Source organism: Miniopterus schreibersii (genome assembly GCF_964146895.1).
Source record: "Miniopterus schreibersii genome assembly, chromosome: 19".
Taxonomy (NCBI): domain Eukaryota; kingdom Metazoa; phylum Chordata; class Mammalia; order Chiroptera; family Miniopteridae; genus Miniopterus; species Miniopterus schreibersii.
This window is the reverse complement of record NC_138119.1, coordinates 8,592,659-8,734,438: the sequence shown is the minus strand read 5'-3', so window position 1 is coordinate 8,734,438 and position 141,780 is coordinate 8,592,659. Positions and strand designations below refer to the sequence as shown.

Genomic DNA, 141,780 nt, shown 5'->3' with positions numbered 1-141,780 from the left:
TTCCATGGAATCAGCCTCAGGGGGTGGACACCAAGGGGGCCAACCTGGATTCGGCTTCTTGAAGTTCCCACACTGTCGTCGCTGAGAATTCGTTTTGGAGAAGTCAAGCTAACCACAAAATGGAACAAACGGCGACCTCCAGTCACAACCCCGGCATTCTGAAACCGCCCGACTCCGCTGCTGTCTTGCCAGCCTCGAGGGCCCTCCCTAGGAGTCGTTTCCACGGGGATTTTGCCCAGGCCTGCGGTGGGGGCGTGGGGGGGACAGAAGGGGAGCTTACCATTCTTCCTCCTGTGCTGTTTTTTCCTCTTGCTGATGAAGAGAATGAGCAGTGCCACAAAGAGCAAGAAGAGAACGCCTCCTCCGCAGATGCCAATGATGAGGTAGATGTCCAGTTCTTTCTCTGCAAGAGGGACAGAGGCGGGATGGAGGGACGGTCCTGGCGAGGGCCATCACTGCTCTGGCCACCCTCCTATCCCACTTTTTTTTTCCCTCTCACCCTCTTGACCAGGCAGTGTCCAAAGACGAAGGGTAAATGTGTCCCTTGTCCAGCCCCGCCCTCTGACCGCGGCCAGCCTCCCCTCCCTGACTTCCCCTGGCCTGTGAGAGAAGCTGGCACACAGTGAGTTAGCAGCAGCAGTGGACGCGATCCTCAGCTCCCAGACCTTCTCCAGTTGCTGCGATGCACTGAGGATAACAATGACTCAGTGCTCAGAGAAAAGGGTTTGAGGTCCAGGCTCTTCTAGGCGAGAGCTTTGCGACCTTTGGCAAGTTACTCCACCTCTCTGAGCTGGTTCCTTTCTTTGTAAAATGGAGATGAAGAGACTTACATCACAGGGTGGCTGCTGGAAGTCAATCAGATAATGGATGTGAACGTGCTTTGTAAAGTGTAAAACCACACACAGAGGCGAGGTCCTGGTCTTGTAGAGCTCTGTGCACTGGCGTTTCTGGGAGCCGTTTTCTGGGAGGGCTGCTGGGCCGTCTGCCCTTTGTGGGTCAGCGGCAGCTAGAGAGGCAGTAGCTGGGGCCAGGGGTCAGGGGACTCATACATCTGGAGAACAAACTGGAGCTCAGCCCAAGGTCACAAAGAAACCCTTCTCCAGCCAAACATTCCTAGGAAGATACTCTTACACACGGAGCCCAGGACAGGCCCCAGGAGCAAGCCAGAGGCCCAGAAACCAAACCAACAGACTGCAGTGGTGGGCTAACCTGTGCTTGCTTTCTTCAAGTCTCTCTGACCGGTTCTTTGCCTGCCAGTTGCACAACCCCTCTGGTCTGCAGATGAAGGGGCTTCCTTTAGAAAAGCAGGCGTAATCCTAAACTGCTGTGAAATGGGTACAAGAAGTATCGGGTTCTTTGGGATCTGCTGGCTGGGAGGCAGGGCTGGGGCTGCAGGGGTCTCCCTCAGGCTGGGCAGAGAGCACCCCAGGTTCTGTGCCAGGTGGGCCAGGACTGGTCTGGAAGTAGTTGGGGAGCACAGGGCTCAGCCACCCAGCCACCAGCTGGTCCTCTCTGAGAGTCCTCACATGGCCACACCCTCATCTTGGGCACACTTACAGTCAGTTCTCAGGTTTGTCCAGCACGGCCCTCTGGGGTGCCTGGCAGTGCTCTCCGTGGGAGACATTCCAGCTTGTCTCAGAGGCATTTGAAACTACGTGCTCACAGCATCTAAAGCCAGCCACCCTCCTTCTTGCCCTGCTTTTTGGAGAGAACATGCCCAGAAGTCTATGTGGTGGGTCCTTCCTCCTGTGTTCTGGTTTTAAGTACATAGTCACCTATGCTGAGCCCAGTGGTTAGTCATATCATCACTCCTCTCTGCCTTGGCCTTTCAGGAGGAAACATTCAGATCCTTTTTAGCGTCTTCAAGAGCAGTGCCCTCCTCCCCAGTGCCCCCACCCCTCCTCCGCCCCCAGGTATTCCTCCCATCTCTTCCGTGGCTCTTCCCAGGCCGGGTCCTGCTCTGCACCATAGAGTAAGGGACATAAAGTTTCTAGTCTTTGAACCTCAGCTTTCCCAAGGCCCTCCTTGCCTCCCTAATGCGCACACATTTTTATACTGGTGGGATCTAGTTTTTAAAAACATGGAGTAATGTTGTCAGATAAAATACAGGGTGCCCAGTGAAACTTTAATTAAACAGTGAATAATTTTTAGTTTAAGTATGTCCCATGCAACATTTAGAACATTTATGCTGTCTTCTTTTTTTTTTTTCTGCTAAATCTGACAACTCTAATCAAGGGCCTCCTGAAAGGGGAAAAAGGGTTGTGAAGTCAAGGAGGGGCCACTGGATTCACTGTGCTGTGGTGATGGGCAGACATGTGGGGTGAAGTGATGCTACTCTAAGCGTGTGGTTGGCAGATTCTTAGACGGACCCAAAATCCCCGCCTCCTGGTGTTCCCGCCTTTGTGCTGTCCCCTCCAGTTGAATGTGGGCCGGGCTTATTGGTTGTTTCTAATTGCTAGAATACAGCGAAAGTGCTGGGACACCCATCACTCCTGAGATCGTTATAAAATGTTTATGCTTTTGTCTGGAGCCGTAGTTCTTGCTCTTGCTTAGGTTGCTCAGAGGGAAGCTGGTGGCCATACTGCGAGGCAGCCCAATGGCCCAGGTGAGTGAGCTTGGACGTGGACAGTCCCCCCCCCCCCATAGAGCCTGGGGGTGATTGACATGACATGCTGCCAGTATCCCGACTGTAGCTTCATGAAGGCGCAGAGTTAGGACCACTAAGTCACTCCCGGATTCATGGCTCACAGAATCTGCGAGAGAATCACTGCTTGTTGCTTTAAGTCACAAAATGTGAGATCATTTGTTACGAAGCAACAAATAACTAATTTGAAGAATATATATGAAAAAGCCTTACTTCTGACTTCACACCAGCCCAGGGCTGCTTCCTAGGGTCACCGACCAGCCATTATCACTGCAGAAACTCAGGACTTCTGACCAAATAACTATTTTTTGTGTTCAGTTTCCCTCTTGGAGGTTGACCAGATGGCACTGGGAAGGTAATCGCAGAGTCTCAGATGACTAGACTCTTGGGAATCGGGGGCTCATTTCCTTTGTTGACCAGGAGGCTGAAGCCCAGAAGGACAGGAACTCTGTCAAGGTCATCCCGCTACATTCGGACAGACCTCTGGACCCCAGAGCTGAGTGCTATGGCAGACTGCCCCTCAAAATTTACTTCTGAGGGTGATGTCAGGCTGGGGCACCAGGAAGCAGCTCAGACCCTTCGAGGGTCAGGACTTCCTGGTACTGGTGCCAATGCCAGGCTGTGGGCTCTAAGGCAGGAGGAGCATTTCCTCACTGTGTCCATGGTCCTCCCTGGTCCCAGTGCTCTTCTTCCCCCACCCCCCTATCTCCCTGTTTTCCCTACAGCCTCTGATAGGAGGTGCTGGCCATCTCTCCCCTCCAGAAAGGATTCTTTTTTGCTCTTTTCTCCATCATTACCCTGGGAGTCACCATTGTGGTTACTGACTAGCCGAGGGGCCTTGGGTAAGTAAGTTCATCTCTCTGGAAAGTAAGGGTTTGCGTGAAATAGCCTCTACAGCTCCTTGTACGTCTTCGGTTTGGCAATTCTTTCTCCTAAAAGATCTTTTGAATTGCCTGAGGGTTGATCGTGCTCTGCGGGAGGATTCCCGGATGGATAACCATCGAACACCCCCTCCTCTCTCCTCTAAGTCTTCCCTTGAAGGTTTCTGGGGGGAAGGGGTGTGTTTTCATCCTGAACCAAGGCTGCCTCCCAGCCCAGACACCGGGGCCCCGGAGAGGGCCTCTGCCATGGGCCTGGCAGGCTGTGTTTGTGAAGTGAACTTGGGATGTCTGGCTAGTGCCTGCCACGTACCTGGGCACCTGATGTTCACCTCGTTGCTGTCCTTACTGACTTTGTTAGTTGCTGTGCAGTTGAACAATGCACTTGGTTTGGCGGTCCACTGGTACACGATGACCTTCGGACCTTCTTTGATTTTGTTCCGATTTCGATACAGTGTTAACTGAGGGTCAGTCCCTTCTGTTACCTCACAGGTCACGGTTGTGTTGGTACAACTCCAGTAGATCACAGGTTTTGAGACCCTCTCTGAGAAGAAAATAAAGATCCAGTTCGTATGAGGCAGCTTTCTGGTTATGACCTGATTCATAGACATACCTACTTATAGAGGGGGAAACAGAATCAGTTGAGACCAGGGAGCAATTTCAAAGACCCCCTAGCTATTTTCAAAAGTCATTTTTTAAAAATCGATACCCATTCAGAGCAAATTTATTTATGATAAAGTTCATACGTACATTATACCAGTAAAAAAGTGTATCGTATCAAATGTTTAAGTGCTATTTTATCCCTTAAAACATTTTCACATACATGAAAGGCTGATGTTTTTCTTCCTATTGGCAGATGAAATGCCCAAGGCCCCGAGAGATTAAATGGGGTGGGCTCTTGCCCGGGGCTGCTTGGCCACTCCTTATGCCTCATTGGACCTCATCTCTAAGACAAGGAAGACATGCCCCCCCCCCCCCCCCCCCGTCCATATGGGGACAGCATGTGGCAAGGCCCTGGGCAGTGTTAGGCACTGACCTTACTGGTGGTGGCTGATACTTTTATCATCATGAATCCCTTGCCCCTGCTTTTCTGATGTGCAAACCCCCACTTCCCAGGGCCTGGCCTTGGAGTCCAGTTTCTCTCCATTCATTATGCAGATGGACATCTTATTTTTCCACGATTCTCTCCCTCCCCTACTCCCAGGCAACAACATCTTGTCCATGAACTTTCCCACCAAATTGCTTTTCTATCTCAATACATAGGCACGCAGAAATTAAGCCCCCCCCCCATCCTTGCATTCTGTGCGGCCAGGAAAGAGGAAGGTGGAGAAACCCCATCAGACAACGAAAGACGGGGTCAGTGCACAGTCTGGGGCTGAGTCAAGGCACTCACTTGTCTTTTCAAAATGGAAATATTCTCTGTTCTGTTTATAAGAGTAACATCCGACCGTTGTAAAAATTTATTTTAAAAGTTTCAAGACTAAAAATCACGTGCAATGCCACCACCCAGAGCCAGTAACTATTAATCCTTTGATGGAGATCTTTAACAGATGTTTTCTGTGCATTACATACACCATAAATAATGTTTTAAAAACTGAAACTGCATCGTGTGATTTTTTAGTCTGCCCTTGTTCCTTTACTGGCCTCTCGTAAAATTCTTTCCCTTAAGAATATCGCCTATATCACCACCGTCTTTTTTAAATGATGTATTCTTCATTTAATTAATAACTTTCTAATAGTGGGGGACTTTTCAACCCTTCCCAGTGTTTCACCGATATAAACCACACAGCGGTGAGCACTTTCTCAAAGTCATGCCCTTGGACCTATTCTCTCCGTTGGCAGCCTCCAGATCAACGGGGGCTCATCTCATAGACCGGAGCTCCTTAATTCTAGGCCGCAAAGATTAACTCTTCCATGAACATCTGTTTTTAAAGGGCTGCCTCTTCAGCCAGCGGCAGCGACCTCCTCATGAAGGGGATTTGGGTGCCAAGACTGTAGCCAGGAGAAGCATGAAGAAGCAGTGAGATGGGGGAGGGCATTCAGCAAACAGGCCCAGTGGGACACCTGTGCTGCTTGTCTCATTGAAGCCGTGTCTCCCCGAACACCCCATGCAGCTATTATCATGAAAATCAGACTCAGGGCAGACAGAGAATTAACTCAAGGCCATGTTGCAAGTAACGGTGGCAGATCACAAACTGAGTTAAGATGCCGTGTGCAGCGTGAGCACTCACACACACACACACACACACACACACACACACACACACAGCGCGAGGTAGCTGTTGTGTCATGGAAAGATTTCTGTCCTCGGGCCCAGGAGTGGAGGTCTATTTTGAGGTACTAAAAACGTTCTAAAATTGATTGTGGTGTTGGTTGCATAACTCTGAGTGTACTAAATACCACTGAATTATATACTTTAAATGGGTGAATTTTACGGTTATGTGAATTGTGTCTCGATGAAGATTTTTGAAAAGAAAAAATGTCACCATTCTTGCTCAAAGAAAGCCCTGGGTTTGGATCTTGACTTTGCGGCAGTCAAACTGGGAGACAGTTTGGACAAGTCGCTTCTGTTTCCTTATTGGGAACCTTAAATAAGATCATGGAAGCAAGGCTCCCGACACCCAGCAGGCAGGCACTGTTATCGCTACGATACTAAAAGGCGGGCGCGGGAGGCTCGTGTTCAAAGCAGGACACCTGAGCCATGCTCGCAAGAGTCTCGAGATCTGGGGCTCCCAGAGCCCATAAGCAGGGGCCCCTTCTGGCTCCGTTGTCCATCCCGCCCCGTGTCTGGAATGCACTCGCCGTTCAAGGTTGGGGACTAGGGTGTGGAAAGTTGTCATCCGCAGGGAGCTGACACTGCCTGGGGTTGTCGGAGACGGGTGGCTGCCAGGTCCACGGACTGAGACCAGGGCTGGAGGCTGACCCTAGGTAGAAGGAGGGGGCCCTGCCCCTTGTGACATTTCCTGTGTGAAGCACAGAAATGTTTATCTGCTCACTAAATTGTTGACTTGAGCTCACGCTGGAGTTCCTGTCTTCCTCTCCAGGCCAAGTGCTTCCTCTTCTCGCTTCTTATCCACCCCCATTTCAAGGCGGCTCCTGGGCTTTCAACTGTAATGTCATTTCAATTCCACTTTCTGTTCTCTCTGTGCCACACCTATGCCACCCTGCCCATGCCCTCTCCACATGACTCCCTGTTCTGCATCTTACAGGCACCCTGTAAAATGTTGTTAGTCTAGGCCAGAGGGCATCGGCCTTTCCTGCCGATTGGAATCACCTGGCGACCATTAGACCCTCCTGGTGCCCAGGTCTATCCTGACTTAATTGATCTGGATGAAACCTGGGCACCGGTACCTTTTAATAGCATCTCAGTTGATTCTAACATGTAACCAGGGTTAAGAATCACAAACCAGCCCCTCTCTTCTTCACTTGGGCACAGCAGCAGCTTCCTGGCGAGCCTTCTTGCCACCATTCTCAGTGTGCACTCTGCCCTCCTGGCCCACACGCAGACGTGCAGAGCCAGGCCTGTGTGTTCTCTGCGGAGGTCAGCAAAAACCACTTGGACCACTCGAAGTGGAGTGGATCAGAAACAAGGGCCCTTCTTCCTTAAAGTCATCATTTCCAGCCCTTTCCTGCCAGACAACTACTTCTTCAGGGCATCCTGGCTTGAAATTGTCTCACTAGTTCAGGGGTTGGGAACATCTGGCCCGAGGGCGATACACGGCCCCTGAAATCATTTGGTCTGGCCTTGCCCAGGCAACCGCAGGCGGGACTCTAAATTCAATAAATCTAGGAGCTTTTTGCATAGCTAATTTTTAAGTTGATAATTTTTGTATGGCTCTCGAATGATGTTATAAATATCCAGATGGCCCTTGGCAGAAAAAAAAGGTTCCCTGGCCCTGCATGTAGTTGGAAGACCCACTGCTCTGCACTGAGCCCCAGCTTCCCTGCTCCATACCTCACCAGCCCCTTCGCCTTCCACCCGGAATGGTGACCCTTTTCATCGGCACCACGTGTTCCCTCCTCCTGGTCAGTGCCACCTTAGCCCGGTTCTTCACTCAGCCCCGCATCCCCATAACAAGGGAAGAGACAGACAGCTTCAGGCAGAAGCATTTCCACGGGCGGGCTCACCTCCCCCGGGACCGGAGCCTCCACTGAGGCGGGAGGGCCGCATTAGTTTTCCCTCGGGCTCGCCCAAGGCTGCAGTCAGGGCCGGGGACACTTTATAAATGCCTTTCCCCAACTTGCTAAATAGCACCCGTATTGAGATGGAGGAGTTCAGGAAACAAAAAGACTCACCTAGAACTTTCAAATTAAATGTGTTGCTCAGGATTTGTTTCCCATTCACATCGTATAAGAACACCGTGTAGTATCCACTGTCATTCATCTGCAGACGTTTAATTTTCAGAGTTGCATTTTCAAACACTTGGTACGTTGCCTTTGTCTGGTGAGTTATCTTGCTTTCTGTGAATCGTATAATCCTGTCATCTCCCTTTTTCCATTGTATGTCGTCAATTTTACCCTTCACGGGAAGAGCAGGAACGTCCAGGTTGATATCAAGATGCAGGGTACCGTGGACCTCCTTGGTTGTAGCAGCTGCACCTACAGAAAGCGAGACAGTTACTGAGGGCCTCGAGGCTCCCGCCAGGGAAAGCGGGGCCGCAGGCCCTCCGACTCTGCGCTCGCTCCAGAGTCCCCAAAGCCACTTCGAACCGTGACGGCAGAGACCCACGCACCGGCTTACCTTTGGCAGACAGGGTGAACATCAAAAGGAAACTGGCTACTAAGGTTTTACATGCGATGTTCATCTTCGGGGTTGGTTTCCTTATTGTGATTCTGAGCTTTTGTGAAAAGGAACTAAAGTAGGGCTGGTGGGACCCACCCCCAAGAGCGTAACCACGTGTCTCTCCTTTGTGTTCCTTTTACAGTAGCACCCAGAGCGGTTGGTACACACACACGCGCACACACACACACATGCCAGCCCGGCCGCGGTGCTCCTTCGCCAGCGTGGGCACACTTAGGAGTGTGTGTTTTCTTCTCACATTTTAATCCCCACAACCACCTTGGGTGGGTTTTATTAACCCATCGGAGGGATAGAAACTGAGAGGCTGAGTAAAATCACCCGGGATCACCCCTTAGTTAGCAAGGAGCCAAATCATCTCTATTCTGCTATAATGTCTCCGACCAGACCACATAGAAACGTAGGTATGTAGTCAAAGCTGATAGAATACAGCTCTTTATCCTGTGATTATAAGTATTAGAAAATGAATCCATAGGAAATAACAATAAAAGTGGATTTTTTCCTCTTTCTCAAAAGGCATTTTTTGAGGTTCTAAGATTGTTTTGTGATGATAAAAAAAAGAAACAAATATACATGGAGTCTTAGCTATAAATGCGTGAGATACCTAAATCTTATGTTTTTGTCACTCTATTGAAAATCCTCAGCTGGGTAAATAAAAGTGTGTCCCGAAACAAATAAAAATGCAGAGAGACTATGAAATGCTATTAAACAAACAGGAGAAATCATTAAAAAAAAACACCCCACACACACATTTAAGATGGTTAACACTATTGATGGGTTAAAGAAAGGACCAGAGAAGGAGAGAAAGAGACGGGAGGGAGGAGTTGGAAAGAGAAACAGGGAGGAGGCCGGAGATACAGGGCGAGAGGCGAGGGATGGAAGCGTTCACGGGCGCGCAGAGAGGCCTGAGCCCAGAAAGAAGGGACACCTACCCGAAGACCGGCCCCCAAAGTAAATTTCCAGCTTTATGATTCTTTAGGAGAGCGTGGGGGGAAAAAAAAATCTTAAAAATTGAGCTTGCTTTCTGTTTCCACTTTAGGTACAAATATAGATATTATCTCCAAAAGGTTGCCCAGGAAATGAAATGAAGTTGAGCAATGGATCTCAGCCGGTGGGTCAAAGGAAGGCTGGGTAGAATAGTGGCCTCGTGAGTGTGACAAATCCCCGCCTGACATCACGCACAGAAAACACACTGTGATTGGATTGGATTTTTAGACCTCAAAAAACCTACAATAGTATTAAAATATATATAAAGACAGTTTCCATCTCTTTGAGTATGGAAGGCCTGCCTACGTATTTACATGTACAAGAGGAGGACATTGGTTAAGCAAATCATGATACGACAAACTGAAAACGGGGGAGAAAGATCACAATATAGACCCACTTTTGTTTTTCCAACAAGGGTGTTGGGCGTGTGACTTTTGGAAGGATGTCCCCCAGGGCGTCGGCCCTGTCTGGTGGGATAAAGACTGTCCTTCTGTCCTTGCTGCTGTTCTCGTGTTTCTGACTTGAACGTGTGCTGCTTTTCAGTGGATTTATGTTTCATTCTAAGAGGGCCTCCCACTTAGGCAAACGCTCCTGGGACGGAGGGTGGGTGCGGGCCCCAGCTTTCCTGTGTGAGGCTCCAGGGAAAATCCGGCCGATGACTCACTCCAGTTTCTCCCTCGCCATCCTCATGGCCGGCTGGAGGCTGCCTCTTGCTCTGTTGCCATTGACTCTTTTTCTTACCCAAACTAGCACTCCTGGGAAATAGGCTAAAGGGAAGCCAGTGGGGAGCAGGGGAGGGAGACCCCATCCTCAGGGGTCTGGCTCTGGGGCCGATTCCTAAATTCTGATCCCCGGCTGGTGACATACCCCGGGTGCTGACACCCGCCTCCCTCTGTCTGAGTGGCCAGTATCAGGTCGTGTTAACGTTGTAGCCGTCCACACCCAACAAAGTGTCTTGAATTGCTAGATGTCTTGAATTGCTAGATTTTAAAGCAGAAAGAAAGTCAAGAAGGGATCTGGTCTCCTCTCCACATTTCAGCTGAGGGTCCTGAGCCCAGGGAGGTTCTGGGGTGTGCGTGCCCCCCCCCATCCAAGTCAGCGGCCTAATCCCCAGCCTCTGTGCCCTGTGCTCCCAACTCAGGGGCCCCGCCTGCTTCTTACGGAGATGGACAGTCATTGAGCCTCCCACACTTCCCGCTCCCCCTCAACCGAGTCGCCCAGTCCAGCTGTCCTGCCTACACAACACCCGTCGCCTCTCTTTGGTGCCTCTTCAGACCTCCCCACAAGCTCAGGTGAGAAACATGAAAAGGGAGGAGAGACCGAGCATGCCCGGCCCCAGGGACGGTCGATCGGCGAGGCCGCGCCGCAGCTCTGTCGGCAGCCTGGTCCCGCCGATGTCCCCTGGGCTGCGTCGGGGCGTCACAGCAGCACCCGCTCAGGACCACAGCTGTGTTCATGCCAGGCAGCGGCCTCCTGCGGCCCCCCAGCGCACCCCAGCGCACCCCGCGGTGGAGGGCCAGCCTCTGAGAGCCCCGCCCGCCTGGGCGAGGTGCCGTCTCCCCCGGGCAGAAACTGAGCTTTCCTTTCCTTTTATGTTTCCCACCCACACAGCAGGGAAGACAGAACCGACTGGCGGAAACAGTTCCTGTGTGAGGCCTGGGTTCCCGCCACGAGAGTCACCCAGCCTGGAAGTCCCCTGAGTTCATGTCTCGGAGAGAAGGGAGTATGTGACCGACTGTCACTAACTGTACAATCACGTGATTGTAGAGAAGAGCGCTTTGGACCAAACAGGCCCGGCCTCACCGTGCACTAGACACACGGATAGAGAGAGGTATGCGGTCTTTGAGTCTCCGTTTCCACATTTGCAAGAGGAGAAATACTTCATTTTTTAAGCTTATTGTAGGAGTCCTAGGCGGTGACATGTGTCCGGTGTCTGGGGCGGTGCCTGGCCCCTGGGAGACCCTCGGCAAACATCAGCTTTCTTCCCTGTCACACTGCTGTGTGGCTTAATGGTGGGGATGTGTTCTAAGAAATGCGTCGTTAAGCGACTCGGTCGTTGCGTGGACATCGCAGAGTGCACTGCGCACGCCTGGGGGTACAGCCTCCTACACGCCCAGGCTCTCAGGCCACAAACCCCTGCAGCGGGTTGCTGTACTCGGTACCGTAGGCAGCGGTAACACAGTGTTCAGTGTTTGTGTAGCTAAACATATTGAAACATAGAAAAGGCACAGTAACAATAAAAGATAAACAGGGGTGCACCTGTGTGGGGTGCGTGCCCTGGGTGGAGCCTGCAGGGCTGGAAGCTGCTCTGGGTGAGTCAGGGAGCGAGCGGCGAGCGTGAAGGCCGAGGCCGTTCCTCTGCACTGCTGTGGACTTTACAAACACTCCACACTTAGGCTACACTAGATTTATAAAACAACACGAGATTAAATCAGGCACAAGAGAACATAATGAAATCAAGAGACGTGGTAAACGCCAGATGTGTGAGGCTGCTGCTGGCGAAACACGGCCCACTGTTTCACAGCAAACTTTCTCCTTATGAGTAGAAAGAGCACTTAGAGAACGGGGGGGGGGGGGGGGGGGGACACACACACACAAAATCAAGAGGCCGGTAAAGTCGGAGGCTCTCAGGCCTCTGAACACTGTTCAGCACGACAGTCGGGGACTTTAGACTGATAGGAACTAAGATACTTCATAAGGTTTCTTAGGCACGGATTCCTTTGCTCTGCCTTTTCTTTCTGTGATGAAAGAAAACTCCTCAGGATTGCTTAGCGAGGATGCTGGCAGGACCTGTGAGTTTGTGATCTCAGGTGTAACGCAGGGAACCCAGGGAGACGGAGGGCTTCTCAGCTGCCAGGCTTGGGAATGTGAGCCCCGGACACAAGGAGATGGTGCCAGCTGCCCGGAGTGGAGGGAAATAGGTGAGGCCCATGAGGAGGAGGGCTGGCCTGGCCCGGGGGAGGGGCCCACGTGGCTTGCATGGCTGGAAGTCCACCCAGCTCCCCAGCAAACAGCCAGAGCCTCATAAATGCTGGTTGTGCAAACGACTGAACCGAGAAGGTGAGGGGAGCGGTGGCGTGGTGGGCCTCAAGCTAGAAGATCCAGGGTTAACGTGCGGTTTCTCACTTATCCTGTTGCTAGCTGTGTGATCTTCAGGTCTCTCTCCGAGCCTCTGTTGATGAGGTAGGGGAGGGGCCAATCACTTTTCTTTCTCTATTTAGCTCACAAAGTTGTGGTGAGGGCTAGATAAGGTCACCGACGAAAAACCAACACTGCTCACCAGAAACTCCGGGGCAGTGGGTGGCCCTGAAAAATGTATGGGGAAGTCAAGGGGCGGCTTCTGGGATTTAGTTCAGCCACAGCCAGATCCCACACCAGGAGAGAGCGCAATCGCAACCGATCCAGGGTCCCGTGGTTGGGTGGGAAGAACCATCGCGGGGATCACTGCTATCAGCCTGGTAAATCTACCCCCTTCCCGCAGCTCCCAGGGTCTGCGGGATTTCTAAGGACCTTAGGGCAAAGCCCTTGCCTGCTGCTGCCACCCTCTGGCCACCACCTGAGCTGCACCCTTGCTAATTTCACTGTGGTCAGAAACCCTAACCTTTGTATGCAAACTACCCGTATTTACAGAGTGCTTTCAGTTTACTCTTTCCCCCCTCAAAAATGATATTCTTTCATCCACACAATATCCTTGCAGCATAAGCATTTTCGCAGATGAAGAAATCAAAGCTTGGAGAAGGTCAATGGATTTCTGTGGAGTCTTAGCCAGGAAATGAGCCCGGATTCTGATTCCAACACGTGCGTTTCTTTCTGTGATCACTAGGGGGTGTCAGTTTGTGCTACGGCGACTAGAGTAGTTCCCAGAACCTGAGCATGGCGCCCTCCTGACCTCCTCTCCTACCACAGCCCCCAACTCCCCGTACCCCATCTATATCTGAAACTGCCCAGGGGTAAAGGGTGGGAGTGGGGGGCTTCTAAGATGAGGAAGGCACGCAGGGCCCCTGTTCTCCCAGGGATCTCAGCCTGATGGGGGCGGTGAGCCCTGCACCCGGGGACCACAGTACCCCTGAGAAGCCCGATAGTCGGGTTCAGGTGGAGAGGTCGGTGGTGGCTTAAGAGACCCACAGGATGCAAGTTTATAAAGAGGTTGGTGAAGGACATCCTGGGCAGAAGGCCCCACAGGAGTGAAGCTCAGACTCAGGTAGCTTCCGTGTGGCGATGGTACATAGAGTTCACTTATTTATTCAATAGAGATGCAGATAGTAAGAAATAAATAACATGGAAGTATTCAGATGGTGAAAATTCCCAAGAAGAATGCGGTAGAAACGGGGGAGCACGAGGTGGGTGGGGGATTTGCACTTTTAAAGAGTGTAGGCACCTGGGGCTCACTGAGGATGTGGCTCTGAGCAGAGGCCTACAGGAACCGAGGCGCAGAGTCAGGTATATGTATGGGGGAGGCGCCCTCCAGGCAGGGGAATGGCATGGGCAAAGGCCCTGAGGTGACGACAGAGGTGTGAACAGGGGCGGGGTGGGGGAAGAGGTCAGAGAGGCAGAGCAGCGGCAGGCGGGCCGGCAGGAAGTCATAGGAGGCTCTGTTCAGAGCAAGAGCAGCTTAGTTCTCACTGCTGTGAAGTCTGGTTCTTTCCTGCAGAGTTTAAAGAAATGGTAAAGGAGCCTTTTCTATAGTCTGACTGTAGAGATTTGACTGAGGTGTGAGGAGTGAGGCCAGGGGTCCCCAGGAGGTCCAGCTCTTGGAAAGCACAACAAACCACCGCAGACTTAATGGTAGAAAGTGACCACCATGCTGTTATGCTCACAGACTCTGTGGGCATGGCTCTCACCTGCCCTGCGTGTATGCTAGTCTCCCCCCCCCCCCCCCCCCCCCGCCCAGGGAAGATTCGAGGGGCTGGAGTGATGCTAGGCCTTTTGGGAGAGATTGGGGCTGGGCTCCTTACAATGTAGGGCGTCCTTCTGAGAGGGAGAGTCCAGGGAGGCGGCCACTGTAGATCCTCCAAGGGGAGCGGGCACAGTGCCTGGCCTGTTAGGACCTAACCTCAGAGTCCCACAGCATCATCTCCACTCACTCAACTTGCTGAAGGAGTCACAGGGCCCAGAACCAGGGCAGGGGACTGTACCCCACTTCTTGAAATATGAGAAGTATGTCAAAGAATTAGCAGCCTTTTAAAACACCACCACAATGTGCCTCGCAGTTACTCTAGATGTGGGTTCCAGCTGGAAAGCTCAGGGGCGAGGCAGGTGCCTGTGGGCACGAGTTTCCTCCAACCCTGTGCCCCCTGCAGAGGTCCACTGCCTGTGTGTTTCCGAGCCTCATGGAAGAATGGGACCGGGGGACATGAGGGTGCACTCTTCACAACAGCCCGGTGTCCACTGACAAATGAACGGACGCAGAAAGTGCGCAGGCCCGCGACAGAACAGCACCCCGCCTTTAAAAAGGAGATTCTGCTGTTTGGGCACCGTCGATGAACCCGGCGGACACTGTTAATACCTCCATCATCCCACATGTTCACCCTTTTTTTTTGCACGTGTGTGGTGAGAACACTTAAGATCTACATTTCCTTCAGATATATTCTCAGAAGTGGGATTGCTGGATCAGATGGCAGCTCTATTTTTAATTTTTTGAGGAACCTCCATCCTGTTTCCGTAATGACTGTACCATCAGGTTAAGTGTTCTTATGACAAAAGCAAACAAACAAAGGGACCCAAGGGAACTTTAGAAGGTGCTGGATTTATCTGTTTCCTGGATGTAGCGATGGTGCGACGGGTCTTCGCCTATGTCCAAACTCATCGAATTGTCTACATTAAACATGTGCAGTTCTTGGTCAATCACTTATACATAATAATGCTGATATAAAAACCAAACGAGCTCCTCAGAAGGACCCTGGGAAGGGGCTGCCTCCAGGCTTCCTCCCGCTGCGGGTTTTGTCTGTAAACATGTAACGCATCCCTCCTCCTTCCCCGTGGGGAACAGGGCAGTGTCGGGTGCCAAACTTGTTCCAAGATGTATTAATAAACTTGGGACCATATTGGCAGCTTTGTGGTTGGTTTTCTGCAGCCTTTTGCAGCCTGGAAAACGTTTTCCGATTAGAAGCCCCTGCTGTTTCATCTATTCCATGTGAAACCGAATAAGTCTCCACACGTCCGCTGGGGGTTGGTGAGTAACACCCGCGTGTGCAGCGAGGGGAAGGGAATTAGAAAGGGAGCTAATGTCGTCGGCGGGGCGTCGCTGGGGCAGGAAAGCTGCTCTGGGACGGGAGGGCTGCGGAAGGCCTTCTCGCCACTAAGTGCGGCCGCTCGAGGCGGGAACCCGCGTCTGCTGAGCGCGCCCCCAACATGGAAAAAGCAGCTGAGAAGAATGTTCATTATGCGCGGACTTATGGGGGGGATTTTCTCACCAGGCAGATTTGATTTCCTGAGAGCCATATGCCTGCTTTTCCTTTTCCCAAAGAGCCCACAATCTCATGTGGGAAAAATTCAGGGTTTTATTGGCTTGCAGAGAAGGGGGAATTGGAAACGTTAGACAAATACAGACCACATGGACCAGATTTCATAGCACTCCCCCGGGCTGGGGATGGGCTGCGAAGCGGCGGAGCCTGGACGGAGATGCAGGCCGAGCAGCGGGAGAGCTGGGGGCCGGGACCCGGGAGCTGTGGGCTCTGCGCCCTGCTCTGCGCCCAGCTTCTCCGAACCCCACTTTCCCCGTAAAGCGGGGGCAGGGCACGATTTGCCCACGTATCTGGTGAAACCAGCGTGGGCACCTAAGGAGCACTGTATGTGACATTGCCCTGGGACTCAAGTGGGGGAGTCACAGGTCAGGTATTGTTACTACATGAGGATGGTACTGACCAGAGCTAAGGTGGTCATTTGTCCACTCGTTAGGTACATGTTAATTGAATGCTGTGCTAGAACAGTTTGTCTGAAAGTGGCATAAAGCCAACTGAAAAGACCTTACTGGAAATAGGGAAGCGGTTAGCTCATTCACTCATTCGTTCATTCAATCAGTCAATTGACGACACCTGGTTGAGTCCCTGCTATGTGCCAGTTGCTGGGTCTGTAGCAGCAAACAGCCCAAGCTTTGCATACTCATGGGAGATACAGATAACAATAGCCATGTAAATGCAGAGTGCTATGAAGGGGACACCGAGTGACAAGGCAGTGCCAGTTTAGGGAGGAACGATCCAGGGTAGCCTCACTGAACAGAGCTCCAAAAGAAAGAGGGAGCAAGCCGTGCCCCCTTCAGGAAGCTGTCTCAGAAGAGCACGGGAGCTTCTCTTCCAAAAGTCTTCAATAACTGTCCTCTCTGATCTCATTGGCCTGAGCAGGGCAAGTGCTCAGCCCTGACCCCATGAGAATTGCAGGGGGATGAGTCACATTGACCGGGTTAGGCCTAAGCCACAGGCTCCATTCCTGGGAATGGGTGCGGGGTAGGGGAGAGACTCAGCTTCCCTTTAGCACTGGGAAGATGCAGATAATGGAAGGAAACCCCTGCGTGGTGATTGCGAGAAGGGCGTGGGTGTGGGCTGGCACCACAGGGTGTGCCGCTCTCCCGGAAAGCTTAACACGGGCATCCAGGGCGAATGGAAAGGGGTTTGCGTCAAAGGTGCAAACTGGCAAACTGTTCCGTGTGGGGGCCAAGGGACTAGGAAGCCTGGAGAAATTTCTAGAATAACTTAGGCAATGACGTTAATAGAAATGGGGACCGTGGGATCCAAAGTACGTTTAGGTGGCAGATGGGTGAGAGAGAGGGTGACTTAGGTTTTGGACCCGGGAGAGAGAGAAGCACGTAAATGACTAACCATAAGCCAAGGCAGAAGGAAACATGTTAAATGAGAGGAAATAAGCAAAATACACAGGGGAAGTGGTCACTGGGCTGCCTGCAGGTCAGAAGTGGAGTGACGGATAGCCGTCAGGGAGACGTTCAGGCCTGGCTGTCAGCGGAAGGGGAGCAGGGTTTCTCTCACTGATAACGAGCTCTGAATTAGCCAAGCCGCTGGCCCCGCTGCGTGGGGAGTGTCTTTTTTAGCTGTTAGCTTCACCCCCCCCCCGTGTGTGCACCCGAGCTGCTAATAGGGAGCCCATCTGACTGCACAGTGTCCCCCTTCTTTCTTGCCCCAGGCACAGCCTTCTGTTCCAGCCAGTGACACAGCCAGGGAAGAATCACCTGCAGCTGAGGGGCAAAGAGCACTTTGTCTGGCTGCAGATGGAAGACTGGAGAAACCTTGGTGGCTTTTGAGGGAGAAGCATGTGGAGGGGGGGGGGGGGGTCCACCCATAATTAAAGCCCAGCCCAGCACTTCTTGCAAAGGGGAAGCAAAATGCAATCCGTGCAGCTCCCCCCAAGACCGGCCAGAAAGCTACGGAGAAAGAAATACACGCCCGTCTGCAGAGGAAAAGGGAAAGAATTAAGCAAGACTCTGCTGCATCAGTTAAAGCTTCCTGGGCAGAGATAAAAGCGGCAGAACATCGCAATGAGATCACCCCCGCCGCAGCGATTAAGGGGGGACTAAGTTGTGCTTTTGCAAATATCAGGGGAGAGGAGCTTATGGGGAGGAAATAAGACTTAATGAATGCAGAGGACCATGAAATTAATGATGACCACAAACGGCCCAAACGCCCGACTCGGTCTTTGTTAGCCTTTAACTGGAAAAACAGAGAAAAGAAATCGCGCAATTGAAAGGTAAGGACAAGTTGAGAAAAGCAGATGCTGGCAGGGAGGAGGTGCCTGCCCCCGTGGTCCTCCAACTCTGCAGGCGCTTTCTGGGCCTGACTCGCGGCGGCCCATGTAACAGCTCCGGCCCCTCGCGCCCCCGGGGCTGGTGAGCCTGGCCCTCTGGTTCCCGAGTTGAATGAACTGGCGGAGCTGAGGAAAGAAGAGGCGAGTGAGGAGGGGAGGCTGGAAGGAGAGGCCCAGACCAGGCTCTCCTAGCCAGGGCTGAGCTGGGGACCATCGGGGTGGCCCCCGAACAAATGGAGGGAGGCCGGCTGGCCTTCAGCATCACCCCGCCCCTGCCATTTCCTGCCCTCTGCCCTTTCGTCTCCAGTGTTTACCGTCCCGTGTTTAAGGCACATCTATTAGTTTATTCCCTGCAAAGAGCCCGCTCACAAGACCGGTCCGTTTTTGAGAAATGGAAGGAGGTTCAGTGAGCCTGGGGGTGGGGTGCCAAGTGGACAAGAGTGGCACCCCCTTATCTGTTTTGCTTAAGTGAGGAGATCCAGTTGATTTCTATAACGCGCAGCCAGAAGTCCTGACGGATACAGCCAGCCCTGCGCCAGGAGCCGGGAGAACAAAGGTGTGACAAGGGTGCTGCTCCCGGAGAGCTCACCGCCCGGCTGGGGAGGCGGTGTGCACGCAGACCTTGGCAGTGCGGCCTGACGAGTGCAGTGCTGGTGGGCCTACGGGCACGGCGCCTGGCGGTCGGAGCGGCGAAGCCACCCTGCTCAGGAAGACCAGTGGAGGCTGCGGCAGGTCTCTGGTCCTCGCTCCTGACTGGGATCCTGACAAGGGGCGAAGGAGCACTTTGCAGACAGCAGGAGCCCCATATGCGAAGGCCAGGAGGCCCCCACAGTGGATGGCATCCGCTGCGTCAGTCATCCCCTTTCCTTCCTAAGTCTTTCCCTGACCTCCACCCCCTGGCTGCCCAGTATTCTCTTGAAACTCAAATATTTCTTGCTAGAAAAATTCTACGAATAGATTAAACTGCTGGCTGAACTCAAGTGTTAGGGACACCCTCACCTCCCTTAATTGTATTACAAAGAAGACGAAATCATGAGGACAGTGCTCACCTGGGCAATGGGCTTTCTGAGTTGGGGGTTATAGAGATTCGGGGTGAGTGGGGGAGGGGACTCGAGGGCTGGATAGTGACATGCCAATGGCCTCCTCCTGTGTCTACACGGCTCTCAGGCCTTTGGAAGCCACTGGAAGCTCAGGGCGTCTCAAACAGCTTCTTCTCATTCATTTGTTCAGGGGGCACACCTGGCATGGTTCCCATCCTCCGGAGACTAACTCGTCACAGAAATGAAGCTACAACTGCAAACGGGGGAAGTGCTGGGAGGGAGAGCGTGGGCACTGTGATTGGGGACCCCAGGGGGACGTGGTCTGGCAGGAAGGTCAGGGGAGGCGGCCCCGAGGAAGCACGGCTCCCCGGGTGGGAAGGACGGGTAAGCCTTTACCAGGCCGGGAGGGGTGGGAAGAGCCTTCCTCCGCGGCACCCGGCATCCGGCAGATCAGGGGCAAAGGCTCCCCGACCCCCCGTGGGAGAAGATGTGGGTGGAAAGAAGGTCATGTGACTGGGGTGGGGCACGAGGTCAGACAGAACTGGAGACGCGCAGGGGCCAGAGCAGGCAGGGCGAGGCCCAGGTCCCTCATGCCAACACACTGGGCGGCCGCTGAGAGGCGGAAGGAGCCGCGGGACGGGATGGGTTTGGGCCTGGGAACAGTAACTGGAGCGAGCCCGCCTGAGGCGGGTGCAGGTTCAGAGGACGGCTGAGGGCGGGCGTGGGCTGGTGCGGAGGCCGTGGAGACGCTCGGAAAGTGGGCAGGATGCGGCGATGGGCCGAAGCGCGGTGCGGGTGGGGTACGGAGGGGAAGGCATCGCTTATCTGGATGGAGGTCGGCGCCACTAACCAAGAGGCGGACTCTGGGAGAGGACGTGTGGTCCCCTCAGCCTCGGCACCCGCCCGAGGATCCCTCGAAGGCCCCAGCGCCGTCGCCATCGCCCTGATTGTCCTCTCGACCGACAGTTTGATAACCGACAGCTAACCCCACGGAGGGAACGTGACACAGTTGGACAACAAGACCTTGATGACGGAGGAACTAAGAAGGAGCCGTGGAGAACATGCTGAAGAGTGAGATGATGAATCAGTCACCCGGTGTTGGAATTGAAGGGAAACTTATAAAAGAAAAAAAAAAATCACTCCCAGAGCGATTTTGACAGCTGTTGCTACACCCCCTGCCTCAGCGTCTCCAGTCCCTGGGAGCAAAGCCCCTCAAAAAGCAGCCGGGCCCGCGGTGGGGGCTCTGACAGCAGGAGACGGCTCCCTCGCACTGAGCCCGGATTTCTCTCTGAGCCACTTCCACCCATTTGTCTCCGTTCTGTTCTCTGGAGGCAGAGCGGGTCGATGTCCCTTTCAAATGTGGTGCCCAGAAGGGACACAGACTCCCACTGATTTAGTTTAAGCCCTGTGGGGAATTTAGAAGGGGGGGAAAAAATAAAACCACGGAGTTAACCAGCTTTAAAAAAATGACAGTCATAGAAAGTGCCCATAAGCGGAACCTTAGAATCATAAACTAAATGGGACTTTTGAAAATACCCAGCTGGTCCCTTTCCCTGCTGAAGAGGAAAATCACACCTAAATATGTGCAACCCAGAGACGCTGACCTATTTTTTTAAGATCTCTGAAAGCGAGGGTTTCCATGGATGTTTATTGCAGAGAGGTTTCTTACAAATCAATCATTATAAAATATTTCCAAGCCAGTGTTTTCTAGTAGGCTAATTTGTTTTTGCATTTTCCTCTCTCTTGCTATTATCTCTCTTACCACATGCATTGTCTCCCTAATGAAGCTGCTTATTGTGTGTTATTCCGGGAGTGCTGTTCTCCTGCTCCTGGAGTGCTTTGGTTCCTACTGCATTAATTAACCACACTTCCTCTATTATTTCTCTCTTTTGTATGGGATCCATATTTATCCTTATATTGTTACATAACGCTTTGTGTGATGGATGCGTTCGCAAAATTGCGGGCAAACCCAATCTTGGTGAATTGAGTCTCTTCAATGAGAAGTGCTTTCTGAATGCATTTCGAGTGTCATTATTTAAAGGTGCTCTGGGGGAGGCGGCCGGGGAGAGTGGGAAACACGGGGCCTTTGGAGTCAGACAACGACACCACCCAGATCCGGGTCTGCCTCTTACAAGCTGTGTAACTTTTGTTACTTGATCTACCAGCCCTGTTTGTTTGTTTTTTTAATCTGTGAAATGGGGATAATACCACCGCCTCAAGATGTTGTAGAAAATAAATAAGCAAAACAAAATTTCTGCAACCTAGGAAATAGATGTACCTTCCTCTCTTTAAAGTGAAGAATCACCTACCCTGGCTGGTGTGGCTCAGTTGGTTGACCGAGAGGTCACTGGTTCGATTCCCGGCCAGGGCACATGCCCAGGTTTCAAGCTTGATCCTCAGTAGGGGGCGTGCAGGAGGCAGCCAATTGATGTTTCTCTCTCTCTCAAATCAATAAAAACATATTTAAAAAAAAAAAAATCAATAAAGAATCCGTTTTTAAAGTGAGCAATCTCAAAAATCTATTTTGCAGGTTCGGACATTTCTAATCACACATTCTTACAGCAGGACACAGCGTCTATTGATTTCACTCTCTGACTCTGGAAGCTTTCTACCAAACCTCTTCTCCGGTGCTGCCCTCTGGAATCCCACCTGCTCTGGGCCGACCTCATCTGGTCCATAACAGAGGTCAACGTCTGCCGCTTTGCCAGGCCTGTGCTTGAAGGCGCATTTGTCTGCTCTCATCACTGACATATCTCCTTCTGAATATCTTTACTGGCCCTTCTTCATGTTACTCTGGTCTTTTTGTTTCCCCAAAGCTCTTCTCCAGAAGGGGAGGATTTTACATCCACTCGAATCACCCATCTCTCCTACCTGACCCTGAGTTCCTCGAGAGGCTGTGTCCGGGAGAACCAGGCTCTGGAAACCGGCAATAAACAGGGAAAACTGAGCAATGAGGCGCTCGGCCCCGGTCACTCGAGAGGAGCAGCCTGGTTGGGGTGCTGCTGGACAGCAGACACTGACCCACTGGGACCATCACTCCAGGACATAGGATGCTGCTGCCTGGTGGAGTGGATTCCAAACCGTGGCTGCTGCTTTGTGTCACTCCCTCCAGACGCAGCATCCAGGCGAGATCATCCAGTTGGCTAATCTTCAGCTTTCTGTGCTTGTGTCCAGCTGCCGGAGAAGAGAGGTCCTCGCTGGATACGGGCTAGTGTCAGGTCTTCAGAGACTCCTCCTCTCGGGGGAATTTCCCAAATATAGGAAGAGGGTCAGATGCTGGACTGCCCCCGAATGACAGATGGTTGTTAAATGTTTGCATGCTGAGTAAACCCATTAGAACTTAATCAGTGAGGGGTTCGATTCCCAGTCAGGGTACCCACCTGGGTTGTGGGTGACATTTCTGCTGCTGCACTGCTTAGTTTCGGGAGGGAGCATTGCGGGGGCAGAGCTGCTGTCGATGTCGGTGCCCAGGGTGCCCCTGGCGTGAGCAGTCACCTCGGCGCACAGGGTGACCACTAAGAAAACTAAGCAGCAGCCTCTTATCTTTTCATTTCTTTCTTTAGCTTTGATTCTCTCCTTTCTCCATCTCGGCACCTGCGAACGTGAGTCAGTTTAAACCTGCTCTTTTAAAAGGTTGCGAAGCTCCCAGCTGCTGCGAAGTCAGGTTTTAAGAACACATTTGCATCTCTTCTCGGCTGCTGCCTTAATTACACATAATAAAGGTATCTAGTTATAGAAGAATAGCTGATGAGCCTGAACTGTAATGAAAAGGTCTTGCCGAGAGCCATTTCCTTTGTCAAGAGGGAACTTGCTTGAAGACAGCGGGAAGCCGTGGTTCATTCTTAGGCCACAAGTGTTACTACAAGAAACTCAGTTCCTTGGGAGTGGCTGTTACATGAACTTGAAGCCTTGACAGTTTCTCAGCCAAGTTCTGCACCGGCCACCGCTGTCCCAGCTACAAATGTGTGACGAGAGACGGCTAGCCCGATAGTGACTCATTCATCAGGGTGAGCGGACTTTGCAGCCTGACCACCGGTTTTTGTAAATAAAACTTTATTGGCGCATAGTCATGCTCGTTCATTTACACGTCGCTGTGGCTGCTTCCATGCCCCAACAGCAGGGCTGAGCAGTTGCGGCAGACACAGTGAGGCCTGTGAAGCGGGCAATGCTGCCCGACCCTTTCCCAGCCCCAGGCTTAGAGGCCAGGCGCTGGAGTAGCCGGGTCTCGGTCCTGTCCCTGCCCTCCCGCCTGGTCCAGGACACCGTCATCTCCCCCGTGGGACTGCTCTGGCCCACTTCCTGCCTACCTGTGTCCCCCAGGTCTGCCTGCAGTCTGTTCTCCACGAGGAATGCCCCTGGAAACTAAAGCCATTTCACATCACTGCCTGTGCAGGACCTTCCAAGGGCTTCCATTGCATAGAGAATAAAATCCAAGGTCCTTAAAGTGACCTGCGGGGCCCAATCTCCTCTGCTCACCACCCACTGTGTTGCCTCCCTGAGCTGTGTGCTCCACCTGGCTCCCTCTGCCCCGGCCACACCAGCCTCCTTCCTTAACCTTGAACTGCCAGGCTGTCTCCTCTCACGGGCAGAGGTGACCAGCTGGCCCCCAAAACGCCTCTCCATGGTGTGGCTGGCGCTGATTCTCACCAATGGGACAGGATGTGGTCCCCGTCACTTCCAGCTGGGGGCAGGGGGCAGGTCTGTGCCTTCTCCACTCCCACCCGCCCACCGAATGGGGACGTCTTTGAAACGGCCAGGCCGAGAAGGCATAAGCGTTTCCAGACCCAAGTGAAGAATGCTGCCCATCGACCAGCAACATGACTTTGGACTGGAACGTGCGCAAGAAGTAAACAGTTACTGCGCCGTATTTTTACTGAGAAGTTTGGGGATTTGTTTGCCCTGACTAACTCTGGGCCTTTGCTCCTGCCGTTCACGCTGCCTGGAATGCTCTTCCCCAAGTATTGACATGACTTTTCACGTCCTTCAGGTCTCTGTTCAGATGCTGTCTTATCCAAGAGGCCTTCCCAGGTGACCTTAAATAAAAGAGCCAGTCACCACTTGCTACCCCAGCACCCTGCGCCCTGGACTGTCTTCCTTTCCTTCGTCACCTGGGAGTCTTCATTCCCTCGCTGCTGCCCAGGCTCTGAGCTGTGTGCCGTCTTTCTCACTCCACTAGAAATAAGGTCCCACGTGTCCCCATCGCTTGGCACAGCGCCCGCCATAGTGTAGTGGCTCAGTAAGGGATCGACGAAGGAAGGAAGGAACAGACCAGCAATCCCAAGGACTGTCTTCCTGATTCAGTGTACAAGGATTAACGGGGAAAATAGTAAGGTTTGGAGCAGGTCGTGGCCTGGAGGGAAGAAAGGGCGATACAAGTGGAAGGCTTCTTGTTTTGCCATTTTTAATGTTAATTAAAGTATTATTTGATGCCAGAGACAATACATTCACCAGGCATGTGGGGTCCTGCTCGGGGGGGTGGGGCGTAGGAGGCAGCTCTGTCCCAGGGAGCGCAGGGTGCTCAGAAGCTTAGGGGATGGGCATTAAAACTGGCCTGAGGGGTCGGGGGAAGCTTGCCAAAGGAGACAACTCCTAGGAGGAATTGGCCGGGAGAAGAAGCCAGAAGCCGTGTTCCTGGCATAAGGGGGACCAGGGGACGAGCCACAGCCTGATGGGTTTTCAGAGCCCTGCGCAGCTTGCTGCAGCGTGAGCTTGGGGCAGGTGGGGAGTGGGGTAGGGAGGGCAGGAAGGCCTGTGGGGCCAGATCATGAACAGACTTGCTAGTTATGTAAGGAGCTTGAACTGTGCCCTGCAAGCGATGGGAACCAGGCGAGAGGGGGCTAAGCTGAGAATGACGTAACCAGAGGTGCATTTACGAGGCTCTTCCTGGCAGCAGCCCGCCCATGGGATTGGCACAGGCATGAGGTTGGAGGCCAGGAGAGGCCAACGTATGGAGATGACCTGGGGCCGGTCCAGGATCCCAGGCCTAACTGCTGAAAACATGAACCCCATGGCCTGGCTCGAGCCAATGGGAGCCTGGGAAACTGCTTCTACTTCCTCCCTGTGCCAGGCGAGGGGGCAGGTGCTATCTGGGTCCAGTTTCATAAAACTGTGGGTTCCAGGAGAAGGCAGGGTCTTAGGCAGCGGCACCTCTGAGCTCTGACTGAGCTCTGCCTCCTGCCTCCCCTCGCTACCCAGCAGCGACCCTCAGGGATGGTGGACCCTGGTGGTGGGCCCACACACACCAGTGCCTGTGACTATGCCAGGGACCTGGAGTCCAGCTAAAGGGAGGGCGTTTGAGAGGCCCAGGCGTTCAGGTCTTCGGCACCTGAAAGGTGCCCAGTGAGGGGACACTTAGGGTGTGTAGACTCTGCAGCTGCATTTCAGATGAGCGGGGTTGGCACTTTCCACTTGGGAGAGGCCAAGGGAGATGTGGAGAGGTCATCAAGCTGTGGCCACCAAAATGTCAGCAATAGATCTCCTGAGATTCCTGGTTTGCACCCAGATGCGGTGGCTTCCAGGGACGGCATCCACACAGCAGAACTCTTCGCTTCCACTGTCTCCCAGGCTCACCCACCCGTGGAGCAGGTGCTGAGGATCCCGGGATGGGCGGAGGGGGCAGTGGAGTCCCTCAGGGTGTGAGAGTCGCTGAGCAGTGGGCGACCTCTAGGGCTCTGGCTTCCAGGGATGCGTCATGAAAGCTGGGAGAGGGTCGAGACAGCCCTTGTTTCTCATGGGGTTTGTGCTGTGGGAGAGCCCCCTGCATTCGAGGGGCTGAGGGAAGTTCGGAGGCTGGAGTGGAGGGGGACGGGGGTGGGTGTGTGAGAGAAGCTGGAAGCCGACTAAGCTACGTGGGGGATTCGACAAATGTCTGAAACCAAGGGCATTACTGCCCATGACTGGCTTTCACAGGCTCTCTGTGGCTCCGGTTACACATGGGAGGCATGGGGATCTCAGCTGGGAGCTTAGGACGATGAAGGGGGTGCCACCCTTCATCTCCAGTCATTTGTTGGGGACCTGGGGGACAGGGCCATCGGATCTTCTGGCTCTTGAAGACCCAGATTCTCATGGGATCTCTCCTCCATCAGTCAGTTTTTCTAGGTTAGGCTGTAATAAGAAACAGCCCCCAAATATCAGTGACCTATAGCAATAAAGGTTCATTTCTGTTCCTGTTACACATCCGTGGCCATGGCTGTGCTCCGTGTGTCTTCTCATTCCTGATCCAGGCTGAGAGCAGACGCCATGCCAGGGGTCACTTCTGCTCACACCCCATCAGCCAAAGCGTGTGCCCTGGCCAAGCCCGAGTGAGCAGAGGATGGACCCCCCCTTCCCCACCTCCTGGGGACACACTGCTGCTCACATGGCCGCCGGCGGGAGGGCAGAGCATCATTAGGGCAAGACTACGCCCTGCCACACTCCCTCTTTTTAAATGTTGGCAACAGAATCAAAAACGTCATAAATGCTGGGCAGAGCCAAACAAAACACAAGGAACCAGTGGGACTCCAATTTGCAGCCTCTAATTTCCAGGGTCACAGATGGAGCGAACGGTCTCGCTCTCTTCCTGCAACACAGACCGGGCTCAGTCCCCTGAGCTCGATGCTCTCAAAAAGGGAAAAACGTTCCTGTGCCTTGGCTTTAGGGGCGAGTCTGTACTGGCTCTGAGTAAGTCTACTTCCCTTTTGTAGGTGCTCAGAAGTTCCCTTTAAACAATTTGTTCATAAATATTCCCCAGGATCTAGGTCGCTTGCCATTCTGTGATTTTCAGAATTTACCTTCTCCCAGTCCTTGCATTCAGGACACTCGCCTGGATAGTCTCGTGGCAGCCTCGTCCTACACAATCTCTAGAAGATTACTGACAGAAGTCAGCCAGGACACTTGGGAGATCTTGTCACATGCAAGAGTTCAATAGTTTCAGGCCAGGAAACTTAACAGCATGTCCGATAGTAAGAAGCTCTTTCACGTTCCCTTGGTTATGTCCCTGTAATGAGTGTGTCCTGGATTGCATGGGGGGAGGGGAAGGACAGACAAGTCTCCCTGCCCTTGTGCTCCAGACAGAGGGTTGACTGGTCTCGGGTGTGCTCTGGGGGATTTAGGGAATGCTGTGTCCTGTGCTTAGGGTGGACAGGCAGAGGGGAGCTGGCATTGCTCACCCCGAGGCCTGCCTGGTGGTGGCGGCAATGGAACCTGCTGGCCTAGGCCTGCAGAGGGCTGGTCTGTTGAGTATCGTCAGCAGCAGGGGCCGATTCGGGGTGGGGGACAAGCATGCAGAGCCTGGTGCCCTGGGCATCTCAGACTGATCTGAGGAATACTCCGAGGGGGTGAAATCCTGCTGGGGCCGTTAGATATTTAATGGGTACGTGACATCTGCTGATGGTAATTAGATGTGGCTTCATTCCCTCTAACCAGCGTTAATTCTGCCTTTTCCATTCTGAACATCAGTCTTCTTGATGGAGAGTGTGGAAGTAAAGTACAGTTCGGAGAGTTCTGCTTTCTTGCCATCATCTGGCCACTAAGTACAATTAGCCCCAATTAGCCTGTGTGTCCTCTTGAGCTGTCTGCTCACTGAGAGCCTTGCCGAGCCCCACCCAACCCTTCTCTGGCTATTTCCAAACCCCGATTTCCCAATGGGTTCAGGGCCCTCATCTGGCCGGGCCCCGGATGTCACCAGCTTTGGGAGGGCCCCTTTTGGGGTCCCTGTGACTTCCACCCTGCTGAGCAGGATGCCCAGAGTGAGGTCCGATGGAGCAGTTCTCATTTCTTCCTTTAAATTATAAAAGATGAAACTGTCAGAGGCACTAGGAGGATCTATCAGATGCCCCGTGTCTAGTGAAATGAGACTCCTAGCTGTCCCCGCTCTATGTGGCTGCCGTTCCAGCACTGTCCTGTGAGCCACCCCAAGGTCTGCTGGTGCCTCTGCGCCCTGAGGGCAGAGCCGCCCGTGTGCATGAGGACAAGCTTAAAAGGGACAGCACACCGCAGATAAGGGACAGCACACCGCAGATGCCATCGGGGGGAATTCTGTGTGAGCCGGTGTCTGCAGATCCCCACTGCTCGCCGTGTCCACACCTCCCGGCTGAGCCGCTTCTGGCTTCTAGCCTCTGCTGGGTTCCTCCCTCTACCCGCGTCAGCCTCTCTTCATAGATCTGACTCACTCGTGTCACCTGGCTTCTGTCCTTGACCTTGAACCTGTACTTGTCTGCCCTTGAATGGATCCATTTTGCATCGAGCGTAGTTCCTGCTCCCAGCGTGCCTGTGCCAGGTGCCGGCTGCCGGCTGCCAGCTGCCTGCTGCCCAGCCAGTTGCTGCTGCTTCCTGGCCTGGCTTCCATGCTGTGAAGTCCTCGATCTTTGCTCCCAGTTGCTGGTGGGAGTGGGCTTCTTGTGATATCCCAAGAAAAGGAATATTCTGAGGCTCACCCAGGAGGATAAGATATTATAGAAAGCTTTATTTTTGTGGACTCAAACCCCTGAGTTTCCAAGATCCCATTTCCCAAGGGAGACGTGCAGCTGTGGCCTCAGTAGGGCTAGAACCAAAGCCAGAGTCCAGAATTTTCATCCTAATATTGGAGCAGCGTCCAGTCCAGCATCAGGCTGTTCCCTGTTGCCGTCCGTCAGTCCATTACGACATGTGGGATCTGCATGGCTGTGAGCCACACAGGCACATGCAAGAGAGCCAAGAGAGAGAATTCCTTTGTTTAGGGGATCGTGTATTCCCAAATTTTCATGGGCCTGCAATGTCCCTGCCTACTCCAGCCAATCCATGGTTCCCCAGGCTTGACTGACAGGCACTTTCCCTGTGTCACCCCGACTCACTGAGCACGGGACCATCTTCCCCTTTGTCCAGTCCCTTCCCCCAGTGATCTGCAGGGAATGGGCTGGTGGTTCCTTGGGGTGTGTGAAGTTGCAGCTTCTTGGTGAAGCTGCCCAAATGACATGCCTATAATGTCTGACCTCCCTTTTACTCCTTTCCTATTATTAATAACTAGCTAGTGACAATGGTATCAAGTGGATTGAATGATGCCCACACACATTTGGGAGAGCAATCTGCTTTACTGAGTCCACTGATGCAAATGCTAATCTCTTTCAGAAACACCCTCACAGGCACACCCAGAAATAACATTTAGCTAAATATCTGGGCACCCTGTGTCCCAGTCAAGTTGACACATAAAATTACACTTGGCAACTTGATATGGAGATTTGGACCTCAGTAAAAATGCTTTTTGTAGGTAAAACATAGTGTGGACTATGAAAAAGGGGTCACATACTAAACCTGACAAGCTCAGCAGAGGCCTGCATGGTAGCTTTACAAATTCAGAGACCAAACGTAGCCACATAGGATGGTCTAAAACGAAAACTTCTCCCTTTTTTCTTTTGTTAATCCCCACCCAGGAATATTTTTTCCCCATTGATTTTTAGAGAGAGTGGAAGGGAGGGAGGGAGGGGGGACAGAGAGAGAGGGAAACATAGATGTGAAAGCGACATCGATTGGTTGCCTCCCGCACACGCCCTGACTAAAGATCGAACCTGCAACCCAGGTGCACACCCTTGACCAGGAATTGAACCCTTGACCCTTCAGTCTGTGGGCCGAAGCTCTAACCACAGGAGCCACACCAGCCAGGGCGAGTCCTGGTGTGTAGTCACATCCTAGGCCAGTATCTTCCTTTACAAAGGTCAATCTTTGCCTTGAGTGAGCCTGTCTACTGTCTGTTTGCATCTAAGATAACCTACCGTGGGAATTGTCAGAGTAATCACCTTTTTCCAGACCCCTCAGGGCACAATCTCCCACCAGAGGGAGGGACCACAGAGCCTCTCATTGTTGCCCAAATACCATCTCCACGTGCTGGGAATGTTCACTGTTAACTGTCCTGCACCCACCGATGGGAAAGAAGTGTGTGTCTAGTTTTACTCTTCACCCAGCCTCAGAGGGCCTTCTTTGAGAAAAAGCATTACAAATTACAAATACAAAATTAGGTACAAAAGTAAATATTTATACAGAATGAGAAAAGGAATTGTAGCACATTTGGAATTTTATAAAGTTATGAAATGCCATAAGGATCTATAGAACAACACGATATTTTAATTAATGGCTGGTATAGCTCTATAATGTACATCCCTACACTTTGGGCTGCATGTTCTTGGATGACCTCTTTATGGGATAACTATTCTGTAATATTTTCTATGAAGAAAATGAAATAATTCAGTCCTTGTTCTAACTTGGTGGTTCAAAATTTTGTGTGTTATTAAATTTTTAAATTCATAAAATACACAACTTCAGTGGACATGTTCACTGTAGGTATTCTGCAGGACTTGTGCCCTATAAATAGAGAAATTCTGATCGGTTTGATTTCGCAGTTCCTTCAAAAGAGAAAAACCCACGGACTGTTTATAATCACATACACCGTGGATAGAGTGTATTTCTGACAGTTTCCTTGGCTAGGAATTGATGAGCACTGAATGCTCCAGTTATAACCTTATGTACCTTGATCAGAAGAATTTTCCACACAGGGTAGAGAGCTAACGGAAAGAAAGGGGCTGGAGGTAAATGAAGTAACAGATTTTTATTATCCGCTTCTGTGTTGTGGTTGGGAAGCTCGTTATTTTAAACCGTTACCTTATTGAAAACAATCAACACTAAAAATAATTCTACAGATTAGCTTCTGGTTTTGCACAATTAAAACTCCGTTTCTTTTCCTCTCCTTATAGACAGCTGGTGGGGGACGCTGTAGAACATGCTCACCTCGAGCAGGCTCTTCGATCCTGAATCTTCCCATGACGTTGATGGGTAAGTTTGCCCAGTGGGTGCTAAGAATAGTCCGGCAAAGGGCAGATGGGAATAAGTTAACTATCTATACATGGCATGTCTGCAAACCACACAGATACATCCCACAGGAACCCCAAGTAAATGTATTGCCACTTCAACTTTCCTTAGCTAGGTCCCCCACAAGCCTATGGCCACTCAAGGCCCCCTGACAAGAGGGGAGATTGGCTGAAAGGAATTCTTTAAAAAAAGGGAGAGTGCCTTAATTGACTGTGGTTCAAATATCTGTCCTTTGCAAAATTTATAAAAACATCTACCATGTAAACAGATTGCTAGGGACCCAGGGCCTTGGAGGAGACCCGTCAAATGAGAGCTCTCATGTTTAGATTCATCCATTTCGTGGTCCGTGGCCTCTGCACCAGGCTGTTGAGGGCCACCGACGTTTACCTAATTGGGAACAGCCCAATTGGCTTCGGGGGGTTTGCAGCAGAGGGAGTAAGTAGAAGATGGGCTTTCCCCATTTATAAGCCACTCCTGTTTATAATAATCAGAAAAAGTCTCATAGAACTGCCAACATTTTTCTTTTACAAAACTCCATAAGTGCAACTTAATGCAGTAGAAACTACTTATGGATCGCAACAAAACACTGATGAACAAGGAGGGGTGGGGGGGTTCGTCGCAGGAGGCTTTCTGGAAAGGGCGTTTGGGAGAGAGCTTTTGTAAGAGGTGGGACACAAAAAGAGAAAGAAATGGAAGGTCTTAACACACTGACAGACAAATTGTGTGTAGGAAGCAAACTGGCTTCAGTTTGGCTGGGGCAGAGTGTTCATGAAAGGACAAAATTAAACTTTAATAAGACACTTTCTGGACATAATGGAGTAGCTGGTACCCAACTAGTCCACCAAGTATACACAACTAGAAAACCACACAAAATATATGCCATAGTTATTTTTCAGATATTGAACATCAGGCATTTCAGGACTTGTGATTCCTGAGCGAAAAGAGCCAAACCAGGCGAGCCCTACCATCACCCTGGCGTTTCACTTTAGCACATTTTCTGGACTGGGTGCAGGGAGGAGGAATCCAGCCCTCTCTTGGCTGTCCTAGATGATTTTTGGATCCTTTGTCCAAAACGCCCCCACTCCTTTTTCTAGAAAGACCTCTCCTATCCACATAACTGCAAGAGCTGCCTTGTTCTCCTGCGACCCTGGTGCCCACTCCCTGCAGCCGGCTGCTCTAGGCATGGACACCTGGTCCCCGCTGGACCAATTACTCAAAAGAGGACCTGACGGTGCAAACGTCCTTAGGTACAAAAGGGTCTCTACAGTGGCGGACGGTGTTGGGTACACAATCTGTTAGCTGTTGCCAGCCATGTTAGAAACCAGAACAGAGAAAAACTGAAGACAGGTGATGGAAGAGAGTCCGGGCAGTGCTCCAGCGCATCCCAGCTGCTCCCAAGCCCAACTGCACCCCTTCCTTTCCCATGATTCGCTTATTTAATGCTCTGTTCCGTGACCCAGAAAATCCCCATGTTGCCTAAGCGAGCTTGAGTCACCTGCAACAGAATCCTGACTAATCCCCAGGAAACCTTGCCCCCACGTGTTTCCTCTGATGCACCCCGGGGTCTCCGCACCCTCCCAGGTACTTCCACGGGATGACACCAGCCAGAACCAGCTGTCAGCCAAGGACCATAAACCCCAGCGTTGGTCCTGGTGGATGTTCCCGCGTCACCAAACACCAGGGTACCAAACCCATGTGCTCATGGCAACAGCTGAAAAGAGCCCGTGGAAGTCTAATCTTCAGAGCACGGGGCCTCTGCTGCCAGATTGTTAAGACCCTGGGGGCAGAGCTTAATGTGCATAACTATTTGCAATGCACAATTTCCTTTTCACTCATTTAGACTAAATTAAATTCATTTCGGAATTCTCAAAGTTATCGCTTTTTCACTTCTTCCCATTTTACTTCGTGTTCTAGGTGCATTCTCCCCCGAGCTGAAAGCCACTCTCTGTCTCTACTCCCTGGAGGCCTCCGAGGCCTAGAGAGGTTCTATCCCTTCACAGTTCGTTAGGATTAGCAGACTACGGTAACTCCTTAACTGCCGGGAAACTACAAAAACAAAAAGTAAAATCCACTGTTCTGCAAAAAGGCAAACAGTGTTAGAACTTCCCACCCTCTCTCCCACCTCACACACTCACACACACACACAGGCGTGCGCCAGGCCTGGCTGAGAGCAAGAAGCCCACCTCCCACCACCCCCTCTGCAGACAGAAACGCTGGCATTCGTAAACTGTCACTCTGAGGACAGCAGCTGTGTTATTCTATGATTTATAGAGCAGATTTGCATTTCCTCGCCTTTGAAGCTCGCCTATAATCTGCCACATAAATATTTGAAAGACAGGATGGTGGAAACAGACCTAAGCGGCTTAATCGAACACTTGGCAGGTAGAAGACTGGGTCTGGTGTTCATTTCAAATGGCCCCATTGCCCCGGGGCCTCTTGGTGTGTGTGTGTATGTGTGTGTGTGTGTGTATAAAATTGAAATTCAATGTTTAAACCCAATTCTGCACATAAAATCCCACTTGAAGGAAAAGCCAGAAGAATGCCCATCAGAAGACAGGTTTCGTTTCATGTCTGGCCTCCTGGGCCCAAAGCCGACTAGCTTCCTAAACTCTGCTCCAGGAAGCGGGGAGTGGGGTGTAGAAGTGTTTCAGTCGTTTCAGAAGCCCCACCCGTGCTAATGGGGTGACCTGAGCCCCGCCCGGCCCCCTGGCAACCCTGAGGACATGGAGAGGCAGCTTCAGCAGGGAATGGGAACCCTCACCTCCCTGAGACAATCAAAGGGTTAGCTATCCCAGGGAACCCGAACCTGAAGGCCCTGGGAGGGGAAAATCCAGGGGAACCCCAGATTTTCCATGTGGTACAGAGAGTACTGTCTGGAGGTGCTATTGGTTCATGTTAGGTGGCCATAGCCACAGTGCCTTTTAGCTCATTATAAAGCTCTTAGTCCTGCAGTAAAAACAACCACCTAAGTTTGTTTACCTTAATTGTTTGAGCAGGAAATATGCACTTTTATTTTCACAGTACTATTATTATATACTACACAGTAAGCGGAAAGTGGGAAATTGTGTCCTACTCGCATTCAATAAGTATGTGCCGATTTCCCTGTGTGTGTTAGAGGAGGGAGAGCCAAAGGTGGTCTCTATCGTTAAGTCCAACCAGGAATTCCACTCATTGCCTTGGCCCCTTACCAGGTGCTGGACAAGGTTGGTGGGGGCGGGGGCACTGAAGGACAGAGTGCTCCAATCTAAAAGGACCTCATAAAAGTCTGAAGGGGAGAGGGCAGGAGATGCAGTGGACTTCCAGAGACCCGGACTGAGAGTCAGGAGACGTGGTTGGGCCCACCCTGCCGTGACTCCCGCGGTCCGTGGCCTGAGCCTAGGCACTTCACCTCTCCAAAGTCTGCTGCTCATCTGCAAAGAGAGCCAGTCGTCTCAATGACCTGCAAACTCCCCTTCACACCAATACTCTGGAGCAGGCTAAACTAGAGCCACAATTCAGTTCGATCTAGGTGGTGGAGTGACCTCTCCCCCCATATCCACCTGGATGTCCAGAGCTCCAGAGAAAGAGCCCCACCATGTCAGTAACAGGGTTACCTGCAGAACTTGGGACAGGGAGGGGAGGAGGGAGGGTGGTGGCAGGAGTCAGACGTGGAGCCCCTAGGAGACGGTTCAGCCTCGAGGAAGGAGCCGGGCAGACTTGGCAGCAGTTTCAGGTCAGGAGGGAGCAGTGTTCCCGTCTAGTGTGGTCATGTCTACTGGCACTTGGGGGCCAGCGGACAGCTGGGGCAGCTCACCAGTGTCCCAGCCCCCAGAGGCCAGGTGGCCCTGCTCTAGGGCCCTGTGACATAGTTACCCTGGGGGCAGGGATCCGCTCTCCTAATCCCAAGCAGACTGCCCAGAGCCAAAGGCCCAGGAAGGCCAAGCAACTTGCCGACATGGGTAAGTCAGATCGACCGAGGGTATGAAAAACACTGGGCAGGTTGGTGTCCTGGGGCGGAGGGCCAGGGCCAGGGCCAGGGCACTGATGTCAATGTGGCTTCATTGGGATAGCCCGTAAGCCTCCACTAGTCTCCCAAAATCTTGAAAGGAAACCAAGACTTTGCATGGGTCTGGTGACTGCATTCTGGGGAAGTGGCTGCCTGCAAGAGGGATGAAAAGAGACCCTTTCCCAGAGGGAGCCAGTGAGCCTGCTGATGTCCCATCTGACAGAGGAGGGAAGGAGGAGGGCTCAGTGCTCTCTGGCCGGCCAGGCTGTGGTGGGCATCTGGGAGAGGCTCTCACTGTAGGCAAGGGGAATGCCCAGTCCCTGAAAAGGAATGAGATTTGGGGACCCAGTATGTCAGTCAATCCTTATGCCTGCCCAGAAGTGGGCTATAGAAAAGCTAACGTGAAGCAGGAGCAGCTGGGCCCCCTGCACAATGGGGTAGCTGTGAGCCATGCAAGACCCTGGGGACACAGAAAGACATACACACAAGAAGTAGTTCCGATTTGTGCGCCCGTCTTTTTATACCCCCAGTAGATGTGACCGAGGACCTCTGGGCTACACGAGGTAGGCGGTGCCCAAAGAGGCCTGCGACCCCCAGGAGCTCTTGGTCAAGCCATGTTGGCTGTTCCTCTGTTCGCTGGGCTGAGCCCACGGCCACGCCCGTTGTCCTGGGCCCTGCAGCTGTGCCTCTGACCTAGGCGGGGCTGCAAGTCTGAGCAGGAGAGGCTCGGGAAGCTGGAGTTGTTGCGGGTGATCTGTTCCCAGCCTGAGGCAGGAGCCGGGCTGGGTGCCAGGAGCAACTTTGGATCAGTCATTAAGTGCAGACTTTGCCCCAGCCTGGCAGTCGCCTCATTCCTGCCTCAGGGCCTTTGCGCTTGCTGGTCGCTCTATCTGGAATGCCCTTCCTCCTGATCTTTGCCTGACTGGTGCTCCCTCCTCCATCAAGTGCACCTTCTTAGAGAGGCTGTCCCTGCCACCCAGGGTAGAGCAGCCCCGGCTCATGCTCTGCTCTACTGGCCAGTTTGTTCCTTTAGACGCGACGATCTATAAAGACCTTGCTTATCTGTTTCCATGCTCACTCTCTCCCCTCTGAAAGTCTGTCAGGCAGAGAGAACAACAATGTCCCATGCTCCCGAGAACTGAAACAGTAAGCTGGGCCACGGTTCAAGCACCTACGGTGAGCCAGGCACCGTGATAGAACGAACACTCGGCCTCTCTCATCTTTAGGGTGTGTGTGCATGGGAAATACTCTTATCCCGTTTTACAATATGGAAACCGAGACTCCTAACAGTTGTGACAAACCATTGGGCTCCAGACCCCGTAGTCTTTCTACCAGCCAGCCCTGCTCCTACAGGAGTCCCTGCTTGGGCCGCACACACGGACCCAGTGCCCGCAGCGAAAGAGGGCACAGCTCTGCGAGCAGAAGGGCAACGTGGGTGAGCAGACCTTCTCTCCTGGGCGGGTTCCTTTCTTCCCCAGGGGTGAGGTGTGTGGTTGATGGAGACCGTGGGCAGAAAAAAAAAATGTAGGTGACCTAAAAATACCAATCTCTCTCATACTGGGTTTATTTTTTACGTTGAATGGCTGTACTCAGGGTTGCCATCTCACCATTTCCTTTTAAATCACCCTTCCAGCTAAATATTCTCCTAAAAATTTACCAAGCCCACACATTTCTGTTAATCAGCCTGCTACTAATATTATACAGACAGCAAAATCAATAAAACCTGTCGGTAGTCACGGCGAACCTCCCTGACATGGAAACTGGCCTCGGGCTCACAGGGACACGGCTTCGGGAAGGTCGCCTTAAACAGTGACCAGGAAGATGGAATAAACATTCTGTCCCCAGGCGCTGCGGGGCGCTGCGAGTTGGCACCCCAGGTCCTGCCGGCGCCCTTGGTTAGCAAGCTCTCTGTTTCATGAAACAAGGGGCATGGCAGCCACCCATCATCGTAATAAAATAAGGGCACCAGCTAATTTCCCGAGGCTTGAGGCTCAGCAGGGAAGGCTAGAATATTGTAAGCCAGCAGAAGCCAGCCAAGTGGTGATACAGTAGTTCTGCTTTACATTACATTAAATGTTACTATTTCTGAAGGGAATATCCGTGGAGCGCTGGTGTAACCCATAGCAACCGGCTAATAAATTGTAAGTTACACTGCCTCAGCTTATTGGAAGGGTGGAGGCAAGCAGGGGGGAAAAGACCAAAAATAAAAATAAGGCAAATGCTGGCAAAAATGCCACAGCCCCCTCCCCCTCGACTCCCTCCCCTACACACACACACATGCAGGCTGCGTCAGCTTTCTCTAGCAAAATTACTTAAGGTGAAACAGGGCAATCAGCAGCGAAGGGTCTAGAATTCTTGACTTTCGTGTTTATGTATGTGACGCCTTCCTGCAAGCTCAGAAGGTGTGCTGCAATGTTTCCGACTCCGGGCCCGCCCTCTGCGAGGATGACCCTCTGCATCATTTTACAGCCTCCAGGGAGGCCGACCGTCCTCAGCGTCAAGCGTGCACATGGAACTGAGCGCTGAGCTCACCTTTTTTCCCTCCTGTCTGCAAATAGCTCATCCCTAATTGCCCTCATACTTCAAACTCACGGGAGGCTGGCGAGCCTGGCGACGCTGAGCCTCCTCTCTGGCCTCCACTCCGATAGATTCCTCCCACCCATGAACTCTTGTTCCCTGAGCCATTCGGTCTTTTATACCCTCAATCGGTCTCCCTGAAACTTGGGACAGTGGATCCGTATTTACAGGGAATTATTCATGAGGCACTCTGTGGCCTCCAGCGTGTGCGTTCACCCGCTGGGGCTGATGAGCTGTGTACACGCCCTGTCTGTCCCGGGAGCAGTGCCCACCTCGATGGAATTGCTACCCAGTCTGAGATGCCCATCACTCGGCCGCCTGGGGGGAAGTGACCGGTGCTCGTACCAGCTGAATGAGTGTCGATGGGCATCTTTTTTTTTCTTTCCTGTCCAGCCATCTCTGCTGCGAGTATAGAAGAGGGGAGCCAGGCAGAGCACCCAGGCGCAGGCTAGCAGGGCTCCTCACGCTGCACAGCAGTTTGTGTGTTAGTGTCCCCACCGAGACCCGAGGGACCCAATCCCGTGGCTCATCTCTGAAAGCCCCGCCTCTAGCTCGGTGCCTGGCGTGCGCGTGGTCAGGACGAACGGGTGGGCGAATGAAGGAGTGAACGATTCGAAGCAGTTTCGTATCTTACAGAAGGAAAAGGAAATTTGGGGGAAATAGAAAGCTGTAATGTGTGTGAAAACGCTCTGTAAACTGTGAGACGCTGCAAAAACACTAGGAAATGTTATGGTTATTAATTATTCCGCCCATGAGGCTTCCTGCTATAGGAGCAGCTTCTGGGATGCACGGTGTGAGCTCCGAGGCACCCCGTGGGGTTTTGATGGGACGATGGAACACAGATGGTTTCCCCAAGAAAAGGAGATGACTTTTGTCCCCTAAAAGAAGACCCTGACACAGGGAGAATGCCATGTGAAGACCAGAAACACGCAGGCACAGAGGAGAGACTCCACGTGGCCATGGAGACAGAGAGTGAAGTTCTGCTCCCGCAAACCGAGGAACACCTGGGACCAGCAGCGGCCGGCAGAGGCCAGGGAGGGCCCTCACCTCGCGGCCTGGGAGGGGGCATGGCCCTGCCAACAGCTTGATTTTAGGTGTCTACGCCAGGGCAGCCGAGGAAACACACGAATTCTGTTGGGAATAAGCAGACACCAACTTTATTTCCTTTCCTCCACCGCCTTTCCCTACCCACACTGTTAGGCTGTTCATCTCCAGATGAAATCTCGGGTAGATCCCACAGCCTTTTCTGGTCATTTTGAGATGTTAAAAGTCCAAGTCTGTCTAAAATCAAAACTTCAGTCCTCATTCCGTTTAAAGCTTCTTCTCTTTCCAATTGTAGAGTTAACTCAAGCTCAGAAAAGGTGGAGCACAGGGGATATTTAGGGCGGTGAAACGATTCTGTATGAAACAGTGGCTACATGACATTATACACTTATCAAACCCACAGAATGCACAGTACAAAGGGTGAGTCTTAATGGAAACTGTGGACCTTAATTAATGTCATAATTAAAATATATAATATATAACAAAAAATGAAAAGACTTTAACACCCTCAGCGTAATTAATTGCAAAGGTCGAAAGGTGTCCTTGCAATAAAGAGATCCGAAGGATATTCCCTTAGCCAAGTAAACTTGGCATCGCGGTGAGGGCTACTGACCTCCCACTCGCTGTGTCAGTGGGAGGCACACAGCATCCCCGGTGCAGTTATTCTTGCCTCAGACGCTCAGCCTGACTATAATCATGAGGAGCCGGTCAGCCAAACCCAGATCATAGGCCACGCAACAGGGCCACCAGCGGAACTAACACCGTCAATGTCATTAAGACAAAGAAGTCAAAGGCAGGGGATTCTTCTAGATGACTGAAGACTAAGGAGACGTAACAACCAAATTGCAATGAGTGAACTTAAATCCTGGATTATAAAAATGCTGTAAAAATACACTTTTTAGACAGTTGGCCTACATATTGGATAATACTACCGCGTTAATGTTAAATGTCTTCAGTACAATAATGACATTTCAGGAGAGTGTTTTATTCTGAGTTGTTATATAGCGAAGTGTCATCATGTCTGCAACTTATTTAGAAATGGTTTTTAAAAATACAACCACAAATACACTCATGTAAACGCACACCGCACGTACCACTCAGAAACACAGAGAAAAATGTGGCAAAATACTAACTAGTGAACCAGGGGGAGAACACGTAAATATTCAGTGCACTATTTTTTTTTAAAAATATATCTTTATTGATTTCAGAGAGAGGAAGGGAGAGGGAGAGAGAGAAACATCAATGAGAGTCATTGATCGGCTGCCTCCTGCACGCCGCCGACCGGGGATGGAGCCCGCAACCCGGGCATGTGCCCTGACTGGGAATTGAACCCCGATCGTCTGGATCCTAGGTCGATGCTCGACCGCTGAGCCACGCCGGCCAGGCGCAGGGCATTATTCTTTCAGGTTTTCTGTCACTTTGAATTTTTTCACTATGAAATCTTAGGGGGAAAGACAGCAGAGAGCATGACAATCCTATTTACTCACTTAGACTCTGTTCCAAGTTTACATTCCGTCTGTTTGCGTTCTCTCTATACTGGGCACTTGTCTTTGGACTTCTTTCTCCTTGGCTGAATTAGAAAAACCAACCCTATCCGAGCACACGTTTATAAAGATGCATCATTCTTTCAAAAACAGGAACTGGGCTCCTGCTATGTATCCCTCCTGGGACTCTCTCCCTCTCTCTCTCTCCCTCCTTCATCTCCTCTCTTCTCTTCCCACCAGTGATCTCAAGTGCCCCAGCACTTAAATGACCTTGGTCCCTGCCCTCCAGCCCTGCATGTCCTAGATAAGACTTCCTTTGAACAAAAGCAAGGGGGAAAAGCACCAGGCACAGCCCCCAACACCTCCCACTTGAACAAAATAGGACAGAGGGGCTAAAATTTAGCTTTAGTTTATCAAGCCTGCAATAGAGGTGGTGTTTGGACAGGGTTTTGGTGGAGGAGGGGCTCCGGATGTGAAAGGATTGGTCTGGCCTGGCCACTGAAATTAGATCAGGCCAAGCCCAGGATGCTGGACCATCTGGCAGAGTTTCTAGAAAGAACAGGTCCCTGCTGCTTCTTATCCCTGAAGCCAGAATGGCCAGCCTGTCCCCCTGGCCATTGGCAAGTGGCTCTTGGCCCTCTGGAGTATCCGGTCCTGGCTGTGCTCACTTACAAGACTCACACACCTCTATGGGATTTGGTCATCTTGGGACTTCATTCCTCAACTCCCCCCTAGTCCACTACTCGCTCCCAAACAGGGCCAGCCTTTTCCAGGCACAGAACCAGTGAGGGGGTTATGGTGACACAGGAGCGCTGTGGGCCCCCGCCTCACTGGCTGTTGCCCAAAAGTCATGACAGTCAGGCCTGATTTGTCCATTAGACATAATGGGCAAAGTGCCTTAGGCCCACAGTACTGTTAGGGGCCCACAAAAATGTTTTATTTCTTTTAACATCAGGAGAAAAAATAATTAACTTTTAGGGTCAAAGATTAGATACTTCTTGATACCAACACAGTCATAAAATGTAATTGGTAGTATTTTTTTATACAGGAAGCCCTACTCTCCACCCTCCGAGGGAAACCTAGGCCCTGGACGGTCGTGACACAGCCCTGAGGTCTGGTTGGCTCCACTCTCCCCCCCACCCCCAAACCCAGGGTTCCCAGGAAGGAGCCCCAGATGCCTCAGGACCTCCGCCCAGTCCCTCTTCTCTGCTGTGACCCCTTCTCAGCTTCTCTCCCCACTGCAGCAAAGTGAGACAAACAGGACCCTGTGATGGGTTCTTCGCAAAGCTGAATGTACACCAATTAAAGGACAGGGGTTTTTTGTTTTTGTTTTTTACTGAAATTTCTTTATTTCTTTTGCTTTCTTCTTTTTTTGGTACTAAGATGTCCTTTCGTCTATAACATGATGGTAATGGCAGATTATATTCGATGAAATAATGAGTGACAATTATTTCACAAAATAGAAAAGTCGGCCCTGTCCCTCCCCCCAGTTCTGTGGTCACTGTGATCGGCCCTGTGACATCCTACACTCCAACAGGCACTGGCTTAGACCCTTTGAGTGTATTTTCAAGACACTCTCATAGCTCACCCTTCCTGAAGCCTTCTCGGCCCAGGCTCTGGGCTCCGTAGGTCCCTGCACTACTTACAGGAGTGCTCGCTCCCTCGGGCCCTGTGAGCCTTGTCTCCTGCATCTCCCCTGCCAGCCATCCCTGGGCAGGCAGGACCGAACCTCAATTCTTTGTATCTCCTCTGCCTGGCCCTGTGCCTGCCCCAGGGTAACTGCTCAATCAATCTCTGTTGACTGAAGAAATATACGGATTCCCAGAAAAATTAAGTTAATGGATAGAATTTCTCCAGTGTTTAGTCTTTCTCTCTCGACATTTTTATTAAATCTTTGGCACCTGTTACTGCTTGTCCACTGGCCAGTGCTAGCAGATGACAGAAGGAATTAGCAAATAGCAAATGAATATTAATGGACCCAGACGTCGTGCTAAGTTTGACAGCTTGTTTTTTCTGTGGACAGGTGTTTGGGCTTATGGTTGTGGTTTTATATTGTGTGTCAGTGTCTGTAAATTTGATTAAATTTAACATTTCTAGGCAACTTAAGCACACAGTAGCTAAATATATAATTTTGTGCTGAATCGTAGGCTGTCTTTTGATCTTAAATTTACCAGTTTTTTGTGGTGTTCTGCAAAGGGTGCCTTGACTGATGGGACCTCTGCTGTGTAAAAATGTTAGAGACGAGAAAATAAAGAACCACAGTGCTGGTGTAAAACTGGGCTCGGGGGGCAGATTTTGAATGGAATGGGGGCTCTCTTTGGTGATGGGAGCCTAAAAGAAGGAGCTGGGATGCAGGAAGAAGGGTCGGCGAGATTGGTACAAGGCCAAGGCAAGTGATCTGCCCTTGGCCCTCCCCCCCATTGCTCGGGTCTGAGTTAATTCTTGTTTGTTCTTGCTGAGGCTATAGATGAATCTGTGTTAATGCCTGTGCATATTGAGGGCATGGTGAATAACTAGAACAGTTAGATATTATTGGGCAAAATAGAAATGCCTCCAGCCCCTCTGCGAAAGCTGAGTCTTCCACGTTCGGCGCTGATGGTGTTAATTGTCTACTGAGAACATCTCCAGGTGCAACCATTTGCAAGCTCAGCAAACCCCAATTTCTTGGCCTGGTATTTAAAGACTCTCAAATCCTGACCCAGTGTAACTTTCCAACATTATTTCCATTTCTCCTCCACACACACTCCATAAACCAGCTGAACGGAGTTTACCTGTGGCTTTCCACACCAGCTCACTTTCTGGTCTCTACCTTTGCCAGTATAGTTCCCTATATTCTAGACCTGGGCAGTCTTTTACTCCATCTCTGTCTCTAGCACTTAACAGAGTCTGCTTTCTAGAATAGTCATTTCTGTATTTTATTATCCCCAGTCCACAGTACAGATACACAGATTTGTCAGAAGACATTCAGGGTGAGGAGCCTTATCCATCTGTGTCTAATACCATGGCCGGTACATTGTTCTCATTTTATCTGAATTGGATTTGTGTCCTCAATACGGCGAAACTGAATTCCGCATCTATTCTGCTGATATTCTGTGTATCAGGATTCTTCAAGTTTGCAAATCACAGACACACCAACACAGAGGGCGTAGTCAATGAGGAAACCATGTCACAGTATCTCACATACTGAGGGGTCTGGGGGTAGGGAGCCTCCAGGGTTGAATTCAGTGGTTCAGTGATGTCATTCAAGACCTGCCTTCTTCAGCATGTAGGCCCACTTAGACCTGGTCACCATGCGGCTGCTGCAGATCCAGGTTGTACACACACACACACACACACACACACCCCACTGGAAAGCAAAGAAAAGAAATCCTTCCTTCTGTGATTATTTATCATAAGGAACCATCATTTCTAAGAGTTGGCCAGTGGATCTCCTCCCACATACAATTGATCAGAATTGGCAATGGGAACAGAATTTTCTTTTCTTTTCTTTTTTCCAACCCACACACTTTATCCAGATTTCACCCATTGACTACTTGTCCTCTGCAGTAAGAACTTTTCAGGTCCAAGATCCAATCCAAGATCACCTGTCGCCTTTCAGTTGTCGGGTCTCTCCAGCCGTCCTTCATCTGGGTCACCTTTAGTCTTTCTCTGTCCTCTCAACTTTGACATTTTGAAGAGATGGGATCAGTTATTTTGTAGAATGTCCCTCAGTTTGGGTTTGGCTGGTACTTCGTTAGACTCAGGTTACGCGTAGGTGGCAGGAATACCCCAGAAGTGACGCTGTGTTCTTCTCACTCATCCTCTCAGGTGGCAGGTGATTGTGATCCGTTCCTGTTGGTGATGTTAATTTTGATCACCAAGTCCTGGGCATGTCCTCCAAGTTTCTCTACAGTGACGTTACTATTTTCGCCTTTGTAATAAATAACTAACCTGTGGGAGATTATTTGAAGTTACGTGAATATCCTGGGAATAGAATTATCGGGATTGGCTCAGACTAACCAAGGTTCACAGCCTTGGTCAGGGAAAAGGCTCAGACTCCCCTGAGCACACGGCCACTGTGTATCTGAACAAACCTGAGGTCTGTGTCCGGGAGGAAGTAACAATCGTGCCAGCCAAAGTCACTCTATATCATAGGCTATATAAAGCCTGGCCAACCAGAATAGGAATCCTGAAACCTCGGATAGGAATGGGTAGGATGGGAGCCCTCACCTCCCGTGGGGAGATTATAACAGCGGCATTCATTCATTTCTATCTCCTCCCTCCTTCACCTCCTGCCCTGTCCTCAAGCTCAGCCAATGACCCTGATGAGAAAACATAGCGAGGAAGTTCATAGCCTTCTACCCACATCTACCCTCCCACTTGCATCGCTGCCCACACATTCTGCCTTTCCTCCCATATTATGCGTGATCCACCTTGCTCCCAGCTTGGGCTGGTGCCTCCACTTGTAGCCTAGGTCCCACTCCCACTCATGTACTCAAGGACGTCACCCAGCAAATCTCCTTTCTGTCTCCCACATCACATGGTTTTCCTCTCTACCAGATCCTTCCCGTCCATAAACAAATGCCCCCAACCTTAAAATACCCTCTCTTGACTGCCCATCTCTCTACCACTACCCACCTATTTCTGTTTTCCTTTCTATCAGAATTCCTCAAAGGGGTTATCCATAGCCCTGGCTCCAACCCCTCTCCTCCCGTTCTCTCTCTAACTCCTCCTAGGCTGGCTTCCATGCTTATTGCGCCATTACAACTGTTCCTCTCAAGGTAACCAAAGACGTTCACTGGCTAAATCCAGTGATCAATTCCCCGTCCTTATCTTACTGGATGAATTATAATGATAATTCAGCATAATTGAGTCCTGCTTTCTCCCAGAAGCACACTCTGTTTCTTGGTTTCCAGGACACCACACATGCCTGGTTTTTCTCCAGTGGCACTGGGTGGTCCTTCCCTGTCACATGTGCAATTCTTCTTCCTTTCTGAATGTTATGGTGTCCCAGGGCTCAGTCCTCGGCCCTGTCCTGTGCTTCCTGTACTCACTTCCCTGGTGCTCTTACCAGTCTCGCGGCTTTAACTATGATCTATATGTTGATGGCTCTCAAGATGTGTTTCAGCCTGGACATCTCCCCTGGATTCAAGACTCAGACATCCGACTGACTGTTGGATCCAACTGGCTGTCGGTTCTCGACTCAACACCCTAGTTTGAATGTCCATAAGGCATCTCACATTTAGCCTGATTTGCTATCTATCGCTATGTAACAAACCCTAAAGCTTAGTGGCAATTTGGGCTGTTCTCAGCTGGATGATCCCTGGGTAGTCTTGCCTGGGGTCACTCACGCAGCTGAAGTCTTCTGGAGTCTTTACTGGGACTCGATGGTTTAAGATGCCCACACTTATGTGTCTGGTCATTAGCTGGAGCAATTGACCAGGACACTTTGGTTGTCCTCCATATGACTCCCCCGCAGGTTAGCCTGCATCTCTTACAACGCTGAGGGAGCACTCTAAGAGGGCAAACTCCAATGCATGACTCATTGGGTTATTAAGGTAATCATCTCACAATGTCAAGCAGAATTCATAGCATCTCCCCCCCCCCCCCCAATCCCCTGTCGGCTTCATCTATAGTCTTTCCCATCTCAGTAAATGGCCATTCCATCCTTTTGGTCGCTTAGGCCAAAAACCCTAGAGGCATTCTAGAAGTCTTCTCTTGTTTTCACACTCCTCATCACAACCATCATCAAATTCTGCCAGCTCTTCCTCAAAAAATGTATCCTGAATTCAACTGCTTCTCACACCTCCTTTTCCACCCCCTGGTGGGCAGCTGCCACCATCTCTTGCCTGGATTATGGCCCTGACCTTGAACTGGTTTCCCTGCAGCCACTCTTGATCCCCCACAGTCTAGTTTCAACACATCTGCCTGAGCAATCATGTTAAAACATTGATCAGGTTGTATCACTCCTCTCCTTAAAACTCTCCAAAGTTTTCACAGTGGCCAACAAGTACCTACATGATCTCACTCCCTGGTGCCACCCTCCCCTCCCGCGCGCATCCCATTCCCTCTCTGACCTCAGTTCCAACTATTCTCCCTCCCTGACTGAGCCCCAGCCACACCTGCCTCCTAGAGGTTTCTCAATCGTACCTGGTGCCCTCCTGGCTCAGGGCCTCTGCACTTGCTGTTCCCGTTGCCCAGAATGTTCTTCCCTCAAACATCTGCCTGCAGGGCTCCTTCACCTCCCTCAGTCTTTATTCAAGCGACACTTTCGCAGGGAGTTTCTGATTGCTCTCTTTAAAGTTGCAATTCCTCCTCCTTGGGTATGTATGCTTTTATCCCCTGCCTGGTTTTAGTTTTCTCATAGTGTAGTAGGCAGCTAGACAGGCGTCAGCAGAGCAAGGACAATAGATCAGGTACAGAAGGTCAGCAGGGCAGAAAGCTGGGTGCCTAGCAGTGGGCAAAACTGGGAAAACAAGGACCTCGCCCCCAGGGTAACCTTTCCTCCTGGGCATGTAGCTAGTCCTGCAGTAGACCCCCTTGGAGGGGAAATGAAGGGCTGCAGAGTGGCCTCCTTTGACTCCCTCAGGCCTTGCACAGCCACATCCTTGAGCGTTAACACCTAAAGATAACGTCTAGGCCTCAGTTGTGTTTCACCCCCAGGCCCAGGAAAGCAACAAAACCAGAGAAGCAATGCTAGGGCTGCCACTGGGACCAGCTGCATTGACTAATGACCTCCTGCCCTGTCTCCGACCAATCAGTGGAGACCATGACCTTGAAAGGATAAACCTGGAAAGCTGATGAATATTCCATTGAGATCCGACCTTGAGACCTCTCCTAAAATCCTTACCCTTAAAAGCCTCTAGGAGGGAGGATCCAGCTTGGCTCTCTTCATGGGGCACCCAGCACTCCCCCCCCACAGGCAAGTTTTCCTTGCCTCTCTCTTTCTCCTAAGCTCCAAGGCCCTTTCTTTTGCCTCTGTAACTTGTTTCCTGAGCCCATTTCTTCTATAGCTCACTCCTTCTACATCTGACTTTCTAAATAAACTTTCTCTTATAGTTTGGGTCTTGGCTGTGAATTCTTTCTTGGCCAGAACTCTAGTCCTGAGGTTGCTGAACCCAGGTCCTATCTGACCCCCCCCCATCTAACACCTGGTGCTATTTTGCGGCTGCCAACAATAGCAGTTTTCATCACCTGACACACTATATATTTTACCTATTCACTTGTTTATTGTCTGTGTCCCCCCCAAGAAGCTTAACTCCTTGAGAGCAGGAGTTCCTTTTTCTCTCTTTTGTCTACCAAGCACCTGAAATAGGACCTGGCATTTAGTAGATGTTTAATCATATTTGTTAAATGACTGAATTCATTGAGCATCTACTACATATACTAAGTATTTCATCCAATGTGTTCTCCATGCTGACCCTATTTTTTTTTAAAAAAAAGCACTACAGTATCTCCTCATATAAAGCAAGTGCTGGTATCTCCATTTTACAGATGAGGAAACTGAGGCCACAGAGCCAGTGGCAGAGGGAGTATGGAATGCACGCTCTTAACTAGCCAGCTACACTGTCACTTGCCTTCCTTGTGTTCTCTCATGCCTAGCGGTGCGGCCGGCAGCTTGGTGGCCCTTTCTTTGGTCAACATCTTTGTGATGTGCCTTCCCAGGTCTTGCTGGAGTTGCATTGCTGATCCAACCCACAGTCATGAACGACAAGGAGAAGGGGGAGGGGAAGCAAGAGGAGGAAGAAAAGCGTGGAACTAGACAGAGGTGGGGGTCCGGGAACCACCCGGCTGCCTCCTGAATCGACGGCAGGGTGGATACAGGGCCACCAGGAAAACACCTGCAAGTAATAAAAAGGGAGCCACTTTAAAACAGACTGGGAGCCGCCATCCCCGGGAACTGCCTTCCGAAGACAACCTTCGGGTTGTTAAAACAGGGCTTCATAACCTTAGGGCTGGGCCCAAAGCCACACTGTATCCCTAACTACTGTTTGCAAAGATAACAAGAAAGCAGATGATATGACTACTGGCCTGAAAGTAAACATTGTTTAGAATTAGCATCACTAATTAGCTGATCCGGGCCTGCAGAAATGCCTTCCTAGCCCTGGCCGGTGTGGCTGGAGCGGGAGGCGATCAATCCACGTGGCTTTCTCACATCGTAGTTTCTCTCTCTCTCTCCTTCCCCACTCCTCCCTTCAACTCTCTCTAAAAATCAATGGAAAAAATATCCTCGGGTGAAGATTAACAAAAAAATTAAAAATAAATGCCTTCCTTCTATTGATGTAATTGTTCCCCTCTCCTTTCTCATAAACGCCCCCTTGCCTTTGTCTCCTAATTGGAACACTATTTGGGTTTCTGCTTGAATCAGTGCTTCCAGAATAGCTATTTTTTTGGATCTCAAATAAATGCTTCTTGCCTCTCACTCTGGCTTTTATTTTTAGGTTAACACACCCATGGGAGGACTCGTGTGTTCCCTCCACATCCCCCCAGCTCATGGTACTTCTTTCAAACCCTGGTGCTAGGTCTGTCCCCTTCCCCTCATGGTAAAGACTGCTTTCCCAGGCTGAAAACAAGCCCTTTAATAAGCAGCAGAACTTTGGGAACAAATGTAACCCCACCCCATCCGCACTCCCAGGCAGCTTTGCTCATTCCCCTCCCCCCCCAGCTGGCCTCAGGCAAGATTAGGCCTCACTCAGATCTGGGGTGGATTCAGAAATGGTTGTGAATTCCCACCAGTGCACAGGGTGACCCGGCTCTGCGGTGGGTTAGGATGAAAGGGAACCACGGGCTGTCTGACATCTGGCGGCCAGGAGTGGGCCCAGGCTGCTGAATTCCACAGGCTGGCCATTGTGGCAGCGGGGCTGCTCTGGTCTTGTGACTGATGTACACATGCACGTATTTAACAAAAATTTTTTTTTTTCTAAACAGTCCAGGACCAAGACAAACGGCTGTGGTTGATTGGGTCTGGAGACAAATAGTGACTACTACGTTTGGGTTATCATATGACAGCTCACAAAGAAAAGGGGCTTTGTTCTACATTGGCTTCTTTAGTCAATTAAATATTTAAAATCTGCCGTAAGGCCCCTGCTGTTTAAGTGGAGATACTTCAGATATATTTCATAGCCACATGTGTGGTTAGTTAATTTAAGGATTTCTCCCCTTCCTCCCTCCCTCCCACCCTCTCCCTCTCCCTCCCTCTCTCTTGCTTTTCCTCTCTCACTTTCTCTCTTTCCCCTGTGCTCTCTCTTCTCCCAAGGTCCAGTAGTCTGGGCCAGGAGCCTGGGCTGGGGTGGGACTTGGAGATTTCAGAGAGATGGGCAGCAGGGGTGGGGGTAGGGCTGATGTCCCTTGCCAGGGGATATTGTAGATGGAACCAAAGAGGGTGATCAGTAATGAAGGCTTTTGTGTACAAATAGAAAGAAAAAATATATATATGATCTACTTGTTTGTATGAACTACCTGTCCAAAGCAGTTTGGTGTCTGCTACACCAAGGACTAAGTTACCCAGAGGAAGCCCATGAAATGCCCCCGAGACCTGGCTGCTGCAGCTTCCTGGGGTCCAGGAAGAGGCGGCCCACTCCGTGGGCTTGAGCACCTGCCGGAGCCAGGTTCAGTGCGGGGAGCACAAGGCATGGTTATGTCAGCCAGTCTGGGCCCAAGCTCCCTGGTCTGATAATACCAAAAGCAGCAGCCCTCTTCCCCCGCTCCTTCCCTGACTCAATTTCTCACCCGGATCTCTGCGCAAATGGCATTTCCTAAACGTCATTTCCTGAGAGGAGGCTTTCATGCCTGCCCCATCAAAAACAGCCACCGCCCTCTCCGCAGTTCCTACTTGCTTTCTCATAGCGCTTATCACCACCTGACGTTCGGCGGCATATTTATTTGCTTACTTGTCTGTTGTCTGTCTCCCCAGCTGGAATTTATTTACTCACTCATTCGACAAATATTTTTTGAGCACAACCTACGTGCCGGGCCTTATTAGGCCTAGGTGCACACTAGAGAACAGAGCCCAGATTCTGGCCCGCAGGGAGCCTACGTACTCAGGGGGGACACAGACAATAAACAGAAAAATACAGAATTAAACTCCGTGAGGGTAGGAAGCTCACCCGCTTTCTTTAGCACCCCAGGGTGTAGATCAGTGCTTTATGTTACATTTTTGTTAAATATTTGTTAATTTTTTTAAAACAGATTTTTAGAGAGAGAGGAAAGGAGAAGAGGGGTAGAGAAAGAGAAACATCGATGTGAGAGTGCTACATCAATAGGTTGCCTTCTGCACTCCCCCCATTGGGGATTAAGCCCCAAACCCAGTAGGTGCCCTGACTTGGAAGAGAGCAAGCCACCTCCTGGTGCTCGGGATGACGCCCAACCAACTGAGCCACACCGGCCAGGGCGTTAATTTTTTTTTTTTAAGAAAAAAATTCTTGTCCTAATGTTATTTTTCAGTATTATTTAATCACTGGTGTTTCAACTGTATTGTTAGTTTACTGCTCTTTTTCTCTTAAGCATGTTAAGGGTTAAACAGACTTGTATGCCGGCTTGGAAATAAAGTCAGCATTTATTATATTACTGTTATGGGGAAATATGTTCTGAGTTCCAGATAATTAACTTCCAAGTGAACTTTTGGAAACTGTCAGCCGGGCTCATATACATTGGGGTGAGATTTGCCAATGTCTTCGCACTCTTTTATAGAAAGAGGCAACGTGCCAGCCAGATCGGGCCAGACAGCCCTGGCGATCATGGGGTAGCAGATGTCTCAGAGAGAGCCCCTCGCATCCAGAAGGCTCTGTTCTGCTATATGCTCATGGCTGTTTGGATTCTTAGAACAGCAGATCTGTGGTGACACACCTTCCCCTGTGCGAGGACAGCAGCTTTGTGATCAAATGAACATTTACTTTTTTCCACCAGAGGAGCCAAGCAAAATTCTTAAGAGTCCTCCACCTGGACAACTGTATGGTTGAAAAGCGGCAGCCAGGCCTGGCAGCCAGCCCAGTGGCCCTGGGACTTTGAGAGAGAGTGAGGGGGAGATTGGGGGTCAGCCAAGCTAGCTCAGAGAAGTCACTCCAACATGACAAAGTGTACGGCATTCAGCCCGAGCCAAATCCTTGCCTACCCACAGGCTCGGGGTCATGTGCACTCTTTAACAAAGAGAGTACACGAGAGGAGAGCACTGGCAGTGAGCCAGAGCTGGGCACGAGAAGAAAGAGATCTAAGGCTGCTGTTGGGTTAAAAAATAAAAATAAAAAATCAGGATTTGCTGAGATTTGGGGAAGGAGGAAAGGAGAGCAATGAAAAACAGTCAAGGTTTGGGTGGGAAGGATGGGGGGCCTCTTGAATGGAATATTGATGAAAAGGTGAAGTCTTCTAACTTTTGTTCTAGGTGACAAGCTATGTAGTTGAGGAACCTATCGGTCAAAACCAGAAATGGCCCAGCGGTTGAACGTTGACTCAGGACTCAGGAGGTCACGGTTTGATTCCCGGTTGGGGCACATGCCCGAGTTGCGGGCTCCATCCCCAGTCGGGGGCGTGCAGGAGGCAGCCGATCAATGACTCCCTGCTCATTGATGTTTTTATCTCTCCCTCTCCCTTCTTCTCTCTGAAATCAATAAAAGTATATAAAAATATATTAAAAAATCAGAAATGGACTTGGACAAAGGAGATGGGATCGTGAATTTGTGAAAAGCCATCATAAAATTTTGAGCTGGAAGAGCCCATGTAGTTCAGTCTCACACTGATGATCGGATGGGACCTGGGAATTGCTATTTTTCATGCTTGTGGAGTAATTCATGCACAACCAATTTAGGACCTTCTGACTAGCCTAACCAACTTCATTTTATAAAATAAGAAACTTGGATCTAGAGAGGCCGAAAGACAACACAAGCAGCAGAGCCTGGACTGAAAGCTAGACTTTCTGGCTCCTGGTTCCCTGCTCCTTGGACTGTGTGCGATTCATGGCTAGTGAAGAGAATAGCTAATGAGGACCGACCACTAAGTACCAGGTATTTTGCTAAGTTCTTTCTTTACATCAGCTCATTGAATCCTTACAACCTCCCTGTGAGGGCAGGTGCTGTTGTTATCTATCCCCTTCTATAATTGAGGAACCAAGGATGAGAGAGGTGAAGTAACTTGACCAGAGTTAAGTGACAGTAAATTCAGAGATGGGACACAAACCCAGGTTTCTCCCCCAACCCACTGCTCTCTGTCAGTAGTGGGGTTTTGTGGAGGAAGGACAGAATCTTCTAGAATCTTACTTCCTCCTCGGGGATAAACCAGTCTTCAGAGTTCCCTGGGGGCAAATCCAGCAGGGTCTCCAACGCTAGATGGCGCACCTCAGGTTCTGAGCACCCACCTGCGGGGAAAGCCTTAGGGACCTACCTGCCCCCTCACCTCCCTGGTTTCAAGATATAACAGTCAACCGGATTTTTTTTTTTTAAGACAGATGGCATCCTGTGTGAGCTATTCCTAGTCTGCGGCTTGGGGATCCTCGCCTGTGTAGGAGGGTAATCACCGGGAAGAGAGCTTGCTATCAGAAGAATTGTTGAGTGGCTGTTTTGTGAGGTGTGGAGCTTTGCTCTTTCCACTTGGCATTTCAAAGTGCAGTAGAGCAATTACCAGCCGTGCTGTGAGCACCAAGTGTCAGGCTGTCTTTACACGAATGCCTCGCCCCCAACTTTCTTTCAGTTGACAAAAGAGAACTTGGCTACTACCCCCGTTTCCCCCCATTTGTATGTCACATCTTTATGTCACTTACGGTCTTATATTAGTCTTTGATTACAGCTGCAATAGGACTGGAGACTCAAACTGATAGAATCACTGGCCATATCTTAACCACAAACACGTTTTGCGTTGTTGTGTTCCCACAGGGTTTCATTTTTTTGGAAACACTAGCTTCCAATGGAAAAAAATTAGGAAGCATTCGTCGAAAATCTGGATTTCCTGCTTTTCTTGAAAAGTAGGAAAATCGGCAACACTGGACCTTTGTTCCCAACTGTGACTCTTTGCTGAATGTTCAGACCAGGCACCAGACACATTGGCTGACTGGGGACTCTGCCCCCTTCTCTCCTTTGACACTTCTCCTTCCCTCATTATGGCTTTCTCTGCCTGCAGGTGACCTCCTGAAAGGGTCACCATCATGCCATGTTCAGCTCTTACTTGGTTTGTTTCTCTGTATGGAGGCAGAGGCATTCTTTTAATTGAATTAACTCTCCTGCCTTATAGTTAACACAGTTCTTTGAATATCTTAGATGGCTCATCAATGTGGAAATTAGGGAGATGCTATGCTGGGAACCAGCCTAGGGCTGGCAGGTCATTTAGAAGGATGCAAGAGGTCTAGGTGATACGAGGTGAGGTAGGTTGAGAAGAAACAACTGAGAAGGAGTAACTGAGTACCGGTTCAAGGAATTGGCCCAGGCAGAGGCCTAGGGAGTGACTGCTTGGGAAGGATGGACTTGGAAAAGGGGTTGGGCAGCTTGGTGGGGTCAGAGAACTCCAAATAAGACTTAGGTGGATCTTTTGGAAGATCCTTCGATGTTCCTCTTTCTCTTCCCTCTCCATAGCTAGCTCTCACGAAAATTCTATTGAGTCTGCTTTCAAAATGCTTCCAGACTACACACATTTCTCATAACCCGTATCTTTACCACCCGAGTCCTAGCCGTGGTCATCTCTCACCATCGTGGCTATAAATCTCCTTTTTAGTGCCCCTCCTCCACTAGTACCCTCCAAAGCTCTAGCCTTTCTCTGGAGCCAGGGGGATCCAAACTGCCCCTGTCCTGTGAGGGCCTACAGGATTTGGCCTCTGTGACCTTTTTGAAAACATTGCCCCCTCTTCTCTCTCAGGTCCTATCAGGCACATTTTTAGCTTCTGAGCATGTTAATTAAGGGGTTTTGCACTTGGTGTTCCTTAACCTTGGAATGCTCTTCCTCCAGAAATCCCAAGGCTCCCTCGTTCCCTCTCTATTCTGGTCTCTGCTCAAATATCACTGCCTTTGTGAGGCTTTGCCTGACCACCACACCTAGAATGGGATCCTCCACAGCCCACAAGCATGCACACAGTTCCCTTATCCCACTTTTCCTCAGAATACATGTCATGTTGTGTTATATATTCATCTGTGTTTTCCCCTAGAATGTAAGCGCCATGAGAGCAGAGACTTTTCTTGGCACATAGTAGATGCTCAATAAATAAATAAATGAAGGAGTCTAGGAGCGAGAGAAAAGTTAGAGATGCCAAAGTTAGGGTTGTCTTAGGAGAAAGAGGTAATATTTAACACACAAGAGGAGATTTCAATACAATACTTGGCATGTGTCATAAATATTTAATCCAATTCAATTTAATTCAAGTATTTATAGTGCAATCACTATGTGCAGGTCACAATGCCAAGAGTTGTTTGCAATAAATGATTATTTAAGGGCAGATCCTGCCGGCAAAGGGTTTACAGCTAAGGGAGAGGTGTGGGGGCAAATAAGACCCCTTAGTTATTTTTGACTCTCTCATAGCATGTTCTTCATCGCCCTGCAAGCTGGGGGTATTTCTTTCTTTCTTTGTTTATTGTTTTGTTTTGTTTTTTGGAATAAGTGAATTACCAGTCTATTTCTTCACTGAATCTTTTCACTGCCATATTGTCCAGTGGGGTGAAAACTGTTCTTACAAACCATAGTCCCTTTCTGAGTTCTGAACTCCACCCCCCCAACCCCCCACCCCAATTGCTCTTTGGACTTCTTCACTTGCATGCCCTTGGGCATCTCAAACTCAATCCAGCCAGCCTTATCCTAGTATCCTGATCTCAGCTGCTGAGGCTGAAACTGGTTTTTCTGGCCCATCCTCACCCTCAACCCCAGGAGCCTACCTCCCCACATCAAGGGGACCAGCTCCCTCCTCTCCTTCCCTGTCCCCACTTCTGTGGTCCTGGTCACCATCGGCCTTTGTCTGGACTTTCAGCAATACCCCAGGCTCCTGTAGAACTCCCCTTGCATCCATCCTTCACACCTAGGCCGGAGTGGTCTTCTTACAATGGACCTCTGATACCAGCACTGTTATCAAAACCTCACTTCCCTAAGGCCCTGGGCTAAAGTCCAAAGCCCTTAACACACATACAAAGACCTCCTGGGTCAGACACTGGATTTCTTCTCTGCTCATTTCTTGTACTTTCTTACAGCCTAGTTTGGACCAGAACAGAGATTTCTAGTCCTCTAAGTGGGCTACTCTTTCTCTCTCCTCTGGGTCTGCCAGGATGCTGATTCCAAGGCCTGTGGCTCCTCGCTCTCTCCTTTGTCATCCTCTGGTGCCTCCTTCTGCTGCTTTGTTCCTACCTAGTTTTCATTTCCTCTGAGAAGCCTTCCTGGGTGACTAACAACTCCGCGTCTTCCTCATGCCGCGACTCCCACCCAGCACAGGGCCTGTGTCCCTGCATGTGTTTCCTCAACACTACTTCTCTTGCCATACCTGCTTTATTGCCTTTATTGCCTCCTCATTAGACTGCAAGCTCCGGGAGGGCAGGACTGTCCTATTCTACCTGGCCCACCTTGTGAGGGCGCCTACCCAGCGCTTGTTTGTGTTGGATAGGTACTGAATGAATGCAAATGCACTTGCTTGGATAGGACTTCCTCATAAATTAATCAGGGCTTACATTTACTGAGTGCATAAGAGGTGGCAGGCACCATTCTGTTTTACAAGCGTGTCAGGCACATCTCACATAACCCTGGTAAGTATGGGCTACCTCCCCATATAACAGATGGGGAAGCTGAGGTGCAGAGAGTACCTGACCAAGGTTTGCCTTGAGGAAGTGGAGGAACCAGGGCTGGAACCCAGGCTATTTCAGAGTCCAGTTCAGTCTCAACCTCAAGGAAATTAGGGTGAAGCGCCATATGGGGTTCCACCGTATGAACGGATCCAAGTCTTCTGCCAGGGCTTTGTTTGTGTGTCGCGGAGAGAGGACGCGCTCCGTGCCGTGCCGCCCTCCTGGAGGCCCTTGGGTCCTCGCTGGGCTTTGGGGAGGGCCTGTGCCTCTGGCCGCCACCGGGAGGCTGCCTGTGAGCCCCTGGTTAACTTTCGGGGCTGCTGGCCCGCACGCCAGAGGTGCCCAGGTCCTCGCGCGGCCCTCCCCACCCGCAGGTGCGGCGCCGGCGTGACCCCCGCAGGTGCCCCACCAGCCAGGTCCGCGCCGGGCCCCCCGCCCCGCCGCGCGCGCCGGGGGCTCTGCGGGGACGGGCGGGCCCGGGGGCGGTGCCTCTGGCGCAGGCGGCCGCGGGCGCCCGGTGCTCGGCTCGCGCCGGTGCAGCAGCCGCGCCGGAGGGGGCGGGGCCGGGGCGGGGCCAGGCGCGGCGGCCGGTGCCGTAGCGGGAGCGCAGGGAGGGGGCGGCGCGTCCCCAGAGGCGTGCGCCCGGGCCGGCCGACCCGCGGACAGACCGACGCGCAGAGCCAGAGAAAGGGCCGCGGCGAGGTGAGGGTCGGGGAGCGCGCGCGGCGCGGGGCGGGGCGCGGCGCGGGGCGCGGGGCGCGGAGCCCGGGGCGCGGGGAGGGGCGGCGGCGGGCCGCGCGCCGGCTGCGCTCGGGAGTCGGCCGCAGACCCTCCCCCGGCCGCTCGGGCGCCCGGCGAGCGCGCCCCGGCAGCGGAAAGCGGAGCCCCGGCGCCCGTCTCCCTCCTTCTCTTTTTCTTTCCACTCCGCGGAAAATAAACACCCGGGAAGGTAAAACAATAGCGGGGCCACCTGGGACGCGGCGCGCGCGAGCTCCCACGCGGGGCGGGGGCGGGGGCCCCCCGCGGAGCCCCTCCCGCCCGGCCCCGCCGAGGGTGGGGCTGCGCGCGCCGCGCCCCGAGGGAGGCGAAGGGAATTCCCAGGAGTGAAGCTTTTGGCGAAAGTGTGGCAGGAGCAGTCGGGCTGCCCACCGTTGCCCTGCTCCGGGCGGGTAAACTGAGGCGGGGGCAAACGCAGCGACTTGCCCAAGGTCAGCATGTGAAGGGTGCCGGTCCCGGTCCGGTCCGGCAGCGGCCGCCGGTGTTCGGCCCGGCCCGGCGCCTCTGGGCTTCGCGGCGGTCGCCGGCCTTGGATAAATCTTTGTTGTGTTTGTTTTAGAAAGCTGCTGGCATCGTGGGACCGCCCCGGGCGCCCAAGCGCCAACTTGCTTCGTGTGCTGCGGGCAGGTCTGGGGCAGGTGGCGGCTCCTTGACCTGCCGTCATGGATGGAGACGGACTTTTTGATGAAGAAACCCAAGCAGTCGATGCCAGCCAGGGCCGTTTGGCTGTCAGAGGTTTTTGACAAAACCTGCCCTATTCCCTTCGTGGAATCCGAATGAGGGAGCGTGCAGACACCTTCACCGGGAAGCCAAGGACATTTCTGTATAATCAGCGGATGAAAGGATTTTCTCAGACTCTTTCCCCCTTTCCTTGAGAATTAATCCAGTGCAATCTACGATTCCAGTGGAAACCGCAAGGCACACGATGTGGCAGAAGCCTCAGGGCCTGCCGGATTGTTCTGGACCCTTCCTTTGCCTAGGGGAGTTTAACATGTGCCGCAGGCCGCCCTCCCCAGCTGACTCCTGCTGATCTCCTCTCTTTAACCTGCCCTCATTTTCTGAGTTAAGTTCTGTTTCCAAAACCGTCCCCTGGAGCTGCAAGTGGTGGATTGCCAGAAATGAGAGATTAAGCCCTGGGAGAGGAGGAAGCGTCCTGTGTTGTGTCTTCTCTCCGCTGCCGACATGAAGTGCTTTATCCCAGTGCTGAGCTGTCTGGCTGTGCTGGGTAAGTGGGGCTGCAATCAGTGGGATCGATCGATGGATGGGCAAGTTTAACGTGCTGTTGGTTCCTGTAATTTCCTTGTGGTTCTTTCCCATCAACACTTGGCTTTTGAGACACCAGGAGGCAGCCGGTGTATGACACAGGTTGGAATGGAGTACCAAGAGGCCTGTTTCTGACCCAGGAGGAATGGTGGAATCGTGTTTATTGTCTTTAAGAAGCAACATTTGCTGCCCTTAAAGTGTCTGTCCCAGGCCCTGCAGGAGTGTGGTCCCCCATCTGCTCGTCAGCGGTTTGGGGGACTCCATGTGGCCTGTGGGCTGGTTCCTTTCGGTGTTACAGACATGGTGCTTGAGTGGCTTTACCTCTGTGATGGTCCATGTGAATTCCTAACTCAACGCGGCACCATTTCTCCCACTCTGTTGGGAGGGTTGGTTTGGTGATGATGATGATGGTGCCTTTTTTTTTTTTTTAATATGTTTTAGAGAGAGAGGAAGGGAGAGGGAGAGAGAGAAAAACATTGATTGGCTGCCTCCTGCGTGCCCCCTACTGGGGATTGAGCCTGTAACCCGGGCATGTGCCCTGACTGGGAATCCAACCCAGCACCTCTTGGTTCATGGGTTGACGTTCAACCACTGAGCAGCACCAGCCAGGCAGTGTTGCTTTTTCTTGAGGGGAGGTAGGTGTGGTTGGAAAATGGGTTGAAGGGGATGCTTTGCCCTACCTGAGTAGTTGGGATACAAAATAGGTGTGAAGGTACTTATTATAGGTCCTGTCACCAAGGAAGCTCGGATCATTGCTCTGCAGGAGGAGACACTGGAGGGACTGAAGCTGTCTGTTTGGGGATGTGTTGGGATTGGTTTTTGTGCCCCCTCAGCAGGTCAGAATGCTTAGGGCTGGATGAAGAAACTGGCCCTGAGAGGCAAACCTTTTCACCTCCCTTAAGTGTTCTCTTCCCAATGAAGAGTTCCCCCCTTGCCTAACACTTTTCCATTCTCAAATTCAAAACTACTTTCCATGCCATTAAGCTGTGTCTTACATGTGGTACCTTAGGATGTGTTTTGGGTCTAGGATAAGCTCCCTCGCCAGGATCTCTCTCTCTCTGCATTGGCTTAGACCTCACACGTGAGCACTCTTCCCATATGTATGGGATTTGTTTGTGACCTGCTGGCAGTATAGATTGCTTTCATGCATTGTCTACACCCTTAGAAGAGTTCACAGATGGTTGGAGAGAGCGGACTCTGAGGTTAGAGAACCTGAGTTCCGCCCTAGCCAGTTTGGCTCAGTGGTGGAGAACCACTCAGCCTCACCGGGATTAACACCTGACTCCCAGTAAAATGGGACAAGGCCTCCAAGGGCTGCCTTGACAGTGAAAGGCTGGCTATAAGGTGTTCTTAACATCTTGAGTGCTTTGAAAAATGTGCAAACACATAATAAGTGTGTTCAGTCAGTGGTTCTCAGACTTGGGTGCATGTTGGAATCACTGCGGGAGCTTTTAAAAGTCCAGGCAGCAACCCCAGGCCAGTGAAACCAGATTCTCTGGGAGGGTGACCCAGGCAGGGGTCTTTTAGCTGCCCTAGGTAATCCCAATGTGCAGCGAGTTAAGGAACCAGCCGCAAGCTCCCGAGTGCCAGCCCTCCCCGCCCCGGCACAGGCACAGACACCTGGTCTGGCGGCAAGTTTAGTCAGCCCTCGGCCCAGGTGGGGGTTAGGAGACAGTGTCTGTGTCTCCTGTGTGCTCAGGCAGACTCGGGCAGGGAGGAAGCGCTCTGTTCGCCAGTCCTAAATATTGTATTGCTATTTGTCATACTGTATTTGTCATTCACTCAGTGCCAGGGTTTAAATCAGTAATTAGTGATTCATGTGGACTCAAGAGGACAAACAAGGAAAGTCCTCTGGGAGGTTTGGGCGTGGGGTGGGCGGGTTGTATGGCTAAGGCAGTGGGAAAGAGGGCTGAGTGGTGGGGTGGGGCCCAGGGCAGAGGGAACCACCAATGGGAAAACAAGGAAATTTATGCCTTTTGTTTCTTTTGGCTGCTCAAGAAATGTAAGGCTGCAGCTGGCTGGTCCCTCTGCTGGGCCTCTCTGGAGTAGAAGCTTGGGCCCTGGTACCTGGCTCTGTTATCTTTCCTGTCACTCCCAGCCTTGTGTATGAACAGGTGCCGCGGAGGACAATGGGCCTCAAGGTGGCCTTGAAGGGGAACGGTGGCGTGAGACCAGACGTGAGAGTGGGAAGGTTTGGAACTGTGGACATAATGTTAATCTCTGCCTGGTTTTTTGAGCCCCGCTGGTGACATCCCCTCTTTTCTCATCCATCAGTGACTCACAGCATGGCGGGGAGGGGGCCTTGGTACTACTTGGTTAACCTTGGAGAACAGAAGGTATTTGGGGAGGGGACAAAACCCATGTTGGGGTCTTATTTCCTGCTCGCAGTCTGGTACGTGATTCATAGGGCAGCATTCTTGCTGTAATGCAAATTAATGTGTAATGTGAATTTAAAACAGCAAAGGATCCCAAGGTTTTATGCCCATGTGAGTCACACCCCTGGAGTAAAATTTTGTGTGTGTGAAAAGCTACTGTAGGATAAGGCTGAGAGCTCTGCAAAGTGAGACTGGCCCAGGGGGCAGCCAGCCTCCAGAAACTGCAATTTGAGTTAGAAACCCCTGTGACCGTGTGTGAAGGGAAGAGGGATGCAGGGTGAGTCTCTGAGATGCCTGTGACTCCTTGGACATCAGCAGGCCTGTGCTTCCTGCTCCCGTCCTTTGCCATGTCTGGGGTCAGGTTCTCCCTCTTCTCCCTGTCTGGGCACCGATTCCTGCCCTCCTGACCACTGTCTTGTTTCTTCCTGTTGCAGCTCTGGGTCTCCCACCCAGCTGGGGAGCCATTGGCTTGCACAGTCACCCTTGTTCCAGTCCTAAAGCCTGGACCTGGTTGGACCATGAGGATGACAGTAAAGTTCCATCACTGAGAATGGGTGGAGCCACAGGGCAGAAGATGAGAGAGAGAGAGCGAGAGAGAGAGCGTGAGCAGGGGCTGATGTGAATGGTATGAGTATGAAAAAGGGAATTGGGAGAGGAGAGGTGGTTGTGGCTGTGCCTGTGCCTGGGAGCAGCCTGCATGGGTGACAGTGACATGGGCCGTGACAACTATGTGGGAGAGACAGACTAGGATTTGTGTCTGTGGAGCAGGAAGGGAACCATCAGGAAAGATGAATATGGGCTTTAGGCACATAAAGCAAATTTCGATTTTGCATCGCCGTGAAGAGCTATGCCTCCCAGATCAGTGCTGATGCTGCAAACAAGACGAAATAGCTTTATGAGTGTCAGCAGCAAAGCATGGAGGAGACTGGGACCTCTCTGGATCCCTGCAGGAGAACCTCTTGGTGGCCGATGATCCTATGTGCTCCCCAGTGGGAGAGAATTTCGTATGGAAAGTGGGAAGCCTCTGTTTGAGTAGGATGGGACTCAGGCAGCGATCACCCACTTCCCAGTTAGTTTGGGAAGCCTTCCGAGGGGAGGGGACAGAGGGAGCTTCCAAAGGAGAAAGAAAGGATCTTTGATGTCCTGGTGGGAGTGCGCCCAGAGGCAGGACAGAGGCAGCCAGAGGCAGGACAGAGGCGGCCAAAGGCAGAGAGGAGGAATAGGCAGAGGAGAGAAGGGAGGTGGGTTAGGATTCTGAAGGGATAGCTGAGGATAGTGATTTATGGATGAACAAACACCCCTGTCCCAACAGTTGTCCCAGAGAGAGTGCCCTTCCCTTTCCTGGGGGCCTTTTGACAAGGGTGCCAGAGAAGGGAATTCTTCTCCGGAGGACTAGAGTGATTGGGATGCCTTCCAACTGTGCGGTCATGGAGCCACCTCTGGGCACCCAGGGCAGTGTTAAGATGTCTCAGTTTCCAGCATTTTTCATTGTAGCAAGAGAAGGAGAGTAGTAATATCACCTCTCCTAACTCTAGCCCTTGCTGTGAACCAAGGCCTATCTCATGATGTCCTCAAAACAACCTTGCTGGGTAAATACCTCATATGATCACCTTTTCTCAGGTAGGGATATGGAGGTCCAGAGAGATTAAGGAACTTGCTGGAGGTGGATTACTGTACCAGCTAGAAATGGTGCACAATGGTAGGGACCCAGGCTCCTTCTATCTTGTTCCATGTGCCTGCCTCCATTCCCAAGGTCATCTCATGTACCAGGTGGCTGTGCTAGGAAAAGGGCAAGCCATCTTAATTTTAAGGACACTTCTTGGAAGTTGTACACGCCACTTCTGCTTATATCCCCATTGGCTAGGACTTGATTACATGATCGTACTTTGCTTCTAAGGGAGGGTGGGAAATATTATCCTTAATTCTGAGTGTCCATGTGCCCAACTCAAATCTAGATATTCTATTACGGTTTAGGAAGGAGAGAACATATTTTGGGGGACAGCTACTAGCCTCTGCTATAGTCACAGAGCTTGTAAGTGGCTGAGCAGGGTTTTGAAGCCAGGATCATTTGGTTCCAAATCCTGTGTTCTTCCATCTAACACACTGTCCCCTCTGTGAGCAGGACACCCAGCCCTTAGCATTTGAGAAACTTGGGAGAGCACTAGTTAGATGAACCAACAATTGTTACATGAGGCAACGTGAATCAGCATATAATTAAGCACTGAATGTTGTGGGTTTAGCCGCAGTACTATAGTGTCTATAGAATGCTTCAGTCCCTGCTGAACACTCTACAAGGCATTACCTTCTGTATAAAGTACTGAAGGGCCCGCTCTGTGATGTTCATGACTATAGCCCCAGAACTCAGCCCTGTGCCTGGCACACAGTAAGCAGGTGTTTAGTTAAGGTTTTGATGAATGGATGGTTTCAGGAGGTAGGTATTGTTTCTGTGTTGGCTCCCTCAGTGAAGATGGGGAAATTCAAGGCTCAGAGAATTTAAATCATTTTGCTCAAAAGAAAAGTAGAAATTGGCAGAGCCTGGATTTGAATCCAAGTTTTCCTGGCTACAGTGCTCATGCCCTTACTTCACCAGCCAGAGGTTCTTAACCTTTTCCGTGCCATGGATCCTCTTGGCAAGCTGGTGATGCCTCCGGACCCCTTCTTAGGATAACATTTTAAAATGCATAAATGCAAATACAGAGGATAACCAAGGAAATAAATTATTCTGAAATATGTTATCAAAATATTAAAAAAGCAGGGTTATGATATAGCAGTTAATAACACACGGAGCCCTCTCCGGTTTGGCTCAGTGGTTAGAGTGTTGACCTGCAGACTGAAGGGTCCTGAGTTTGATTCTGGCCAAGGGCACATACCTCAGTTGCGGGCTAGATCCCCAGTCCCGGTCGGGGCATGGGCAGGAGGCAGCCAATCGATGTGTCTCTCTCACATTGATGTTTCTTTCCCTTTCCTGTTCTACTCTCTCTAAAAAGCAGTAGAAAAAAATATCCTCAGGTGAGAGTTAAAAATGAAATAAAATAACACGTTAAATACCAAGGCCTAACAATTATTATATTTTGGCATAATGAAAGTGAAAATACTGTTTTGAGGTATCCGCATCAACTGTGATGTGATATGAAAGTATGTATGTTATCTCCTGTGACGCAGTCACAGGCTACGTTCATAATCAAAGGAACTGTTTAACTTTCACTGAGAGGTTAGTGGAGATAAAGATATCAGGTTTTTGTTGTTGTTTTTTCCCATTTAAGTTCACATGTGACCTGAATTCTATCCACAGACTCCTGTGAAGTTCGAAGTTCAGTGTCTGTGGTGGTGGTTGGGGGAGACACTCTGGGGGAGGACTTGGGCTGGGCTTTCAGAATGGCAGGGTTTACATGGGACAGCATTTTCTTCCCCGTAGAGTCCTGGCTATTCAGACAAAAGTCATAATAGTGGTCGAGTTCCCCTTTAGAGACGAGAAAGGTGACTGTCAGTGGTTTTAGGTACCAGTTCACGTGGGACAATGTGTTCATGGAGAATTGGCTCGGATGTGTTGAATTAGGAATTTGAGCTTAGACTGGGTCCCTACAACCCAGGCCTGGGAACTGGATGACATGGCTCTAGGTGCTGGCCTCCCGTGTTCCCTGGCCTTGTGCATCCTGAGTTACGGCTCCTCGATTCATATTTTTAGGTTCCTTTGGGAACGTCTCATCTGCTGCGATTGGACACCTGTTTCCTTGCCATTCCAAAGTGAGCACAGCTCTTCCTCATAAAGAGTTGTGTTTGTTGTTTTTTTTACTTCAAGGAAATTTAGGACACCTGTGTGTGAATTCCCCTTGATTTTCAGAGGAATAAGTGGTTGCATCAAAATCAAGCTTATATTTGTAGAAAGTCACATTGCCAGATTCCCTCGTCAAGAGCCCTTTAAGTGGGCCACAGTGGCAGGCACTTAACAAAACCCTGGCGATGGACCTCCCTTAACTGGAATCCTCAGTTAAGTGGGATTTTGTTTTTCCTTTTGAACTCTGCTTTCATAACGGCAGAAATCACAAGATGTGGTAGCAAGGATGTCTTCTAGAAATTAGCTTCCAGGCCCGTAGCAGCCCAGACTCTCCATCTTCTGCATCTGTAATTATAGCAGCAGAAGAGAAGGATGAGCCTCAGGGCACTGCAAGATCCTGAACCAAAGATTAAATTATATTAACTCAACCCAGGCTGGAAAGTGGTCAGATCTTCTTTAAAAAGCTTTATAACAGGCTTTATAATAAGGAGAGTTGAAGCAAAGTTTCTGCCTAGTTCTCTTTCAACTCTCTTACTCACTCGAATACCCTATTCCCCATCGCCCAGGTGACCAGAGCTTTGTTCGCTGGCCACAACCCTGACCCTGCGCTCTAGGAGATGCGTTTGCTTTGCCAGAGGGAAAGCAAATGGTGACTCCCTCTACAAATGGCCAGGGAGACATTAGTGTGATATGCTGTCCGAGGGTGGGCGTTGATTATGGAAGGAGGCAAGGCAAGGCAAGTGTGCTCTTGTTTTCAGCGGGACAAGTGTGTTCAGGAGAGGGATGAGGCTGGACTAGGTCATGAGTGGTCATTCTGGAAAGGCTTTCTGAAAGAGCTGCAATGTCAGGCATTTCTTAAATAGAAAAGCCCGGCCAGTGTGGCTTAGTGGTTGAGTGTCAGCCTATGAACCAGGAGGTCATGGTAGAATTCCCAGGCAGGGCACATGCCCTGGTTGCGGGCTCAACCCCCAGGAGGAGGCAGCCGATCAGTGACTCTCATCATTATGTTTCTGTCTCTCTCCCTCTCCCTTCCTCTCTCTGAAATCAATAAAAACATATTTTAAACACTTACATACAACAAAGAAATAGAAGAGTGAGTCCTGGCAGAATTGTGGGGTGGAAGACACCCTGGGCACATGGGGCTTCTCAAGGGTGGAGAAGCCCCAGTGTCAGTGGGTCAGGATCCTAAAGGTGTTGCTTAGTAAGAATTGGAGAAGCTGTTTGGTATGGGGCCTGGGTATTTGGACCAGAGACAGATGGAAGATACCGGAGAGCTGTACATGGGTATCCTGGAGGACCACTGGGAGGAATGGCCAGGAAGGGCGGGAGGCATTCCTGGAGGTGGCAGGTCCAGAATAGAAGTGAAGGGACCTGTCCTGGTACCAAAGGATGAGCTTTTGTGTATCTATCAAAACAGCATCTGGGCAAAGACATTGTAACAAAACTGAACTCAAAGAAATTGTTGTCCAGCCTTCTAGTCTGGCCTCTTTCCCTCAACCCTCAGGTCCCTAGGCCTCCCCTGTATTGAAACAGGAAGAAATCTGATACCAGTGGTGCGCTTTTCCCCCATTACGATTCTTTGATACAGTGGAGTATGGTCAGGATTGCTTAAGTAGGTGTTACTTTTGTGTTTTAATTCTGTTTTTGCTTGTAACACCCATTTCCCATACCCAGGGGTGCAGTCTGCTCCTCCTTCTCTGTGGTGACTTCTAAGAAACAGTCTCTACCCCCCACGGGGCGCTGGGTCCCGCCTCTGGTGTGTTGGTGACAGAGCCTCCTCGTGAGGCGGCTGCCAACCTTCTCAAGGACCACTCTTCTTCTCTCCCCCTCCCCCAGGAGCCCCGTACATGTGAAGTCTTCCATCTCCCAGACAGACAGCATTTATTAAGCGGTGTCAGTCTGCTTTTCCCATGCAGTAATCAGTATGACCTCACACTTGATATAATCCAGCTCTAAAGCCATATTAGTCTGGTGCCCTGGGTGGCTGATGACCGAAGGACACCCAAGCCTGACCGGAGGTCCTCAGCTCTGTGTCTTAGCAGTTTAGGGGAGGTGGTGTCATATTAGGTATTTCTGAAATCTCTTAAGGTGGCCAGCTTCCGGACCTCAAGTACTACTCTGAGAACTTAGGCAACTAGGTTTTTGTTTGCTTTTGGCATGGGGACAGGGCCTGCTGATGATTGGCCATGTCAGGAGAGTTCAAGACACTCCATGAATGTGACCAGTGTGCTGGTACAAGGAACAGTGACAGACCAAACACACACGAAGATGCTGGCCAGGCTCATTGGTGGCTATGCAGTGTGTTTGCCCACGAATTGGTTGCATTGACCTTGATTGACTTTCAGTAGGTGGAAGAAAAGGAGACCTGGAGTTGAGTCATTGCTTCAGGTCAAAACACATCTATCCTGGCCTCGCCACGTACAACCTACTCCTGCGTTTTTTTGTTGTTTTTTTAAAGATTTCCAGAGAATGAAATTTCACCACCTATTAGGTGTAACACCCCTATCAGGAAACCAGGAAACCTTGATTTCGATTTGAATTAAGCCATAATTTAAAACAGCAGATAAAGTGCTTTAGGGTAAACATAAATAAAAATAAAGCGATGAGAGACTGGTTTCAATTTCACAAGGCGGCTTATATTTGTTTGCTTTATTTTTTTGAATTTTAATTTTTTTGCCAGAGAAAACAGGTGAATATAGTTCTGTTCACCTGTACAGACAGAAACAGTACAGACAGAAAATAAAATGTGAAATACCCCTTGTTGAGTCTGATACATGTTCTTTACAGTTTGATATATAGTCTTCCAGACATTATCTTTAAGTTCTATGCATATACGCACAGAAATAAGATATTTTTCCAACATAAATGGAACCATACAGAATATATTGTTCACCAACTCGATTTTAAAGGGGTGATTTATTTCCCTATCTTCAGGCTTAATTTTATGGCCATATCAGAACTGATTTGGTTATTTTACAGCTAGTTGAAACTGTAATTTGTGAAACCATTGGGGAGTAGTGAGTATCGTTCAATAGCTATATAACGGAATAATTTTGTCTTGCTTTATCAAGAGCAAGAGTTCTAATAAAAACACTACCCTTAAATTCTAATGTATTTTATGAAAATAATTGACTTGTTTGTTCTGAATATTTTCTCCAAAAACACAAATTTAACAAGCACACAGATTTTATTGACTATTTTAGTTCTGATTTTGAAACGATGTTGAATTAAAATGAAGCCTATTTAACACTTGTTAAGAGAACACCCACAAATGCTGGGTTTTGTGTCTGATTCAGTGAAGTGTTCATTTGTTCATAGAAAAGAACAAACGAGAGATGTGCTCCTGCCTTTTCAATTCCCAAATGACTCTTCCGTTTAGAATGAACTGGACCAGTCACCTCCACGCCACACAGTAAAGACCTTAACCAAAGGGGAAGGACTTTCTTCTCTAGCCTGCAGAAGCAGTTCTCGCTGTAAAAAGATTATTATTTCAAACTGTGGGTTACTTCTCAGGTTCACAGGGGTGACGTTCTTTAAAACCCCGGAGCCACTGTGGATTTCTTGGATGGTTCACCTTTAGACCTGATTTTTAAAATAGTCGCTGTTGGAGGGGTGGCTGTTGGATTCGCATATCACAGTCAGCCCTTCCTAAACATCCGTTTGACCCTCTGCCACCCGTCCGGAGAGCACTGTTCTGTTAGAACCTTCTCACAATACTTTCCTAAGCCTTTCATCTGTTTATTTACCCACCGTCTGAGTGCCTGCTACAAGCGCTCATTGTTATCTGAGAATTAGGAGGTAAAATCATGGTGAACGCTTTAAGGAGTCACCTGATATGTATTTTAATCTTTAACAAATAGATTAATTAAGAACACTGACATTAGGGAGCTCTTTTCTATCCCTAAGGTAAGTCTTTTTTCTCATTATTACTTAAAACCTTTTCTTCCTGTTTTGTTCTCAACTCTTTCTTCTGTAGCAGCCGTGAGTTACCAACACCTCGGGCAGCCCTGATGAAGGCCCTTTGGAGCAAGAGATGGCACCAGTGATGGGAAGGTGTGGGGAGGGTCCAGAGGGCAAACTCTTCCTTTTGAAGATACACAAGTACATGGAGTCCTGGGTATGTGGAATGCCCTTATTAACTGCGAGGGGTATTGTCTTATCTATGGGAACTGGGAGTTTCATACTTAGCCCTGAATTTCTAGGAAGCCAGAACTAATGAGAAATAGAACAATGCCATACTTCCCCGTCAGGTAGGAGCCAGCACGCACACCGGGCTTTCTCCGGGACCTTTATGCTGGGGCGTGGTGGTGGTGAGGTTGGTCCTCTCTCCTACTTTGTACTCAGCCTCTCTGAGTCCCCACCAAGTGACTCCTCTCAGGAAGCCATGGGAGGGGAGGCTGAGGGACAGCTCAGGACACTCACCCATGTGAGGCCTGTTTTCTAGAAGCTGCTGTGTCAGCTCGGTGGGGTGCAGGCTCTTCCAGGTAGGCACCTTGCCAAGTAGCCTCCCCCTTTGACTCAACCCTAGGAAGACATCGATTTGCACGTCTCACTCATGCCACTTCTTTCTTCCTTCACCAGTCGCCTGGTCTGCAGGTCCCAGGCAGGTGGAGCACTGGGCCCGGCAGAGGTCGCGTTAGCCCCCAGCGGGTGGGGGCTGCTCCCAGGAGCGCCTGTGCAGGCCCGTCCTGCCCCCCGGGGCCTTTCTGGCTTTCCTGGCTGGTTTTGTTCCGCAGTGGTTTTCTGTTGGTTTGGAGATGGATGGCCTGCTGGGAATTCTGCTTCACAGATGGACACGTCTGTTAGTTTATCAGAGGAGTGATTGTGTAGACAGATCCGTTCTAGGCTCACCCCGAAACAGACAGCCCTTTATGACACTGTTTAGAGATGATTTGCTGAACAGTTTCTTAATGTCTCCTGATGTTTCTGTACAAACGATAGCTTGCCGAACAGTTTTGCAATCTGCCTTCTGGCGTTTCGTTACAAAAGATCAAGCCTGCATTCCCAGCACCCTGCCCGGCCCTTTCTCCCTCCCTCTGTCACCGTGGGTGACGGCCTGGAGCTGGGTGTTGCGGCTCCTCTCCGGCCGGGAGGAGTGCCATCATACCTCCTTTATCACTGGCCTGTCACAAACCCAGCTCCTCTGAGTAGCTCCCCGTGCAGTGGACTTCTAGGAGGGAGAAGGCAGATCGAGAGCTAATGTGCCTCTAGACTTGAATTTGTTTTGGAAGAATCTTTATGGGTCTCATGTGCAGCCCTCTTATTTTAAAGGGGAATTATTCTGGAGGTGGGGAAAAGACTGCGTTGGCCCCGGTCGGGGGAAGAGTGGAAGGAGGACTGGAAACCCCCTAGCAGAAGAGGAGACTCTGGTACACGTCGCCTTTGTTTTAATTAAAACATTACACAACCCAAACATTTGCTTTCCCACACGTAACCCCCACCACAGAAGAGCTGTCATTTCCCATAGTTGGAATCTGGGGAGAGCCTGGCCTCGTTCGAGGACAACGCCAGATTCGATCTGTGCGTCGGGGGGGAGTAAGTACCTGTGAGGCTTGAGGGCTGTGGTACTTAGGGTGAATTTATGATTATGTGTTTGCCTCCTTGTCATAATTTATTCAGCAGCCCCGATGTCCTGGCGCTGGTGCCGTGCCCATCAGTAATATGACTCTTGTTTTCTTCTGTGTATCTCCCGTTTTGCAAATGTGTAGGCATTCAGCTTTAATCAAGGAGGCTTTTCCTCTGTCATCAGGAACAAGATGACTGAAGTCATGCGGAGGGTTTTAAGGAACTAATCTTTTAAGACTGTCAGAGCCTAATCTCGCGGGCTCCTGATCATCCTGCCTGCATCTCAGAGATTTGTGAGGTTCTGCAGATGAGGCTGGATGAGGACCTTGGCATCCTTTGGGGAAACCAGTGTCCCCCTTGCTGGTGACAGGTGTTTGTTTGCCTTTGGCATGGGACAGGGCCTGCCGATCATTGGCCACGTCAGGAGAGCTCAAGATGCTCCATGAAGGTGACCAGTGTGCTATTACAGAGAATGGTGGCAGGCTCTTCGGTGTCTGTGCAGTGTGTCCAGGGCTGGCTGTCAGGGAGATGCTGCCAAGTAGACAACAGGCCTGCCGGTCAGTGGTGTCCGCCAGCACTTTTGTTGAAGTACCTGAGGTCAATCAAAAAATCAGGGGTTCAGGATCTAAAGTTTTCACATTTATAATTTTAATGTGACTTTATGCATGTGGCATTTATTAGACTAAATTGGATTACAGTTGCTCTTCAAGTTGTCATTTATTTTCTATTTCACCCCACTTTCTGATGTGAGCTCAGGTTCTTGCTACCAGAAGTGTCCTGCAGTCTTTGATACTTTCTCTTTATGGGTAGAAGTCCTAACCACATAGACTAACGAGGAAGATGAGTTTGAATTAGTAAAGTGTCTCAATTACTGAATATTTTTCAGGAACTTCGTTGTTACTACTTTAAAGTAAATATTGTAACTCAAATGAGGCTAAGAGAGTGCCCAGTAAAGGTCCTTGGGAATCCTGCCTTAGGAGACAGACAAGAATGATTTGCAGTTAGCATGCCAATTGTTTATGTAGGTGGTGTTTCTGAAATACTGGATTGTGTTTGAAAACAGTTTATTCTCTTAAATATTTTAAATGGTCCCGATGAAACCCCACCTACGTGTGCTGCTGATAGCTCGTATGAGGTATAAAGACCTATTCGGCGAAGACCTAATTCAATCATATCAGCAATGTCAGAGATTCCAAGTAGGGGAAGTCCATGATCCTTACCTCCCAAGTTAGTTAACTAGCTCACTCTGCCAAATGCTTCCTGGCACCGGCCCTTGTCTCTTGTAACAGGAATTAATAAGTTAACCAATATCTAATGTGCTCTGCTATGTGCTTGGCAGTGCGTTTGTTATATGGAGACACAACCATCCTTCTTGTGTAGTTTATAGGTTAGCAAAGAAGTCAAGTGGTAACAAATACACGTTAACTACAGTAGTGAAGCTAGACGGTATATTTGTTTTCTTTTAAATTGAGATTGCTTTTTAGTTAATGGTTTAATGCACTAGACTGTAAGTTCCATCAGGACAGGGATTATGTTGTTGGTCCTGGTGTCCCAAGCCCCTTTGAACTAGACGACATCGATCCATTTGTAGGTCAAAAACAGCAATGCCGTTACAGCTCGACCTAATAGTTGCTCAGTATGTTGAATACATATTGTAATCAGTGAGCTTCTAATAGTAGCCTGCATTTAAAATAGTTTTCTTTAGCCAAGGAAATGCCAGCTACAGTGTTAGAAAAGGAAGTCCAGAACTTGAAATAGCTAAAACCCGTGGACCTGTGATGTAGACACCGGGCATCAGTGGGACTCTAGAGCCTTGTGTTCAGTATGGTTCTGTGCAGTTCTGGGTACATGTCCAGCCAGGGTGGAAGCATGTGTATTTTCAGGTCTGTAGTGCTGTCTAGCCCAGAGAATCTGGGAGGCTGAGATGGAAGGCACAGAGGGAGCAGGTAAAAGGAAGGAGACCCATCAGCACAGCTCAAGGAGCGGCTCTTCAATCCCGAGTGAAGGCAGCACTTGCTTTTACAGCCTAGACCTCACGTGCTCAGGTTTCCATACTCAGTGGATTTGTGTGTGCCCACGGAGTGCTCGGTCACCTGCCAGGCACTGACAGCCCTCCCTGTGCGCCTCCACTGTGCCTGAGTGGTGTGGGCTGGCTGTGGGCTGCTGGCCCGTGGGAGGCGAGGGGTAAACTGAGGAGAAGGCCCAGCTGGGCCCTGTTGGGAGCAGCCCAGCGCTCTGGCCTGCTCCCGCTGCCTGTCTGTGGAACTGGGAGTCGGGCCCAGCCTAGGGCTTGGACCAGCGCTTCCTAAACCTCTTCTGCTAAGTACTTTTTTGCATCTGTTTGGATTTCTTGGCCCTCTGTCCAGTTTCTGTGCACACGTGTTCCATTGTGCCACTCTATTCTAATGCTCCCGATTTTCTCGCACCCACAGGATAATTTCCGGTTCAGCTCAATTCCACAGCTGTTTGTTGAGTATCTCATCGTATGTACCAGCACAGGATGCGGGTGGCAAGTTAGGGAAAACACAAATATCTGACATTGGTTCCTGCCCATGGCAGACACTGTTGGTTGCATTCATAGTAGCCATTCTTTCCTCTTCTTGATGGCAAGGCCCTTATTTGCTTTGAACGCCATGCTCCCCCTCTCCTCCCCACTCACGAAAAGATCACCCCACTTCCAGCTCCAGGGTAAAGGCGATTGATCTGAGCCAGTCATGGAGGCCCATAGTCTAGACATGGGTGTGTCACACCATTTTGGCCAATGAGATATAAAGAGAAGTCTGCTGGGGGGAAGATTCTGGGAAAGACCTCTTTTCTCTTAAAAAGAAACATGGAAGAAGGACAGTTCCTTCCTCTAGATTCTTGGCAAGGAGGCAGCAGCTGTCTTGTCACCATGAGGAAAGCAAGTCTGTTGAGGCCGTCAGAGGGGACGAGATGGGAGGGACAGGGATCCTTGATGCCCGCCACTGCCAACCCAGTATGCCAACCTCCACACTTTCTGTCCTTGCTGTTTCTGCCCGTTGAGTTGGTGTTTTCTGCACCTTATAGTTGAAGACATGGCCTCCAAGGAGCAGGAAATAGGATTTATTCGTATAAAACAGTACAATGCAGATGATCCTCAGGAGACATATTACTGTTCAGAGCCCACGCTTAGCCCTGTGGTGAGACAGAAAGAGAGAGGCAAGGGCATCGGCGGGAGGGACCCAAGTGAGGAGATTGTATTTGGAACGGATCCCAAGGTAGGGCTAGGAATCGCGCAGGAGGAGCCGAAGGCGTCCCAGGAGTGATGGCATGAGCAGACCTGTGGAGACGGGTGGACGTGGCCTTGTCAGAGAACCGTGGGATTGTGTCCGAATTGCACAGTGTCTAGAGCACTGCGGGTTGCAGGCTTACCCGATGACCCCAGTTATGCAGTGGGAGGTATCATGGGCTCTTGAGCAGGGGAGAAACTAAGGAAGGGGACCTTGGGAGGGAGGGTTTGGCAGCCGTGTACCAGGTCCATTGGAAGGGAAGAAATGAAAAGCCGAGTGAGCGGCTTACGCTCCTGGAATAACTCCGTTGTAGGTGGTGAGATTTGAGTAGAAAACAGTAGGAACTGGGCGACGACGACACAGGGCGACCGTCAAGGAATAAGGTGGCCATCAGAAGAAGCGTGATGGAACACTGAGGAGGGAGGCTCGGCTTGAACTCGCCAAGTGTTCGAGCACGGTCGTTTAGGAAATGACATGAAATGGACATTTGGAAGAGGGAGTTGATTTTAGGAAGATGCTGTTTGGTTTTTGCCATTCGGGTTTTGTGACAGTAATGGAATTCATCTGAAAATATGGGCTAGTCCTTGAGAATGAAGAGGGGAGGGCTTGAGATGATGTGGCAGAGGTGAGAGCTCGCTAGATTCGCGCACTCTCCTGATTTTCCTGCCTCCCTGGCAGTTTGGTTGGGGCCTTGTGACTAGGGTTAGTCAGTAAAAAGGGAGAGGAGGTGACAGGTGTCATCTCCCGGCCAGGCAGCTGAGAGCCATGTGGCCATTCCTCCATCTCTTCTTCCTGTGCCACCGCAACCTTGGGGCCAGGCGCCCGGGGTGTGGCCACAAGGGGAGGAGGGCCCTCCTTCCAGTTCAGACTTGGATGGAGCCACCTTTACTCAGGAAATTCCTGTGCAAGCCAGGACTGAAGCTGTGACAGGGTGGCAATGCTCACTGCTGTTTGGGAAGGATCCAGGTTATATGAGGTCTTCAGGTCATAGTTTGCCACCTACTTCTGACCTGATACGCTCATGGGTCTGCAGTGAATGGGCTGGAGCTGGCTGGCTGGCTTTCATTCCACCTCTGAGGCTCGCAGTGATTTTAAGGGTGGGTTCACCTCTCCCTCCCCTCTTCGCCCCCAAGGCCCTTTAGCTTTCCAGGGAAGGGGATCCCTGTTCATGAGCTGTGCTAGTGAGGAGGCTTTCTCTCCGCAGGTCACCAGCATGTCAAGTGGCTTGCAGAGCTGAGTGTTTTGGTGGCTAGTGTCCGCCGGTGACCAGCTGGAGCGTCTCAGTCGTCTGGCTAAAAGTTGAGCTTCAGGGAAAAGTTCCAGACCTCCAGACTAGACTAAGAGTGAGGTGCAAAGCCCAGCTTTGTAATCAGCCCTACTCTCAAGGGATTCAAAATGTGCATTTTCTTCAAGGCTCCGCCCAGCGCCGGGCGCCTGGAGTGCACCGACTCTGTGCAGCGCCTCTCGGTTCCACTGGCTGCCTCACATTATTTTCCTGAGGGCAGAGGCCCGAGCGCAGTGCTGGGGGCTCTGGGCATCTGGTTTTCGTCAGGCAGCGAGTAGAAGTGCAGACGTCAAATCTGATCTCGATTTAAACAAAGCGGAGCGAGAGCGAGGGAAGGGCCTTTGTGGGCGCCTGTCCTGCTCGGGGTGTGAGCCAGGTGTGTCCTGTTTCTCTTCTCACTGAAAACTTGGCCCCATAACTGCCGGGAGACATCCCCTTCAGACCTGGGAGGCAGCCGGCATTGGCCACTCTGGGGCTTTTTTTTTTTTTTATGAGTTTAAAAATGTAAAGACAGGGAGGGACTCTTTTTTTTTTGTCTAACGGAAAGTCATTGTTTTTATTTTTCCTCCACTTTCAACAAAATGGGTGGGAGGTTCCTAAATATTTGTTGATGCCGGTCTGTTCGTGGGCAGCCACCCTGATTTACCCGCTGTGCTCCCTGCTTCCTCCACCAGGCCTGGGAGGCCCAGGGCTAGTCCCAGGAGGAGGATGACCCTGGCCAGCCTTTCCTTTGTCCGTCTGCCCATCCAGTCATCCACCCATCTGTCCACCCAGCCAACATGCTTGCGCCTTTCTGATTGAGCCAGCAGTAGGATTTGGGGCCAGCTCCTTCACCACTCCAACCTCCCATTTTTCTCATCTGTAAAATGGGAGGAGCTGCTCCCTCAGGCTACTGTGAGCCTGCGGGGGCCCCTCTGAGCAGAGCACTGTGCCTCGTGCCAGGCACATGGTCCGTGCTCAGTAAGTGGTAGCTGTCATTCGTGTTGTCCAGGGCCAGGGGTGCCACCCTGGTCAGCTGACTGGCCACAGGTTTACCTTAGGCGCCTGTGGCCCTTTGGGGGTTGGATTGAGTCCATAGTCCATAGTTGCTAAGCCATAAAAGTGTGGCCTTTGGACCACATGGTCACCTCCCTTGGGGTATCTCGCTGTTCTTGCTTCAGTCTTGGCGAGGCCATTGTAGCTGGGCTCCAGAACTCTGAGCCACTGAGTGTCACCCGCCTGCGCAGTCTGTTGAGAGCATCGGGAGCCCCGAGGCGGTTCCTCACCCCATAGTTCTGGCACTGCCGCCCGGTCTCACCTGCCCTTCACCTTCACTTTATCTTTTCCCACCTGCCACACCTCTGCCTCTCCATGTCCCACCAGTGTGTGAGCCGTTTTTATCTCTAGCCTTCTCCATTTACTTACGCTCCTGTTTCTGTTAGTACAGCTATTGTCTTGTCTGTCCTTTGGCATTTCCTGTGTTGACATCGTCTCACGTACTGCGTTTCACGGAGAGAGCCCTGTATGGGCCCTTTGAGTGCATGGGCGTGTCAGAGGGTCTAACTGGAGTGTGCTGGGGAAAGCGAGTGATTTGTCACTGATGGTGCTGGGGCCTTTAGGGAGAGAGCTGTGTTCCCTGAGAGTGAATGTCACCTGAAACATGGGCATCTGACAGGCAAGGACATGCTGCTCAGCTACCAGGCTTCCCTGTGGGTGGCAATGGCCCACGTCCCCAGGGACCCACGGTTTGTCCCCCCCCCACCCACCCACTGACTTCTGCAGTCTGCCTCATTTACCTCTGCACCAGTAATTTGAGGAATTTCTCACCTTCCCAGTTTCTGAGCCAAAAACTAACCCCATCTTGGCCAGTACGAGCATTGTGGTAAGAGGAACTTTTGAAGTAAAATTGGACGTAATGAAGAACTGGCACCATTCACCTCCAAGCCTATTACAGTTCCTAGAAGTCTTTTGGATCCATCTTCCTTTTGACCTCCCCCCTCCCCCCAGGTTGCCAGCTTCCTCCTGAGCATAATGACAGTGGCGTTTAACCAGGGGTCAGGCAGAGGGAGTCTCCGTCCTGGCGCCTGTGGGAAGTGAAAGAACTGCGGAGACTTGTGCTCTGTGTCACAGAGCTCTAGGGTTCAAACGGCGGTGGGAACAGATCACAGTGTGCTGTAAAGGAGACTTTGTCCTGCCCCAGCTCAGCGCTGTGTTTGAGCTGGCTCTGTGCAGGGAGAGGATGCGTTACGGGAAGGCACGCCCATGACTATCGTTAAGGTAGAGGAAATGAGAAGCCGGGAGCCACAGCCAGGCCGGCCTGGAGCAAAGGGGTCAGTCAGCAGCAGTCCAGCCCTGGCCCTTCCCCTCCCCATCCCCTCGCCCCCCGCAGCCACATCCGTGGGCTTCCCTCCCCTCACCCCTCGGCCCCGCCCAGGTGGTAGCCTACGTGCCTCCTCCCCAGTGGTTCCTCCTTCCCTGGTCCTCCGGTTCATCCCTGGCCGGGGCGGCTGGAAGGTTTGTGCATGAACGTGGGGAAGCACATGCTGACATTTGCTGAGCCCGGCGTTGCCTCGGGCTCTGTGGTTCACGCACATTCTCTGACTTCACTGTTACGGTGTCCGGCCAGCAACAGTCTTGCAGCCCCTGGTACAGATGGGGCAGTTGAGACACAGCACGGTCTGTGACTTCTCCAAGTCACAGCCAGCACAGGGCACTTCTTGGAGCTCTAGTTAGGGAAAAGGAGCCCCATTTTGTTTTAGTCCACTTTGTTGTGGTGTAATGGACAAAATGGAACAAAATTCATCGATTTTAAGTGTGTAGTTCTTTGAGTGTTGACAGATGTAAACAGTCGTGTAAACTACCGTCACAGATAAATGTAGAAAACCCCCATCACCCCTAAAAGTTCCGTCTCCCACCTTCAGGCCCCGCAGCCATCGATCTGATTTCTGCTACTACAGTGTTGCCCTGTCCAGATGTGTCCCCACAGAATCCTACGGTGTGACGCCCTCGAATATGGTTTCTCTTCCTCAGCACACTGCTTTTGGATTTGTCCACGTGATTGCTTGTACCCAGTTCATTCCTTTTTATTGCCAAGTAGCAGTGTTCCATTGCACGATCTACCACGTTTTGTTTATCCATTCCCCAGCTGATAGATACTTGAGTTATTTCCAGTTTGGGGTTATTATGGATACAGCTGCTATTCTGTGTCTAAGTCTTTTGTGGGCATAGGTTTTCATTTCTCCTGGCTAAATACCAGGAGTAGTGGGATTGCTGGGTCACGTGGCAAGTGCATGTGTAACTTCAGAGGAAACTGCCAGGTTGCTTTTTGAAGTGGCTGCTGCCCACATTCCCACCAGCAGCGTATGACGGGGGCCTGATTCATTTGACTTCTAATCTGGGGCCTTTCCAGTCATACCATAGTGTCACTAGCTGCTGAAGTGTCGTTAGTGGCTGATGATCCCATGAGCATGTCCTGAGTCTGCCCTTTTAACAGGGAATTTCTGGAGAAGTTTAAGAGCTAGTTGGTTCTGGAGAGGTTTTCTCCAGGAGGCCCTGAGTCTCTGGGGACAGCCTTCTCCTCTGATGGCTGCCACCACGCAGACATCTCCTTCCCTCTCTGCCATCACGAGTTCATCGTGAAAATTGACCTGTGGAATTCCTGCTGCTGTAACTGGGATCCACTGGCAGCTTGTGGGCCCTGGAACATTCCACACCTGAGACTCTGCGTCTGTTTACTTCCCGTTGATGCTGGCTGCTGGCCAGAGCTGGAGTTAGAGACACCCTCTCCCCAAGGAAGCCCAGTGCAGAAGCCACTGGGAGCCGCGTGGACACAGCCGTGGCCTCCTTGTGCTTGGGGGGAATTTGTTGGTGTGGAGGCCCGAGCCGGGTGGCCAGCGCTTTTTGGGACCTCTCAGGTCTGGACCTCTCCGCTCACGGCTGTTCTTAACAGACTTCTCACGACTGTGTTTTCCTGCATTGCTTTCCTGTTATGTCCTGAGGTTTTGACAGAGCCCAGACCAGACAGAGGGGTTGTCACATTAGGTTTACCCTGATGTGGCATTTTGGGAAATGGAGAGGAGTTTGAAGAGCATGTGGGTGGGTTTTACTTTTTTTACTTTGTGGCAGCACTTTCCTGAGTGGGGCGGCTGATAACGAGGTGGGGGTCCTGATGGAGGAAGCACTGTCCTCCTTTCCAATGGATTGATGCGCAGAGTGAGAGCACTGAGCACAGACATTTGTTCTGCAGCTCGGGTTCGGGAGGGCCCACACCGGATGGTGAACCCACCTGCTGGGCTGAAAAGACTCCTGCCCTTTCCCTGACCCCTACTAACCTTATGACCTTGGATGAGTCACCTGTCCTTTCTGGACCTCAGTGTCTTCTCTGTGGAATAGTAACAGTTTGCAGAAGGGGTTGGACAGTCAGCCTCACTGCGCACGGGAAAGCCCCTGTGGACCAGAAATCCCTTCTTACACAGGCCAGTGGAGGCCTTGGCTCACCTCCCCAGTGTGCTGCAGAAGTTCAAGATCACGCAAGGAAGCCCACCTCCTTGTCCTCGCTTCTGGGACACTGTGCAGGCACCTGCCAGAGGACCAGGAGTGATTGGGTGTCACGCTGACAGGCTGGCCCCGGGCGGTGTCAGCTGAGAATGCGACCGGCTTGGAGACTTCCTGCTTGCTCCCTCAGACTGACAGTAATGAATGCATGAAAGAAGACCAGGCGGCCAGGAGGCAGGACACAAAGGACTGTCAGGGGAGAGTCAGGCCCCTGACGTCACCTGAGGAGTGCTGTCCAAAATGGGACTTCTCAGTGGTCCAGGGGTGTGGATAGAAAAAGAGCTGGGAGCCCACACTGAGGAGGCTGGATCTTTAGATGAGGGACGAGGTGTGGGAGGGGCTAGAGCACCGACCTGGGAAGCTGGAGACCTGGGTTCTTTAAGACACTTTGTCAGGCCCTGGCCCGTGTGGCTCAGTGGTTAGTGTCAGCCTGCGCAGCAGAGGGTTGTGGGTTTGATTCCCCGTTACGGTCATGTACCTCCTTTGGTTGTGGGCTCACTCCCTTCCCCTGGTTGGGGCGCTTGCGGGAGACCAGGATGGTCTCTCTCACATGGATGTTTCTCTCTTTCTCTCTCCCCCCGTCCCTGCCTCCCTTCTACTGTCTGAAAAGTAATGGGGGGAGAAAAGACACTTTGTTAGGAACTAGTTGTGTGACCTTGGACAGGTGGACCTCAGTTTCCTTTTCTGTAAAGGAGGGAACAAGACGGGTGATCAGCTCCAGAGCCCGTGGCAGCCTTCACGTTGCATTTGCTGAATGAGGCTCCACAGAGGAGCGGGCACCACAACCCCAGCGCCTGTCGCTGTCCACGGTGTGCCTTTCGGACCTGGGCGTGGGGGCAGCCCGGTTTGCAGCCTCTTTGTTACCGATGGTAAATCCCTGTGGTTAATGAGTAATGGCTCCGGGGCAGGGGGGGGTAGTGAAGACTGCAAGTGAGGACGGGTGGGACACACCAGTTCCACCGAGGTGAGGCCATTCCAACCGACGATATGCAGAGGAACCTGAAAATGACTTTGATAAGCACTTTTTGCCGGTGGGCTCCCTGGCAGGTGGCCCTGGTGGCCCCCTGCTGACATCTGCCACCGAGTTCCCAAGGCCCAGGTAGGTGGGTGATTGATGACACTTCCGTGGCAGCTCTGCCCCAGAGCAGCTCTGTGCCTGCCACTGCCACACCCTTCGGTTCAGGACACTTCTTCACCTGACAGCCCCAGAGTTCTCAGCTCTAAAGCACTGGCTTTAATTCTTAATGAGGATTTAACCTTTCCACATGTTCTTATCTAGTTGAGCAAATCTGCCTCTTCCCACTCGTGTGACAGGAGTTTATAGCTCCTTCCCAGGTCAAAAAAACTTTAGGATATATATATTTTTTAATTTTTGATTCTGATTTTTTTTAAGAGAGGAAGGGAGAGTGCGGGAGAGAGAAACATCGCTCTGTTGCTCTCCTTGTTTATGCATTCGTCAGTTGCGTCTTGTATGTGCTCTGACTGGGGATCCAACCCACAAGCTTGGCATAGGACACACTCTAACCAACTGAGCTACCCAGTCAGGGCCTCAGGTCAAATTGTGCTCTGTCCCAGATCCCACTCTATGTTTGTTTCTTTGAGGTTTATCTTTCACATCCCAGGAATCCAGCCTGGATTCCTGTCCCTCAAGTATAGGGCTCCGGGTCCTCCCTGCTCTAGCAGCTTGCAGGCATCCAGCATTCTGATATTATTCATCATGATTGAGCACCGTTTAACTCAGAAGTATGCGGCATGACCTCTTATCCTTACTGATGTCATCTTAGATTTTTTTTTAAAAAGCCTAAGGACCAGTTTTTTTCACTAAATTTTTTGGTAATAGATAATTCTTGCACATAGTAAATAACAAATCTGGGAGTATGAAAACAAATGTAATCTTCTGTATTTCAGAAGATTTATGGAATTTTATGGAACAAAAGCTTGAGTGACTTTTAATGGGGATCATTGCATCAATCATACTTGAAAAATCTGATGACATTTTATTTCGTGCTGCCATGTTGTGAAGGGTTATCAGAAACATTGAGTTGATAACTAATGTTCCTAACTCTCAATTCATAATACAACTGGAAAGCTCTTCTCCCAGCTTTTGTCCCCGACTGCCTGCCAGCCCCCTCGTCCTGCCTCTCCGGAAGGCTGCATCCTCTGGGATCAGTGCTCTTGCTCTTTGGACGTGGTTTTTTGCTCTGGATGCTGCTACTGCTTTTCCTTTTTATGGAAAATTTCAAATATAAATTAAAGCGGAGAGAAAAGTATAATAAACCTGATGGACCCGTCACCCAGTTCCAACAATTACCGGATCGTGGCCAGTCTCGTTTTTTTCTGTACCCTCATTTACTTCCCTACCCTTCCTGTATCATTTTCAAGAAAATCCAAGGAACCCCTATTATATTCTATCCCTGTGTTGTGGAAAGCTCTGATCTACTAAGCTGCATGTATTTGTATCTTATTTTCCCACTTAAAATGAATTTTCAGTACAACAGGGACGTAACATTTTGTCCCCATCAGATTGGTGAAAAAGTAATAGCCTCACAACACCGGGGGTTGACAAAGACATGGAACAAAGGGAACCCTTAAGCGCCGACCTTGGGAGATAACTGGGCGCAGCGATATTGCTGGCCAGTTTGGGCAGCGCCTAGCGCGACCGAAGATGCTCCGAGATGAACATTTACGGGAATGTTTATTGCAGTGAAAAGTTGGAAACCACTTAAAAGTTCATCAACGGGAAAGTGAATAAGTAAATTGTGGTATTTATGTATATATATGGTGATAGTAAATGCATAAAAATGCTCAAGAGTGATAAATACCAAGTTCAGGATGTTATTTCTGGGGCCGAGGGGTATGGGATTGGGAAGGGAGTGAAATAGGGACTTGAGCAGTGTCTCTAATGCTTGCTTTCTTAGAAAAAAAGAAATCTAAATCAAATGTGGCAAAATGTCAGGATTTGACAGCCCTGGATGAGCGCAGGTACACTTTTCTGTGTGTCTTAAATGCTTCCTCCTTCAAAAATTAATTTAAGAACTGTGTAATCGATCTTCATCTTCTGATGAGCTTCAGACGGCCATAGTTGTCACATGATGTTGTTAGCGTCTACACTGAAGCTAAGAAACTTGTCCAGTTCTGAGGAAATGCATATTTTCTTTGTCATCTAATACAGTAAGTAGGCCATGAATCCCTCCAAATGTAATGGATTCCTAGAGGCACATGATTCCTTGTTTTCCAGACACTTACAGTGTTAGAAAAAGCCAAGGAATGAAGCCCTCATGTTTGACTCCACAGAGTTACAGAAGAAGCAATCACATTGAGTTTTCCTTTTCTTTCGGAGAAGGTAAGGGGAGTGTGGTAGGAGGAGGAGAGGAGGGGCGTCCTTCCTTCCCTGGGTGTAGGCTGGTGCTAGATGTCGCATCCCTGTGTTCATTATCGCCTGTCACCACACCTGAGGTTTGCACTGCTGTAGGGCAGAAGAGCCTCAGGAGCTAAGCTTTCGATAATAAGGAGTGGTTGACAAGATGTGGCTTGGAATTAAGGGCCCATTTTTACCAAGAAGCCTACCCTTGAAGACCTGGTCCCTGCCTGTCCATCTTCACCTCTGCTCACTACCCGCCTCTGATTACCCTTTCAGCCAGAGCCTACACTGGCCCTCTCTGTGAACGCACATGGACTTGGGGATGGGCGAGATGGAGTCCCTGGGCCATGGGGGATGGGCGAGGTGGAGTCCCTGGGCCATGCTCAGATGGTGGGAACAGCCTTGGGAGCTGTGCCTGACAGTGATTTACAGGGTGGATCGGCCAGGGCGGAGGGAGAATGGCAATAAAGACACCAGTTGCACATTAGGCTGAAGACCTTTAATATTGGAGAGCAGGATGCCTGGACGGGGCTGGCGACAGTGGCAGTGGGACAGGAGATTCTGAGGGAGGAGCAGGATTCACAGGCTAGTTTAGGGGGTGCAGGGGGCGGAGCTTCAAGGTTTGGCTCTAAGATTTCTAGCCAGTTCTACTGCAGGAAGTCACTGAAAGAGTGAAGATAGCACTCATTTAAAAAATTTTTATTTTTTTAATTTGTGTGGAATGGCTGAGACTTTGGCATCAGATTGGTGCGTTTATTGAGAATACCTGCTGTGGATGCCAGCGGGAGGCACTCGTCTGAGCACTTATAGGCAGGGCAGGAGCAGGGGATGCTGTGCCCACCCACTGTCTTCAGAGGGCTCTGCTTGGATTTGGGGGTTTCAGGTTTCTATCCTTGACCTTTCTGCATTTTTCTAGTGAGTTTTGATGAAGGTTGGGGTTATACTCATCCAAAGCACTTAAAGTCATCTACATGGCTTTGAAACAAGAAGGGACAGCAAGTATGTTGGTTGATAAAAAGATAGAAAGTTAAATAGACGGATGGAACAGGGGTAAAGGCAAGGTTCCGAATCCAGCTGCACAGAGGAGGAGGGAGAGGCTGTGGGAAGGAGGCAAGTTTTAGTTGGCAGGCGTCACCCATATGATGTGGCCACCAAACAAAGCTGTCTTGTCTGCACTGAAAGAAATGTAATGTCTGGAACCAGGGGGTGACAGTCTGCTTGCTCCATGCTAGTCAGACCACACGTGGGGAACTGCATGCAATTCGGAGAAGCCCACCTGGAGGGACAGAGGCAGACTGCAGCCCATTGTAAGAAACGGGGACCAGAACCGAATCCACATCACACATGCAGCCATGAAAGGTCTCAGGCTGTTCTGCCCAGAGAGGAGATGCTTCTGAACGTCAGGTGTGAACTCCTCACAGCCAAGGCTGTTCCTGTGCATGTCTCTGTAGCTTTGAGCAGTTTCTACAAGGTGCTCAGTTATTGCCCATCGAATGGATAAGAGACTGAGCTTGTCCTGTGTACAGGACCCCTGAGCCCAATTTTAGTCCAAAGTAAAGAAGATTGGGTGGATGTGGGTAGAGGGGATCAATGGGGGAAAAGTGGAACATCTGTAATACTTTCAACTATAAAGATTAAAAAAAAAAAAAAAAAAAGGAACTGTCTCATAGAGGTTTCCACCAGGCTACCATTAATGGAGATGCGTCTCTGGCAGAAATGTCCACAGGTACAGTGGTTGGTCAGACCAGAGGGCCCCAAGCACCAATCCTTTTTTACATGATTCAGGACTTTCAGTGGATGAGAGTAAGGGGTGGGGGGTAAAATCTGTGATCACTCAGGGTGGCCAGGAACAAGGAGATTTGTAAATGAATCTGCTGGCAAACTTACTTACAAGCGCACTCCCACCCCCAACAATGCTTTTTATAATTTCTAGATAAAATGCCCTAATTTGAAATAGCATCGAGTAGAATTTAAGTTAATAGTGTGAATTGCAGTCCCATCTGCTCTGCCTTCATGGCCCAGCAGATCTGTGGAGCCATTTGTCACAATTTGTTTTAAAGCCAGGAAGAAAAATGCTCCTGGATACCGTCCAGAACTTTTCATGGAGATGCTGTCTTTGGAACGTGGAAGGGGTGGGTGGTGGGAAAGCGGGGTTGGGCAGAAGGAGGGCCATGTGCTGGAGGCAAGAGCCGGGGTTCCAGTTTCCCTCACTGGCTTGCTGGTGACCTTGGTTGTACCACCTCTCAGGCCTCAGTGCCTGGTGTAGCAGGGCCTGGCAGACCACAGCTTCTCCAAGCCAGGTCACCTTCCATTCATTCATTCAGCTAATATTTTTGAGTTCCTATTATGTGCCAGGCACCATTCTAGAAGCTGGGGATCCAGCAATGCCAATACCTAGGATGCTAACAACATCACCATCCATTTCATTGATATTACTGGGGAGCAGCATTTCTTCCAGGCATAAGAACCATGTGCGTGAAAACTGTTCTGAGCTTGGGAGAAGTTGTCACCAGCCTTCCTCTTGGTGTGCTTGAGGCCTAAAAGGAAATTGGCACATGGCACAAGGACAGAGTGACTGACCTGCTAAGGGGGAAGGGAAGGCTTCCTGGCAGAGGTGACAAATGAGCTGGGCCTTAAGGTGTTACTGGGCATTGGCCAGGGGTAAGGTGGAGACAGTCCATTCCAGGTGAAGGGCGTTAGGATCTTTCTTATTGTGGATGGAGGCCAGATACCCCATTACCAGGTGTCGTTCATTTGATTCTTGCAATGATGGGGAATATACTTCACTGCCCCCCCAAAAAAGAGGATGGTCATCACAGTGTTTGAGGATGAGAATTCTTTTTGCTTAAGCTGCTTCAGGTCTTTTCTGGAACATCGTGGGTGTAAAATAAGGAGGAGTCCTTGCTGCTCCGTATTGGAAAGGATATTGGAAAGGATGTGAGGAGCTGGGAGGCAGCGGATGCAGCCCCAGGGCAGAGGCCTGATGCGGTGGATGGAGATGGGACTACAAGAAGGAGAGGAGGGAGTGGGGCTAAGAGTCACTGTGAATGAGCAGAATTTAGGGACGTTTCCATGAGTGAGGGTGAAATGAAGAAAGGAGAAGGGAGCTTGGATTCTTCTATGCCAGGAAGGGAACTAAGGAGGGCACACAACGATGGGGATCGATCTGGAGGAATAGGCACCATGGGCAGACACAATGAATTTATTTAAACAGATTTCTGGAATTGGCAACTGAAGGGCTTGGCCAAGCTCAGTGACTTAAAATCAGTGAGTGGGAACCTGAAGTGAGTTTTGAGATGGGGCCTGGACATTTGGGATTCTCCTGTTTAGAAAGAGGTTATCAGTTATCTAGTGCTGTGTAACCAGTCGTCCTAAATCTCAGTGGCTTAAAGCAAGAATCATTTTATTATTTTTCAAGAATTCTGTAGGCCAGGCCTTGGGAAAGGATTTGGCTGGTGGTCCTTGCTCAGCAGCTTTCCTTAGGTTGCAGTCAGTTGGTGGCTGGGGCACTAGGGGCCTGCATCTCACCTGGCCCCTCCTGGTCACTCCTGTAGGCTGGTTGGGCTTCCTCACAGTATGTCGGCTCAGAGCAGTCAGGCCATTTACATGGCAGCCCAGAGCTCTAAGTGGATGTCCCAGGGAGCCAGGTAGAAGCCTTTTATTTTATGACCTAGCCTTGAAGTCACAAGGTGACACTTCTGCCCTAGCTATAAGCCCACCCCGGGTCAAGGGGAGGAAACACAGATCCCATCTCTCAGTGGGAACAGTGTCAAAGTCACATTGTGAGCAGAGCATGTGGGATGGAGACAGTGTTGCAGCCAACTTTGGGAAGCACTCTTTGGCTCAGGTGGGAACTCAACATGAACAGATGAACAGTGATTACAAGCAGAGGAGAGTAGAGGGTGCCCCCTGAGGTTGGTGGGCACCCCGAGTGACTGGGCAAGAGGCAGGGGAGGAGGCTGCAGGTTGCCAATGAGGTATGGCAAGGCTGGAGGAGGGGAACCAGGAGACCAAGAGATGGGCTGGTTGTAGCCAGGCTTGCTGCGGGAGCTCAGAGGCAGATGTGAGGACAGGAGAGGGGGGATTGGCCAGGACCATGTGGCTCTTGTGGGTTTTTTTTATTGTTTTCTTCACTAGCTTGAGCCCTTGCCCCTAGTTTCCCCTTAGATTACTAAGTCAACATTTCATTAGGAAAATTTTTAAATTATCTTTGTTTTTATTGGCTCCCTGTTTTGCTTTGGCATGGCATACTTTTATCCCTTTATTTCCGAATAGGTAATGTATTCACGTGCGTAATTAAAAAGGGCACGAAAGGATGTAGACGGTGAAAATTAAGTCTGGTTCTCTTCCCATCCCCCCAGAGACCCCCGCATTAGCAGGCTCACGTGTATCCTTCAGAAGCGGTCCCTTTTTGCGTTGCTGCTCTCATGCTGACTGTGGGCTCCTGCTCTCCGGCCTCCGGTTGGAGCCCCCTCGGCCTGGGGGTCCTTCCCTGGCCAGGGCCTCTCTCCAGGCCAATCCAGCCTCCTTCGCGAGAAGGCGGGGCTGCGGACACAGGGCTAACCTCAGCCCGGGATTCGGTCCAAGCTTTCCTAAACCTGTAATTTTAAACGTTGCTTCTAATTCAAGTCAGATCCCTTCCATGTCGGTTGTGCATTTCTGCTTTGTGTGGTTTCTAAGTGTTCTTTTACTCCCCAGATCCTGACTCTGATGGTTTTTGTTCTATCATTTACATGTACATTTCCCTGGCAGAGGGAAATGTATATAGTTAGGGGAGTCCAGGGGCTTTGAATTTTGGTATCACAGAATCATATAATCTTGGAGCTAAAAAGGGACTTTAAAGATTGTCAAGGTGTTTTTCTCCCTTTGTTTGGTTTGGTTTAAAAATAATAATTATTATTTTTTTTTTTTGCATGTAGGGAATTCAGCCATAGAGAGGAGACTGAAAGATTCTCTTAAGTCCCTACCCTCCCAAAACCTCCCCCCCAACAAATCCCCAAACCAACTCTGCTGTACTTCCTGGGGTGGGTGGCGACCTACTGAGACCCCCATTCCCTGTAGCAGGCAGTGGGAAGCACCTGATCCAGTGTGGACACAGCTTGAACCCAGGCTTTTCTGAACAGTTGGCGTGTGGGGGCATTGGCACTGCCCAGGCCTGCGGCTGACCTCGCCTTAGCTGGCCTTCCCGGGGACAGACTGCAGCTGAACTCTGCGCAGGACCCAGTGCAGCTCGGAGAAAGCCAAGGCAGTGTCTGCACTGCGCACCATCGATCCATAGCTTCTCAAGCTATTTTTTTTTTTTTTGTCTCTGAGTGGCCACAAAATTCATTACTTTACAGTGAGCCTGCCAGGGATGCCTGCAGTGCGGAAACACTGCCCTCAGGTCCCACTGTCTCATACCTCTGGAATTCTGCTTTAGAAAGTATATCAAATGTCCTGTAAACACACTGATATCACCATCCCTACCTATGGTTTTTAAAAATGTTTTCAAAGCCCCTGATGCCTCCCATTCCTCACTGCAGCCCTTTATTCTTCTGGACTTGGTTGGTCCCTGTGAAAAGAATTCAAGCAGCAGCTCCTTTGCCCCAGAAAGTCCCCAGTGCGCCGGAGTCTGTTGGCTGTACAGGTGCGGTGAGTTAATCCTGCCAGACAGGGGCAGCTCTGAGTTAATGAGCACAATCTCTCTTTTGCCCCCTAGAGCATGGATTTCCTTTCAAGTGCTTCCCAAGTTTGGGGAGACAGAAATATATGGCTGAAGAAAGAATTGCTGGGGAGGATTAAGAAACTAATCCCTCAGCAGCCATGTGCCCGTTGCTTGCCTTCTGGGTTTGCTTTCTTTCCCATCTCCAGTGCTCCTGATTCAGTGTGTCATGTGGTTACTTATTCTGTGGTTATCTTGAAAGCGGCTCCTGAGATGCTTTTAAATCCTGGAGAATGGGTCACCATTCTATGACAGCCTGCTGTGCTGAGACGCTGACCGCCACCCTCACAGATCCACATCTCCTCCAGCTGTATACACGGGCGACTGACGGCAACTCCAGTTATCAGCGCTAGAGGGGTTGGAGACCTTCGGGGATGGTCAGCGTGTTCTGGTCTTGATGACACCAAGAGTATTTTAAATATGCAGCTCTAGCAAAGTGATAACCTTCACACCTGTATCGTCAACCTGGTCATTTCCTATTTGGAACATCTTGGTTGTCTTTCCTCAGTCAAGCCTTCATTGATTGTGTTGCGTAAGTCGGGAGTCCCTGAGTGCTTTCCAGGAACAGGCTCTGTCCTTGGTGACTCCTGCCATGTCTTGACCTTTTGCAGTGATGACATCCATTTGGGAGCTGTGGGTCTAGAGCTGATGGAGACTGAGGAGGATGCCAGGTGTTTGCGAGCAGCCCTGAATTAATGGTCTTCTGGCATCTTTCCCAAATTGATCAGTGGGTTGTCATGGCCTGTGAGGCACTTCCCATCTGAATGCCTGCCATCCATCAGCTGTGTGACCCCTGTCTGCTTCCTCTGTCCTGCTGAGGGCTGGCTGGAGGAGATGATTTCTAGAAAGTTGGATGGTCCAGGGAATAGATTCTCAGTCCAGTGATGACCTCATCAATCCCCCCCCCCCCCCCAACCCCTCCGCTATCTCCATTCTCACACCCACCCAGACACCCAGATCTGCGAGTTGTTCTGGACAGCTCCCTGGACAGCCCCGCTGGCTCTTGACTCTTGATTGCATTTCTCAGCATCTCTTCTGCCAGACCACCTGCCTCCGCCCCCAGTGATCTGCTCTCACTGGGGCCTCAGTAGCTGTCATCTGGATCACTGCGGGCATCTTCTGCCAGGGCCCCTTTCGCATCATTCCTGCCAGAACCATCCTCCCAAGACACGAATTAGAATATATATCCCCTTATTTATGCACCTCAGTGGCTCCCCGTTGGGAAACCGCTATAGCTCTCTGGACCCTCCAGCTCTCTCTTGTAGCTCTGCACATGCTCGGTCTACTCTCTGCAGAGACCTGTCGTGTCCTCCTGCCCTGCCCAAGCAGGAATGCCCGCTTGTCCTAATTAAAACCTGGGATGAGGAATCTCTGTTCTCTGAAGCCTCTCCTGATTCCCCACGGTCCCCTAGTCCTCTGTTCTCCGTGCGTCCTTCACGGCACATGAGCACTTGGCTGCTCCATTTATACATCTGTCTCCTTGACTGTGAGGATTTGGGTCTTGTAGCTCATCAGCCTAGCACAGTGCCTGGCAAAGAACAGGCACCCTCGGTATTTGTGGAATGAATGAGAAAGGAGCTGGGAGTCCGACTGTGGGCTGTGGTGCTGGCTCTGCAGCCATTGAGACAAGTTTACTCCTCTAACCTGTAACGGGGACAGTATACTTCCCTCGCAAGATGGTTGTGAAGGGACAATGAGAAGACACTTGTGAAAGTGCTGTGCTGAGCAGGGTTGGCTAAGTGCCTGGGATTTAACAGGTTCTCAGTCTTTATTTCCCTTTTCAGGTGACAACTGGAGAAAGCCTCAATCTCAAGATAAGCATCTCATTACCTTGAATCTTTTGTCTCCTTTCAGAGGGCTTCTCACCTGGCCCCTAATTAGGAGGGTGTGCCCGCGGCATAGGGCTGGGTGGCCACCGGGGGCAGAGGCCTTTCAACCCTTCCAGCTTTGCGGGCCATTCAGCAAATGTCTAGAGCCCAGATCCTGAAATCTCTGTTCCTCAAGGTTTTCTCCAGGGCCTCGGAGGGCGCACAGCCCGCCCTTGTTCTCAGCAGGGACTTAGAAACAGCCCTGTGCCATGTGTCACAACCTTGGCAGCCTGCATGTTAATGTCTAAACTTCTTTCTCAGGATCCCTGCAGCCATCTGTCATTCAGGTGCCTTCTTTGTGCCCTGGAAGGACCGTTTTCATCAGGGCTCGCGGCGTCTGTCGGTGCTGCGCAGAGGCATCAGGCGGAAAGAAGCAAGAGACATATTACAGGGCTCGGGAGGGATCAACATGGAATTGAAAGTTTAATAACTCAGAAAATTAGAATTTTAGGAAAGCGACTAAACAGCTTAAAAAAAAAAAAAAGGAGATGAGGCCAAACCTGTTCAACCAGGCCCTTGAGCAGTACCAAGCTCAAACAGAGGGCAGCTGATTAACCATGTGGCACGTCACATGCCTGCGGGGACACCTTGGCAAGTCCAGCCCCAGCAGATTTTGCCATCATTTTCTCTTTCAGCCCCTCCCTGTTTCATCAACCCCCTCCCTACCTACTATAGACCCCTGGGCCACCCCCACCCTCCTCTCTTACATCACCTCCGATTCATCTGCACACCATATTCACTCCTCTCTGACTTCTTTTTGAGGGTATGAAGGGAAAGGTGGTCTGAGAAATGACTTTTTTTAAATATGATTTTATTGATTTCAGAGAGAGGAAGGGAGAGGGAGAGAGAAAGAAACATCAGTGAAGAGTCATTGATAGGCTGCCCCGTGGACGTCCCCTGCTGGGAATCGAGCCCGAAACCCCGGCATGTGCCCTGACCGGGAATCAGACTGCGATCTCCTGGATCCTAGGTTGACGCTCGACTGCTGAGCCACGCTGGCCGGGCTGAGAAATGACTTTTGACCATTTGTCCTCATTACAAAAGAATCCATGCAGAGTACAAAATGCTTAGAAGACAGAAAGTGCAAACAAAAGCAGCCACTTACTACCCTGCTTCTAGCATTTTCCTATATATTAGCCCAGTACTTTCCCACATATATACAGAGGTGTGGGGGTGTTTTTCTGTGCAAAAATTATTTCAAACCCTCTTAGAGCCCTTTAACCTAGTAACATGCTTTCAACAGTTTTAGGTATTCACATTTTTTCTCGGCTTTTTGACAGCCGTATAATATTTCACCACGTGGGGAAGGGCTATGATTTGCATAACTGAGTCTCTCTTGGTAGGTGCCTGCTTCTAGAACGCCCCCCACTTCGCCCTGTGTGTGGCTCTCTTCTCTCGTTGGCAGGTGCGTCTGTTGTCTGCCAGCCCAGCCTACATGTCTTCTAGTGCTGGGCTCAGACCCTGTCCTCCATTCTCTTCTCTAGGGTGCTACAGAACTCATCTCCACCTCCACTGTTCTGCTCTCTGCGTCTGTGCCCCCCAGTAAGAACGAGCATGGGCCCTCCACTCACTACCTGTTCACAACCCTGCTCAAAGCATGTTCCTTGAGTAGAATTGGAAAATTATGCAACCCAGGGGCTGCCCACAGAGGCGGGCATGGTGCAAGAGACTAACCCACCAACAGTGAGAGTCAAAGCCAAGAGAAGGAATGGCCATGGATTATTATAAATCACAGAAGCAGTCAGTACACTTGACTGTTAGTGTTTAGATGAGTGTCGACACTCTATTAGTGTGCTAGATATATTTCAGGGTGCCTGCCACCCACACTTGAAACAGGGAGTGGCCTCCTCCCTCTATGGCTCCTGCTGCCCTGTGTGCTTATATGCCAGGTAATGGAATACAGGTGCCCACCTGGTCAAGTCAGGCTGGACCTGGGTGGGGTGGGGTGTAAGGGGTGTCCATAGTGTTGGAGGCCTGCTTAAAAAAGGAGTTGCTGAGCCATTGAGGTTGCTGTCTGGGGAATTTGCACTGAGAGCCACCACTGGGAGTTGACCGAAGGTACATGTGAGCTGAATTTTTGGAGCACAGAAACTGTGGTCAAGTACAGGAAGCTCATCCCTGCAGACTAGAGTGGAGCTGGTTGATGGGGCTCAGCTTCTTGGGGATTTCTCGCTAACATCCAAGAGATTGGACCACATGTCGGTGGAGACAGTCACGGTCAAGGAAGGTGGTCATCTCTGCCCCCAGCCCAGCTGCTTCCCCCACTGTCCACACTCCAGCCCCAGCTCCCAGAGCCACACGTCTTTTTCTACAGGAAGCTGGCTGGGGACCTCTAGAACCGAATGTGAGTGTTCAGGGCTTTTCCTGGCCTTAAAGAAGTGGACACTTGGAGCCACTTTCCTGCTGGACTTATTGGCGCACTCACTCATCACCAGTAGCATTTTCTGAAGTATCTAATCAGCTCTGCTCAGAGTTTGTAGATAGTAACACAATTGTTCATTGTCTAGTGATTCCACCCCCCGGGAGAGTCACAGCGGCCTTGGAGGTCAAGGGAACATGGGGGAGAAGGCTCTGGCTGGTGGGGCCTCAGTGGAGTTGGAGTTGGGAGATGGAGTCTTAGTGTTTGTACCAGGAGTGCTTACTGAGGGGGCGAGCTGGAGTAGAAACTGCCCCGATGCCCCTCTGAAGACCACCCAGTCTAAACCTGCACACCCCGGCCCCTAGGACCCCCATTTTCTAGCTCTGTCTCCATGGCCTAGGCATTGAGAGACAAGATGGGCAGACTGACCTCTTCCTGGGGCCATGAGAGCATCGAGGGGGACACAGATGGAACCCTGCCAGCCTCCAGAAGGAGGAATTATTCTGCTCTTCATGCGGGGACGGTGGTGGAGCCCCGTAAAGAGATGGTTGTGAAATCCAGCAGACACCTTTCAACCGGACTGAGAATCTGGAGACACAGGCTTCTGAGGTCCAGACATGCAGCCTAAAATAGTAGCAGCAGCAGTTAAGAAATGCATGCTAGTGGCTGGTTCTGAGGGATGGTCCTTTTACTGGAACTCGAAGCTTGTGGTTCCCAGGCCACTGGGCTTGGCCGCGGGAGCTGTGCCACAAGGCTGCCCCCGTAGTAAAAAGAGCCAGCCTGACACTGAGCCGTTTCTGTTGTTTGAAACCGGATGGAGGGAAACAGTGGTCAGTAGGTCTGGGGTAATTACAGGGAGAGCATTTACAGGCATATCATCTGATCTTTTAATTTTTTTCCCCTCTAGAAAATAGAAGGCAAATATTGGCACTTAGATTCAGTTATAAGCATTTTCCATTGGGTTGGCTGCCTTGAAGCCTGGTGGAGTTGGGAGAAGGGTTGGTGACAGTAACCATGGGTTAGGGCAGCCTGCAGGGCTCCCTCTGGCTGCCTTGCCTTCCAGATGCTGCTTCCATGCCATCCTTGGCGGTGGCGAGGAATATGACAGGGTGGGTATGATTCTGGGGGCATTATCCTTGCCTTTTCTGGGAAAGGAGTGGAGTGGGATGGCAAGAGGTGAGTGACAGGAGAGGAGGGGCTGAAATAGAAGAGCAGGGAGCTGTGGTCTTCAGGATGGTCCTAGTGCCCAGCATGTCGTGGGATGAAAGAGCCAGGGACGTCCTTGCTACCCTGTGGTTGAAATGGTCAAGGCAGAAGCAGCTGGAGGACTGTATAAATTCAGGTGAGGAAAGGACAAGAGGCAGGAGGCATGTTTGGTTATAGCAAACAAATTAGAGATAACCTAAATATCCACATTTTGGGAATAAATAAAATGTGGTGTAATCCTATGATGGGATATAGCTATATAAAAGGAAAGAACTAGAATTATATTTCCTCAAAAATGTCAAAGAAGAGCCCGGCTGGTGTGGCTCAGTTGGTTGAGTGTCATCCTGTGCACCAGGAGGTCACCGGTTCAATTCCTGGGCAGACACATGCCTGGGTTTTGGGCTTGATCCCTGGGGGGTGGGGGTGTGTGCAGAAGGCAGCTAATTGATGTTTCTCTCTCATCAATGTTTCTCTCTCCTCCCTCTCTCTGAAATCAATAAAGACATATTTTATTTATTTAATATATCTTTATTGATTTCAGAGAGAGGAAGGGAGAGGAAGAGAGAGATATAAACATCAATGATGAGAGAGTCATTGATCAGCTGCCTCCTGCACGCCCCCGACTGGGGATCGAGCCCGCAACCCGGGCATGTGCCCTGACCCGGAATCGAACCCCGATCGCCTGGATCCTAGGTCTATGCTCAACCGCTGAGCCACGCCGAGCCGGGCAATAAAGACATATTTTAAAATATATATATTGAAGAGGAAAACCAAGGAACATGTTTGGAATGATCATGTTTATGTAAAAATATGCTGAACAATACTGCATTATTTTCAGTGGTTTTAATTTTGTATGGAAACGTATTTTTTAAAAAGTCTGGAGCGAAGTACGCCTAAGTTATAGCAGTGCCAATCTCTGGGGAAATGCTGGGGGAGTAGGATTAGGATTGGTAGTCAGAAGAGATTGAAGGCTTGTAATACTTTAATTAAAATTCTTACAATGAACATTTTAATTCATTAAATACTAGAATGTGTAAAATATTTTTGAAGTCATAGGTTAGTAGTCCTCTAGGTGGCAGCTTCAACCTTTAGTAATGAGTGAATTAGGCAACAGCTCAGAGGCAGGGATCCTGCCCTGGGGCTTGGGAACCAAACATCCTGACAGGACATCGAGGCAGCTAGTGACTCAGCAGCGCAGGTGTCCCGAAGATCAAAGTCAGTTTGGAGGAAGTAGCTCCCTGAGTCTGCAATCCTCTTGGCTGGCTCTGTAGCGGGTAGTCACACCTTTTTAGAGGCGTCATCAATTATTTAATATTTATTAATCATCATCTTCAGACCAGCTCTATTTTAAGTTCCACTGGGGATGTGATTGAAGGAATGAATGAGTGATATTTCTGTCCTTGAACTAAAAACCAGGCCAGGCCCCCTCTTGTCTCACCTGACTGTGAATTTGGCTTGCCTGCTCCAGCCTTGCCCTCTGCTGTCCTCCGCGTGCCCCAGTGACGATTCAAAAACACAAATCCGATCTGTGTCCTCACTCTCCTAGCTGGGCTCTCTCTCCACGTCCCCTGTCCCAGCGGAGGGCTCTGACCTTATCACTGCTCTTTCCCACCTGGCACTGATGTGCCCCCCAGTCATGTGACAGAAGACCTTGGCGAACATTTTGCTAGTTCTGGAACGTGTTGAAATGTTTTCGTGGGGCATGCGCTTCCCCTCACGTCCTTCAAGACCCCATTCCGATGTCACTGCTTCTGTGAAGCCTTTTTGGACCTGCTTTCTCCTTCTGAGTGGTCTGAACTTTGCCCTTTGCACCTCCTGGCCATCACATGCTGGCGTATAGTGGTAATTAGTTATGGGGAATTTCCTTTGGGATTGTTAGCTTAGGATTGAACTGTGGCTTATTTATTTCTCCTTCCCAGTTTCTGCCCTAGTACCCTTCATGTAACAGGTACTCAAAATGCACTGGCTGAAAGTGTAGTGTGTGTCCCAGTTAGTTATCTTTGCCGTGTAACAAATTACTCCAAACCTCGGTGTCTTAAAACGACCGTGTTATTATGCATGGAATCTGTGGGGCGGGGTTCGTGTGGGCTCAGCAGGGACGGCTTCTCTCTGAGCTGCGTGCCGCCCTGGCTCTGTGGCTCCCCCATGTGTGTGTATCTTGGTTGGGCTGCCCCGGAGGGTGGTGACAGTGACCTCTAGTGGGCCCTTCTTTGTTAAGGCGCTTTTCACAGTGCCTGCTGGTGTCTCCAGCCCGACTTCATTGACAGCCCTGCTCCTTGCCTCAGGTTCTGCAGCTGTAAAGTGAAGTCCCTTGGAGTATAGAACTCATAGGGTTGCTGCGAGCATTAAAATTAATGCATGTAAAGCCCTTGGAACAGCGCCCAGGACCTGATCAGGGCCCACAGCTTTGTGTCTGTCTGTCCCCTGGTCCAGAAAGATTTTTCTGGCTCATGCCGTTTCTCATTCTAACCTTGGCTAAAGGCTAAAAAGTGGGCGTTCCCAGACCCTGTCCCTGGAGCGGCCTTCCTGCCCGCTCTGGGAAGCACTGGTCGCCTGGTCTGTGGGCATGTCTCACTTGAGGCCTGACAGACACCCGTCATCCTCTTTGGGACCAGGTTGGCAAGAAAACCCAGCCGGCGGTTTATCATCGGTTGTCACTGGCATTCACCGACCACATTCAGTGTGAGCCACAGACGACGAAGGCTGTTAGTCATGCTCTTTGTCCTGGAGAAGGTGACTAAGCCTTGAAGATCATTTCCTTAGCTGGGAAATGTGGCTGTAATGAAATCGGCCCCATTAAGTGGCTGTGAGAATTAAATGAGATGATGTACGCAGGGAGGTTAGGACAGTGTCAGGCACGCTAACGTGCTAACTATTATTGCCATTTATCTTCATTGTAAAACAACACATGCCTGCTTATTTTTTGGTTATTTTCTAGGTACAGTATTTTTTTAACATAATTTTACTGCAGATGCATTTTTGCATCTTTCACTGAAATTTGAATATTAATGCTCTTCTTAATGCTTTTGTACTTACAAAGGCTTTTCCCATTTTGGGATTGCTGTCTCACATTGGTAGAAATAAGATGAAGTTTGAAAATACTCATTTGGTGACTTTCATGGTGTTATTCGATCTCTAGGGTTACCCTTGAGTATTGCATTACATCATTCCCATTTTACAGATGGAGAAATATTCTAGCGCAGCCAAGTGCCTTGAAGGATTGTAACCACTGGGTGCCAGTTGAGCTCTGGTGACTGTTAGGCCCCAGCTGGAAGAGATGTGGAAGGGTGAGGCAGTGCCTTCTGACGCCTTGGCATGCCCAGTCACGCACCTTGAACATAGACATTGGATTCCATGCCTAGAGATGTGGGTCCCTGAGCCCGGGCATGTTCCAAAAAATGCATGAGAAGCCAGCTGGCCCTCACAGGAGCAGCGACCTCTCCCTGCTCACTAACTCCTGAGTCATATCTCCCCTAGCCAGGTTCATCTAGGACTTAGCACAAAGGAAAAACTGGAAGCAGGCTTGGACAGGCAATATCTTGAAACACTAGGAGGGTTGCTGGTTTGATTCCTGGTCAGGGCACATACCTGTGTTGTAGGTCCAACCCCATCAGGGTCCATACAGGAGGCAACTGATTGATGTTCCTCTCAGGTTGATGTTTCTCTCCCTCTCCCTCGCTCCCCCCCTCCCCTCTCTCTCTCTCTCATCAATAAACATATTCTTGGGTTAGGATTAAAAAATAACAACGAACAAACAAAAACTATAAGGACATGTCCTTTCCCACTGACCATTTATTGTCTAAAGAAAATAATTCTTAATCTTTTTTCTTGGCCTTGAATGTCTTTGAGAATCCAGTGAAATTTATGGGCCTTTTTCTAGAAGAGCACACACATGTACGTGTCATACACTTTTTAATTTAATCTTGGGACCTGCAGGTATCTATATGAGTCATATATCGTTATAAAACAAATTTCCTAAAACTTGAGGCTTGAAACAACAGTCAATCCTTCTCAATGTTATTATAAACCTAAAACTGCTCTTTTAAAAAGTCTTGATTGCAGAATGTGTGCTCTGCTAAATTCAGAGGAAGATACAGAGATTTTCCATATATCCCCAGCCTCTGCACATGCATAGCCTCGCTGATTATCAACACCACTCACTAGAGCGTGATACTTTTTTTTTTTTTTTTTAACCAAAGGATGAACCTACATTGACACCATTATAATCACCCAGAGTCCATAGTTTACCTTAGGGTTCACTCTTGATGATGTACATTCTGCGGGTTTGGACAAATGTGTAATGATACATACCCGTTGTTATAATATCGTCGAGAGTATTTTTACTACCCTAAAAATCCTCTGTGCTTTGCCTGTTCATCTCCTCAACCCCTGCAACCACTGATCTTCTTACTGTCTTTGTAGCTTTGCCTTTTCTAGAATGTCTCATAGTTGGACTCATGCAGCGTAGCCTTTTCTGATTGGCTTCTCTCTCTCTCAGGAATGTGCATCTAAGTTTCCTCTGTGTCTTTTCATGGTTTGGTAGCTCATTTCTTTTTAGTGTTAAATAATGATTCCATTGTCTGGATGTGCCACAGTTTATTTATCTGTTCACCCACTGAAGGACATCTTGATGCTTCCAAGCTCTGGCAAATATGAATAAAGCTGCTATAAATACCCATGTGCAGATTTTTGTGTAGACAGAAGATTTCAGTTTCTTTGGGTAAATACCAAGGAGCACGATTGCTGAATTGTATGGGAAGAATATATTTAGTTTTGTAAGATACTGTGAAACTGTCTTCCAAAGTGTCTGTGCCGTTTTCATTCCCACCAGCAATGAGTGAGCGTTCCTCTTGCTCCATGTTCTCACCAGCATTTGGTGGTGTCAGTGTTCTGGATTTTGGCCATTCTGATAGATGTGGAGTGCTATCTCACTGTCGTTTTAATTTGCATTTCCCTGATGACATCTGATGTAGAGCATCTTTTCATAGGCTTAGGCTCCCTAACCCTCTGTATCTATCTCCTTTGGTGAAGTGTCTGTTAAGGACTTTGGCCCATTTTTAAGTCAGGTTTTGCTTTCTTATTGTTGAGTTTTAAGAGTTCGTTGTATATTTGGACAACAGTCCTCTATCAGATGTGTCTTTTACAAGTATTTTCTTCCAGCCTGTGGCTTGTCTTCTAATTCTCTCGATATTATCTTTTTCCGAGCAGAAGTTTTTAATTTTAATAAAGTCCAGCTTATTAGTTATTTCTTTCATAGATTGTAACTTTGGTGTTGGGTCTGAAACAGCATTACCATACCCAAGGTCATTTGGGTTTACTGCAAAGTAACTCAAAGAGTTCAGGGATGTCAAAAGTAAAAGTTGTTATTTAAAAAAATAAAAAGTGATCCCTACCCAGGGAAGCCTTCTGTCCTAGGCTAAGAGGGAAGATGGAAGGGGCGGTGAGGTCAGGGGATGCCTTGGTTAGGGCTGGGGACCGGGGTCTGCTTGAAGGCAGCAGTGTCTAGGAGAATGGGACCTGCAGAGCAGGGCCAGCTCCAGGAGAGGGAAATGGGCAGGTGGGGTGTGGAAGGAGAATTAAGCTGCCGAGAAGAAAAGTTAATTTTGATTTCTATGTTAAGGTCCACTTCCTAAGAACAACGATGTTTTCAGGGACTTAACTTGAGGAGATATTTCATAAGCGGGTGCAGCCGAATGTTTTGGTTAAAGTATAATCCAAGAAAAAGGGACATCTGTAATATTTTAAACAAAAATAAAATTTAAAAAAAGGTACAATCCAGTATTTATTTATTTGTCAGGGTTGCTTATAACCTGCTTCCAGCTCAGACAAGTTGTTTTGACCCCGATGCCCTGGCTCATTCAGGCCACTTAACACTGTTTAACTGTCAGGAGAGCAATGTGCATGATCCAATGATCGAGTTTTTGTAAGGTCTGTGAATAGAATACAGTATGAGTAAGCTCAGTATTGCATCACCGCAGGCACTGTATGTCGGGCCTCTGCTGCTTTCTTCTGTGCCCTTTCGCTGAAGGAGAAAGTTTCTTGATCCAAATCAACATAGAGTCTTTGCGGAAGGGAGGAACTTAGAGCTATTGAGAGCCTTAAATTAGCATAGGTTCTTTAATTTGGGCACCTGGCTGGCACTGGGCAGGCAGTGACACCTTAAGGCAAGTGGTCTGGACCCTGCTTTGTGTTAGAATTTTTAAAAATCCTAACGCCAGGCTGCACCCCAGACCAGCTACATCGGGTGGGGTCCAGGCAGTGTTATTTATTACAACTCCACCCGAGATTCCAGTGCGGGTCCAAGGTTGAGAAGTTGTCCCTTAAAGCAAGATGCAGGTTGGTCCTGGCCTGTCTCCAGCCTTCTTAGCAGCGGGGGGGCATAGCTGCGGCTGCTTAGTCATAGCTCGGCTGCTTAGTCATAGCTCGGCTGCTTAGTCATAGCTGCGGCTGCTTAGTCATAGGAACACTGAGAGGCAAGGAGACCTAAATGTTATAAATGTAGTTACGATGTTCTCAGAGTTTCTGGGAGTCTGGAGTGCTGGGAACATTTGTTCAAATGTCACTATATACACTTTTCAAATTCTCCTAGAATGCATAGTCAAAATGTGATACAGAAAATTTTAACATATTGGAAATAACTAATGAGTGGTCTTCTCAATGACTTTTAATATAGAAATGATTGCTGTCAACTAGAATGTATCGAGTAAATTAATGTACCCCTTTGATCTGTCAATTTGTTCCCCCTGACACACACTTCTTCAGTGTCCCCGCTTCTGCTAAAGCCGAGATGGGGTTCTGTGGAAGGTTTTGTTTGGAAGAAGAGGTCCTTTGAAAATAAGAGTTGATAAGCCACAAGCCTGTCCTTGTAGGATCTGCTTGAAAGTCAGTCATTTTGCATATTGGCTCGGCGCCCTTGAGCACAGACAGCCAGGTTGCAAGAAGGTTGCTTTTACTCGTTTTCATCTGAATTTGTGCCAAGGATTCAACTTTTCCTGCTCATTTTATGAAAAACCTGATAAACAGCATAATACGTAGTTAAAATGCCACATAAATGACAAATAGAGGGACTAAATGACATCCCCAAGGGTCAACTGCTGAATAAGTAACAGAGCCATGTCCTTGCATGATCAGATCCCCCTACATGCCAGTTAGGGACAGTGTTTTCCTGTGGAGTGTTTTAATTTGTATTTATAAATTGCACGGCGCCTCCGAAAGCACCAGGAAGCTGTTTATATTCCTGTCATGCCACACAAATAGCAAAGCCTTTGAAGACCGCTGCCTACTGTGCATCTTGGCCTGAGCAGTCAGTGAGCCTGTCGCGTGCGTGTCTCCCGTAGGTGCAGTGACGGCACAGCGTCAGGTCTCCGTCCAGGAGGGACCCCTGTACCGCACGGAGGGCTCCCACATCACCATCTGGTGCAACGTGAGCGGCTACCAGACGCCGTCCGAGCAGAATTTCCAGTGGTCCATTTACCTGCCCTCCGCCCCAGAGCGCGAGGTCCAGATCGTCAGCACCGTGGACTCTTCCTTCCCGTACGCCATCTACACCCAGCGCGTCCGCAGCGGCAAGATCTACGTGGAGAGAATCCAGGAGAACTCTACCCTGCTGCACATCACCGATCTGCAGGCCCGGGATGCCGGGGAGTACGAGTGCTACACGCCCAACACCGACACGCGGTACTTTGGAAGCTACAGTGCCAAGATGAACCTCGTGGGTAAGGAGAGAACTGTTTTCCTGTGGCCAGTTTCCTGCCTGAGTGTCTTGGCCAGTTTGGGCTTCCATAACAAAGTGTCACAGTCTGAGCAGCTTAAACAACAGGTGTCTATTGCTCCCGGCTCTGAGAGCAGGGTGCCAGCCCGGTCACTTCTGGTGGGAACCCTCTTCCAGGGTGCGGACTGCTGACGTCTCATTGTATCCTCACGGGGTGGAAAGGGAATGAGGGAGGTCCCTGAGGTCCCCTAATCCCAATTATGGGGGCTCCACCCTCATGACTTAATCACCTCCCATAGGCCTCCTCTCCAAATACCATTACACTGGGGATTACATTTCAACATGAGAATTTGGGGGGGATATACACAAACATTCAGTCCATAACACTTAGTTACTTCTTTTAGAGTAGAATTTTAACTTAAAATAAGATCTCTCCAGATGTTTTAGAGGTCACCCAGTAACGTAAATGAATACAGTTTGTGTTCCTTTGTAAGGCTGAAACTTAACAAAGATCTAAAGTGGATGTTAAGTATTTCAGGGAAGGTTAACTGGCCCTCTTGCTGGTGAAAGGGGATGTGAAAATATAAGGCAAGGATGTTTGTGGTTGATGATCTGAAGAGGTGACGAGGGACAATGAAGCGTATGACATCAGCTGGCCGAGAGGTGAAACCTCGGAAATGGGCCCTCAGACAGGCTCTGGCATGCTGGGCGCTGCAGACTCAGGCAGTGAATGCACCTGCAGGTCCTTGCCCAGCCCTGACGGCCGTAGGTCCAGGCCCCGTGAGCGAGGCGTGTGCACCAGCTGGCCCCCTGAGCCCTGAACGATGGAGGGGTCTCTCAGTGAGGGGCCAACACTATCGAGGCTCTTCTGGTTTTCTGCCCAAGTCATAATTTCCAGGCTTAATTGTGATAATAAAAACTGGAATTGTGGATCCTTCCCATGGTAAACACTGCCATCTGCCCACTCCCTTCACCTGCAGCTTCCTTTGGTGACTTTTTCTTTCTGACAAGTCTGCACCCCAACAGGAGGCCTGGAACCCAACCGTGAGAAAACAAACACTACCTGTGACTGGGGGTGTCCTCATCAGTCAGAGGGTGGTGCCGTTTAGTCCCCAGGGTAAACTCTGACCAAGGGACCACAGGGGAATCTTCACTGGCCTGAGTTATCCCCGCACTGTGGCTTCCTGCCATTGTCGACCACTTGGCACATGAATTATATGAAAATTGAACCTATTAAAAAAATCAAAGATGATGATGATTCACCAATTTTTTTTTTTTTTTTAATAGCCTTCCTAGAGCAGTGCATTGCTGACATCCGTTGCGGGGATATGGGGTGGTGGCTGGAAGGGAGGAAGCAAGGAAGTAAAGCTCCCCAAGTCCCAGGAAATTTCCATTTGAAGATCAGTCAGAAGCCAGTTTCATGTATCTTGAAGCAATACCAGAATGAACAAAAAATCTAATTTCACCTAAAAGAAAGTGCTTTTACACAGTATTTTCAGGGAGTTCATTTATTATGTAAAATAAAACACAACCCACCTTTTATCTGAGTCTTATGAAAATAACCAAGCAGGTGAGAGTAATTGCCAAAAACTTGCAGCCCAAACCCAAATAGAAAACTCCTCTTTCTGTGCCCTCTGGGTCCCCCGTGGCCTCGCAGTGATGGTTGAAGGCTGTGTGGCTGGGAGCTTTTTGTTGGGTCGTTGAGTCAACTCTGACCCCTGGGGACGCTGTGAATGAATGGCGTCCACAATGTCCTGTCCTCGACAGCCCTGCTCAGTTCCCGTAGGCTCCTGCCTAGGGCTTCTTTCACGGAGTCAACCCATCTCATAGTCAGCCTTGCTCCTTTCCTGCTGACTTCCATTTTCCCCAGCATCGTTGTCTTTTGCAAAAACCCCTGCTTTCTCATGATGCGCCTGACGCAGGACAGCTTCGGTTTTGTCCCCGTGCCTAAGATTCTGCGGCTTTATTGTGACCATGTGCTCGGGCCCTCCCTGTGTTACAGTGATCCCAGACTCCCTGCAGACCACAGCCGTGCCCCAGACCCTGCACAAGGTGGAGCAGGATCCCCTGGAGCTCACGTGCGAGGTGGCCACGGAGACGATCCAGCACAGCCACCTGTCCGTGGCCTGGCTCCGGCGGAGAGGCAGCGAGAAGCCCGTGGAGGTCATCGCCCTGAGCCGAGACTTCATGCTGCGCTCCAGCAGCGAGTACGCACAGCGGCAGAGCCTGGGCGAGGTGCGGCTGGACAAGCTGGGGGCCAGCACCTTCCGCCTCACCCTCTTCCACCTGCAGCCGGCCGACCAGGGCGAGTTCTTCTGCGAGGCCGCCGAGTGGATCCAGGACCCCGACGGCTCGTGGTACGCCATGACCAGGAAGCGCTCCGAGGGCACCGTGGTCACTGTCCAGCCCACAGGTCAGCCTCTCCTGTCCCTGTCCCCCACCTGGGCGGGGAGGGTGCGCAGGTGCTTCTCTAGTGACCCCTGAAATACGCAAGGTTTTCACGGGAAGTTAGAGATGGTCCTGCCTGAGGGACGGATGGGGCCCAGGGACCCTGAGACCCACGTCAAGTGAGTCTCAGAGAGGAGCTGCGCAGACTGGATCCTGCTGGCAGACGTGGGTTCTTTAACCTACGTGGATGGAGTCTTACATTTTCTTGAAGTACAAATTCGTTTAAAAATCAGGAGATGTCACGGAAAGCACTTGTATCTTATGACTGGGTTCCCATTAGCCACATGCCCGCCCCCTTTGATGACGTTACCTGCTTCAGGTACCAATCTTGTTTCCTTTGTAGAAGACATTTGAGATTAGGAGCTTTCTATCATCAGTATGAAATCCTGAGCTAGAGAAATTTTGGCGTCAGTGGTTATTTTTTATATTATTTCTTTGTTGGTGTCTGATGATTTCCAAAATGCTTTAGTAGGTGGCGGAGAAGATGCCTTGTGAGGTGGCTTGGTGGCGGGGCCCCAAGAGGAGCCACAGGGTGTGTCGTCAAGACCAACCCCAACAGCACTGGGTTCCACCGTAAACGTTTTCTCAAGGGAGAGACCTAGAAAGGGGGTTGCCTGAGGAGGTCAAGTGATGTGTTCAGAGCTGGATCAAGGTGATGGCAGCATCGTGAGCTGAGATCCTCCTGCTCCTCGTATTTTCCCCCCACAGTGTCACGCTGTGGTCCCCAGGCCCCGCATCCAGCCCTGCCCCAGGTCAGAGCTGGGAGCTATTGCCTTCTGCCTCCGCTGGGCTGGGGGCCGGCTCTCCATGGGCCATGGGTCCCCTCGCTTTGGTTGAGGGTGGTCGTTGTGTCATTAATGGGGTGTAGGGAGTGGCCCAGGAGCCTTTCCTTGTGTCCTGCTGACCTCTGGTGAGAGGCTACAGCTGTCCTGGTGAGTAGAGGTGTGGTCTGTGGGAGCCGAGGTGCAGGTGGGACCCCCCCGGCAGCACCTGTTTCCTGACCTCCCAGCCCCACTTGCTGCGGCCGGTGGTCTCGGTCTATACCTCGTTCTGTGATTCTAGAGCAGGGCTTCTGGCTTACCTGGCAGTGCAGGTTCCTGAGTCAGGCTCCTGGGGTGGACCCCGAAGCTGGGTTTCCAGCATCCTACCCAGGTGGTTTTTCCACGGTCTGTGTTTTGTCAAGCACAGCTGTAGAGGTAATAGGGCAGAAGTGATTCTCGGGACATCAGACGGATGTGAGGGCTTCTAAGAGAAGGGCTGGGCTTCTGAATGGGCAGCACCTTGTCTGCCCCGTAGGGCCCAGAGCACTTAGCAGCTTCTGGATCTTCCAGTACTAAGAAGTCGACAGAAAGCACCTTATTTCATATTTATCTTTTCCCTTCTTGGATGGTTTGAATATCAGCTTCAAGAGTCTGGACCAAATTTGGAGTCTTAATGCTTTTAAATTAGGTTGCATCAGCTAATCTACTTTACTTTAATCTTACCAATTTGGAATTAGGAGTTTTCAAATTTGCCCAGCAAATGGATCCAGACTAAGCCGGCCTAGGGAAAACTCGATGAAATAAAAGCTGATGACTTCACTCTGGGTGCCTGTGCTGTTCAGGCTCGGTGGTTGCAGCCCCAGCTCGGCCTTCTCATAGTTCGTTTCAGTAAACACTAAGTCCCTGCAGCACTGAAGGTGTGGTGGTAGTGTTGGGGAGTCAAGGATGATTTACACTCGGTCCCTGCACTCGGGGTGCTTGCAGATGGCAGAGTCGGTGGCCAGGAGGAGTGTGCGAAGTGCTACAATCGTGTTGTGTGCAGGGCACTCTGGGGACGCGGTGGATGTGCAGTGTTCTTACAGCAGTAAGTTTCCCTGGATGGGGTAGGTGGTAAGGCACATCCAGGAAAACCAACAAGCCTGGTGACTTGAGCTGAGTCTTGAAGTTTGGCAAGAGAGCAGGGAGAAAAGCATAAGATTGTTTGACATGCTGGGCAGGCGGAGAGAAGCTGAGTATCAGGAAATGTTGAGTTCCAGGTACGAGTGGTGAGAGGAGAAGGGAAAGGGAGCCTGAAGCCCCACATGCTGTAATGTGGACCCTTGGCCTTGACCTGTGGACCAAGTATCTTCCAGCTGTTCTTCTTGGCACCTTAGAGACCCCTTAGAGGTGCCTGCGAGGTGGCCTATGGGTGTTCGTGTGCATGTGTGCAGGCCAGGGGTTCTGGAGGAAGGCATGTGATCCCTGATCAATCCCCCCTGATTCAACCAAACGTGTTCTATATTGGGCGCAAAAGATTTTGTATGAAAAAAGGAAGTCCCGACCCAAGAAGGATGGCCTCTGCAGTGACTCAGCACAGAGGTCCCGGTGGCTGGCCCCTCAGCTGTCTCCCCAGAGCCTCCATCGTGTGTTTTTCCCCCCTCAGACAAAGAGTTCACCGTCCGGCTGGAAACGGAGAAGCGCCTGTACACCATGGGGGAGCCGGTGGAGTTCCGATGCATCCTGGAGGCTCAGAACATTCCCGACCGTTACTTCGCCGTCTCCTGGGCCTTCAACAGCTCGCTCATCGCCAGCATGGGGCCCAACGCTGTGCCTGTCCTCAACAGCGAATTCGCCCACCGGGAAGCCAGGGGACAGCTGAAAGTGGCCAAGGAGAACGATGGTGTCTTTGTGCTGAAGATCTACCACCTCCGCCAGGAAGACAGCGGGAAGTACAACTGCCGTGTGACAGAGAGAGAGAAAACGGTCACCGGGGAATTCATCGACAAGGAGAGCAAGCGTCCCAAAAATATCCCCATCATAGTCCTCCCCATCAGTAAGTGGAGAGACACACTGCTCCCTGGTCCTTCCCTGCTGGTCGGGTCCAACAGCTGGCATCACTGAGAGAGGTCGGGAGAGAGAAGACTGTGCTGGGGGGCGGGGGGAGGGCAGGGGGAACTCGAGGTTCAAGCTGGCGGAGAAGCCCGGTTAACCGCTCCCCTTCCCCGGCTCACCTGCCGGCACTGGCAGCCCCCAGGCAGGCGCAGCATCAGGGCTGTTTGCACCTGGAGGGAGCATCGCAGACCCCAGCCCTAGCAGCCCTGAGTAAAGCCCGCAGTGCCAGCTCAGCCGGGAGGGAAACCAGGAATTCAGGACAGCTGTTTGCTCCTTTGTGGGAATTCAGCCCCAGGAGAAGTGGGGAGATGCCTATCTTGACACCTTCCCCAAGAGGGTGGGTCTTTCACAGGAAGATTTTAATTCAAAGCTCATTTTTAAGGATTTGCCATCCAGGCTTTGCGGGTGGAAGGATTGGCATTTCCCTCACTTTCTCTTCCCTGTTGGAGTTGTGGTTTTAAAAGTCAGTGGCTGGGATCTCTCACATCTTCCTGGAGCACAGACTTTTAAAGCTGATTCCCAAGACTCCTTAGGTGGGCTCCCTGCCCCCATGGAGGCCGGCGATGTCCGGGTGGGTCACGGTCATGGCTGGGGACTCGGGGGACTCTGTCTGCCTGTGTTTAGTCACTCAGGATGTTCTCATTAATATCTCGTTTCTCTCCTAGCTCTAGTTCTATTAAAAAGAGAATTAAAAAAACTTATAATGCTCTGATTTTAAACAAATGGTGAAGTTTTTAAACTAACCATTAACCTTTTCTCAGCTGTTCAAACTGTTCTTTCTCTCACCCTTGCCATGACTTTCTTTGAAATTTTATTTCCACTTTTACATTTTTAATATAGTTCTCTTCAAGTATGAAGGGAAAAACCCACAGGGGTCTTGCCAACTCTTTTTCTCTTTTCTCACCAACAGGATTACTTTCTTTTCTTACTTATTATTTTTTTAAATCACACACACACACCCCTAATTATCTTGAAAGTCTTTTGTTACTAGACATTTCCCCCCTGCAATGCCTAGCATGGTGCTTTGCATAGGGTAGGTGCTTGCTGAATATCCGTAGAATTGAAACTGTGGAGTTGAATGCCCACTCTCTGTACTCCTTTCCTGTCGGTCAGTGCTTGCCTTAACCACGGACTCTCTGCTTATAAATCTGCAACTAATTCCTCGATGTTTTGTGAGGATCCAGCGAAGGGCAGCCACACTGTTTACTGCCTATATCTTTTGTGCTAAGAGATTGCCCCCAACCCCTTCCAAGAACTTGTTTGATGATCTGTGGCCTGCTATATTGCTTTTCCAGCAGATGACTGGGTAGTTAAAGTCCCCCAGAACCACCAGATCCTGTCCCAAGGCCACTTGGGTAAGTCTACCAAAGAGCGATCACATCGGTAATGATGATAATACCTTGGATTCTAATGGCGCTTTTCCTCCCAAGAGCCCAAAGTGCTTCTGCATCTATCATCTCCTTCTCCGCCTCCACCCTTCAAATCCCTGTAGAGGCCAATGTTGTCTCCATCCGATGAAGGAAGAAGCCAGAGCACCACCCAGAGACGTGGCTGAGCCTGTTCCATTAGAGGCTGAGCGTGGGTCGCGTTAGGGAAATTTGCTTCTAACTCCACATTCCCTGCTCTGCGCTTAGCCTGCGCTGTGCCATCAACCTCCTGATTTGAAATTTCATTTGTGACCGTGCGCTCAGATTCTCATTAGTTCTGACCCAGTTTGCACTCAATCCAGAGTGTTTTAGATTGTCAGCTGCCTTTTCTCAGGCCCAGAAACACCTGTCAATAGTCTAACCGGGCAATGCCTGTATTTGCCTTTGCCTGGGCTGCCGGGATGGTTTGTTTTCTCCCAGTCCCACATTCGAATTGTGAAGTTTTGCAGACTTGCCAGAGCAACAGAGCACTAAAGAGCAGCCTTGACAATACACAAGCCGGGGCTTACACAAGGTCCATTGGGGTGACAGTAGGGGACAGGAGTGACACCCTGCAGGATGTTCTTCTGATTAAGGCCAGCAAAAGGATTTTTTTCCCCCCTTGATGTTGAAGTTGTCCTTGTTTGGAATTGACAACACTGGGGATGAATCTTTCATCTAAAGAAGAATATCATTACTATTACTGATGAGATGAAAAACACTGACCCCATCTAATCCTCTCAGTGTCGTGACCCTGAGAAGTGGGAACTATTAGTACCGCTGTTTTGCACATGAGATTTTGAAGCTTGGGTAGGGTTAGGTAAGAACCCAAGATTATGGAATCAGAGCTCAGGCTGCCTGCCACCAAATCCTCGTTTTTAGTTACTAGCGCTGTGGATGCCAGCTCATCGGGAGCCTCACCATCTCCGTGAATCCTCTTGGTGCAGCCCCTGGGAAGGGTCCCCTCCTGGGAACATTCCTATTCCCCACCTTGTTCAGACCTGTTTGTTTTTTGGTTTGTTTTGTCTTGTTTTCACATAAAACGATCCAATCCAGACTGAGGAGCAGAAATACCATAACCAGAGTACACGCAGGGGCTCTGTGCTCACCTTTGCCTGTTTCTGTCTGTGTGGAAATACAGGGGACAAAAGTTTGATTCAAATGCATGGTCCTGGGTATGGGTATGTTTCCCCTCTGTAATTGGCTGTGCCTCTTAATCTGGGACTTGATTTTATTGATTGATTTTAAATTGCTGTATCTGTTTCATGTGGGCGGTGCCCAGAAAATTGGAGCCAAATCAGTTACGGTATTTTGTATTTTATTATTATTATATTTTTTTAACTCAATATAGATAACTATACAAAAACAATATACTCATGATTAAGCTAGATTAGAATATCCATGATGTTTACAAAAACAAAGAGATATTGGGAATCGTAAAATCAGTCATGATCATGGTGACCAGTTTTTGAAAACTTAATATGTTCTAGGTGATTTATATGCATTGTTTCATTTACTTTTTAACCTTTAAAAAATTGCGTGAGATAAGTGACACTCTCTGTCTTATGGAAGAAGGCATGTAGAGCTTAAATAATTTGATTGAGTGAGTTCAGAGAGCTAAGTGAGTAGCAGAGGGAAGGGAGTGGAATCCTTACCCCAGGCTTTGACTGGCAGGGTGTTTCAAGGCCAGGAGCGGTGGACCCCAGGGCTGAGCGTGGACAGGCAGGGTGGCCGGCCTGCGGCGTAGGTCTCTTCCTCAGTGTCAATGCCAAGTGCGAAAGCCCGCTCCCCACACTGTGAAATTGACCGCCTGTGCCCATCGTTACCCACAGCCAGGCACGTGTTATCTTCCAAACACTTCCTGTCATTTTCTTTTTAAATATATCTTTATTGATTTCAGAGAGAGGAAAGGAGAGGGAGAGAGAGAAATAGAAACATCAATGATGAGAGAGTCATTGATCGAGCCCACAACCCGGGCATGTGCCCTGACCGGGAATCGAACCCCGATCGCCTGGATCCTAGGTCGACGCTCAACCGCTGAGCCACGCCCGGCTGGGCTATTTTTTTTTTTTTTACTCCTGGTACTGTCCTGCAGGACTCAAATGGCACGGATGGATGGCGGCTCCTATTTGGCTGCTGTAGCACCGAATGGTGGGAGTGGAATTTTCAAGTAATTCTACTTAATGAAAATCCAAATTGAAAATCCTTGAACCCCAGCTGAACAAATAGCCTGATAACTTGTATTATGCCCTACGCATAATGGCATTGGTTGTATTTCTTAGGTTCTGGCACCGTCCCAGGTCTTGGACCCTCATTACCCTGGTCCTCTGCACATGGCACAGGGCCTCCTAGGTTACCAGACCCAGAGTCCCGGGAGCAGTACCCATAACCAGCCAGGGCCACCCCAGCAGCATCAGGGCTTTCACCCTTCAAGGTTCACTGCACCTACAGAGGGTGACCCTGGCACCCACCCGCCTTTCACATCTGCTGGGGAGGGCACAGTCGAGACCCAGAAGCCCCAGCTGCCACTCTCTCCCTGTCCCCAGAGAGCAGCATCTCCGTGGAGGTGGCCAGCAATGCCAGCGTCGTCCTCGAGGGTGAGAACCTGCGCTTCTCCTGCAGCATCCGTGCAGCGGGCAGGCCGCAGGCCCGCTTCTCTGTCATCTGGCAGCTCGTGGACAGGCTGAACCGTCGCAGCAACATCATGTGGCTGGACCGGGATGGCACCGTGCAGCCCGGCGCGTCCTACTGGGAGCGCAGCAGCTTCGGGGGCGTGCAGATGGAGCAGGTGCAGCCCAACGCCTTTAGCCTGGGCATCTTCAACAGCAGGAAGGAGGACGAGGGCCAGTACGAGTGCCACGTGACCGAGTGGGTGCGCGCCGTGGACGGCGAGTGGCAGGTCGTGGGAGAGCGCCGGGCCAGCACCCCCATCTCCATCACAGCTCTCGGTGAGTAAACGTCTGGAAGTCTTCCAGCGGGACTGCTGGGGAGACCGCTCCCAGGTCAGAGTCCTGCCAGGAAACCGAGGGCATCTTCAAAGGGTTTTTTTTTTTGTTTTTTTGTTTTTAAATATGTCTTTATTGATTTTAGAGGAAGGGAGAGAGAGAGAAACATCAATGATGAGAGAATCATTGATCGGCTGCCTCCTGCACGCCCCTGACGGGGATCGAGCCCTACCAGGAATCAAACTGTGACCTCCTGGTTCGTAGGTCGACCTTCAACCACCGAACCTCGCCAGCCGGATACCTTCAAAGAGTTTAATGGAAGGAACACGCTACAGAAACTTGGGCAGGGTTGAAGGGACCAGCAATGTGTGGCAGGGCCCCTGGGGGCCGGTGACAGCCGGGAGCTGTTACCACTCGTGGGTCTGGGTGGTGGGAGTGAAGTTGTAGGAATTCTGGCTGGAGGAGTAGGTCTTCTGTTTATCAGGAGACTTTGGCATCACTTGTCCTTGTGATTTTGTGGCCCACTCCCTGAGACCGTGTGGCCCCCACCCCCACGGTCAGGGCTGCTGTGCTCCTGACTACGCCGCAGTAAAGACAGCGGCCCCGAGTGGTTCCCCCCCCCCCAGAGTCCTGCATTTTCACGCCACCCCTAGATTACAATGCCACTTACTTTCTAAAGCTAAATCCCAAAGGCTGACCTGCTTTCTGCAGTACTCACACAGCTCAGATTTCCGTCGCTAGAAACTTCATCCAGCAGTTGAATTTCCTGGTGAGCTCAGTCCCCGCGCCTACACTCAGCACCCGTGTGCACCTGTGGAAATGGGACCTGTGAGGAAAGCTCCAGGCATCCAGCAGTGGTAGTTTTCCCGTCCTATGAGGTTAGGAATATCTGAGGACTGGTTAGAGTTAGGATCGTTTTTCTAGAAGTAATTTTACGGCTTCAGGTTATCCCCTGAGTTTTTTCATACTCAGCCTATGTCTGATGGTTCCACAGCCAGGGGTGACCAAGGGGCTCTGACCTGGGGCCCCAGGGGCCTGACTCTGCTCACCTGGTCTCCACCCTTGGAGCGCTCCTGACTAAAGCCAGAGTCATAGTGGCCCAAGGGTGTGGAACATCGGAAAACAGAAGCTCACTCTGGAGTAAGGTCACCTGTTCAGCCTAAAGTAAACAATGACACACGAATTTTCATATCAGTACAATTGAGATGTGGACCCCCCTTCAGCAGGGAGGTGACAGGTGCCCAGGTGAGGCATTAGGTGGGTACAGTCTCCAGCTGCACCTGGGATGTTATGACTGTTCAGTGAGGACAGCTTGGGTGCTCTGTGAGCTGTGCCTGTGCCAGGCCAGGACAGAGCCTCTTGCTCAGAGAAGCTCTTTGCCCCTCAGGTGTTGAGGCCAGGGTCCTGCCCCTGAGGTCCTGTCCCCCACCATCCTCATGGCAGCACTTTCTGCACACAGGTGCACAAGTGACCATCACAGCCATTTCGTGCTTAAGGACAGGCCTTTGTATCTTACCTTTTTAAAAAATAGGAAACATAAAGATAGCTTATGAAATCCAAACTGGAGACCCAGAGTCTTTAGCAAATCATGCCTGCCTATTTGCTGACTTAACCTCCTCACATAAAGCCAAAGGATTCCTTCTGTCCCGAGTCTTTTACCTCCAGAATCTAAAGTACTTCCCATTGTGGTTCTTTGTTTCTTTAACAAAATACATTTTTTAAAAATATATTTTTTATACTGTATGTCAGGTACTAATGAACTCCTTTACTCTTTGCATGGACCCATTTTACAGATAGGGCAATAGAGGCAGAGAGAAGTTAAGTAACTTGTTCAATGTCACACAGCTAGAAAGTGTCAGAATTGGGCAGCTGGGTCCACTGCCGTTAACCACTGCCTCATACTCCCATGGGTCACGCAACCTGATGAGGACCCTGGAATCAGGAGGTCTGCAGCCTGATTCTGCCATTGATGGGCATCCAAACAGGCCCGCAGGCCTTTGCTCTGCTCCACTAGCTTTTGCCAGGACCCCCATCACCATGTCACACCCCGTGGGAGAGCCAAGTGACTCCTCTGGCTTGAGCCTGTCTACTCTCTCTCCAGAAACGGGCTTCGCGGTCACAGCCATCTCCCGCACACCGGGGGTGACCTACAGTGACTCCTTTGACCTGCAGTGCATCATCAAACCCCACTACCCGGCCCGGGTCCCCGTGTCGGTGACCTGGCGGTTCCAGCCGGTTGGCACCGTCGAGTTCCATGACCTGGTCACCTTCACCCGGGACGGAGGGGTCCAGTGGGGGGACAGGTCCTCCAGCTTCCGCACCCGAACAGCCATCGAGAAGGCCGAGTCCAGCAACAACGTCCGCCTGAGCGTCAGCAGAGCCAGCGACACAGAGGCGGGCAAGTACCAGTGCGTGGCGGAGCTGTGGCGACAGAACTACAACAACTCCTGGACGCGGCTGGCCGAGAGGACCTCCAACCTGCTGGAGATCAGGGTGCTTCAGCCAGGTAAGGGGCCCGGCCCGTGCTTGAGCTGGGTGGCGAGACACGGAAAAGGGGACAAAGCGGGAGCACTGAGCCCTCGGTGTGGCCACTGTGACTTCCAATGCTCGATGTTGAGAAATTTCAAATCGGTGGGAAGTTGACAGAATTATATTTCCTTTTCTTGGTGGCCAGTTGTCAGTGTCTTACGGCATTTGTTTTCTCCCTCTGTGGGTATTTTGTTGTTGCTTTTGAACATTTGAGGAGAAGTTGATGACATCAGGACGCTTCCTCCTACACACTTGGGCGTGTATCTCCTAAGAACAAAGACACTCATGGTTGTAGGACGTTACTAACATGTTCCCAGTTCCAAACCAGATCCAGTCAGGGATCGCACATCGTTTTCCGTTGTCACGTCTCTTTAGATTCCTTTCATCTAGAGCTGTTGCCCGGCCGCTCGTGCTCATGTGTGTTAAGACACTGGCATTTTGAAAGTGTACAGGCTGAATGTTTTGTAAGAAGCTGTCTCTTAATGTCATCTCCTGTAGTCCTTGCAGCAATGATGTGAACAAGGTACTGTAGTCTCCCGTCTGCAGACCAGGAGCCTCGGGGTGGGGAGGGAAGAGGGAACTTACTGGGTCCCTTACTGAGGATCTGCTTTGCACTAGGTGCGTAGGGTGGTGATTTTATGAGAATTTCACAGCCACCCCAGGAAAGATTCACCAGCACAGGGTGATGTCGCTGGTGAGGGATGGAGCTGGGATTTGAACCCTTGCCTGCCTTTCTCATGCTGGTCTCCTGACCCCAGGCCCTGTCCTCATGTGCTGAGTTTGAGCTTCATTCTCCCATGGGGTGAGTCTCTTACAGCAGGTGGTGGGGGTGCACTAATTTGGGGAACCTAGTCAGGGGTGGTTTCTGCAAATACTCTCGCCTTCATCAGGCACTTCCCCTAACGCAGGGGAGAGGTTAAGTACGTGCCTCTCCCATGGTTTCCTTGGTGTCTGGTGTGCTGCTAGGCTGGAAGCTGGACGGGTGGAGCCCAGGCCGTGGTCTGCTTCCCTCTGTGCCTGGCCTCTGAACAGGAGAGCCGAGGCACCCACCATGCATCGCCCTGTGCCAGTGGATGGGAAGTGACTTTGCAAAGACTTTTATCTGCCTTTCTGACCCACCCACTTTGGAAAGATGGTTTGAACGTCTTGCAGAAAGGATTTTCCTCTCTGCTCACAGCCGTGGTCAGTGTCCCACCCGGTCTGCTGGACCACTTCATATGGCCCCAGTGTTGTTTTCAGCAATGTGAGGCTACAGAAGGGTATTGTCTGAGTTTACCCTTCACCCCTTCTAACCCCATAGAGTCCTGTTCTGTCCCAGAGTTTGGAACAAACGAGTCGTATAAATAAAGGGACCATTCCTCTGACAGTTAGAGCCCAAACCTGGATGACAAGATGCTCGGGGCAGAGGCTGTTCTGCTTAAGTGGGTTTTCAGGTTAATGGAGGGTTAAGCAGAGAGACCCCATTTCCGGCGAGCTGTTGTTGTGTGAAGTGCCCAGGGATGCACTTTTCTGCCTCCCTGAGTAGAACTTGGAGATTGTAATTGCCCCTCGTGTGGCCTCCTCTGGCCCTCAGGCTCGGGCGCTGTGAGAGGAGGCGCCTCCCACGTGGCTCTGCAGCCCTGGAAGGCAGAGGGAGCACTGACCCCGGGACCTTGCCTGATGTTGCCGTTTTGTGTAAATCCCTAATATTTGCTTGTTTCTGTTGCTCCTCGGAATCTGAGACTGTAGCTCATAAGGAAAGAATAAGGAATTAATTTATTGAAGGTTCAAATTATTTCGATTCTGAGCAACTGACGTTGTTATAAAGGAGGGAGGGGACAAAAATGGGTGCCAGGCTGTGTGCTTTGTGCTTCTGTTTTCTTTTCCAGTTCATCCACCAGTGAAATCGTGGAGAGGTTTGTATCCCCATTTCAGTTGCCCCGGAGAAAAGCAAGGCCCCCAGGTGTTAAGGAGCCTCAGTGGAGGCAAGCCAGCTTGGGGACCTGGCATTGGAACTGAGATTGGAGCCCAGGTCTCTCTGACGCCCATATATCGCCATTTTCTTTTCTTTTCTAAAAAATGTTTTTATTGATTTCAGAGAGAGGAAGGGAGAGGGAGAGAGAGAGAAAGAGAGATAGAAACATCAATGATGAGATTCATCCATCGGCTGCCTCCTGCACGCCCCCTGCTGGGGATCAAACCCGCAACCCGGGCATGTGCCCTGACTGGGGAATCGAACTGCGATCTCCTGGATCCTAGGTTGCCTCTCAACCTCTGAGCCATGCTGGCCGGGCCTGTCTCCATTCCCATTGTACCATAGTGTTGCCTCGTAGGTAGTAGAAGTGATGGAGAGTGAGGATCTGCTCTGTCTGAGGACTGTCTTTTTGTCTGGTGTGGCTTATGCTGAGTCGGATTGTTTGTGTTCTCACTGTAGAGAAAGACTGTGCAGTCCCATCATGCTGGGCTGTTTGTTGTGAGGCCTGTGCCCTGAGGTGCCCAGTAATGCATTTTCAGGGCCCTCCGGAGACTGCCAAGAGCGGGGTCAGTGCCCAGGCTGCACGCGCCCAGGGAGTGGCTAAGGCACCAGGAGAGTGCATCCCTTAAGTGTTCCTGTCTCTCCCTTATTAAATATGAATGCATTTAGCACTTAATATGTTCCAAAGAGCTTCGTGTTTGTTTTTGCTTTTCCCCACACACTCTGGTTGGTGCTGGACTTTTATTTGGGGGACGCAGAAGTGGAAAAGTACGAGAGGGCTGACTGTGCCTGCAACCGTGTTGGACATGTGGTGCATGTAATCTCCCTTCATCTTCACTCCAGCCCCGGGAGGAAGGTGTTGCTTTCCCATTTTATAAATGGAGTAACTGAGGCTCAGGGAGGTTCTGGCTTGCCACAGTCAAATAGTGAGCGGGAAGTTGGAATTTGAACACAGATGTGCCTTAGTGTAAGGTAGTTGGGTGGATGAAAGGGAACTTTGACCTTTTTCAAGGCCGTATCATCAGAAATTATTCCTGTGCATCTGCTAACAGTCTCATTTACAGAAGAGGTCACTCTTTGTAGGTGGTGATGTGAGGAGTCCTGGCCCTGGGGGCAGTAGTCGTAACAACAATAGCAGATAATGCTCACTCAGCATTTCTTATGAGCCCCTGGCCATCCCCAGTGCTTTACTTGTAAAAACTTACTTAGCCCTTGGCCACGCACTGCCCCAAGGGGGTACTGTTTCACCCATTCTGTAGATGTGGACAGGCACACAGAGGTTAAATAAATTATCCTGTGATCCACAGTCAGGGGCAGAGGCAAGATTCAAATCCAGACAGGCAGCCTGGCTCCAGAGCCCACACTCTTAATTTCATTATATAGTATTATGGTATTTTCTAGACAGCTGTTTTTCTTCTTCTCAGAAATCTTCTTTGATACCATGTACTTTTTTTCAATTTCTGTTCTGCCCAGTGTAACATTCCTGATCTCCTGATCTCCTTTAGCACACATTTAAATTTGTTTTTTTACGTTGGAGTCACAAGGTACCTGTAGAGGTTCCTCAAGACACAGTTTGCCAATGGCATGGGAGTTTAATTTGTGCCTCCCCTAACTTCTCTATTTCTTCTCATTTCTGCCACAAGAGGGCTCTAAGACTTGGGGACATTGGAGCTCAAAGCCAGCGCTGGCTTCTTTCTTCCTACTCTCTCTCTATACCTTACCGCTCAAATCATGGATTCTTATCCCTACTCTGGAAGGCCCCCCAAGACCGGCCCCTTTTTAGAATATTTTGTAGAATAGTCTCATTCCAAGAGAATCAAATAGAACCCGAGAGACTGTGGGCTCACGGGTCCATTTGTCAGCCTTCCGCAGCTGATGGCATCTGCTCCCAAGAAGGCTCAGTGTGCTCTGTGCCCAGCCCAGCCCTTGCTACGGCCACCTGCTGACCTGGCCACATCACCGGTACTACTCGATTCATCAAACTCTCTGGCTGGACGGCACCATCCGTTGGTTGTGGGTCTGTTACTGACCATTCTGCGTGCAAGCTTCCGATTCGATATGCACGGCCCCGAGGAAATCTTCAGGGCTATCTCCCTCTCATTCTGTGTGGGTCTTGCTCAGCCTTGCTCCCGTGGATAGCAGAGTGTGACCCCCAAGGGGCATTTAGGCAAGACTTTAAGCCAGTTCAACATATTCGATTCTTAGTTCTCAATCAGTTCTTTTCTCTTGTAATTTTGAAGCACTGCTTTGCTTCCTTCTGATTTTCCATAGCACCAAAACGCCCTCAATTACATATTCCTAAATACAAAAGCAATAAGGGAAATGTCAGCACTCATTTTCCAAATGTTTACGACCATACCTTGGTCTGGCTATTAAATACTGCACGTTAAAATTGACAAAGCAATAAACAAGCTTCCAGGAGGACAGCCTCCGGTCTAGAGAGCCAACTTGTCAGGGGTGTATTCTGCTGGGATTTCATTGATGGGCAGTCAGGATGAATATTTAATACCTTCTGGATGCTGCCAAATCTGTTTTCTCCAATTTCTTACTGCTGACCTAGCAGACTGGGAATGCTGGGGGCTTTTTCTTTGAGTTCTGTGAGTCCAGGGCACGTGACAGTGGCTCTCCCTGTCACACAGTCTGGTAAGTGACAGGCTGCTGCATCCTTCAGAGGGATTAGCCCCTGCTGTCTTTCAGGAGAACCTGCAGTGAGGCCGCCAGGGCATGGCTGGGTTACTCCTAATTAGCTGTTTCTACTTCTAGACTTTTGTTACTTCCTTCCAGTGCCTTCCACAAGCAACGTTCAAGCACCAACTGTGTACCAGTCTCCGTGCTGGGTGCTGGGGCTGCCGAGATGGGTGTGTCACAGTTCCTGCCTCCTGGGCTCTCCTGGGAAAAGAGAAGCGCAGGAAAGCTTCAGGGGTGGTGGTGGAGCCGGCCTAGGGGGTGGGCCTTAGGCCTGAGGATGGAAGGGGCTTCCCCGGGGTGGGTGCAGGGAAGGAGCAGTGGGGCCTTTCGGCTCGGAATAGGGGGCCTTTCGGCTTGAATAAAGAACAGGCAGTGTGCACATGTTGATATGACCGCAGCATGGGGTCGGGAGGGTTAATCCCAGGCGGTTGACAAGGGCCTTTTTGTACTGGGAAGCATGGAGGGTCACCATAGTAGTGGTTAAAAGCGAGGACAGACAAGCCTGGGTTTGAATCTCACTTGACCACTCATGGGTGGTGTGACCTTGGGCGAGTGTTTTCATAAAATTGGGGATAACAGTGTTTATTTCACAGGACTGGTGAAAACCAAATAGTTAATATTTATAAAGTGCTTAGAAAACTGCTCAGCACATAGGATTCTATAGGTTTGTTAAATACGAATATTCTAAACCGAGCAATTAGGACTTTATATCATACTCAGGTCATATACTCTCTTAATAACAATTTGTAATAGTTCCTTTACTACTCTAAACTGAAATTCATGGGCGGTTTAACAATTCTACTCACATAACCTTTAAAAGTTGTTCAATGCCCTAATTGTGCGTAAAGGAGGATTGTGCGGTTCGTGATGAAATAATGCGCTTTAACCTGCCAGTGCTCAGGGCCGGCCACATGAGGAGGCACAGAGCTGCAGGGTGGGGGAGGCAGCCGCGGGCAGAGGTGCTGCTGGTCTGTCCCCGTGTCACCGACTGCGGCAGCCCAGCTGCCCCTGGCAGCACTGCAATTGGATGGGTTTCTGAAATCCTGAGCGACTTCGTGACATTGCTGAAAGAAGCAGAGAGAAACCTCCCTTGATCTACCGGACACATATTAAAAAACTACGCAAAAAAACACAAGAGTGTCATGTTGATAGTAAAATGAAAGCAGGTCCTAGGCTCAGAGACAGGCTTCACTCATACGAATGTATTTGAAAGTCATGCGGGACAGGAGGCAGAGATGAGTTGCATGGGGTCATCTAGATAAGGGTTTACATCTACGCTGGCTCTAGTCCGTCCCATACCTGGTGACAGGAGACTGCCTGCAGATGTCCATGATGACCCTTGGTGGCGAGCCGCAGGCAGGCTCTGAGCTGGGAATGTCAAGCTTCTGGAGGCAGACTTGTATGCAGCCAAGTGTAAGGTCGGAAAAGGAGATTATTAGGGCCTTGAATAGAGCATGACACGGGGAGAAAGAAGAGCAGGGGCTGAGGGCAGTGTTCAGGTTGTAGGACTCTTAAGTGTAGAAACTGCTTGATCGGCAGGGACCTTTGCCACCTCCTTCCCTGAGAGTGGGTGGGACACACACTCTCTCTCTCTCTTTCCTCGGTAGCTCTCCCTTCTTTATCTTCCAGGCTCTCAGCAGACTTGCTGTCCTCAATTTGAACCACCTCTGCTGTCCAGCCACCAGTCCCCTCTGTCCCTAACATTACTGATGACTGTCACGGATCTTTAATGTACAACAGTGTCTTCCTTCTCTCCTCCTACTCCCCGACTGCCCACATCCCCTCGCCCACTACCCTCCAGCTTCTGCTTGCACCACTGCACAGAAACTGCTGTCTCCAGAGTTACCTGCGGCCACCTCACCATCACACGTGTGGTTCTCAAACTTACTGTGCATCAGAATCACCTGGAGGGCTGGTGACACCACAGGTTGCCAGGCCCCACCTGTGGCGTTGGTGATTCTGTGCTCTCAACAAGTCCCCAGGTGACAGTGGTGCTGCAGGTACATGGACTGCACTCTGAGAGCCACAGGTGCTCAGCCTCTGGAACACACTCCAGGCCCTTTGTGGTCTAGTGGAGGCTTGCCTTTCTAATTTCATCTGCTACTACACACGGCCACGTGCTGTTCCTGGAATACAGGTGCACAGAGAAGGTCTCACCTTGGCTCACCTGTCCCCTCTCTGGGGTGCCCTTGCACTCTCCTCTGCCTGGGGACCACCTACTCATTTGTTTCTCTGGGCCTAGCTCAGATGTCACATACTTTTTGAAAAGGTCTCGCCCTCCTATCACAGTCAGGATTAAATGCCTTTTGTTTACATTCCCATGCCTCCAAGAAGAGATTCATTATATATGTATTCAGTCATCCACTTATTAAATTGATTGCCAGATGACTGGGTCATAGTCTTTGCCCTTCAGATGCTTATAATTTAGTAGGAGAAAGAAGACCTTCAGAAAATTAACTTCAATAAATCAATAAATATCAAGTGTTGGCGAGAATGTGGAGAAAAGGAAACCCTCGCACACTGTTGGTGGTGGTATTGTAAATTGGCGCAGCCACTATGGAAAACAGCATAGAGATGCTTAAAAAAATTAAAATAGAGCTGCCATTCGATCCAGCAGTCCCATTTCTGGGTGTTTATTGGGAGAAAATGAAAACACTAACTTGCACTCCACTGTTCATTGCATCGTTATTTTCAATGGCCAAGATATGGAAGCAGCCTAAGTGTCCATTGATAGATGAGTGGATTAAAGAAGATGTGGTGCTATATATATATACAGTGAAATATGACTCGGCCATTAAAAGAATGAAATCTTGCCATTTGCAACAATGTGGATGGACCTAGAGAGTATTGTGCTAAGTGAAATAAGTCAGAGAAAGAAATACTGTATGATCTCACTTATATGTGGAATCTAAAAAGAAACAAAAGCAAAAGAATAAAACACACATAGACATAGAGAACAAGCTGATGGTTGCCAAGGGGGGGGGCATAGAAAAGAAAAAAAATTTTAAATTGAAATTAAAATGAAAAGTTTTCTTAAAAAGGGGGGAAAGGACTTTGTCTCAGAGTAAAATGGTGCTGAGGAGTCATCTCCTACTCTGAGATTTGGTAAAGTGGGGATAAGCTTGGGCATGAGAAGGGCTTAGCACAAGGCGTGGTGACTCTGCAAGAAAAGGTAGATGGTAGATGCTAATTTAACTACAGGTGAAAGGAGCCCCCATGGTCCAACCTCTCTCCCCAGGGGTGTGGCTCCATCACCTGTGGGACTCCCAAACTCCCTGGCACGTCTGCAGCAGGGGCAGGAGGGACAGATACGAAGGCATCAGATAAAAAGAAACAACTTCAACGTCAGGCAGCGTGTCACCGAGCTCCGGTGGGGTTTAAGGGAATCCGTCACTGACGGAAGAAATGAGTTTTGAGTGAGGTGTACACACACAGAAGGCAGACTTTGCGGGGTGGGGGGGTCGGCTGATGAAGCAGCTGCCCCTCTCGGCTACGGGTTCCTCTGGCATCGCCCCTTCGGACCACCCTGTCCTGACTGTAGCACGGCAGCCTCCCCTCTAATGCAGGACACGCAGCTCTCCACGTTTCCATCGAGGCCGCGGAAGGAAACTGCAGAGGCGGATAGAAAGGGCCCTTCCCTCAACCGGGCCAGCCAGGCCCTGGGATGAGCCGGAGTCTGTGCCCCCAGGGGCCTCGCCCAGCCTCTCTGACCCTCTCCCTGTCCTCCTCTGACTCACAGTGGGGGTCAGCCAAGCCTCAGTCCTCAGCCTCTTCCATTCACTCCCACAGCCAAGTCCTCAGTTCCTCGAGCTTTAAAGTGCATAGGAGTCGCCCAGGGATCTTGTTAAAGGCAGGTGCTAATTGGGGGGCCTGGGGAGAGCCTGCCAGCCTACATTTCTAACCTGCTCCCCGTGACACCGATGCTGCTGGCCCATGGACAGCAGTTTTAGTAGGAAGATTGTCACTTACGGTTGACAGTTCTCAAGCTAGTGGTGTTCTTTGAACATGGGACTGAGCCCAGCAACCAAAAAGAAATGGGCCTTAGTGAAATGTATTGTGTTTGTTATATACCAGGCTCTGTGCTAATTTCTTTCTAGGGACCGTTGCTTTGAATCTGTATACACTCCTGTGATATGAGGTGGATACTAAGATTGTTCTGATCTCTCAGAAGAAAATACCTGCGGACTTGAAGGGGGCTGGGCTCTCCTAGCTCTGGAGAAAGGTGACCCGGACCCGAGGCTGCACAGCGCCCAGGGCGGTGCCGGCAGGTCGGGAATGCTTCCTAATTAGTCACGGGGGCTGCGGCCTCCCCTGGGCTTCAGGAAAGGTCCTCCCTGACCTTGAGACGTGGGAGGAAATTCGGAGCCTGGAGCAGCAGCTGACCCCTCACCCACCTGCCAGACACGCACCAAAATTCCAAAAATGCCTCTCTGTCAAGCTTTTCAACACTTCACAATATTTTGACACAAGAAGGAAAGGAAAAAAGAAAATGCTTTGAAACACTTCCTTGGAAACTTGTCCTCAGACCATGTGACTAAATTGAAGTTTAGTCATAGGGTTGCAGTTTCACATATTCAGTTACTATAGCAACAGTTACTAAGGTTTCCTTAGTAACAGTTGCAAAAATATTCTGGCCCCAATTAATAATACATTTTAACGCTCTTTCTGCCCTACACTGAACAACCCAGTTTTTTTGGCCAAGGACCAGATAATTCAGGTGGTGTCGTTTGCACAACATAGATAACATTTGCATGAGGTGAATCGGGTTGGAAACGAATGAAAAGAGAGGCTAGTTTCAAGTATTACAGGAACCGGGTCTAAAAAGTCAACTGGCAGGCTAATGGGAATGGAGTTTGCAGAGCCCGGGAGCTCACTGGTAGACCCCGCCCTAGACCCCAGTGTGCCCGGGAGGCCTTTGTGTTTGGAGAAGGGATAAGGCAGGAGACTGGGCTTGTTCACAGAAAAGATGAACCAAAAGGGTGGGGCATGGGACATGAGATTTCTTTCATGCCCCTGCTTGGCGTGTCCTAGGTGGCTCCAGAAGGCCTGTAGGTCTGTGAATGCAGCAGTCCTTGTGCGGAGTGCCGCCTGGTTTACCGGGTGTGTCCTTCACTGAGATGTGTCCTTGGAGTTGCTCCTGCAGTGTCGGACACTGCCGTGCCTTAGCTTGCAGAATCCTCTCGGCCATTCAGAAGGGTCGTCCGTGTGTGACCAGGCTGCCCAAGTGACAGCTGGGCCTTTTGAAGGTTTCAGTTGCCTTGGCACATGGGACTCAGACCTTGATGCTGTTTGTCCCCACCCAGCTCCAAGCGAGCCAGCCACCCAGTGCTGGCAGGGGGGGGTCCAGGATGACCAGTGGGCTCAGTCCTGGGTCTGGATCAAGGGACTGACCAGCAGGGGTGCTGGAGATGGGCCCAGGCAGAGCTGGCCTGGCCTCCCTTCTGGGCAGGCCCAGTGGAGGAAGCCCAGCTCCCTCTCCCTGTCGGGGGCGTCTGTGCCTGCCCCTGGCGAGTGGTTTGGTGTCGAAAGGCAAAATGTGAAGAGGGGTGGAGGTGGAATGATGGTTTTAGTATTAGCCTCCTAAGAGGAACTTAGAATTGTGTCTTTTTCCGTTGAGGGGGTAGGTAGCGGGTAGAGGGAAGCAGAGCCAAGTGTAATGATGATGGAGTGGGTGTGACCTCAAAGTACCTGCACAAGATATATTTCTTAGAAGGTGGCTTGTTGCCACCTTAAAGGTGAGCACAGTCAGCAACTAGCAGGTAGGTTCACTTGGGAGTCTGCCCTCCCTCCTGGTTTTGGAGCAGGATAGCGAGGGGAAGGGAGCCTGGAGTTGGCTCCATTCTGTCCTGCTGCTTGTCATTTCTTCTTAGCCTCCCCCCTTCCCCCGAGCATTGACCTAGCACTTTCTGAAGCCCAGGCACTGTGCCCGCCTCTGGGGGTGCGGCAAGGAGAACGTCCTCTAGGCAGGACTGTCTCCTTAGCATCATGAGGGGACAGAGTGGGCGCACTCTGAATATTTGCCCATCGAGTGGAAAAAGCTTGATCTGTAGCCTTGGGGAGCTCACAGACAGGAAAATGGCCTGAAGATACACAGGGTGCAGGTGAGAGCACAGAGGAGGGGCATGCGGCTCAGTGGGAGGGGATGAGGGACAGGGGGCCACCGGCTGAGTGGAGAGAAGGGTCAGAAGGGAGGCGGCAGAGGAGACAGGCAGGGAGCACAGCTGAGCAGGGACCAGGGCTCAGGGGGAAGCGAGGTGGGGTGCGGGGGCTCGAGGGGCAAGTCGTGGGAGGTGAGGGCAGACAGTTCCTGGAGGAACTCTGTGCTGTGGAAGGAATGTTTTTCTTTATAACCTTAAAGCACTTGGGAACCGTTAAACTTCTCAAGCAGGGAGATGTGTGTAGATCTGTGTTTTAGCTGCATCCCCCTGGAGGCCGGTGTGAGGCGGGGGAGCAGGCAGGAGACGGGGGAGAGACGGTGAGGTCTGAGTGGGGGCCGTGCACGGAGGGACAGAGGGAGCGGTGTGTGGGGTGAACTCAACCCCACGCAGCTGTCCTCTTGGAGCCATGCTTTGGAGGACACCGTCCATGCCCGTCCTCTGGGTGCCTGGAGGTGAGGTTTGGACGGCTGTGTCCAGGGTGTGTGATGAATCTGCTGAACTCCCCCCTTTCCTCTGCAGTGACAAAGCTGCAGGTGAGCAAATCCAAGAGGACCCTCACCCTGGTGGAGAACAGGCCCATCCAGCTGAACTGCTCGGTCAAGTCTCAGACCAGCCAGAACTCCCACTTCGCTGTGCTCTGGTACGTCCACAAGCCCTCGGACGCCGACGGCAAGCTCATTCTCAAAACCACGCATAACTCCGCCTTCGAGTACGGCACCTACGCCGAGGAGGAGGGCCTGAGAGCCAGGCTCCAGTTTGAGAGGCATGTGTCCGGGGGCCTGTTCAGCCTCACTGTCCAGAGAGCCGAGGTCAGCGACAGTGGCAGCTACTACTGCCATGTGGAGGAGTGGCTGCTGAGCCCCAACTATGCTTGGTACAAGCTGGCAGAGGAGGTTTCTGGGCGCACGGAAGTCACTGTGAAGCAGCCAGGTAAGCGGAAGGGTGCATCCGTCCCAGGCCCCGGGTTTAGTGAGAAGAGGCTGCCTGCACGGGGCCCGGGGGTCCACGCTGGCTGTGGGTGCAGCATGCAGACCATCGCCCCGGTGCGTCGCAGGCCCACCCACTTTGCCTGCAAGGGGTCCTGGTGCCGATGGCAAACGTAGTGTCCTTGACTCTGCTGTTGTGGATGGCATCCTCACCAGGGAGAGGCCTGGTGGGCAGCTGTGGTTGGCAGGATTCTGGTGGCTCACAGCTCTCTTTCTGGGTTTGCAGTTCGCACCCTGGATCTTGAGTGGGGCCAGCTCTAAACTCAGGATTCCTGCCTAGAAGTCATTTTCTAGTTTCCATGAACGCTTCCTATCTCCAAACCAAATCACCACGCGGCCCCTTTCAGACCTCGTGGGTGCACCCTGACAGATGGCGTCTGACCTTGGCCGGGCGCCTTCAGGGGGAGAGTGAGCTCTCCACCCTCCCAGGCCTTTTGGGTACCCCTCATTGTTGAAAGTCCCCCTCCCCGTCAGTTCCCTCTCAGGTTTCAGATCTGCCCCTAGAACATCCCAAGAGATTTGGGTCATATCCTTTCCGATGCAGTCACACACTGCCTAATGATGTTTTGGCTGACGACAGACCGCATATGTGACCGTGGTCCTATAAAATTATAATGGAGCCTGAGTTCCTGTAAGAAATGGAAGGATATATGGTTCAGGAGGACTTTATCTCAGACGGGAGCAGTGTCTGTGGGGGTGGGCAATAGATTCCCTCCACTTACAGCGCCTTGATTCCGAGTGCACACTTTACCTCCCGGTCAGTCAGCTGCCGACCTGTTTCAGACAGAGGAGCCTGGCACCCCAGAGCTGCTCATTTCTCATTCCTCCTGGTCCTCGGGCCACCTTTCACTCCCTCCTGACAGTCACTGTAGGGTGACCCACGCCTTACCCAGCCACTTTCTCCTCGGTATTTGCAGCCAGTCCGGCCCACGTCCCTGTTCACGGAGCAGCACTGACAGCTCTGAGGCTCTCTCTCTGACCCTGTTGGAAGGAAGCAGGGGGAGGGCTCGTGGCACCGTGTTTAGTCTCTAATCTCGCACAGTAATGTCCTTGGCCTTCGCACTCGCCACTCGCTCCCTGACTCACCCAGAGCAGCTTCCAGTCCTGCAGGCTCCATCCACGGTACGCACCCATACAGGTGCACCCCTGTTTATCTTTTATTTTCTGTGGTTAGGTACACAAATACTTACCGTTGCCTTACAGCTGCCTACAGTACTGAGTACAGCAACCTGCTGTAAAGGCCTGTCGCCGAGGCTAGACCGTGAGCCTGGGTGTGTACGTACACTCTGTGATGATGAAATTGCCTGAGGACACTTGCTCAGAGTATCCCTGTTGTTAACTGACACGACTATATATGAAGGGAGCTCTTGGTGCCCTGTCAGTCTCCCCTTCTTGTTAAAGAAGCTCTAGAACTTCTCCCCTAATGTGGCCCTGAGCTCCCCCCCATCCCTCATTCCTGCATGCTCGCAATCGGCTGTCACTGTCTGTCCTCCCTGAAGGGTGCCGGGGTGCTGTGCTGGCGGCCCGAGTCCCATCTCCGCGCCCTTTCTCATGCCATCTCCACCTGGAATGCCCCTTTCCTGCTTCTCTTCCTGTCCTCACCCCTTTCCCAAGACTTCCCTCGGCACCACCTCCAGGAAGCCTTCCCTGATACCTCCCATAGCACCAGGGGTTTCTTACACAGCACGTAGCATAATAATTGTGTGTTTGTATTTCCTTCCTGCTATACTGTAAGCACTTTGAGGACGGGGCTGTGTCTTTGTATCTTCAGCCACTGGAGTGGCCCCCTCGGTAAAGATTGTTCGAATAAGGAATGAATGGTTGCTTTCCTTGAACACCCAGGGCCTTTGACTGTTCTTGTAGCCTGGACCCTGTGGACCACAGATAGTCATTTATGTCATTCTTCCTCGGAGAGGCGTTCCGAGCTCCTTTTAACTGAAATAGCACTCCAGGCGCTCTGTCCCCCTTTCCCATCTCCTTCCCAGCACATGACACCACGTGGCATTCTGTTCATTTACGTGTTGATACAGGTAATTATGAGCCTCTTCATACCTACGGAAATTCACTTATTGTCAGTTATTCGTTATTTACATATCTGTGCCTGTCTCCTCCACCAGACGTGAAGCCCCTGAGTGAGCACAGGTCCCTGTTTTCCTAATCACTCTGTACCCACGGCTTGTCTCCCCGGAGGCCCCAGTCACTCCGTTCAGTAAGCAGATGGAGTTCAGATGTGGCCTGGCCCCTGCTGAACACGGTGGGCCTGTCCCCTCCTTTCCCTCAGGCTGTTGCATTTCTAAAACTGCCCCTGTCTTCATGGGCCTCTCAGGGACATTCTGTGCTAACCCATCTGCTGGTGCATTAAAAAGGCAGCTCGGGTCTCCGTGCTTCCTGTTGGTATTTCCATGTTGGTATTTCCAGTGACCTGTGTCCTGCTGTCAGTCCAGTCCCAGGGGCTTTTGAAGACTGAAGGTTGCCGTTAGGCCCACAGATGTTCTTTCAGGTTTCTGTTCTTCCTGCCTCTTTTCAGTTCTGGTCTCGCCCTCCTTAGGGCACAAGGTCATGCCCCTTCAGGGGTTCCTTTTAGTCACCACCCATCCTTTCCCTTTTCTCATCTGTGCCGAAACTAAGAGATTCTCTGTAGATCCTAAATTTATCGAGGGCATTTCTCCATCTGAGCCTGCAGACTCAGAGCAGGTGACCTGGGGCAGTGCAGAGGGGCTGTAAGGATTCTCGTCAAAACGCGTGAAATCTTGGTGTGGGGAATATTAACACTATGAAGAGAAAACCTACAGGACTCTGATGAACAGCACATTCCCCCTTTTCCGTTGAGATTTTTGGTTTGTATATTTTTCATTTTTTGTGTTTTTTTTCCCCTCCTGCTTCCAATTCTTCTCTTCCCTCCCCTCCCCTTATTTTTTTCCTGTTGAGAAAGAGTACACTTTAGAACTTTAGGAAAATACAAAAGCACAAAGAATAAAATAATCTTTCAACCCAGAGACAACCAGAGAGAGAGAGAGAGAGAGAGAGAGAGAGAGAGTGTGTGTGTGTGTGTGTGTGTGTGTTTTGGGGAAACTGCTTATTTAACATTTTTTTCTGTTGTCTTTAATTTTTGGACCTTTTAATTACAAAAGTAATCACATGCGTTGTAAAATATCCTGACAGTTCTGAAGTTAACTTGCATGGCCCTCTCCTTCCTCTTTGTCACTTGGGTGGGGCCTTCCTGGCAGCCTCTGGACCTTCATAGTTTCATAACTTTCTGATGCCTCCGGTCCAGACATGCTCATTAGGGCCTCTGATGAGATCACGTGCATGCCATTAGGGTGTGTCATCATTAGTGACACTTTTGATGGGCCTAGTTTTCAAACCACAGGTTCCCTCAATATCAGTCTTTTGTTTGTTGCTGTCAGGTCGGTTGTGTTCCCACCTTGAGAGGAAACCATGTGGTTGTTTTCATAGTAAAAGTAAGAACTGCAATTCTTGGAACCAACTTGTGAGCCTATTAAACTGGGTTTCCACTGCAGCTCTTTAGTGGTTGACAGCCCAGCATGTTCCCTTCATGGGGTCAGTTTTTAAAATCTGCTTGGAGAGGGGTTCTCACCAGGCCCTTTCCTGTCCTTTCCCAGCCACCTGCGCCATCAGCCCTTCGCCTCGTGGTCCGCTGTCAGTGGGATGTGCAGTCACCTGCACAAGTCGTCTAGGACAAGAGGATGTGCTTGTCCTCTGCTAGGCATCTGAATTGATGAGGGTGATAAATGAGGGGACAGCCATCCCTGTCACATTGAACCCCTTAAAACCCAGACACTCGGGCACAGGATCAAGAACTCAGAATGTGAGGGAGCTGGCTTCCTTCTATGTTCGGAAGGTACCCATCCCCTCTGCTTGGAAAGGGTACGTGGAGGTGGCTGGTTGTGTTCTTGCTGCTGACATCTGTTTCCTCGCCTTTCCAGACAGCCGCCTGAAGCTCAGCCACGTGCAGGGGAACCTGTCGGTTCTGGAGACGCGGCAGGTGCAGCTGGAGTGCGTGGTCCTGAACCGCACCAGCGCGGCCTCCCAGCTCGTGGTGGAGTGGTTCGTGTGGAAGCCCAACCACCCGGAGCGGGAGGCCGTGGCCCGCCTGAGCCGCGAGGCCACCTTCCATTACGGAGACCAGGCGGCCAGAAACAACCTGAAGGGACGGCTGCATTTGGAGAGTCCTTCGTCCGGCGTGTACCGGCTCTTCATCCAGAATGTGGCGGTGCAGGACAGCGGGACCTACAGCTGCCACGTGGAGGAGTGGCTGCCCAGCCCCAGCGGCGTGTGGTACAAACGGGCGGAGGACACTGCCGGGCAGACGGCCGTTACAGTCATGCGACCAGGTGAGGGTTAACGTCCCCAGGCCTCCGCACCCTTGACTGCTTCCCCTGCGAGTACAGTATTTTATGCGATGCATGAAATTAGTTTGTTAATTAATAAATTGTCTGTAGTTAAATATATGCGCGTTTAGTTTGCATTTACATTCAGTGGTGCCTCGGTTTTTTGCCCCCTAGTGAATGGAAAATTGCACATCTGGCTTTGGCTTCAGATGATTCTGTTTCTTAACTAGAATATCACTTGTCAGTTACTCCAGAGCATAGAATAGCTTCCTTTTAAAGAATACATTCGGATTCGGACAAGTGGCTGATATGCAGAAACCTCAGAACAGTAGCCATGTGGTTCAAAAAGTAAGCTCATGGATTTTCAGTGGGAAAAAACTGATTTACAGGCTTTAAGTAGAAAAAGATGAAGAATGTGCAGCCTCCACTCTCTCCCTTCTAGCAGTTTTATTGGTGCTAATGACTAGTCCATGTGGCCTTGTGCTTTGCTTGTCTTTATTGTTTGTTTCTGATGTACCGGAATACACATGATTGCCAGGTACAATTATTGTGACACACTTAAACACATAATTAAAACAAAGTTGTGCCGGGTTCCTGTGTCCTGTGCCCATCATATGATCATTCATCCATCTCTGAGCAGAGAGTCAGTGGTCTCTCTGAGGACATGGAGCAGAAACGGATTTGCGACCTGTGCCAGTGTGAACGCCTTGTCCTGTTTGCTTTCTGAGCATCCCGAGGTCCCTCTGTGTTGTCGTTGGAAGCTTCCGTAATGTTTTTGTGTCTGAGCAGCTTTTTCTTTAGAACACCAGAGCTTCACAGTCTTGCCGGCCTCACACGTCACAGAACACACTTTGGAGACTGAATATGCCCTTTGTTACGAGAAAGGGCATTATCTTACCCCTGTGTCTCTGCTAGGGGTGGGGGAAATCACCTACCTCTGTTCCGAGTTACTCATATTTCCCATGGGCTTTTTCTTCTTTCTGCCTCGCCTAGAAACTGCTGCTCGTCTTTCCCCAAAGGTAAAATTGTGGAGGTGTGGAAGCTGAGCACCCCCTTCCCCGTCCCCAGCGCCCACCCATTTTGCAGATCACCATGCCGAGGCCCCGGGTGGAGTGGAGGAGACATACATTTATGCAGTGCCAGGTGCGTCCCCACCACGGTTAGGCGGTTTACGTCCAGTCCTCAAAACAACCCTGACTGGTACGTTTTACTTTTGAGGGAACTGATGCCTGAAGAGAAACGCCCACAGCTAGTTAGAGCAGACTGGGGTGGCCACCCCTGTTTCCTTCCCCCCACACTGTGCACTCCCGACTGACCCTTCAACCTGCACCCCTGCGTCTCATGTTCAGCCAAACAAGCAGCTGGGTCCCCCAACCCACCCCCCTCCCTTTCTGAGCACAGTCCTGTGCCGCTTCCCAACAGAGATTCGTCCTGAGCGATGCATCGTTGGGCAGTTTCATCGCTGTGCGAGTATCAGAGGGCGCTTACTCAAACCCAGACGGTACAGCCTCCTACGCACCAGGTGACGTGCCCTGGCCTCTTGCTCCTGGGCTACACGCCTGTGTAGCATGGTCTGTAAAAACAACACAAGACTAAATCAAGCACAAGAGAAAGGGTTGCAGCCAAGAGGCGCAGGAAACTAGACGTAGGAGGTGTAACATGGCGTACTTGTTTTTATTCTAAGTAGAAGGAGTACACTCTGTCCAGCTGCATCGCCACGCACAGGTGACTAATGTGTTTCGGTGCAACCTTATGGCGTCTGCGAAGTCACCGGGCGATTGGAAGTTTTCAGCTCCCTTATAGCCCTGTGGGACCACCGCTGTGTATGGGTCCATCGCTGAGCGAAGCTCGGTTATGTGGCGGTGACTGTGTGTCAGCTGCTCGTGCTGGTTACAAAACATTTTGAAAACAGAAAAGTATAGTTTTGAAAAGGATAGTTATCTGTAATCTCACTCGCATTTCGTAACCGCCATTTTCACTGGTTGCGTCACTTTCATTGTGTGGCTGTACTTCAAAGATTTTTCCCCCCTGAGGTATCAGTTGGACAAATAGGAGACTTGAAAAGAAATAATGAAACTCCGAGAGTTAAGAGTCGCCTAGCGTTGCGTAAGGCCGACCATGGTATGAAATAGAAGAAGTGAAGGCTCCTGCCCTCAGTGAGGTTGTAGCTGGGTAGATTCGCAGTTGTGTTCGGCTCCCATAACTGGGGAAGAGAGAAAACCACCTTCGTCAGAGAGCCGGGGGGTCCGTGGTCAAGGTCACTGCCTTGGCCTATTCCAGGAGTCACACATGGGGCACAAAATGGGTAGAGGCCTGTTGAGGGGAGGGGCGTTGAGTGAAGTTGGAAATTCATTCAAAAACATTGTATTGTATCTGTCACTAATGCAGACGAGGCACTTGAAGGGGCCAGAAACATTTCTGAGCAGTTAGACGGGAAGAAATGAAGAGGGAGCAGAAGGGACAGCGCTCTGGGGCCCGACCTCCCGCTGCAGGGCCTGTTCTGCACGACCTTCCCCAGGGCCACCTCCTCTGACACAGTGGCCAGTCGCTAGGGGCGTTAGGGCCCTGCGTTCAGTTCTGGAGGGAAAGCACCCTAGACTGCCTCTTGCTCTGCAGTATTTCTCTCTGTGGCTTTGGGGTCCTGCATTAGTCACGCTCTCTGGAAGAATCAGCCAGTGCAGCCGGGAGTTTGAGTCACCTGTGGACTGATTTCATACTCTCCGTTCTGCTGCTTTCTGCCCCCCGGCACTTCCCCGTCTCCCCCGGGAAGAGCTGGGATGACGTGTCGTGCCCGGTAGTGGCTCCTAGGCCCCTGAATGGCAGCCATGCACACCGAGACTCCAGGTGGGCCGAGGGGGTTCCAGGGGCTTGGCGGAGCCCCACAGAAGCGGCGGGAACCCCAGCTTGGTGTTCACCTGTGAGCGGCATTAAGCCAAATTCGCCGAAAGCCCGGGACGGTCCTTGGGAAGTGCTCCGATTTGGTCTCCATCCAAGCAGAGTCCAGTTCAGTACCTCTGTCTTCTCGATGCCGTGTCGGCATCTTTCGCAAGCATTTCATAAACAGAGCCTTTCAGGGGCCAGGGAGAGAACCTACCCCGGTGAGCCAGTAAAAACAAAGCAGCAGAATAAAGGAGCAGGTTACGGCCTGCCTGACGGTGTCTGAGCCGCGACTCACCTGCCCGGCACCTCTCCAAGGCCGCTTTGTGCCACCCACTCAGGCGGGAAGACTGCCTGTGTCACCTTCCGGGGGCCGGGAGAGTCCACGCTCTGTGAGTCCCCTTTCAGGTCTGGTGTCTGCGTTTGGCTTCCATCCTTGGAGAATATTTACCTCCGTGGGTTCACTGTGGCGTAGGTGACAATCTGCATGCGTGCAGTGTCAGTGCAAAAGCTGCTGAAAGTGAATTCATGTCCTGGGGCTGCTGGAACAAATGAGCTCAAACCTGGTAGCTTCAGACCAGAGAAATTTGTTCCCTCGCAGCTCTGGAGGCTGGTGTCCTTAGGGCCGTGCTCCCCTGATGTTTCCAGGGAGGAGGCCATCCTTGCCTCTCCCAGCTCCTCGTGGCCCCAGGTGCTCCCTGGCTCTTAGCTGCGTCACTCCACCCTCTGCCTCTGTCTTCACCTGTCCTCTCTGTGTGTCCCCTGTGTCATCTCCTCTTCTTATAAGGACACCAGTCACTGGACTTGGGGCTCGTCTTAACTAAATTACAACTGCACAGACCCTATTTCCAATTTAGGAGATAGGTGGTTCCAGGTGGACGTGAATTTTGGGGGGGGGCCACTGTTCAACCACTAAAAGGGTTTACAGTGAAAATAAGTGTCCCTCCCTCCCCAGAGTCCCCCGGCGGCCGTAGCGCCAGCTCCGTGTGAATTCTCCCACACATACCCATGCAAACGTAAACAGATGTGCGTGTCAGAATAAAACGGTTTCTTCGGCATACAGCGTTGTGTGCTCTAGTACTTTCTCTTGAATCTCCTTTCACGTCTGCACGTAGTAAGAACTCCTTCATTCCTTCCAGCAGGTGCGCAGTGTTCTGTTGTAGGGACGTTACTATCATGTATTTAGTGATGGACATCAAGGTTGTCTTGAGCAAAGAAATTAAAACAGCCTCCTCTGTCCCGCGCCCCCGCAGATGCCGCCCTGCAGGTGGACGCGGTGGTCCCCAACGCCACGGTGTCTGAGAAGGCAGCGTTCCAGCTGGACTGTAGCATCGTGTCCCGCTCCAGCCAGGACTCCCGCTTTGCTGTGACCTGGTACTCCCTGAGGACTAAAGCTGCGGGGAAAGGGGAGAGCCCCAGCCTGGAAGAACAGGAGGCCGAGGAGCAGGAGGAGGACCCCGCAGAGCGGGCGGCCCTGCTGAGCGTGGGCCCCGACGCCGTGTTTGGCCCAGAGGGCGGCCCCTGGGAGGGCAGGCTGCGCTTCCAGAGGCTGTCCCCGCTGCTCTACAGGCTCACGGTGCTGCAGGCGAGCCCCCGAGACACGGGCAACTACTCCTGCCGCGTGGAGGAGTGGCTGCCCAGCCCCCAGAGGGAGTGGTACCGGCTGACAGAGGAGGAGTCGGCCCCCATCGGCATCCGAGTGCTGGACGCAGGTGAGTTTCCCCAGTTTACAGGGGAAGGGTGTCACAGCTGATTGCAGCGGCCCATAGGCTAAAACTCGCCGCTTGGTTATGGGTTAATGAGCTGCATTCTCGCCTGTCTTGGGCATTTAGGGTCTGCCTGCCAGTTCATGTAATTGACCCGATTGCTTATGCCAAAAATAGGGATAGGAGCATCACTTCTAGTAGAACTACTCTCAGGAGCCGGCAGGGAGAGAACGGGGCAGATTCCCAGAGAGGGACATTTGGAAGTAGACCTAAGTGCACAGGGGGTCAAGTAAACAAGAACCAGGGCAGGAGGCTCAGGCCGAAGTAGAGTCAGCTTCCACCCCCACCTAGATGCCGTTAAGGTCACCGTTGATAAGCTGCCTTTTATGATGTGGCTTTGCAAGCAGTACCACTGACTCGCGGTGGGAAATGGAAACATCGCTTAGTTTGAACTTCCAGCTGTGAACTGGAAGAGGTGCTGTTGTGAGCACAGGAACAGAAGGGTTGCCTGGCCGGTGTGGTAGGTGGTTGAGTGTCAACCCATGAACCAAGAGGTCTCTGGTTCGATTCCCGGTCAGGGCACCTGCCCGGGTTGCAGGCTCGATCCCCAGTAGGGGGCGTGCAGGAGGCAGCCAATCGATGATGTTTCTCATCGATGTTTCTGTCTCTCCCCCTCCCTCCCTCTCTAAAAATCAATAAAAACATATTTTAAAAAAAAACCACATAAGGTTTGTCCCCATGATTAGTGGTGGTAGGGGACAGACAGGGTGGGCGCGGACCCTGCCAAATGGCTTCCGTGGGGTTGGGCAAGGTCTTCGGGAGCCAAAGCCCACGGTCCCAGTTCCCGGCCCTCACCGTCCTGCGTCCCTCTCGGCCCTTCCAGGCTCCACCCTGCAGTCCATCATCTGTGCCAACGACGCGCTGTTCTACTTCGTCTTCTTCTACCCCTTCCCCATCTTCGGCATCCTCATCATCAGCATCCTGCTGGTTCGCTTCAAGAGCCGGGGCTCCAGCAAGAACTCGGATGGGAAGAATGGGGTGCCCCTGCTGTGGATCAAAGAACCGCACCTCAACTACTCCCCAACCTGCCTGGAGCCGCCAGTCCTCAGCATCCACCCGGGAGCCATAGACTGAGGGGCCCAGGGACGTCGGCCGCCCGAGCCCGGGCGCTCCCACGCTGCCTCTCGCTCTGTGATGGGACAGCAGACAGCACCCGAACTGCGGAGAGCCCTCCCAGAAAACTGCCTGACTTCAGACCGTCCACAGTCCCCGACCAGTCGCAGAGACAGGCTGCTGCTTCTGGGCGGCAGTCCTGCTGGGCTGGCGACTTCCGAGCAGGTGTCGCCCCTGCGGCATTCGGTCTCTCGTTTTCGTTCTCGGTGATGTAGTGAGTAGCTCCGGGTGCCACGTCTACTCACCGGTAGTAACAGGTAGATGTTCCAGGGGTTCCCATTCTTGGTCACGGACTCTTTTTAAAATGCCCCTGGTTTACCCTTTTTGGGATTCCGTAATGCTGTGGACGCATTTCTCTCACGTACGACGGATGAGAAAAGGAAAGACGGACTTTATGGCGCAAAGGAATCTCTTCTAAGACCTTTTGCTTTTGCACACTTGAAAATGCCACCCCTGGAGCAAAAGACACCCGAACATTTTTTTACTTTCTTAATGAAACTTGAAAATTATGTGAAGTATGGGCCCAATTTGTATCTTATCTCTTCCCCCTGCTGGAGTTGTTGGAACCACTTTGCAGTCAAGATGAAAGCGTTGAGGGTTTTTTTTTTGCTTCAAAGAACTGTGTAGGTACAAGAGAAACCCTGCATAACCCCATTAGGAGTAGATGGTGCCTGGCCAGCCTGCCTGTCGGGGAGGCAAAATCGGCTTCCTCCCAGCCTTGCCAAAAACATAAGAAACCTTTGTTGGAGAACGTCAAAAGCTCCAGACAGCTCACGCTTTGCAAGGTGGGCAGAGGGCTGCTTCCAGCAGCTGCCGACTTGCAGATTGATCGAAGCCAGCGGTCAGTGAAGGAAGGGAGAGGGCTAGTTGTTGGCTTGGTATGTTCCCTAAGGGCCGTCTCCAGCTGGGAACTGAGCAGGTGGGCTTCTGTGCTAAGGTGCTTTGCCAAACTCGTAAGGGAAAGTGGCCAGTGGGCCTGGGAAGGGGACAACGCTGAGCTGAACACACGGCCCAAGCGGCCACCCTGTACACCGACAGAGGGCACTGGGGCCTTGGAGAGTGGGCCAGCCGTGGTGGGAGGGGTTTTCCAGAGCCTGACGCGGGAGAGCAGGCGGGAGTAACTGCCTCCCTGGCGGTATGAAGACCAGGTTTTTCCTTTCTTTCCATTAGATTTTCCTCAAAGATACGGACGTCTTTCCTCCTCACCATTTACCCCCCTGCTTCTCACTGCGGTACTGCACCCAGGGGAGGTCCCGCGGTCCTCTGTGACCCTCTCCTTACAGTCTCAGCAGAAAGTACCACCTGCCTTTGTGGATGTTTTAAACGTCCGTTTCTCAGATCTTGTTTGCAGTTTAGGTGACATGGTGGTTCGTTGTTATGGTGACTTTTTATTTAAATGCCCCTTAAAGTCCAGCAAAGGCCAGCGTCACCTGCTACTTTACACGATTGGGCCAGACGCTTGGCTCCCGGGGCATCATCGGCTGCATGTGGTCGCCCACTCCACGAAGATGTTTTTATGCCCCGGCTTTCCCATATTTTGCTGGCCAGGAGTGTCATCTCCCTTCCTCTGTGAACTTGTATATCTCCAATCCCAAGGGAGTTCCCAGTTTGGAAAAATCGAGTAGGGATTTGGGCACTGAGTCTAACCAGAGAGATCGCTGCGAAACCCTGTTCTGGAACTGAGCGAACTCCGAGGAGGCTGTGGGACTCCCCAGTCATGTGGGTGCTGATCCGGGTCGGGGTCTGGGGGTGCCAGGTGCTCGTGGGTGCTCAGCAGGTGCTTTACTGAGTCACAGCTGAAGTGGAAGCAAGGTGAGTGCTCAGCTGTTTCCCAACAGGCTCACACGCCTGCCTTCTGTCCCTGGCAGGTCACCAGCGCTCTCCTGTGAGAGTGCAGGCCCCACCACCTGACCCCGCCAGGCCTCACATGCTCATTCCCGTGTGTTACGCTGCACGAATGCTTTAGAGGTGCAGCTCGGCTCAGTGCTGAGGGAAGAAGGCGGGTCTTTTGCCCCATTTTGTCATTTCAGGGGTGTGGGCTCTCAGTGGGAAATCGCTGACCCCTGATTTATAGACTGAGTCAGCGAGGGAAGACTTACTGTTTCCCTGTCTGGACACAAAGATGCCAGAGGGCGGCCTGAGGCTGGGATGTGCACCTGAGACTCGAGTTTGAATCGCTTCACGGCTGCGGAAAGGCAGCTGCCGCCACATAATTAAATAGGCGAAGTAGTTGAAAGAAGAGGAAAGAAACCGAAGCCAGTATTTTAATAATTGTGTTTTTTCCTGTGTATTTTCTATGGGCGTGGGGATACCTTCAAAGGGTGAGCTTTTCCAACTTCCTATGAAGATCCCCAGGACCTCCCTCCTTTCGGCCCTTTCTGTGGAAATAGAAATAGTGTGAGTGAGGGGTAAAGGTGCCCTCCAGTGGCTGGGAGGCCTCATTGCACACCGCCGAGGGAGCTCAGACCGGGAGAGACGGCCCACTACTGTCTTGACTTATCTCCATCTGCGACGATGCATTAATGAATCCTACACTGTGCTGGGCCCGTCCTGGGACACGGATACGACCACACCCTCTTTCACCGGGGTGTTTCTGTAGCAAGTTTTCATATTCTTTCCAAACAATGGTTCCTCTGCGTTAATTGAAGAGAAAAAAAAAACAAAACAGGTTGGGTAAGAAAACGACCAATGCATGATGTAGAGAGCTGTTGCTTTTTTTGTTTGTTTTTTTTTGTTGTTTTTTTTTAAAAAAAAACTATTTGTAAGATGTTGCACTAAAACATTTTATATACACTTCAGACACCTGTAATAAATTATGTTGAAAATACGACTGTTTACATTTTCTAGAGTCCACTGTCCTTTCTCCTCACTTATTCAGTCACCTCCTGCCCAGCCCGGCGTGGCTCAGCGGTTGAGCATCGACCTAGGATCTAGGAGATCGCGATTTGATTCCCAGTCAGGGCACATTCCCGGGTTGCCAGCTCAATCCCCAGTTGGGGGCAGGAGGCAGCCGATCAATGACTCCCCCATCATTGATGTTTCAACTTTCTCTCTCCCTTCCTCTCTCTGAAATCAATAAAGATATATTAAAAAAAAAAAAAAAATCACCTCCATGGAGCTGTGCCCTGGAGGCACAGTGAGCTCTGCCTCCAGCCTAAATGGTGCCTTTGTACAAATGATACAAAAAAAAAACCCACACACACCTTTCTCAAGACACTCAACTGCCACATGCTGAAAATGTATCATAATAAATACACAGATCTACCCTGTCAAGGCTGTGCTGTGCAGCACACAATACACCTGGAGGCCTGCTAGGCAGTTCAGAATGTAGAATTTATAACCTTTAGCTTTCTCTTGGGGGGGGAGTGGGCAGGGTGGGGTAAGGAGACTGATGGAGGAGAGCGGGAACATGGGGCATCCTTGGCCACCAAGGGCCTGTGCAGCAAGACCACCCATCTTTCTCAAACTAGTGTTGCCCTGACTGTGAAATACTCAGCAAGAATTTTCCAGGATGGAGGAGAGGCAGAAGCTGTGCATTGCTGCTCAGTGAGAACCCACAGCACACCAGTCTCTGTTCCCCATGCAACTGCGACACTGGCATGTTGTCTGCAAAGTGAAAGGCAGAGTGATTAAAGCTGTAGCAGTGATACATGACCCGTCAGAACCCACCCGCAATTGTTTAAAATCCACCGAAGAATATGCAGAAGGAACTGGATAGAGGGCAAAAAGCAGAGGGAGGCGCTCCTTTTCTTTTTCTTCCTTTTAAAGTCCAAGAAAAAGCTAACAGAGGTTAGCTTGGGTACCCAGAACGGTTCCATGTTGTCTTTTTGGCTGATTTTTTTTCTGAAATGCTCTTCCCCCCCCTCTCATTTTTTTAAATCATTATTTTTCAGTTACAATTGACATACAATATTATATTCACTTCAGGTGTACACTCCAGTGATTAGACATCATATAACTTACTAAGTGATCATCTGGATAAATCTCCTACCCATCTGACACCGTACATAGTTATTAGCATATTATTGACTATATTCCCTGTGCTGTACTTCACACCCCCATGACTGTTCTGCAACAACCAATTTGTACTTCTTAATCCCTTCACCCCTTTCACCCCCAAACCTCCCTCCCATCTTTCAACCGTCAAAATGTTCTCTGTATCAATGAGTCTGTTTCTGTTCTGCTTGTTCCTTTATTTCATTTTTTTGAGTCAATTATTAATAGATATGTATTTATTGCCATTTTATTGTTCATATAATCTTCATCTTCTTGAAGAAGACCCTTTAACATTTCATAGAGTGCTGGTCTGGTGGTGATGAACTCCTTTAGCTTTTCCTTGTCTGAGAAGCTCTTAATCTGACCTTTGATTTTAAATAACTTTGCTGGGTAGAGCAATCTTGGTTGTAGGTGCTTGTTTTCCGTCACTTTAAATACTTCTTGCCACTCCCTTCTGGCCTGCAAAGTTTCTGTTAAAGAATCAGCTGACAGTCCTATGGGAATTCCCTTGTAGGTAACTAACTGCTCTTCTCTTGCTGCTTTTAAGATTCTTTGGCATTTTAATTATGATGTGTCTGGGTGTGGGCCTCTTTGGGTTCCTTGTTTGGGACGCTCTGTGCTTCCTGGACTTGTATGTCTATTTCCTTCTCCAGGTTGGGGAAGTTTTCTGTCATCATTTTTTCAAATAGGTTTTCAATTTCTTGTTCTCTCTTCTTCCGGCACCGCTATAATGCAAATGCCGGTGCACTTGCAGTTTCCCAGAGGCTCCTTACACTATCCTCATTTTGGGGGGATTGTTTTTTCTTTTGCTGTTCTGATTGGGTGTTTTCTGCTCCCTTCCAAATTTCTGATTTGGGCCTCAGCTTCATTTCCTCTACTGTCGATTCCCTGTGAATTAGTCTTCAGTTAGTGTATCCTTCATTGCTGACCGGATCCTTTTTATGGTTTCCAGGTCCTTTTTTATACTGTTGAAGTTCAAAGTTCCTTGAGCAACCTTATAACCAGTGTTTTGAACTCTGCACCTAGTGGATTGCTTATGTCTCTATTTTGTTTAGTTCCTTCTCCTGGAGCCTGGTTCTGCTCTTTTGTTTAGGACATGTTTCTTTGTCTCCCCGTTTTGGCCGCCTCCCTGTGTTGGTGCTATGTATCAGATAGAGCTGCTACGTTTCCAGGGCTTGGTAGAGTGGCCTTATGCAGTAGGGGTTCTTCAGGTGAGGCAGGAGAGTAAGAAGCTAGGAAAAGTCCTTGGCAAGTGGAATAGGGAAACTGAGGCAGATAGTTAAACAGCAGTTTGCAGCCATCTAGTAAATCTAGATGCCAAGCAGTTTGCAGTCAACTAGGAAATCCTATCTTCCCTAAACCAAGAACACTTAAGAGTAAATGGTTTGCACTTTTCTTCTGCATCCAGAGAATAAATAGCTTAAGTCACCCTACTCAGAGAGAGAGAGAGAGCAGAAATCTAATTAGTGCTGTTTGCCAACCATACCCAAGGACCGACCGGACCTGGGTTCAGCAGCCTCAGTACTTGGGTTCTGGCTAGAAAAGAATTCAGAGCCAAGACCCAGACTATAAGAGAAAGTTTATTTAGAAAATCAGAGAGGTTGAAGTAGTAATTTGTAGAAGAAATGGGCTGAGGGAACATGTTATAGAGGCAAAGGAAGGGCCCTTGAAGCTTGGGAGTGAGGAAAGCAAAGGTGAGGCGCCTACCGGGAGGGGAAAGGGAAAGGCACAGGGATGCTCCCAGGAGGCAGAGCACACTGGATCCTCTGTCCTAAGGGTTTTAAGGGTGGAGATTTTAGGAGAGGTCCCAAGGGAAAATATCAATAGAATATTCAGCAGCTTTCCAGGTGTGTCCTGTCAGGGTTGGGGTTGGAGTCTCCACTGATTGATCGGTGCCAGGGCAGGGCGTTATTATTTAATGCAACTGATCCTGAGGTCAGCGATGGGGTGACTTGTCTGGCTTTGCTACTGTTCTGGGCCTGGAGGGGGAAATACAACTGAGGCCTAGATGTTATCTCTGTGGAGGAAAGGGTGGGGTCCAAACTGCATGAGCAGAGATATGCTAGGGGAGGAAAGGTCACCCTGGGGACAAGGTCCCATGCTACAATTGTCCTTTGCTAGGCACCCAGGGCTTTTCGGCCTGGTAACCTTCTGTACCTGGCCCATTGTCCATGCTCTGCTCATGTCTGTCTAACTGCCTAACACACTACCAGTCTCCATGTGGCTTCTGTATATCCTCAGTTGTAGGACTTCTGTTCAGCTAGATTACAGGCAGTTCTGAATGATGGTGGTTCTGTGGTTTAGTTGTAATTTTGATGTGGTTGTGGGAGGATCTGAGTACGGCTTTTACCTACCCAGCCCTCTTCCCAAATGTTCTCTTTCTGCCAAGGAAAACAGGAAAACAGAGTGTGACAAAAAAAGCTTACCCCTCTTCACCCTTGGTGCAAATCCGCCCAGTGCCTATATAAATGAAATGAGTAGACACTTCTACAAGAGGCAAGATGATTCTCACATCTGCAGGTTTAGGAACAGTGCTTCCCTCTTTATGTTCTAGGATCTGTAAGCTTCCTGGGAGTAGTTCCAAGGTTGGGAGGAACTAGAGTCAGGGACCCAGAGAGCAGCACCCACCCCATGCTACAAGAGCAGGGGAATGAGGGCTCCTTTCTTACCTTCTCGTCCTTGATGGTCTACAGTGTCAGCAGATAAAACTGGACCTCCCATCACTGGTCACAGGATGAAAACTACATCCAGCCCTCCTTTTGGGGGCAAGTCCGCTGTATATGAAGAGGGCCTGTTTGGGCATCTGCGTGACACAGTTCAGGCTCAGCCTTTCTAAGCCACTTGTGATTCATGAAGTCTTCAGGACCAGGGATGTAAGTGCATCTAGAAGGCTTGATGAAAGAGCTGGCACTGCTCCTTGGTCAAAGGAGTGTCCAATCAATCCTTCCTCATGCCTGGAGACCATGAC

General features: G+C 50.6%; 2 protein-coding genes across 2 annotated transcripts in view; one reads left to right on the top strand and one right to left on the bottom strand.

The window, feature by feature from the left end:
- The window catches only part of CD2 (CD2 molecule), an 11,869-nt gene extending 3,521 nt beyond the window's left edge, over window positions 1-8,348 (bottom strand). Inside the window, exons 1-4 of the mRNA XM_081120862.1 lie at window positions 8,264-8,348; window positions 7,819-8,121; window positions 3,836-4,066; window positions 281-403 (exon numbers count right to left, since the gene is read on the bottom strand). Coding sequence (XP_080976988.1) covers window positions 281-403; window positions 3,836-4,066; window positions 7,819-8,121; window positions 8,264-8,327 — 721 coding nt within the window. The 5' untranslated portion in view covers window positions 8,328-8,348. The remainder of the gene's footprint in view (window positions 1-280; window positions 404-3,835; window positions 4,067-7,818; window positions 8,122-8,263) is intronic.
- A 47,940-nt stretch (window positions 8,349-56,288) lies between these two features.
- Window positions 56,289-137,643, top strand: IGSF3 (immunoglobulin superfamily member 3). Its single transcript, XM_081120990.1, has 12 exons — window positions 56,289-56,414; window positions 57,049-57,714; window positions 100,369-100,746; window positions 102,745-103,155; window positions 105,594-105,983; window positions 107,338-107,397; window positions 109,995-110,396; window positions 112,495-112,899; window positions 124,242-124,652; window positions 128,656-129,063; window positions 133,191-133,649; window positions 134,527-137,643. The coding sequence occupies exons 2-12, from the start codon at window positions 57,672-57,674 to the stop codon at window positions 134,775-134,777; spliced, it is 3,618 nt and encodes a 1,205-aa protein (XP_080977116.1). The 5' UTR covers window positions 56,289-56,414; window positions 57,049-57,671; the 3' UTR covers window positions 134,778-137,643.
- Window positions 137,644-141,780: the final 4,137 nt, after the last annotated feature.

Bases quoted from the DNA above. Each gene is read 5' to 3' on its own strand.
- IGSF3 (XM_081120990.1), top strand. From the start codon at position 57,672: ATGAAGTGCTTTATCCCAGTGCTGAGCTGTCTGGCTGTGCTGG. The intron at 100,747-102,744 runs GTAAGGAGAGAA...CCTGTGTTACAG, and splicing joins TGCCAAGATGAACCTCGTGG to TGATCCCAGACTCCCTGCAG. The intron at 103,156-105,593 runs GTCAGCCTCTCC...TTCCCCCCTCAG, and splicing joins GGTCACTGTCCAGCCCACAG to ACAAAGAGTTCACCGTCCGG.